The sequence below is a fragment of the Pseudophryne corroboree genome, chromosome 1 (assembly GCF_028390025.1).
Source record: "Pseudophryne corroboree isolate aPseCor3 chromosome 1, aPseCor3.hap2, whole genome shotgun sequence".
In the NCBI taxonomy this organism is placed as follows: domain Eukaryota; kingdom Metazoa; phylum Chordata; class Amphibia; order Anura; family Myobatrachidae; genus Pseudophryne; species Pseudophryne corroboree.
This window is the reverse complement of record NC_086444.1, coordinates 160801507-160945685: the sequence shown is the minus strand read 5'-3', so window position 1 is coordinate 160945685 and position 144179 is coordinate 160801507. Positions and strand designations below refer to the sequence as shown.

General features: G+C 47.9%; 1 protein-coding gene and 1 long non-coding RNA gene across 6 annotated transcripts; both read right to left on the bottom strand.

Moving 5' to 3' along the window:
- Positions 1–2019: 2019 nt before the first annotated feature.
- Positions 2020–4129, bottom strand: LOC135015827 (uncharacterized). The gene is made up of 3 exons (XR_010214480.1): positions 4050–4129; positions 3764–3976; positions 2020–3162 (listed from the first exon to the last, which is right to left on the bottom strand). It is a non-coding gene; the product is annotated as an uncharacterized LOC135015827 (long non-coding RNA).
- Positions 4130–23113: 18984 nt separating this feature from the next.
- GCNT4 (glucosaminyl (N-acetyl) transferase 4) lies at positions 23114–143879 on the bottom strand. 5 transcript variants are annotated; one of them, XM_063963841.1, is made up of 5 exons: positions 143784–143879; positions 138621–138789; positions 61783–61847; positions 55671–55788; positions 23114–26162 (listed from the first exon to the last, which is right to left on the bottom strand). In XM_063963841.1, exon 5 carries the CDS (start codon positions 26159–26161, stop codon positions 24842–24844), a length of 1320 nt encoding a protein of 439 aa, XP_063819911.1. In that variant the 5' UTR covers position 26162; positions 55671–55788; positions 61783–61847; positions 138621–138789; positions 143784–143879; the 3' UTR covers positions 23114–24841. The 5 variants fall into 5 exon arrangements, with proteins under 5 accessions (XP_063819911.1, XP_063819910.1, XP_063819912.1 ...); XM_063963840.1 differs by lacking the exon at positions 61783–61847; XM_063963842.1 differs by lacking the exons at positions 61783–61847; positions 138621–138789; positions 143784–143879 and adding exons at positions 94718–94804; positions 102113–102379.
- Positions 143880–144179: the final 300 nt, after the last annotated feature.

Below are 144179 nucleotides of genomic sequence, written 5' to 3'. Positions count from 1 at the left end.
CCTGTCCACTGCAGAGTCCATAACCCTCTCCTGGCAGAAATGGACATTGCACTTATTTTAGATGCCAGCCGGCAAATATCCCTCTGTGCATCCCTCATGTATAAAAGTGCGTCTTTAATATGCTCTACGGTTAGCAATATAGTGTCCCTGTCTAGGGTATCAATATTTTCCGACAGGGAATCTGACCACGCAGCTGCAGCACTGCACATCCATGCTGAAGCAATAGCTGGTCTCAGTATAACACCTGTGTGTGTATATATAGACTTCAGGATAGCCTCCTGCTTTCTATCAGCAGATAACTTCAGGGCGGACGTATCCGGAGACGGTAGTGCCACCTTCTTTGACAAGCGTGTGAGCGCTTTATCCACCCTAGGGGATGTTTCCCAACGTGACCTATCCTCTGGCGGGAAAGGGTACGCCATTAGTAACCTCTTAGAAATTACCAGTTTCTTATCAGGGGAAGCCCACGCTTCTTCACACACCTCATTTAACTCCTCAGATGGAGGAAAAGCTACTGGTAGTTTTTTTTCTCCAAACATAATACCCTTTTTTGTGGTACCGGGGGTAACATCAGAAATGTGCAACACATTTTTCATAGCCTCAATCATGTAACGTGTGGCCCTATTGGAAGTTACATTAGTCTCATCGTCGTCGACACTGGAGTCAGTATCCGTGTCGACATCTGTGTCTGCCATCTGAGGTAGCGGGTGTTTTAGAGCCCCTGATGGCTTTTGAGACGCCTGGGCAGGCACAGGCTGAGAAGCCGGCTGTCCCACATTTGGTATGTCATCAAACCTTTTATGCAAGGAGTCGACACTGTCGCGTAATTCCTTCCACAGAACCATCCACTCAGGTGTCGACCCCGCAGGGGGTGACATCACATTTATCGGCATCTGTTCCGCCTCCACATAAGCCTCCTCATCAAACATGTCGACACAGCCGCACCGACACCACGCATACACACAGGGAATGCTCTGACAGAGGACAGGACCCCACAAAGCCCTTTGGGGAGACAGAGAGAGAGAGTATGCCAGCACACACCAGAGCGCTATATAACACAGGGATCCCACTATAAATGAGTGTTTTTCCCTTATAGCTGCTTATATTATATATACTGCGCCTAAATTTAGTGCCCCCCCTCTCTTTTTTACCCTTATGTAGCTTGACACTGCAGGGGAGAGCCAGGGAGCGTCCTTCCAGCGGAGCTGTGAGGGAAAAATGGAGCCAGTGTGCTGAGGGAGATGGCCCCGTCCCTTTTCCGGCGGACTTCTCCCGGTTTTTCTGGAATTCTGGCAGGGGTATTTTTACACCTATATAGCCTTCCTGACTATATATGGTGTAGATTTGCCAGCCAAGGTGTCTTATATTGCCCTCAGGGCGCCCCCCCCCCCAGCGCCCTGCACCCATCAGTGACCGGAGTGTGAGGTGTGCATGAGGAGCAATGGCGCACAGCTGCAGTGCTGTGCGCTACCTTGTTGAAGACAGAAGTCTTCTGCCGCCGATTTTCAGGAACACTTCTTGCTTCTGGCTCTGTAAGGGGGCCGGCGGCGCGGCTCCGGGACCGAACATCGAGGTCGGGTCCTATGGTCGATCCCTCTGGAGCTAATGGTGTCCAGTAGCCTAAGAAGCCCAAGCTACCACCAGTTAGGTAGGTTCGCTTCTTCTCCCCTTAGTCCCTCGCTGCAGTGAGCCTGTTGCCAGCAGGTCTCACTGTAAAATAAAAAACCTAAAATATACTTTCTTCTAAGAGCTCAGGAGAGCCCCTAGTATGCATCCAGCTCGGCCGGGCACAAAAATCTAACTGAGGCTTGGAGGAGGGTCATAGTGGGAGGAGCCAGTGCACACCAGGTAGTCTAAAAGCTTTCTTTTAGTTGTGCCCAGACTCCTGCGGAGCCGCTATTCCCCATGGTCCTTACGGAGTCCCAGCATCCACTTAGGACGTCAGAGAAATCAAGTGGTCTGTTTACTTCCTGCTAAAGACATTCTGCCTGGCTGCCAATTATTGTGTCTGCAGGAAATCAGAATGATTGGAATATAGAAAGAGTAATGATTGGGAAAAAATCAAGTGGTCTGTTTACTTCCTGCTAAAGACACTCTGCCTGGCTGCCAATTATTGTGTCTGCAGGAAATGAGAATGATTGGAATCTAGAAAGAGTAATGATTAGAAAAAAATCAAGTGGTCTGTTTACTTCCTGCTAACATGTATGTGCGGCTCCATCAACATTTCCCTCCTCCAATACCAAAAAAAAATGGTAAAGAATAAATGTGCGTACAAATTTTATGTTGTTGTTTGTACCACTTATAATTAATGATGTTGTATAAATTGTCAAGGAGCTAAGTGTTATATATTTTTTGCCAAATATACACTTACTAACTATTTTGAGTTACTTATCACAAATGTCTAACTTGTATTTTTTTCACATTTTTTTTGGTGGTTGCTCGTCCTGCCCTTTGCCTTTAGCACTGTCATGTTGTCGTGCTCTGGTGGAGCGTCTTGGTGGTGATGAGACTGGCGTGATATTTGGAGTAGTCGTACCAGAACTGCTGCTTGTTTGCTGTTGGTGCATGCATCTGAGTGTTTCATTCAGGTTAGTGAGGGTGGCATTGAGTTCACGTGTAGCAGCATTTTGATTGTCTACAATTCGGAATAAACTTTCATTAATCTTTTGATTGTTTTGAAAAATGTTCATATAACTTTGCTGTTTTCTGTGCTGTTCTTCCATTAGTCTGTGCTGTTCTTCCATTAGTCTGTGCTGTTCTTCCATTATGCGCTGTAAGTTGCCCATGACCTGTGTAATGTCTATACGCATGAGTTCCATGGTATTGCCAATTCTGGTTGTTTGTTCATTTTGTCTACTCAGATTTCTTGATATTCTTCTGAGGTGAGATGGTAGGCTTGCAAACATTTGTGTCTGCCTACACAGGCAATCTTCATAAGTGGCCTGCTGCTAGCCCAAATGGTCCAAAATACCTGATCAGGGCCTTGTGTTACTGGTGTTGTTGGGCTGTGTTGTGGTGGTGGTGTGCTTTGCTGTGGTGGTGTACTCACAGGTGCTGGGGGGCTCATTCCTTGCCTTAATGGCTGCATTTCTAAGATGTTTGTCTCCTCCATGTCACTGTGTTGCTGTTGTTGCGGAGGGATGCTGTTCCCAGGACTAGAAGCTGAAATGTTAAACAAATCTCCGTTAGCTATCCATATGTTTGAGAAATGTAAACCAATCACTACACATGGAACACATGTCATTCACTGTTGCTTTCAACTATTCTGCCTAGCAACATCATCACTCATAACTTAAATACATACATATGCCTGTTTGTGGCAAATGTGTCTGGTTACTTAATTGTGAAAGCAAACACTTTAGTTTTATTGTAGCTCACACATACTCCACCATAAAAACACATTGGAATCCATAATGTGTTACCTTATAGCTTTGATCAAACAAACATAGTAATGTTTTTATATGTATTTTGCAATGTTACCACAAACACACATGTGAAATTTTGAAAAACAACCTTACTTTTTTCAATTAAAAAAACATGCTTTTTTGCTGCAGCATCTTACACACAATGTCATACTGTATGGCTCAAGTGGACATACATATCTTTACTGGATGTGGACAAGGCCATTTAGCTTGGATTCCATTTCAGGTTTTACTTACTGCGGTAAGTATCTAAGTTTTTGATGTGTTTTGACTTAATGCGGTTAAGAAAAATTTTGATTACGTTCTGAAATTTTTTACATTTATTTCAGTTTGATACTCACAATCAAGATAAGGGGGTGTGGATGACGTCTTGGAGGTGTGTCCAAAATTTGGAGTGTGGGGACAGAACATACGGACGATAATCTTCGTGGCGGGGTAGCCTGCTGTGGTTGGCCCGGGACATACGACCTTGCTTTTTTTTCGGCCACAGGTTTTTTTGTGGTGATGTCTTACAGAAGTGCCACTTCTGCTGCTCCATACTTCTTTTGATGGACCTTTTAATGAAAGTGCAATTTTGTTATGGCCATTCCTTTACAAACATACCCTATACTACAATGGACACTTTACCTGCTTCCACAGCGTCATCATCATCAGATGTGATAGGAGTTACTGGCCGACGAGTAGTACTGCTTTTTTTCAAACACTGTATAAAAAAAAAAAAAAATTCATGCTATTGTTGATACATCCACCCATTATGCTTATAAACATTTATTCTTTAAGAAATGCTTGCTTTATTTTTTTTAAAAACATAAGGACCGGAAACAAAAACAACAATACATAAAACAATAAACATTGTCCAATAGACATATGCACTATGGAAAAATCAACACAGGAAAACATGTACAGGACACTGACATAGGCCACAAGTAAAAAAAAAAAACATTACCAACCAAAAACACACACATCTTCATTTTGTATTGAAAGGAAAAATATTACAGATGCAATATATAAATTGCTCTGTGATGTGGCACTCCAAACACACATTACCACTATATGAGCCAAACCAAAATGTATAAATAATAAGAATTTACTCACCGGTAATTCTATTTCTCGTAGACCGTAGTGGATGCTGGGGACTCCGTAAGGACCATGGGGGAATAGACGGGCTCCGCAGGAGACTGGGCACTCTATAAGAAAGATTTGGTACTATCTGGTGTGCACTGGCTCCTCCCTCTATGCCCCTCCTCCAGACCTCAGTTAGGATACTGTGCCCGGAAGAGCTGACACAATAAGGAAGGATTTTGAATCCCGGGTAAGACTCATACCAGCCACACCAATCACACCGTATAACTCGTGATACTATACCCAGTTAACAGTATGAAATATAACTGAGCCTCTCAACAGATGGCTCAACAATAACCCTTTAGTTAGGCAATAACTATATACAAGTATTGCAGACAATCCGCACTTGGGATGGGCGCCCAGCATCCACTACGGACTACGAGAAATAGAATTACCGGTGAGTAAATTCTTATTTTCTCTGACGTCCTAGTGGATGCTGGGGACTCCGTAAGGACCATGGGGATTATACCAAAGCTCCCAAACGGGCGGGAGAGTGCGGATGACTCTGCAGCACCGAATGAGAGAACTCAAGGTCCTCCTCAGCCAGGGTATCAAATTTGTAGAATTTTGCAAACGTGTTTGCCCCTGACCAAGTAGCAGCTCGGCAAAGTTGCAAAGCCGAGACCCCTCGGGCAGCCGCCCATGATGAGCCCACCTTCCTTGTGGAATGGGCTTTTACTGATTTAGGATGCGGCAATCCAGCCGCAGAATGCGCCAGCTGAATTGTGCTACAAATCCAGCGAGCAATAGTCTGCTTAGAAGCAGGAGCACCTATTTTGTTGGGTGCATACAGGATAAAAAGCGAGTCAGTTTTCCTGACTCCCGCCGTCCTGGAAACATAAATTTTCAAGGCCCTGACTACGTCCAGTAATTTGGAATCTTCCAAGTCGCTAGTAGCCGCAGGCACTACAATAGGTTGGTTCAAGTGAAAAGCTGATACCACCTTAGGGAGAAACTGGGGACGAGTCCTCAATTCTGCCCTATCCATATGGAAAATCAGATAAGGGCTTTTACATGACAAAGCCGCCAATTCTGACACCCGCCTGGCCGAAGCCAAGGCCAATAACATGACCACTTTCCACGTGAGATATTTCAAATCCACAGTTTTAAGTGGCTCAAACCAATGTGATTTCAGGAAACTCAACACCACATTGAGATCCCAAGGTGCCACAGGAGGCACAAAAGGGGGCTGAATATGAAGCACTCCCTTTACAAAAGTCTGAACTTCAGGCAGTGAAGGCAGTTCTTTCTGGAAGAAAATCGACAGAGCCGAAATCTGGACCTTAATGGAACCCAATTTTAGGCCCATAGTCACTCCCGACTGTAGGAAGTGCAGAAAACGACCCAGCTGAAATTCCTCTGTAGGGGCCTTCCTGGCCTCACACCACGCAACATATTTCCGCCATATACGGTGATAATGGTTTGCGGTTACTTCTTTCCTGGCTTTTATCAGCGTAGGAATGACTTCCTCCGGAATGCCCTTTTCCTTTAGGATCCGGAATTCAACCGCCATGCCGTCAAACGCAGCCGCGGTAAGTCTTGGAACAGACAGGGCCCCTGCTGTAGCAGATCCTGTCTGAGCGGTAGAGGCCATGGGTCCTCTGATATCATTTCTTGAAGTTCTGGGTACCAAGCTCTTCTTGGCCAATCCGGAACCACGAGTATCGTTCTTACTCCTCGCCTTCTTATTATTCTCAGTACCTTTGGTATGAGAGGCAGAGGAGGGAACACATAAACCGACTGGTATACCCACGGTGTCACTAGAGCGTCCACAGCTATCGCCTGAGGGTCCCTTGACCTGGCGCAATATCTCTTTAGCTTTTTGTTGAGGCGGGACGCCATCATGTCCACCTGTGGCCTTTCCCAACGGTTTACCAACAGTAGGAAGACTTCTGGATGAAGTCCCCACTCTCCCGGGTGTCGGTCGTGTCTGCTGAGGAAGTCTGCTTCCCAGTTGTCCACTCCCGGAATGAACACTGCTGACAGTGCTAAGACGTGATTTTCCGCCCATCGGAGAATCCTTGTGGCTTCTGCCATCGCCATCCTGCTTCTTGTGCCGCCCTGTCGGTTTACATGGGCGACTGCCGTGATGTTGTCTGATTGGATCAGTACCGGCTGGTTTTGAAGCAGAGGCCTTGCCAGACTTAGGGCATTGTAAATGGCCCTCAGTTCCAGAATATTTATGTGTAGGGACGACTCCTGACTTGACCAAAGTCCTTGGAAATTTCTTCCCTGTGTGACTGCCCCCCAGCCTCGAAGGCTGGCATCCGTGGTCACCAGGACCCAGTCCTGTATGCCGAATTCTGCGGCCCTCTTGAAGATGAGCACTCTGCAGCCACCACAGTAGAGATACCCTGGTCCTTGGAGACAGGGTTATCAGCCGATGCATCTGAAGATGCGATTCCGACCACTTGTCCAAGAGGTCCCACTGAAAAGGTTCTTGCATGGAACCTGCCGAATGGAATTTTGCTTCGTAAGAAGCTACCATTTTTCCCAGGACTCGTGTGCAGTGATGCACCGATACCTGTTTTGGTTTCAGGAGGTCTCTGACTAGAGATGACAGCTCCTTGGCTTTCTCCTGCGGGAGAAACACTTTTTTTCTGTTCTGTGTCCAGAACCATCCCCAGGAACAGCAGGCGTGTTGTAGGAACCAGCTGTGACTTTGGAATGTATAGAATCCATCCGTGCTGTTGTAGCACTTCCCGAGATAGTGCTACTCCGACCAACAACTGCTCCATGGACCTCGCCTTTATAAGGAGATCGTCCAAGTACGGGATAATTAAAAACTCCCTTTTTTCGAAGGAGTATCATCATTTCTGCCATTACCTTGGTAAAGACCCTCGGTGCTAAATGGGGACATGTAGGTAAGCATCCTTGATGTCCAGGGATACCATGTAATCCCCCTCCTCCAGGCTTGAGCGATTCCATCTTGAACTTGAATTTTTTTATGTATGTGTTCAAGGACTTCAAATTTAAAATGGGTCTCACCGAACCGTCCGGTTTCGGTACCACAAACAGTGTGGAATAGTAACCCCGTCCTTGTTGAAGTAGGGGCACCTTGACTATCACCTGCTGGGAATACAGCTTGTGAATTGCCTCTAGCACAGCCTCCCTGCCTGAGGGAGTTGTCGGCAAGGCAGATTTGAGGAAACGGCGGGGGGGAGACGCCTCGAATTCCAGCCTGTACCCCTGAGATACTACTTGAAGGATCCAGGGATCCACCTGTGAGTGAGCCCACTGATCGCTGAAATTTTTGAGGCGGCCCCCCACCGTACCTGGCTACGCCTGTGGAGCCCCCGCGTCATGCGGTGGACTCAGAGGAAGCGGGGGAAGAATTTTGATTCTGGGAACTGGCTGACTGGTGCAGCTTTTTCCCTCTTCCCTCGTCTCTGTGCAGAAAGGAAGCGCCTTTGACCCGCTTGCTTTTCTGAAGCCGAAAGGACTGTACCTGATAATACAGTGCTTTCTTAGGCTGTGAGGAAACCTGAGGTAAAAAATTTTCTTCCCAGCTGTTGCTGTGGATACAAGGTCCCAGAGACCATCCCCAAACAATTCCTCACCCTTATAAGGCTCTATGTGCCTTTTAAAGTCAGCATCACCTGTCCAGTGTCGGGTCTCTAATACCCTCCTGACAGAATGGCCATTGCATTAATTCTGGATGCCAGCCGGCCAAATATCCCTCTGTGCATCCCTCATATATAAGACGACGACTTATGTTCGCAAAATAGTATCCCTGTTTGACAGGGTTACAGACCACGCTGCAGCAGCACTATCTGCAGGTCTCAGTCTAGTACCTGAGTGTGTAAATACAGACTTCAGGATAGCCTCCTGCTTTTTATCAGCAGGTACCTTCAAAGTGGCCGTATCCTAAGACGGCAGTGCCACTTTTTTTGACAAACGTGTGAGCGCCTTATCCACCCTAGGGGATATCTCCCAGCGTAACTTATCCTCTGGCGGGAAAAGGTACGCCATCAGTAACTTTTTAGAAATTACCAGTTTCTTATCGGGGGAACCCACGCTTTTTCACACTTCATTCACTCATTTGATGGGGGAACAAAACACTGCCTGCTTTTTCTCCCCAAACATAAAACCCTTTTTTAGTGGTACTTGGGTTAATGTCAGAAATGTGTAACACATTTTTTATTGCCGGGATCATGTAACGGATGTTCCTAGTGGATTGTGTATACGTCTCAACCTCGTCGACACTGGAGTCAGACTCCGTGTCGACATCTGTGTCTGCCATCTGAGGGAGCGGGCGTTTTTGAGCCCCTGATGGCCTTTGAGACGCCTGGGCAGGCGCGGGCTGAGAAGCCGGCTGTCCCATAGCTGTTACGTCATCCAGCCTTTTATGTAAGGAGTTGACACTGTCGGTTAATACCTTCCACCTATCCATCCACTCTGATGTCGGCCCACAGGGGGCGACATCCCATTTATCGGCATCTGCTCCGCCTCCACATAAGCCTCCTCATCAAACATGTCGACACAGCCGTACCGACACACCGCACACACACAGGGAATGCTCTGACTGACGACAGGACCCCACACAGCCCTTTGGGGAGACAGAGAGAGAGTATGCCAGCACACACCAGAGCGCTATATAATGTAGGGATAAACACTATCACTGAGTGAATTTCCCCCAATAGCTGCTTGTATAAACAATAATGCGCCTAAATTTAGTGCCCCCCCTCTCTTTTTAACCCTTTGAGCCTGAAAACTACAGGGGAGAGCCTGGAGAGCTGTCTTCCAGCTACACTGTGAAGAGAAAATGGCGCCAGTGTGCCGAGGGAGATAGCTCCGCCCCTTTTTCGCGGGCTTTTCTCCCGCTTTTTTATGGATTCTGGCAGGGGTAATTATCACATATATAGCCTCTGGGGCTATATATTGTGATTATTTTGCCAGCCAAGGTTTTTTTATTGCTGCTCAGGGCGCCCCCCCCAGCGCCCTCAGGGCGCCCCCCCCCCCCAGCGCCCTGCACCCTCAGTGACCGGAGTGTGACGTGTGTATGAGGAGCAATGGCGCACAGCTGCAGTGCTGTGCGCTACCTTGGTGAAGACTGAAGTCTTCTGCCGCCGATTTTCCGGACCATCTTCATGCTTCTGGCTCTGTAAGGGGGACGGCGGCGCGGCTCCGGGAACGAACACCAAGGACGGGTCCTGCGGTCGATCCCTCTGGAGCTAATGGTGTCCAGTAGCCTAAGAAGCCCAAGCTAGCTGCAAGCAGGTAGGTTCGCTTCTTCTCCCCTTAGTCCCTCGTTGCAGTGAGCCTGTTGCCAGCAGGTCTCACTGTAAAATAAAAAACCTAACATATACTTTCTTTCTAGGAGCTCAGGAGAGCCCCTAGTGTGCATCCAGCTCGGCCGGGCACAGAAATCTAACTGAGGTCTGGAGGAGGGGCATAGAGGGAGGAGCCAGTGCACACCAGATAGTACCAAATCTTTCTTATAGAGTGCCCAGTCTCCTGCGGAGCCCGTCTATTCCCCCATGGTCCTTACGGAGTCCCCAGCATCCACTAGGACGTCAGAGAAATTTTAAAAATTACACTGCAGTGTGGTGTCACGGTACAAATACAAGCTAAAAATTATCAAAGAAATAGTGTTATTTTGTTTAAAAATATTACATTATCTAATAATGACATTACACATGTAAGTGGTTTCCAAACCACTTTCCACTATTCTAGCCTCTAACATGACAACCACTGTTTTTTAAACATTGCACATGGATCACATAAATATAAAACATAGTCACAATTATTTTTAAAAAAAGGCCTAAAAGGAAAACATTATTGCAGGACAATTCAGAGACACACCAAGTCCAAACTACACATGCAAAATATCTTTCATAAAAACACATGACATACAATAAAGTAAGATGTTACTTTGGCTTTTGTATAAAACATTAACCAAAACAATGTATTTGCTGACACACACTTGAAGATGGGAGTAATATGCAACGTCACATGACACACATTTAAAAAACAAAAAAAACAAAAAGGTCATAGAATGTAAATGCAAATACACATGCTCACCATTCTTCCTGGGCCTATCTGAATCCCGGACATGGGTTGCAGAGACTACTTCAGGAGGTATTACACTCCGCATGGGCTACTCATACTCCAGATATCTTGCAATATACGGCTGCCCACCACCGGTTTTTCGAGCCGACTTGGACTCCTTGGCCATTTTGGACTTGACACGTCGCTTTATGTCATAGTACCGTTTGTGGCACGTGTCCTCCGTCCGCTTGACCACCCCCTCACTATTGACAGCAGCAACAACTTTCGCCCACAACACCGTCTTCCTCCGTGTTGGCACCTTGGCGTACTCAGGGCCAAATAGCTGCCTCTGATACTTCATCAGCTCCCGCACCAATGCCACATTTTCTGCAAAACTAAACTTTACATTCCGCCCAGTCTTAGTAGTGGTGCGTGGCTGCGGAGCACTCTGACTGTCACTATCACTTGAGGCTGCTGCAGCAACCTCACCCACCTCCTCCACCTCACTAACCTCACTAACACTCACCTCCTCCACCTGACCAACCTCCTCCCCCTCACTCACACCCTCCACCTCACCCACCTCTGAGTCACACATAATTGTGTGTCTAAACCGTTAACACAGAAAAAAAAAGACAAACAACACACTCCTCCACTACCACTACACAACTCACACACACACACACACACACACACACACACACACACACACACACACACACACGACTACAAGAATGACAAGACGACTTTCAAACACAATACCACACTCAGAAATCGCTACCAACACTCCTCACCAAACCACAAATTCACCTACCTCCACAGCACAACCTCCCTCCTCCTCACCACTAACTAAACCCACGAGGTGCGGACGGTTTGGGGCGTATTTATATGGTTGCGCACAGACACTCCTACCATCTGAAACACAACCAATCACGAACGGGGATGAAAATCGAAACTGAAAGTGAAAATGCGGCCGCGGGGAAAAAAAAACCCTGCCGCGTTTAACTTAGGAAAAAAAACAGCAAATACAACAAAAACACGTACGCAAACGACAATGACGGCCGTAAATGTGCCAAAAAAAAAATGACTGGCATCGACATCGGAAAACACGAAAACCATAAAGTCGACTGCTTCGTAACTTTGCGTATATGGATTCAAAAATTTGCATGAAAATGCACCCGATACAAAACGAGTTTAAACACTACACAAACCGAATCAAACACGAATATTAGTAAATATTGCCCCTGGTTGGTTGGAATGAAAATCTGGTAATGTATGGGAGCAAACGATATGGATAGGAGCAAATGACAGTTTGTCATTTGTTCCCCTGTCATATGCTCCCATACATTACAAGATTTTCATTCAAACCAGCCAGATTGGAAGATAAATCTTTAGGTGTATGGGCACCTTAATTAACATGGCATTTAGGAGCTGATTGGCTGGGACTTTATCTCCATCAACTTTATCTCCATCCAAGGCTTAGTAAATAGACCCCTGTGCCTTTTATATCCTCTCCAGCCCCTCTCCACTCTCCTTTCAGCTCGTGCCAGTCATCAGGCACAATATTTATGGGGAGATTTATCACATCTTAGAGAGATAAAGTGAAGATGCTCACAGCAGCCAATCAGCTTGTGTCATTTTTCTAGCACAGCCTGTAAAATGAGAGTTACAAGCTGATTGGTTGGTATGGACAATTTCTACACTTAATCTCCAATATTTGAATAATCTCCCATCATTCTCAAGACCAAGACAGTCAGTTGAATTTTATAGCATACTCTTAGCCCTGTGCCAGTACTTAGAGGTGTAGATTCACCAGAAGCAGATCTATATCACCCAAACACAAAGTCCATTACATACATATAAGTTACTACTAATATCACTTATCAATCACTGGGGGTTACACTTGGTTTCACTACAGTTAGGGGTACCCTCATTTATGAGAGGAGCCCTCTTTTTAAAATTTTGTGTCTCCTTACTGATTACTGATGAGGGTAGGTGCATAAATGCAAAATAATATCCAAACTGCTACTGCCTCCTCCTAATACAGTGCATCCGGAAAGTATTCACAGGGCTTAACTTTTTCCACATTTTGTTATGTTACAGCCTTATTCCAAAATGGAATAAATTAATTTTATCCCTCAAAATTGTACACACAATAACCCATAATAACGTGAAAAAAGTTTTTTTTGAGATTTTTGCAAATTTTGAACATGTCGGCATAAGGAATGTCGGTGTTTTGACTGTTGGTCAATGGCTGTTGGGATTATGACCATCGGTATTGTGTCTGTAAATCAACTGCTACCACTTCCTACTACTACCTCCTCTTGCTACCTCTTCCTGCTACAACCTCAACCTACCCCTACTTCCTTTTCTTTCTACCTCTTCCTGCTACTACTTCATCCTGCCCCTTCTACCACTTCCTGCTACCACCTCCTCCACATACTACCTCTTCCTGCTACTTCATCCTGCCCCTTCTACCACTTCCTGCTACCACCTCCTCCACATACTACTACCTCTTCCTGCTACTACTTCATCCTGCCCCTAATACCTCTTTCTGACCCTACTACCTCTTCCTGCTACCACCTGCTCCAGATACTACCTCTTCCTGCTACCACTGCCTCTTGCTACTACCTATTCCTAGGATGGTATACGTCTGTTTTCTAAAACTCTACTATTAGAATTCAGTTAAAAAGTGAAGCTTAACCGCATACTTTGACTATTCTCCTAGAAAGTCCGGAAGACTACTACATTTCAGTGAGTTCAATTGGTCAATGAGTTCACTTGGTCTCCTGGAAAAACAGGCCACCCTCCCACATCACTCCTTTTAGTGAAGTGGTCAGGGCTTGAAGACGTGACTTGCTGCAAATTGAATTACCCAAACTTGCCACATGGCCCTTCCCTCTAGATCATAAAAATATGTACAACAATACTTAACGCAAATGTTGAATGAGTTTAAAAAACAATGTTTAGAGTAACCGTAGCTGAAAATGAACAGGAGCCATTGGTTTTTTTAATACAAAAAAAAAAATATTTATTTAGAAATAAAATATTTGGTATCTACAATAATCTTTGTTATAAAATGATTGACATTCGTTTTCACACACCACATTCATATCTTATCAACATGTCTATAGAAGTCATGTATGAACTGCAAACCATTAAAACTGCAGTTCTTTGGCGAGGCCACGTACCTACTTTACTCAGGTAGGGTTAGAGCTCGAGGGAAACATATGGATCTATGGTGCAAGAAGGAATCAAGGACATTTCACACCAAGGAGGATTAAGCACTTAAAAACAAAAAATGGGACTGGATTGTTAATATAAAATAAAGGAGTGGACCTTGGAATGCATTTCGTGGACAATTGGCATAACTGTGTTCATAAAAAAAAGCTGCGGTTCGTAAATGACCTTTTATACAGTTCTCCCAAGAACAACATTGCTGATAATAATTCCAAAACATGTATCATATACAATAAAAGGTTGTAACACTCACATAAATTCTCAAATACATCACAGTGCAATCATCTAAATGCATGGTATACAATCAGCTATTAGCTTATTTAATATAAAGCATAAGACTTGTAAGAAGGAATAAAGAAATACCAAAAGAGAGACCTGTTATTAAACAGTACACGTCTTATTTTATTGTATTAAATTATAATTTTTATTGGTATCATTTTAAAAAAAATATTTCCACAACAAATTCATATACAAAAAACATTATTGTGGTAAAGAGAAGACAATGGAGTCAACGGGTATTATTTCATATATTTGTATTTACAATATCTGTCGATGTGCAAACTTATACATAATAGTGTATTTCAATCACTGGTTATTTTATGTTTGATACCTATGCGAAATGCGTTCAATTACTGGTGGTTTCTCGCTAACTTGTCCTATAAAGGCTCTAACCTGCTGCAACTAGATAATAAGGCCAAGTTTGTAACTTTCTGTGTTATTATATATTCCCCACTTGGGTGTAGTACAAATGCACGGAGGAATGATCCTGCAACTAATTCTCTTTATTCATTGGTTTGGATAGAATCATACATTCTTTAGAATGTAAGCTCTCACGAGCAGGGCCCTCTTCCCTCATGTGCTTATCCTTTTCTTACTTTAATAATCCTCAACTGCCCAATTCCTGCAGTTTTTTGGCCACCTTGGAATTTAACTCTATGTTGTTTACTGGTGTAGTTATGCTTAGTTACCCTGTACTCGTCCTATATTGTCTTCAACTGTAAGTCACTGTTTTCCTGTTTTGATTATGTGCATATGTACTCTGTAACTGGGCGCTGCGGAACCCTTATGGCGTCATATAAATAAAGGATAATAACAATAATAATAATCATCAAACAGTATTTATATACCTTTATGTATGTAATCATCTGATGGTATTGTGCTATTTCTCCACAAGAGCAAGCAATGTCTGGCACATACACAGTGAATCACTGTGGGTCTGACTCAGATGTGGTGCAATGCTGACGCAACGCTGGCACCGTGTTTTATGCATTCGAGAAAAACGGCCTCTTCCTGCCAATCCCTGTATGGCTTATTTCTAACTGCGATCGGCATCACTGGGGTAGCTTGGGGCGTGCGCACTGTGACCGCAACGCAAGCGCAGTCTAGCTATAATCGCTCATTTGCAACACCATCGAAGTTGTGACCGTATCTGAATCAGGCCCAGTGTACCAACAACATACTTAGCAAAGTATCATTTGCATAATGAGAACATAAAGAGACAACAGAATTCTTTATATTTTTCGTGTGAAATGACACCAATAAAAGTTATAATTTAACATAATTGTATTAAGCAGTGCACTTTTTAATAAATATAGGTCTTTCTGTCTTCTAGGTAAAATATAGGGACCATTCATAAAAGCACCCCCTGAATATCAGCGGTATGGCTATAAAAAGCGCGATTGCAAAGGTATACACAAGAGAAAAGAAAAACAGATTATTACAATAAATAATCACAACAACATACAGTAAATAAGCTTACAGTGCACATGGACTTTTCTTCTTATAATATGGATAGTTTTGAAATACCCCTGTTTCCTACACCAAGTGGAGTCCTACAAGTACCTGGTAAAAATTCAGAGAGCCACAGTTGCCAAAAAACAAATGCTCTGTTAAAGAGGAACTGTCGTCAGCCTTACCTATTGGTGGTCATTCCGAGTTGATCGCATCCAGCAACTTTTTGCTGCTGCTGCGATCAACTAGTCCACGCCTATGGGGGAGTGTATTTTAGCTTAGTAGGGCTGCAATCGCTTGTGCAGCCCTGCTAAGCTAAAACAATTTCAAGCAGAAGAAGACCAGCCCTATACCTACTTACCCTGTGCGACGATCTCTGCGATGCTGGAGCCGGCTTTGACGTCTGACATCCACCCTCCGTTCTGCTGGACACCCCTGCGTTTTCCTTACCACTCCCCGAAAATGGTCTCCAACGGTCCGGATCCGCCCAGGTACGCCTTCTTCTTGTCAATCTTCTTTGCGGTTGGCTCGGCGACCGCTTCCATCGTAGGACGCGACGTAACCCGGCGACCCCTGACGCCGGGCAACGTCACGCACGCGCATTGCGGACGCCGCACATGTGCATTCCAGACCCGTTCGCACCGCAGGGATAAACCGCTGCGTGCGAACGGGTCGGAGTGACCCCCATTGTCAGCACATAGGTGCGGCAGTCGCCCTTATCCTTGGTTCTGAAGATACAGAAATATTTACACTTCTGCCCATGTTCATACAGCCCGTAATTCCATCGACACGCCCTCTCTGACCTATGCGAGAACACCCCATTACAGCCCAGTTACACCCCTTCAGTTGCAAGTGGAGATGTAACTGAAATGCGAATGATTTTAGATTGCCCATTCTCAAGCACATGTGATTCCGGAGCCTGCACAGTGCAGAACATGTGATATATGCTCCGCAAACAGGGCATAACATTCAACTTTGCATAAGCACACAGACTTGTCTTTGTACAACAGACATATGCCTTCATTTGGCAGATCTACCAACATGCCCCATTTCAGCAAGATTATAAGTATAATACAGTGGCTAAGGATAGAACTGATCTTAGTGTAATTCTCCCAATAATTTGAATCAGATATCTGCAGAAGATAGTAGGAACAGAAGACACTGATCAGCAGCAGGTAGTGTTTGTGTGTTGAGGTTTTGCTAGTTAATTGGGGAAGGAGTGTGTGTCTGGGTGCTGCTGTAGAGTTGGCAGTGCAAGCACAGGGTGTGTGTGTCAGGGTGCTGCTGGGGTGTTACTAGTGAAAACGGGGAGTATAGTGTGTGTCTGGGTGCTGCTGGGGTGTTAGTAGTGAATGAAGTGTGGGGTGTGTGTCTGGGTTATGCTAGGGTCTTAATAGTGAATGTGGTGGGGGAGGGGATGGTGTCTAGAGTCTCCTGGAGTTTTAGCAGGGGGGAGAGTGTGTGCCTGGGTGCTGCTGGGTTGTTGAAATCGAATGCAGGGGGAGGTGCATGTGTGCCCGGGTGCTGCTGGGGTGTAAAGGTGAGGTGGGTGTGATGGGTGCTAGTAGTGAATGTGGGTTGGGGGATTGTGTGACTGTGTGCTGTTGGGATTTGGGTGTTGATAGTGAATATGAGCGGGTGTGGGCACTGACAACTCTCTCCCCTTTCGGGCTCCTGGTATGTACTTATGCCCCTGATTGCCTTCCATGGAGAGGATGAAGATTACAATGACATAGTAGAGCTTTCACAATGGCTTTGGAGTGAGGACACACTGTAATACTTCCTCTTCAATCAGAAACATATGTTTATAACTAGGCAAATCATAGGTGAGAACGATCATTCCTTGGTAACGACTTTCATGCCACGTCTAGTCACTAGTGCCAGCACTAGGTGTTCTGGCAGTAAGGCTGCACATACATACAAGACTGTGGAAAGCCAAACTGGTCATTGCATATATTGGCTGCAAAAAATAAGATTTTACTTACCGGTAAATCTATTTCTCGTAGTCCGTAGAGGATGCTGGGGACTCCGTAAGGACCATGGGGATAGACGGGCTCCGCAGGAGACATGGGCACTTTAAGAAAGAATTTAGTTCCTGGTGTGCACTGGCTCCTCCCTCTATGCCCCTCCTCCAGAACTCAGTTAGAGAAACTGTGCCCAGAGGAGATGGACAGTACGAGGAAAGGATTTTGTTAATCCAAGGGCAAGATTCATACCAACCACACCAATCATACCGTATAACTTGTGATAACTACCCAGTTAACAGTATGAAAACAACATATCATCAGTTCAAGACCGATGCAACTATAACATAACCCTTATTAAAGCAATAACTATATACAAGTATTGCAGAAGAAGTCCGCACTTGGGACTGGCGCCCAGCATCCTCTACGGACTACGAGAAATAGATTTACCGGTAAGTAAAATCTTATTTTCTCTAACGTCCTAGAGGATGCTGGGGACTCCGTAAGGACCATGGGGATTATACCAAAGCTCCCAAACGGGCGGGAGAGTGAGTGCGGATGACTCTGCAGCACCGATTGAGCAAACATGAGGTCCTCCTCAGCCAGGGTATCAAACTTGTAGAATTTTGCAAAAGTGTTTGAACCCGACCAAGTAGCTGCTCGGCACAACTGTAATGCCGAGACCCCTTGGGCAGCCGCCCAAGAAGAGCCCACCTTCCTAGTGAATGGGCCTTGACCGATTTTGGTAACGGCAAACCAGCCGTAGAATGCGCTTGCTGAATCGTGTTACAAATCCAGCGAGCAATAGTTTGCTTTGATGCAGGGGCACCAATTTTGTTGGATGCATACAGGACAAACAGCGCTTCAGTTTTCCTGACTCTAGCCGTTCTGGCTACGTAAATTTTCAAAGCCCTGACCACATCAAGTAACTCGGAATCCTCCAAGTCACGTGTAGCCACAGGCACCACAATAGGTTGGTTCATATGAAAAGATGAAACCACTTTTGGCAGAAATTGCGAATGGGTCCGCAATTCTGCTCTATCCATATGGAAAACCAAATAGGGGCTTTTATGTGACAACGCCGCTAATTCAGACACTCGCCTAGCCGATGCCAAGGCTAATAACATGACCACCTTCCACGTGAGATATTTCAACTCCACCGTTTTAAGTGGTTCAAACCAGTGTGACTTTAGGAAACTTAACACCACGTTAAGATCCCAAGGTGCCACCGGAGGCACAAAAGGAGGCTGAATATGCAGCACTCCCTTTACAAAAGTCTGAACTTCTGGGAGAGAAGCCAATTCTTTTTGAAAGAAAATGGATAGGGCCGAAATCTGGACCTTAATGGAACCTAATTTAAGGCCCAAATTCACTCCAGTTTGTAGGAAGTGAAGGAAACAACCCAGATGGAATTCTTCAGTAGGAGCATTCTTGGTCTCACACCAAGAAACATATTTTCGCCATATACAGTGATAATGTTTTGCTGTTACTTCCTTCCTAGCCTTTATCAGCGTAGGGATAACCTCAACCGGAATGTCTTTTTCTGCTAGGATCCGGCGTTCAACCGCCATGCCGTCAAACGCAGCTGCGGTAAGTCTTGGAACAGACAGGGTCCCTGTTGCAACAGGTCCTGTCTTAGAGGAAGAGGCCACGGATCTTCTGTGATCAGTTCCTGCAGATCTGGATACCAGGTCCGTCTTGGCCAATCTGGAACAATGAGGATTGTTCTCACTCCTTTTCTTCTTACTATCCTCAACACCTTTGGTATGAGAGGAAGAGGAGGAAATACATAGACTGACCGGAACACCCACGGTGTCACTAGGGCGTCTACCGCTACTGCCTGAGGGTCTCTTGACCTGGCGCAATACCTCTGTAGCTTTTTGTTGAGGCGGGACGCCATCATGTCTATCTGTGGCAGTTCCCACCGACTCACAATCTGTGCGAAGACTTCTGGATGAAGTCCCCACTCTCCCGGGTGTAGGTCGTGTCTGCTGAGGAAGTCTGCTTCCCAGTTGTCCACTCCCGGAATGAACACTGCTGACAGTGTGCTTACATGATTCTCCGCCCAGCGAAGAATTCTGGTGGCTTCCGCCATTGCCACTCTGCTCCTTGTGCCGCCTTGGCGGTTTACATGAGCTACTGCGGTGATGTTGTCTGGCTGGATCAGAACTGGTCGGTCGCGAAGTAAGGTCTCCGCTTGACGTAGGGCATTGTATATGGCCCTTAGCTCCAGGATGTTGATGTGAAGACAAGTCTCTTGACTTGACCAAAGACCCTGAAAATTTCTTCCCTGTGTGACTGCTCCCCAACCTCGGAGGCTTGCGTCCATGGTCACCAGGATCCAGTCCTGAATGCCAAATCTGCGGCCCTCGAGAAGGTGAGCACTCTGCAGCCACCACAGTAGTGACACCCTGGCCCTGGGGGACAGGGTGATCAACCGATGCATCTGAAGATGTGACCCGGACCACTTGTCCAGTAGGTCCCATTGGAAAGTCCTCGCATGGAACCTGCCGAAGGGAATGGCCTCGTATGACGCCACCATCTTTCCCAGGACTCGAGTGCAATGATGCACTGACACCTGTTTTGGTTTCAATAGGTTCTTGACCAGAGTCATGAGTTCCTGGGCCTTCTCTATTGGGAGATAAACCCTCTTCTGGTCCGTGTCCAGAATCATGCCCAAGAAGGGCAGACGAGTCGTAGGAACCAACTGCGACTTTGGAATATTGAGAATTCAGCCGTGTTGCTGTAACACTTTCAGTGAAAGAGATACGCTGTTCAGCAACTGCTCTCTTGATCTCGCTTTTATGAGGAGATCGTCCAAGTACGGGATAATTGTGACACCTTGCTTCCGCAGGAGCACCATCATTTCCGCCATTACCTTGGTGAAAATCCTCGGGCCGTTGAGAGACCAAACGGCAACGTCTGAAATTGGTAATGACAATCCTGTACCGCAAATCTTAGGTATGCCTGATGAGGTGGATAAATGGGGACATGAAGGTACGCATCCTTTATGTCCAGTGACACCATAAAATCCCCCCCTTCCAGGCTTGCGATGACCGCTCTTAGCGATTCCATCTTGAACTTGAACCTTTTCAAGTATAGGTTCAGAGATTTTAAATTCAATATGGGTCTGACCGAACCGTCCGGTTTCGGGACTACAAACATGGTCGAATAATAACCCCTTCCCTGTTGAAGGAGGGGAACCTTGACCACCACCTGCTGAAGATACAATTTTTGTATTGCGTTTAACACTATTTCCCTCTCTTGGGGGGAAGATGGTAGGGCCGATTTGAAAAACCGGCGAGGAGGCACGTCTTCGAATTCCAGCTTGTAACCCTGAGACACAATTTCTATTGCACAAGGATTCACCTGGGAGTGAACCCACATGTGGCTGAAATTCCGAAGACGTGCCCCCACAGGGCCCGGCTCCGCCAGTGGAGCCCCAGCGTCATGCGGTGGATTTTGTAGAGGCCGGTGAGGACTTCTGTTCCTGGGAACTAGCTGCGTTGTGCAGCTTCTTTCCTCTGCCCCTACCTCTGGCAAGAAAGGACGCACCTCGGACTTTCTTGTTTCTTTGTGAACGAAAGGACTGCATTTCATAATGCGGTGCTCTCTTAGGCTGTGAGGGAACATAAGGCAAAAAATTTTACTTTCCAGCTGTAGCTGTGGAGACCAGGTCCGAGAGACCTTCCCCGAACAATTCACCCCTGTAAGGTAAAACCTCCATATGCCCTTTTGAGTCGGCATCACCTGTCCATTGCCGAGTCCACAGGACCCTTCTGGCAGAAATCGACATAGCGTTTATTCTAGAACCCAGTAGACTAATGTCTCTTTGAGCATCTCTCATATATAGGACAGCGTCTTTTATATGCCCCAGGGTCAATAATACAGTATCCTATCTAGGGTATCCAATTCCCCAGATAAGGTATCCGTCCATGCCGCTACAGCACTACACACCCAGGCCGACGCAATTGCCGGTCTTAGTAAGGTACCCGAATGTGTATAAATGGACTTCAGGGTAACCTCCTGTTTGCGATCAGCAGCATCTTTGAGGGTAGCCGTATCCTGGGACGGCAGGGCTACCTTTTGGATAAGCGTGTTAAAGCTTTGTCCACCCTAGGGGAGGATTCCCATCGTAACCTATCCGTTGGCGGGAAAGGATACGCCATAAGAATCCGTTTGGAAATCTGCATTTTTTTATCTGGAGATTCCCAAACTTTTTCACATAACTCATTCAGTTCGTGTGAGGGGGGAAAAGTTACCTCAGGCTTCTTTCCCTTATACACATACACCCTCGTGTCAGGGACAGGGGTTTCCCTCTGTGATGTGCAAAACCTCCTTTATTGCTATAATCATATATCGAAGGGATTTAGCCAATTTTGGCTGTAACTTTGCATCATCGTAATCGACACTGGAGTCAGAATCCATGTCGGTATCTGTGTCAACAATTTGGGATAGTGGGCGCTTATGAGACCCTGACGGTCCCTGCGACATAGGGTCAGGCATGGGTTGAGACCCTGACTGCCCCAATGCATCAGCCTTGTCAAATCTTTTATGCAAGGAATTAACATTATCCTTTAAAACCTTCCACATATCCATCCAATCAGGTGTCGGCGCCGTCGGCGGAGACACCACATTCATTTGCTCCCGCTCCTCTCCCACATAGCCTTCCTCATCAGACATGTCGACACAAGCGTACCGACACACCACACACACAGGGTATGTCCTTTCTGAAGACAGTTCCCCCACCAGGCCCTTTGGAGAGACAGAGAGAGAGTATGCCAGCACACACCCCAGCGCTATAATATCCCAGGAATAACACAGTAACTTAATGTTAACCAGGTAGCTGCTGTATGTTATAGTTTTTGCGCCTAATTATGTGCCCCCCCCTCTCTTTTCAACCCTCTTCTACCGTGTATCAGCAGGGGAGAGCCCGGGGAGCTTCCTCTCAGCTGTGCTGTGGAGAAAAAATGGCGCTGGTGAGTGCTGAGGGAGAAGCCCCGCCCCCTCAGCGGCGGGCTTCTGTCCCGCTTAAACTGTAATTTTGGCGGGGGCTCATACATATATTCAGTGCCCAGCTGTATATATGTGTTCTTTTTGCCAATATGAGGTCCCAAATGCTGCCCAGGGCGCCCCCCCCCTGCGCCCTGCACCCTTACAGTGACCGGAGTATGTGAGGTGTGTGGAGCAATGGCGCACAGCTGCAGTGCTGTGCGTTACCTCTAGTGAAGATCATGAAGTCTTCTGCCGCCTGTGAAGTCTTCTTTTCTTCTCATATTCACCCGGCTTCTATCTTCCGGCTCTGCGAGGGGGACGGCGGCGCGGCTCTGGGGCGGACGGCGAGGGTGAGATCCTGCGTACCAATCCCTCTGGAGCTAATGGTGTCCAGTAGCCTAAGAAGCAGGACCTAGCTTCAGAGAGTAGGGCTGCTTCTCTCCCCTCAGTCCCTCGAAGCAGGGAGTCTGTTGCCAGCAGAGCTCCCTGAAAATAAAAAACCTAACAAAATACTTTCTATCAGTAAACTCAGGAGAGCTCACTGAAAAGCACCCAGCTCGTCTAGGCACAGTATCAAACTGAGGTCTGGAGGAGGGGCATAGAGGGAGGAGCCAGTGCACACCAGGAACTAAATTCTTTCTTAAAGTGCCCATGTCTCCTGCGGAGCCCGTCAATCCCCATGGTCCTTACGGAGTCCCCAGCATCCTCTAGGACGTTAGAGAAAAATAGTAACTCTGTCACTCATTAACCATCAACATAAACATCTCCCCATAGGATCCAGGTGTTCATAGGTTGACCCAAGTGAGTATATCCATGTAAGTCGGTCACCCTGTGGGTAACCAAATCGGACAGTGACCTAGATATACCCAAGTCTGGTCAGTGAAACCTTAGCCCCATCCCATATAACATATACGCAGCACACACTGTGCTATTTCTCCACACACACACACACACACACACACACACACACACCTTGACATTCAAAAGTCTTAAAAATTTTAGCATACCAGATGCTACAACAAATGCATGTATTACCTAGATGTGCCAACTTGCCAACAGGTCCTGCCCAATAGCCAGTCACCCGTCACTGTCACTAGTCTAGCTTGTACAGCTTTAGAACATCATTGCTAACTATCAATTGGCACACATTAAATAAGGGAAACACATTTAATCTTTCCTGAAATCCCATTTTCAGTGGTTTTGTTGGAATCAAACAAGACAGGTCAGTATCAACATGAATTAAGGAAGAGGAAATGGATATCTCTAGCCAGGTATATATGCTATTATTCCAATATTCATGAGTCTGTAAAAATAAGAAAGTAACGACTATGGGAGTAATTTAGACCTGATCGCTAGCAAGTGATTTTTGCACTGCTGCGATCAGATAGTCACAGCCTACGGGGGGAGTGTAGTTTAGCTGTGCAAGTGTGTTTACGCATGTGTAGCAGAGCTGTACAAATTAAGTTTGTGCAGTCTGTGAGTAGTCCAGGACTTACTCAGCCGCTGCGATCACTTCAGCCTGTCCGGGACCGGAATTGACGTCAGGAACCCTCCCTACAAACGCTTGGACACGCCTGCGTTTTTCCAATCACTCCCTGAAAAGGGTCAGTTGCCACCCAGAAATGACATCTTCCTGATCCATCGCACAAACCCATCGCTGAGCGGTGATCCGCTTTGTACCCGTGCAAAGCGCCTGCACATTGCGGCGCATACGCATGCGCAGTTCAGACCTGATCGCAGGCTGTAAGAAAACGCAGCCTAGCGATCAGGTCTGAATTACCCCCTATATTCAAAGGGTACCTGCTGAAAAATGATACAGACTAATTAAAATAATGATGGTGTGTACACTCCAACTTGCTGGAATAGTTACTGATGCCTGCAGTAGGACATCTGCCTGAATTATCTCTTTGTAGACACCTAATGTTGACAGATTGTAAATACATATGTAACATACTGTATGAATCAGAGGAGACAACAGTATGTTTTGTTTCCATGATTACAGATGTTGCTAAGGTGTTGCCAACCACCCATCAAAGTGGAGTGTCAGTGCATTCCTGAAGTTTCAACGAGACAATTTCAGGTAGAAGTTATATTTCAAGTATCAGGAGTTGAAGTAATGATTTGAGTTTCTCTTAGATGGAAGATTAGCACACATAAAAAGTAAGCAATCCTGATACTATTTTGTTTAAAATAATCTCTTTTAACCAACTGATGGAACAAACAAACAAACAAACAAACAAACATCAGAGCAAATAAATAAATTATAGACGTGTGTTGAACGGAAATTACGTTTCGCATCACAGTGCCCAGTCTTTTCAAAGAGAAGCACTTATGTGTTAGAGTGGCACAAAATGGTAACAGTTACAATTAATGCCAGGGTCAACTAAATGACAAATAAACCCATTGTCTCTGTTGTTCTTCAAGGTTTTCAATCAAGCATTTTATTAAAACAGGATCTACTTTAGGGTCAAACTTATTTCCAAACCAGTGTTTCGATTTAATGAGCCAACGCAGTTCTGCAGCCCCATAAATACAAACACTGCGGACATGGTTTCCAGTGCAAGGGGGATAAAGACTCCCTTCAAGATAGTTCCATTTCACCAGCCGAGTTCTGCTATCAAGATCTGTGACATCCTTCTCCGCCCTGGAAAGCCCACCGGGTACACCCGGCACACGTGTCAGGGTTGCCCAAAAATGTTCATCGGGGGAAAAGGTGTCTTTACACCACTCTAAAAATTCTGCAACCAACGGGCTGTCAAAAACATAGCGAATGAATGGACGGCTTAAAACGAAGTAGGCACTTCCAACATACATCTCAATGTTGGCGGGTGGTGGAGATTTTTTGGTCTGTGTCTTGACGGGCATCTGCATATACTCAAGATTTAAAACATCCATGACCTGGTGATGGAATGTATATCTTTGTTTTTTTATATCCGTTGGCAGTGATGACTCCAGCATATTGCTCCCATTAAGCTTTTTTAAATCAGAAACAAGTTCAAAATTTGTCTTGAGTGGCATGTCCTGCCCACACAAATTAATGACATATTTCCATGGCACGGGGGAGGCCAGCAAATCGTGTAAGCAATTTAGATCTGCTTGTAGTCTTGAAAATTCTGCATAAATCACTGCTTCTAGTTTAGATGCAATAAAGACATTGGGCAAGCAACTGGCTAAATTGGCCATGGCAGTCTTGAATTCTGGAGATGATTTTTGGTCATAATGGATGCAGTAGACGTTAGTAGGAGTGTATATTGTGTGAAGAAGGCGCTCAACATTTACAGCTTCTTTGTGCACAACCAACGAATAGGCAATTGGAAAGTCGCGCTCCTCCTGTGAGATAGGTTTTTGATTGTACTTTCGTAGTGCTTTATAGGCCTCACAGTCCTTTGTCATTCTTACGACTTTCTCATCATCCAGGTCAAGAATGCGCCTCCTCCGTATTTCTAAACTTCTCCCAATCTCTGATGGTTCCAGCTCGAATATAGCTGTACAGTTAATACTATGAGATAGGTCACGTGGAAGGCCGTTTTTGGTAACAAAAGAAAAATAAAGAGTTTGATCCACGTAATATGTCCCAGGACCTGGAAACATTAGCTCAACATTCAGAAGCTTTATCACACAGAGCAAGGACACAGTGAGTATGAGGAGGGCCACCGTCTGTCGTAGAAGACATGCATTACGGCAACTGCACTTCTTCATCCTGAAGAGAGATAAATCACATGTAAGGAAACTAGCAATGAAACGTATACGGTACAATATATGATGTTACGGTTAGACCACTGCACTGGAAAAGATTTTAAGATTAAATTTGAGAGAAAATACACCAATACTGAATTGATGCTTAGTGGATGTGTTTACATTTTGGGTGGAGGGCACTAAAATATAAAACACACAGTTCTACCTACGGGTTGGGTATGCTGTCCGGCAGTCAGGAGACCGCCGGTCAGCATACCTCCTCCGGGATCCCAGCAGCGGAATGCCGGCAGGGAGGGGGGTGAGAGTAACAAGCTCCTTGCGGGCTCGCTGCAGTCGCCATACTGCGGGCTCGGTGGTGACCTGCGGGCGCCACAGGTTCGCTTCCCACTCTATGGGTATGGTTAACACCCATAAGTGGAAATAGTCCCTGTTGGTCAGCACGATGTAGGAGGAGGTGTTGTGACCGGTGGCCTCCTGACCGCCAGTCACATAACCGCATCCTCTACCTACCCGTGGTGAGGTAACACCAGTGTCATTGAATCATGGGAGCAGATTGCAGGGCTGAACCTTCAGGGAACCCCTTTAGAGTCCATAGTTTGCTGTACACAGCTAATTAGTGTATGTTATTATATCATACAAATGCCTCAATTATGTTTAAATTGACTACGGATCAGTGACATCATCACACACTGCACAAATGTCTAACATGCTTTTACTGTGCTGCTAGACAGTAAGCTCTCCCAAGCTCAGCCGGCTCTCCTGCTGTGTCTTTTACATAATTATGTAATCATCGTGTTACGATAATGTATTTATGTCTAATATGATTCATTAGTTTGTATATGTCTAATGTACTGTAATATTTTTGTTGTATGTTATCCCCTATGGGCCTAATTCAAGTTTGTACTCAAATGCAATTGCGATTTTCGAGGCTACGGAGCTGCTAATGTTAAGCAAGTGAAGCTGCAGGCCAGAAATGAAAAAGCATGGCTCGGTGTCGCTACTGCTGTGTCCAGTCTGCTTATCTGTAGGCCTACCCTTAGCCTCGATGTTCCTCGTGTTTGTGTATAGACTGCGAAAGTGTACGCACTTTCAGATGAGTTTGCGATGGCTCTGGTGGCGTCTTTTTTTGCATGTACGAGCTTGCAACTGATGGCAGATACATGACCCATAAACAGCCATGTCACGCCTGCGTTTCTTCAACCGCTCCCCGTTAACATCTCCAAATGGTCACTTCCTGTAAATCACTTCTCCATGAAATCCTCATCGCAAGAGAGATCGTAGCGGCACCTAGACGCATGCGCTTTGCAGCACATGCACAGTCTGCTGATAATAGCTCCATTGCATGAACATCGGACATTGCATACAAACATGAATAAGGCCCATTGGGGGTCATTCCGAGTTGATCGCTCGCTAGCTACTTTTTGCAGCCATGCAAATGCATAGTCGCCGCCCACAGGGGAGTGTATTTTCGCTTTGCGTGAACGCGTGTGCAGCCGAGCGGGACGAAAAAGTTTTTTGCAGTTTCTGAGTAGCTCTGGACTTACTCAGCCATTGCGATCACTTCAGTCTTTTTGGTCCCGGAATTGACGTGAGACACCTGCCCTGCAAACGTCTCGACACGCCTACGTTTTTCCAAACACACCCAGAAAACGGTCAGTTGCCACCCACAAACGCCCTCTTCCTGTCAATCTCCTTGCGATCGTCTGTGCGAATGGATTCTTCGTTAAATCCATCGCCCAGCTACAATCTGCTTTGTACCCGTACGATGCGCGTGCGCTTTGCGGTGCATACGCATGCGCAGTAGTAACCTGATCGCTGCACTGCGAAAAACGGCAGTGAGCGATCAACTCGGAATGACCCCCTATGTACGGTGCTACAGAACCTTTCTGGCACCATAAATATATAAAAGATAAGAATGATGATGATAATAATAATACTAATAATAATAATAATAATAATAATAATAATGTGTTTATTATCTAGTAAAACACACAGTAAGCAGAGTGGTGTGAATAAGTTCTCAATGTTTTGAGCATCTTGACTCTCCAACCTATAACGTCCTAGTCATCTCCTTCTCTCCTCTCCCACTGGGGACAAAGTTCATGTCGTCCTATTATCTGGATCCGAATCCTGGGGTCGGGATCCTGGCAGTCAGAATACGGACGCTGGAATACAGACACTATTCAGAATGCTGACACCACCATCCCGAATAGGGTGTCCAGCCCGGTAGTGGAATCCCTACAGCCAGGATCCCGAATGCTCTCCCACTGCTGGAGAGGTAAGCCACAGGGGGGGGAGGTTAGGTTTCGGCTGCAGGGGGTGCGGGTTAGGGTCGGGCTATGGGAGGGGGGGGTTAGGTTTAGGCACCACCGGGAAGGGTTAGGGTTGGGCTACGTGGGGAGGGTTAGGTTTAGGTTATGGAAAGGGAGGGTCATGGGGCCAGGGGGGGGGGGGTAAATTTACCTTCCCCTGTCGGGATTCTAACTATCGGGATGCCGCAGTCGGAATTCTGACTACTGGCAAATCAATCCCTACTCCTATTATCACCCCCACCCCTCTCCACGTGTTCTCAGGATCTTATTCCCTCTCTTCTACTGTGTTTCTTCTCCCCTGAAGTCAGCTCCAACCTTGCCCATCTCTTTAACCTGTCCCTCTCCTCCGGTACTGTACCTTCCCCCTTCATCCTTGTTTCACCCATTCTTAAGAAACTTTCACTTGACCCCAACTCTCTAACTACTACCCTATCTCTCTCCTCCCCTGTGCCTCCATGCTACTTGAGAGGATTATCTCTATCCAACCTACTTGAGAAGACTATCTCCATCTCACCTCATTCTTCTCTTACCACTTCCTTCTTGGTTCTCTTCTATCTACCTACTATTCCCTCAACTCTCACAGCCAAAGACAATGGTCACGCCTCAATTCTCATCCTTATATCTATGTGCTGTCGCCTGCTTCTCTTTCGATTGCATTGTCCCCATTAACCAGTCCTCACTAATCGCTTTATTTCAGATAACACTCAGATTTACACATCTTCCCCTCACCTCGCTAAAGGGGGGTACACACCACGGGGAAGATGTGTGCTGAGCGAGGGAAGGGGGACGACACGGGGGGGGGGGGGGGGGGGGGGGCGGAGTTCATTTCACCGCTGCATGCCAAATCTAGAGCTGGCGATAGCGAAGTGCGGGGCCCGCATCGCTGTCACTGGCACCCCTACACACGGATAAATAAGTTCTTAATTTCTAAGCAATCTAGTCAGATTGCTTAGAAATTAAGTAAGCATCACTCAGTGTGTACCCCCCCAACCCATAACTGATGCCACCAAAACTCTTATCCATTCTCTCATCATCTCCTGCTTTGACTACTATAAACTCCTTTTCTCTGACCCACTTCTCACTTGCCTTTCTCCACTTCAATTTTTCCTGTAAACTGCTGCCTGTCTCATTTTCTTTCTACTGGCTCCTTATCCTTCTCCATTTCAAACTCCTCATCCTCACATAAAAACGTAGTTGACCACTCTGTCCCTTCTGATATCTCTAACCTCATTTCCGTCCACACTTCCTGCCATCCCATCAGCTCTTGCATCAACTGCTGTCTCACCTCTACCCTAACTACCTCCTCTCATTTCTGTCTCCAAGAATACTTTTGCTCCAGTCACCTCTGTAGCTAACTCACTCTCTCGCCAAGTCTACCATCCCTCCTCCTAAATCTCCATTTTACTATTCTGCCTTTGTCTGCTCTTCTCCCCAGTTCACCCTCCAATTATTCACCCCTCCTCTTAGTAAGCAAGATCTCAAGGGAGGGACCCTCATTTATCCTGTTCTCCCCCAATCACTACCCATGCCACCAGAGCTCCATGTCTTTTATCTGACAAGTTCCATTTAGCAACTGCCTTAAATTGGGTATAGGCTCATCAAGTTCCAAACTGTTTTGCCATCTCTGCAACTCACCCCTGCTTGCCTATCAAGATAGAATGCTGCCCTATCCTCGTCCCTTGTCTATGTCCTATCTACGATTTAATTTATGTATCTGTGTTGTCCCAGTTACATTTACCGTACTTACATGTAAGTATATACTGTTACTATGTATATTGGCTGTATAATGCTTTGGATACTGGTGCATATTCTGATTTATGAGAAAGAGCAAGTAAAGTTATGGCAGAAAAAAGAAAGTAACTTTGAACCTGGATCAGACCATGGGGGGTCATTCCGACTCGATCGCTTGCTGCAGTTTGTCGCAGCGCAGCGTTCGGGTCGGAACTGTGCATGCGCCGGCGCATGGCAGTCGTCGGTGCCCAGCGATCGCCTCTGAGACAGAGGCGGTCGCTGGGCGGGAGGGGGCTGAATGGCGGCGTTAAGCCGCCGTCTAGGAGGAGCGATCCGGCCAACGCAGGCGTGGCCGGACCGGGGGGGGTGGGGGGTGGGGGGGCGGGCCGCGGTGGCTGCATGACGTCTCACGCAGCCACTGCGGCCAGCGGGTGCGATGAGCAACTCCCGGCCAGCCGCAGGAGCTGCGCTGGCCGGGAGTTACTCCTCAAATACAAAAGCATCGCCGCTGTGCGATTGCGATCGTAGCTCTGCTAAATTTAGCAGAGCTACGATCAACTCGGAATGACCCGCCATGTTAGAATACAAGGGATGCACATACATTTTTGTTTGCATGCAGGATAAATACTGGCTGCTTTTACATGTAGCCCACTAATGTTGGGCAGCTTTATTTTTACACTGCAATTTAGATTTTAGTTAGGACATGCCCCTCTCTAAATCTCTCTGCACATTGCAGCCAAGGTGCAAAGTTACTTGATCATTTTTGCTTTACTTGCCCCTCTATGTGGCCTCTTAAAAATAAATAATAATAATAATAATAATAATAATAATAATAATACCAGTTCATACCAAGAGGTATGTTATAAACAATCATAAATGTTACTTTTGTGGGGTTTTTTTTTATTGCTTTTGTCTAATGTGGTTTCTAGCCAGTCCATCCTAAATATGTAAAATGATAACTGCTTACATAGCCATTGCTGGCTGAAGCACTAATGGAAAGTTCTACGTTTTTACACAGCAGGGACTTTCTCCTAGTTCCTATAATGGAAAAGCTGCCTCTGAAAAATATCTCAATTATATGCTGATACCATTACACAGTGAAAATGAAATTATGAGGCATTCTGCGCTGTTAGGCAAATGCTCGTGATTTTACTTTCAAAGACATTTAAGATAAAGAGAATATTCTGTTAGCTCAATGGGGAAGGGCTACGTTTCTCTTATACCAGTCATTGACTGGGACTTGCGGCTGGAGATTCTAGATCATTAGACACATACTGTATGAAACATATAGGCAACACTGGAAATTATTTAAAATATGAAGGAGAAGCAATGTCAGTTGATCGCTCGCTGCCGTTTTTCGCAGCGCAGCGTACTGGTTACTACTGCGCATGCACCGCAATGCGCATGCGCGTCGTACGGGTGCAAAGCGGATCGTTGCTGGGTGATTGATTTAACGAAGAATCCATTCGCACAGTCGATCGCAAGGAGATTGACAGGAAGAGGGCATTTACGGGTGTCAACTGACCTTTTTCAGGGAGTGTTTGGAAAAACGTAGGCGTGTCGAGACGTTTGCAGAGCGGGTGTCTGATGTCAATTCCGGGACCAGATAGGCTGAAGTGATCGCAAGAGCTGAGTAAGTCCAGAGCTACTCAGAAACGGCAAAAAAGTTTTCGTCCCGCTCGGTTGCACACGACTATGCGTTTGCATGGCTACTAAAAGTTACTAGCGAGCGATCAACTTGGAATGACCCCCAATGTCAGGTCTGTGACTGGGGGCCTCACACACAGCGCTAAGAGCTTTCCTAAGAATAACACAGAAGGGCAGAGAGTGCATATACGGGTTACTTCAATTTCCTAGTGGCTTCTTAAGAAAGCAATTGTAAACCATAAAGAAATAGAGGTTATCTAAGCAACTATTCATCACAGGTCAATTTTCATGTTATAGAAAGAAAACGTGAAGTCTAATATTTTTCAAAATAAAAATAAGATTTTAAACCTACCGGTAAATATTTTTCTCGTAGTCCGTAGAGGATGCTGGGGACTCCATAAGGACCATGGGATAGACGGGCTCCGCAGGAGACATGGGCACTTTAAGAAAGACTTTAGACTCTAGGTGTGCACTGGCTCCTCCCTCTATGCCCCTCCTCCAGACCTCAGTTAGAGAAACTGTGCCCAGAGGAGACGGACAGTACAAGGAAAGGATTTTTGTAATCCAAGGGCAAGATTCATACCAGCCACACCAATCACACCGTATAACTTGTGATATTGGCCCTCATTCCGAGTTGATCGCTCGCAAGGCGAATTTTGCAGAGTTGCTCACGCTAAGCCTACGCCTACTGGGAGTGTATCTTAGCTTCTTAAAATTGCGACCGATGTATTCGCAATATTGCGATTACAAACTACTTAGCAGTTTCAGAGTAGCTTCAGACTTACTCGGCATCTGCGATCAGTTCAGTGATTGTCGTTCCTGTTTTGACGTCACAAACACACCCAGCGTTCGCCCAGACACTCCCCCGTTTCCCCGGCCACTCCTGCGTTTTTTCCGGAAACGGTAGCGTTTTTTCCCGCACGCCCATAAAACGGCCTGTTTCCGCCCAGTAACACCCATTTCCTGTCAATCACATTACGATCGCCGGAGCGATGAAAAAGCCGTGAGTAAAAATACTATCTCCATTGTAAAATTACTTGGCGCAGTCGCAGTGCGAATATTGCGCATGCGTACTAAGCGGAATTTCACTGCGATGCGATGAAAAATACCGAGCGAACGACTCGGAATGAAGGCCATACTATCTAGTTAACAGTATGAAGAACAACATATCATCGGCCCAAAACCGATGAAACTATAACATAACCCTTATGTAAGCAATAACTATATACAAGTCTTGCAGAAGTAGTCCGCACTTGGGACGGGCGCCCAGCATCCCCTACAGACTATGAGAAAAAGATTTACTGGTAGGTTTAAAATCTTATTTTCTTTAACGTCCTAGAGCAGCGGTGGCCAACCCGTGGCTCTTGAGCCACATGCGGCTCTTTCGTTACTCAAATGTGGCTCCCAGCACTCATAAGACCACAACAGATCCAGAAACCACTGCACTCCAGCCAGACACAGCAGCAGCACTATGGGGACTGAAAACTCAGGAAGCCAAATGCTATAGGTGAGACATCCACTGGCAAATAGAGGATACATAAAGTGGCTTCTGCAATCAGGGGCTGACTGGCAACATTCAGCCTGGGGGGCAGATTCAAGCAAGCGGCCCAGCTTTTCACGGGGAATCTGCAGTCAAATGGCCCTAGAACACTTAAATTGCACTGGCCCCTGGCTGCAATGGCACTTGTTGGGGGGACTGTAGTGACATATGAGGGTGGGCTGAAGTGACACAAGTCGAGGCTGGCTGGAGAGACACAGGAGTTTTCTGGCAGGAGAGACACAATGGGAAGCTGACTGTAGTAAACAGGAGGGTGCTGGCTGGAGTGACATATGCTGGAGCTGGCTGGAGTGACACAGGAATGTGCTGGCAGGAGTGACACATGGGGGAGCTGGCTGAAGTGACACAGGCGGAGCTGAAGTGTATTATGTGAATCCGGCTTTTTGAAAATATTTTATATGGATTTGGCTTTTTCAAAATATTTTATATGGATCTGATTCTTAAATGTATCTTATGTTGGATCTGGCTTTTCCAATGTAATTTATACACCAGGGGCGTGGCCTAGCTGGCACAAAGCCACACACCATTTTTGCACGCGCGATGTCGGCTCTTTGACGTACCTAACAAGGTTTTTTGGCTCTTTGTCACTGACTGATTGGCCACCCCTGTCCTAGAGGATGCTGGGGACTCCGTAAGGACCATGGGAATTATACCAAAGCTCCCAAACGGGTGGGAGAGTGCGGATGACTCTGCAGCACCGATTGAGCAAACAGGAGGTCCTCCTCAGCCAGGGTATCAAACTTATAGAACTTTGCAAAGGTGTTTGACCCCGACCAAGTAGCAGCTCGGCACAGCTGTAGTGCCGAGACCCCTCGGGCAGCCGCCCAAGACGAGCCCACCTTCCTAGTGGAATGGGCCTTAACCGATTTCGGTAACAGCAATCCTGCCGTAGAATGCGCCTGCTGAATCGTGTTACAGATCCAGCGAGCAATAGTCTGCTTTGAAGCAGGGCCGCCAACCTTGTTGGCTGCATACAGGACAAACAGTGCTTCTGTTTTTCTGATCCTAGCCGTTCTGGCCACGTAAATTTTCAAAGCCCTGACCACATCAAGGGACTCGGAATCCTCCAACTCACGTGTCGCCACAGGCTCGACAATAGGTTGGTTCATATGAAAGGATGAGACCACCTTAGGTAGGAATGGAGGACGAGTCCGCAACTCCGCTCTATCCATATTGAAAACCAGACAGGGGCTTTTATGTGATAAAGCCGCCAATTTCGAAACTCGCCTAGCCGAAGCCAAGGCTAACAACATAACCACCTTCCAAGTGAGATATTTCAACTCCACTGTTTTAAGTGGTTCAAACCAATGTGACTTAAGGAAACTTAACACCACGTTAAGGTCCCAAGGCGCCACCGGAGGTACAAAAGGAGGCTGAATATGCAGTACTCCCTTCACAAAAGTCTGTACTTCAGGTAAAGAGGCCAATTCCTTTTGAAAGAAAATGGATAAGGCCGAAATCTGAACCTTAATGGAGCCTAATTTTAGGCCCAAATTCACTCCAATTTGTAGGAAGTGAAGAAAACGGCCTAGATGGAATTCTTCCATAGGAGCATTCCTGGCCTCACACCAAGAAACATTTTTTCGCCATATTCGGTGATAATGTTTAGAAGTCACGTCCTTCCTAGCCTTTATTAGCGTAGGAATTACCTCATCCGGAATACCTTTTTCCGCTAAGATCCGGCGTTCAACCGCCATGCCGTCAAACATAGCCGCGGTAAGTCTTGAAACAGACAGGGACCTTGTTGTAACAGGTCCTGCCTTAGAGGAAGAGGCCACGGATCTTCTGTGAGCATTTCTTGAAGATCCGGATACCAGGTCCTTCGTGGCCAATCTGAAACAATGAGAATTGTTCTCACTCCTCTTTTTCTTATTATCCTCAACACCTTGGGTATGAGAGGAAGAGGAGGAAACACATATACCGACTGGAACACCCACGGTGTCACTAGGGCGTCCACAGCTACCGCCTGAGGGTCTCTTGACCTGGCACAATACCTTTGTAGCTTTTTGTTGAGACGGGATGCCATCATGTCTATTTGGGGTAGTCCCCACCGACTTGCAATCTGCACGAAGACTTCCTGATGAAGTCCCCACTCTCCCGGATGCAGATCGTGTCTGCTGAGGAAGTCTGCTTCCCAGTTGTCCACTCCCGGAATGAACACTGCTGACAGAGCGCTTACATGATTCTCCGCCCAGCGAAGAATTCTGGTGGCTTCCGCCATTACCACTCTGCTCCTTGTGCCGCCTTGGCGGTTTACATGAACTACTGCGGTGATGTTGTCTGACTGGATCAGAACTGGTCGATTGCGAAGTAAGATCTCCGCTTGACGTAGGGCGTTGTATATGGCCCTTAGTTCCAGGATGTTGATGTGAAGACAAGTCTCTTGACTTGACCATAGTCCTTGGAAATTTCTTCCCTGTGTGACTGCCCCCCAACCTCGGAGGCTCGCGTCCGTGGTCACCAGGATCCAGTCCTGAATGCCGAACCTGCGACCCTTTAGAAGGTGAGTACTGTTTAGCCACCACAGGAGAGATACTCTGGCCCTGGGGGACCGGGTGATCCGCTGATGCAATTGCAGATGCGACCCGGACCATTTGTCCAATAGGTCCCATTGGAAGGTCCTTGCATGGAATCTGCCGTATGGAATGGCTTCGTATGTTGCCACCATCTTTCCCAGAACTTGAGTGCAATGATGTACTGACACTTGTTTTGGTTTCAACAGGTTCATGACTAGAGTCATGAGTTCCTGCGCTTTTTCTGTCGGAAGAAAAACCCTTTTCTGGTCCGTGTCCAGAATCATGCCCAAGAAGGGTAGACGAGTTGTAGGATTCAGCTGCGACTTTGGAATATTGAGAATCCAGCCGTGTCGCTGTAACACATTCAGTGAAAGTGATACGCTGTTCAGCAACTTCTCCCGTGATCTCGCTTTTATGAGGAGATCGTCCAAGTACGGGATAATCGTGATACCCTGCTTGCGCAGGAGACCCATCATTTCCGCCATTACCTTGGTGAAAATTCTCGGGGCCGTGGAAAGCCCAAACGGCAACGTCTGAAATTGGTAATGACAATCCTGTACCGCAAATCTCAGGTACACCTGATGAGGAGGATATATGGGGACATGCAGGTATGCATCCTGTATGTCCAGAGATACCAAAAAACCTCCCCCTTCGAGGCTGGCGATGACCGCCCTGAGCGATTCCATCTTGAACTTGAACCGTTTTAAGTAAAGGTCCAGGGATTTTAAATTTAAAATGGGTCTGACCGAACCATCCAGTTTCGGAACCACAAACAGAGTTGAGTAGTACCCCTGCCCTCTTTGAGGCAGGGGAACCTCTACCACCACTTGTTGAAGACACCATTTTGCGAATCGCATGTAACACTATCTCCCTTTCCAGGGGTTGTTTCGGTAGGGCCGATTTGAAAAACCGGCGAGGAGGCACTTCTTCGAATTCCAGCTTGTAACCCTGGGAAACTATTTCTATTGCCCATGGATCCATCTGTGAGTGGACCCAGACGTGGCTGAACAGTCGAAGACGTGCCCCCACAGGAGCTGACTCCCTCAGGGGAGCCCCAGCGTCATGCGGTGGATTTTGCAGAGGCCGGGGAGGACTTCTGTTCCTGGGAACTAGCTGTGTTATGCAGCTTTTTCCCTCTGCCCTTACCTCTGGCAAGAAAGGACGATCCATGTGCTCTCTTGCTTTTATTGGAACGAAAGGACTGCATTTGATAATGAGGTGCTTTCTTAGATTGTGAGGGAACATATGGCAAAAAATTTGATATACCTGCCGTAGCCGTGGAGACGAGGTCCGAGAGTCCCTCTCCAAACAATTCCTCACCTTTGTAAGGCAACAACTCCATATGTCTCTTGGAGTCGGCATCACCAGTCCACTGTCGGGTCCATAAGACACGCCTAGCAGAAATAGACATAGCGTTTATCCTGGAACCCAGTAAACTAATGTCTCTTTGAGCATCCCTCATATACAAGACCGCATCTTTTATATGCCCTAGGGTCAATAAAATGGTATCCTTATCAATATCCGTTGTGTGTAAATGGACTTCAGGGTAACCTCCTGCTTGCGGTCAGCAGGATCCTTGAGGGTAGCCGTATCTTGGGATGGAAGCGCTATCTTTTTTGATAAGCGCGTCAAGGCCTTGTCCACCCTAGGGGAGGATTCCCACCGTATCCTGTCCTGCGACGGGAAAGGATACGCTGTTAGGATCCTTTTGGGAATCTGCAGTTTTTTGTCTGGAGTTTCCCATGCTTTTTCACATACTTCGTTCAGCTCATGTGAGGAGGGAAAGGAGACCTCAGGTTTCTTTCCTTTATACATGTGTACCCTCGTGTCAGGGACAGGGGGTTCCTCAGTGATATGCAACACATCTTTTATTGCGATAATCATATATCGAATACCTTTAGCCACCTTTGGCTGTGATTTTGTATCATCGTAATCGACACTGGAGTCTGAATCCGTGTCGGTATCTGTGTAAACTATTTGGGATAGTGGGCGCTTCTGAGACCCTGAAGGTCCCGGCGACATAGGGACAGGCATGGGTTGACTCCCTGACTGTGCCCCAGCTTCGGCTTTGTCTAGCCTTTTGTGCAATAAAATAAGATTTTACTCACCGGTAAATCTATTTCTCGTAGTCCGTAGTGGATGCTGGGACTCCGTAAGGACCATGGGGATTAGCAGCTCCGCAGGAGACTGGGCACAACTAAAGAAAGCTTTAGGACTACCTGGTGTGCACTGGCTCCTCCCACTAAGACCCTCCTCCAGACCTCAGTTAGGACACTGTGCCCGGAAGAGCTGACACAATAAGGAAGGATTTTTGAATCCCGGGTAAGACTCATACCAGCCACACCAATCACACCGTATAACTCGTGATACTATACCCAGTTAACAGTATGAAATATAACTGAGCCTCTCAACAGATGGTTTAACAATAACCCTTTAGTTTAGCAATAACTATAAACAAGTATTGCAGACAATCCGCACTTGGGATGGGCGCCCAGCATCCACTACGGACTACGAGAAATAGATTTACCGGTGAGTAAAATCTTATTTTCTCTGACGTCCTAAGTGGATGCTGGGACTCCGTAAGGACCATGGGGATTATACCAAAGCTCCCAAACGGGCGGGAGAGTGCGGATGACTCTGCAGCACCGAATGAGCAACCTCCAGGTCCTCCTCAGCCAGGGTATCAAACTTGTAGACTCTTGCAAAAGTGTTTGAACCCGACCAAGTAACAGCTCGGCAAAAGTTGTAAAGCCGAGACCCCTCGGGCAGCCGCCCAAGAAGAGCCCCTTTCCTCGTGGAATGGGCTTTTACAGATTTAGGGTGCGGCAGTCCAGCCGCAGCATGTGCAAGTTGAATCGTGCTACAGATCCAGCGAGCAATAGTCTGCTTAGAAGCAGGAGCACCCAGCTTGTTGGGTGCATACAGGATAAATAGCGAGTCAGTTTTCCTGACTCCAGCCGTCCTGGAAACATATACTTTCCAGGGCCCTGACTACGTCCAGTAACTTGGAATCCTCCAAGTCCCAAGTAGCCGCAGGCACCACAACAGGTTGGTTCACATGAAAAACTGATACCACCTTAGGAAGGAATTGGGAACGAGTCCTCAATTCCGCCTTAGCCATATAAAATACAGATAAGGGCTTTTGTATTACAAAGCCGCCAATTCTGATACACGCCTGGCCGACGCCAAGGCCCACAGCATGACCACTTTCCACGTGAGGTATTGTAGCTCCACGGATTTAAGTGGCTCAACCCAATGCCACTTCAGGAAATCCAACACCACGTTGAGATCCCACGGTGCCACTTGAGGCACAAACGGGGCTGACTATGCAGCACTCCCTTAACAAAAGTCTGAACTTCAGGCAGTGAAGCCAGTTCTATTGTGGAAGAAAATCGATAGAGCCGAAATCTGGACCTTAATGGAACCCAATTTTAGGCCCATAGTCACCTCTGACTGTAGGAAGTGCAGAAATCGACCTAGCTGAAATCTCTCCTTTGGGGCCTTCCTGGTCTCACAGCACGCAACATATTTCCGCCATATGCGGTGATAATGGTTTGCGTTCACTTCTGTCCTAGCTTTAAATAGCGTAGGGATAACTTCCTCCGGAATGCCCTTTTTCCTTCAGGATCCGGCGTTCAACCGCCAGGCCGTCAAACGCAGCCGCGGTACGTCTTGGAACAGACAGGCCCCCTGCTGCAGCAGGTCCTGTCTGAGCGGCAGAGGCCATGGGTCCTCTGAGATCATTCCTTGGAGTTCTGGGTACCAAGCTCTTTTTGGCCAACCCGGAACAATGAGTATAGTCCTCACTCCTCTCCTTCTTATTATTCTCATTACCCTGGGTAAGAGAGGCAGAGAAGGGAACACATACACCGACTGGTACACCCACGGTGTTACCAGAGCGTCCACAGCTATCGCCTGAGGGTCCCTTGACCTGGCGCAATATCTTTGTAGCTGTTTGTTGAGGCGGAACGCCATTATGTCCACCTGTGGCCTTTCCCAACGGTGTACAATCATTTGGAAGACTTCTGGATGAAGTCCCCACTCTCCCGGGTGGAGGTCGTGTCTTCTGAGAAAGTCTGCTTCTCAGTTGTCCACTCCGGGAATGAACACTGCTGACAGTGCTAACACATGATTTTCCGCCCATCGGAGAATCCTTGTGGCTTCTGCCATCGCCATCCTGCTTCTTGTGCCGCCCTGTCGGTTTACATGAGCGACCGCCGTGATGTTGTCTGACTGGATCAGCACCGGCCGGTGTTGAAGCAGGGGTCTAGCCTGACTTAGGGCATTGTAAATGGCCCTTAGTTCCAGAATATTTATGTGTAGGGAAGTCTCCTGACTTTTCCATAGCCTTGGAAGTTTCTTCCCTGTGTGACTGCCCCCCAGCCGCGAAGGCTGGCATCCGTGGTCACCAGGACCCAGTTCTGTATGCCGAATCTGCGGCCCCCTAGAAGATGAGCACTCTGCAGCCACCACAACAGCGACACCCTGGCCCTTGGAGACAGGGTTATCCGCCGATGCATCTGAAGATGCGACCCGGACCACTTGTCCCACAGATCCCACTGGAAGATCCTTGCATGGGACCTGGCGAATGGAATTTCTTCGTAAGAAGCTACCATCTTTCCCAGGGCTCGCGTGCATTGATGCACCGACACCTGTATCTGTATTAGGAGGTCTCTGTCTAGAGACGACAACTCCTTGGACTTCTCCTCCCGGAGAAAACCTTTTTATCCTGTTCTGTGTCCAGAACCATACCCAGGAACAGTAGACGCATCGTAGGAACCAGCTGCGACTTTGGAATATTCAGAAACCAGCCGTGCTGTTGTAGCACTTCCAGAGATAGTGCTACTCCGACGAACAACTGCTCCCTGGACCTCGCCTTTATAAGGAGATCGTCCAAGTACGGGATAATTATTTCGGCCATTACCTTGGTAAATACCCTTGGTGCCGGGGACAGACCAACAGCAACGTCTGGAATTGGTAATGACAATCCTGTACAACAATTTTGAGGTACTCCTGGTGAAGAGGGTAAATATGGACATTCAGGTAAGCATCCTTGATGTCCAGTGATACCATGAAATTCTCCAGGCTTGCAATAATCGCCCTGAGCGATTCCATTTTGAACTTGAACCTTCGTATATAAGTGTTCAAGGCTTTCAATTTTAGAATGGGTCTCACCGAACCGTCTGGTTTCGGTACCACAACATTTTGGAATAGTAACCCCCGCCTTGTTGAAGGAGGGGTACCTTGATTTCACCTGCTGGAAGTACAGCTTGTGAATTGCCGCCAGTACTACCTTTCTCCGAGGCAGCAGGCAAGGCTGATGTGAGGTAACGGCGAGGGGGAGTCGCCTCGAACTCCAGCCTGTATCCCTGTGATACTATTTGCAGAACCTAGGGATCCACCTGTGGGCAAGCCCACTGGTCCCTGAAGTTCCCGAGACGCGCCCCTACCGCACCTGTCTCCACCTGTGGAGCCCCTGCGTCATGCGGTGGACTCAGAGGAAGCGGGGGAAGATTTTTGATCCTGGGAACTGGCTGCTGGTGCAGCTTTTTCCTTCTTCCCTTGTCTCTGTGCAGAAAGGAAGCGCCTTTGACCCGCTTGCTTTTCTGAAGCCGAAAGGACTGTACCTGAAAATACGGTGCTTTCTTAGGCTGTGAGGAAACCTGAGGTAAAAAAATTTTTCTTCCCAGCTGTTGCTGTGGATACGAGGTCCCAGAGACCATCCCCAAACAATTCCTCACCCTTATAAGGCAGAATCTCCATGTGCCTTTTACAGGCACATCACCTGTCCACTGCCGGGTTTCTAATACCCTCCTGGCAGAATGGACATTACATTAATTCTGGATGCCAGCCGGCAAATATCCCTCTGTGCATCCTTTATATATAAGACAACGTCTTTAATATGCTCTATGTTAGCAAAATATTATCCCTGTCTTAGAGTATTAATATTATCTGACAGGGTATCAGACCACGCTGCAGCAGCACTATTTATGCTGAGGCAATTGCAGGTCTCAGTATATAACCTGAGTGTGTATATACAGACTTCAGGATAGCCTCCTGCTTTTTATCAGCAGGCTCCTTCAAGGTGGCCGTATCCTAAAACCGCGGTGCCACCTTTTTTGACAGACGTGTGAGCGCCTTATCCACCCTAAGGGATATCTCCCAACGTGACCTATCCTCTGGCGGGAAAGGGTACGACATCAGTAACTTTTTAGAAATTACCAGTTTCTTATCGGGGGAACCCACGCTTTTTCACACACTTCATTCACTCATCTGATGGGGGAACAAAACACTGGCTGCTTTTTCTCCCCAAAAATAAAACCCCTTCTATGTGGTACTTGGGTTCATGTCAGAAATGCGTAACACATTTTTCATTGCCGAGATCATGTAACGGATGTTCCTAGTGGATTGTGTATATGTCTCAACCTCGTCGACACTGGAGTCAGACTCCGTGTCGACATCTGTGTCTGCCATCTGAGGTAACGGGCGTTTTTCTGAGCCCCTGATGGCCTTTGAGACGCCTGGGCAGGCGCGGGCTGAGAAGCCGGCTGTCCCACAGCTGTTACGTCATCCCGCCTTTTATGTAAGGAGTTGACATTGCCGGTTAATACCATTCACTTATCCATCCACTCTGGTGTCGGCCCCACAGGGGGCGACATCCCATTTATCGGCCTCTGCTCCGCCTCCACATAAGCCTCCTCATCAAACATGTCGACACAGCCGTACCGACACACCGCACACACACAGGGAATGCTCTGACTGAGGACAGGACCCCACAAAGTCCTTTGGTGAGACAGAGAGAGAGTATGCCAGCACACACCAGAGCGCTATATAATGCAGGGATTAACACTATAACTGAGTGATTTTTCCCCCAATAGCTGCTTGTATACATATATTGTGCCTAAATTTAGTGCCCCCCCTCTTTTTAACCCTTTGAGCCTGAAAACTACAGGGGAGAGCCTGGGGAGCTTTCTTCCAGCTGCACTGTGAAGAGAAAATGGCGCCAGTGTGCTGAGGGAGATAGCTCCGCCCCTTTTTCGCTGACTTTTCTCCCGCTTTTTTATGGAATCTGGCAGGGGTATTTATCACATATATAGCCTCTGGGGCTATATATTGTGATCTATTTGCCAGCCAAGGTGTTTTTATTGCTGCTCAGGGCGCCCCACCCCAGCGCCCTGCACCCTCAGTGACCGGAGTGTGAAGTGTGTATGAGGAGCAATGGCGCACAGCTGCAGTGCTGTGCGCTACCTTGGTGAAGACTGATGTCTTCTGCCGCCGATTTTCCGGACTCTTCTTGCTTCTGGCTCTGTAAGGGGGCCGGCGGCGCGGCTCCAGGACCGAACATCAATGGCCGGTTCCATGCGGTCGATCCCTCTGGAGCTAATGGTGTCCAGTAGCCTAAGAAGCCCAAGCTACCACCAGTTAGGTAGGTTCGCTTCTTCTCCCCTTAGTCCCTCGTTGCAGTGAGGCTGTTGCCAGCAGATCTCACTGTAAAATAAAAAACCTAAATATACTTTCTTTCTAGGAGCTCAGGAGAGCCCCTAGTGTGCATCCAGCTCAGCCGGGCACAGAAATCTAACTGAGGTCTGGAGGAGGGTCTTAGTGGGAGGAGCCAGTGCACACCAGGTAGTACTAAAGCTTTCTTTAGTTGTGCCCAGTCTCCTGCGGAGCCGCTAATCCCCATGGTCCTTACGGAGTCCCAGCATCCACTTAGGACGTCAGAGAAATTAACATTTGCACTTAAAACATTCCACATATCCATCCAGTCCGGCGTCGGCACCGCCGACGGAGACCTAACATTCATAAACTCCCCCTCCTCCTCAGGTGAGCCCTCAACCTCAGACATGTCGACACACATGTACCGACACACCACACATACACAGGGAAGCTCTTTTCTGAAGACAGGTTCCCCACCAGGCCCTTTGGAGAGACAGAGAGAGAGTATGACAGCACACACCCCAGCGCTATATGACCCAGGAATAACACAGTAAATTAATGTTTACCCAGCAGCGCTGTTTTATGTACCTGCGCCAATTATGCGCCCCCCCCCCCCCCCCTTTACTTTAAAACCCTCTGTCACCGTGTGTCAAGCAGGGGAGAGTCCGGGGAGCTTCCTCTCAGCGGTGCTGTGGAGAAAAATGGCGCTGGTGAGTGCTGAGGGAGAAGCCTCGCCCCCTCGGCGGTGGGCTTCTGTCCCGCTCAATTTTTTCAATACATGGCGGGGCTCTTTGTATACATGTACAGTGCCCAGCTGTACATGTATATATACATCTGTGCCATAAGAGAGGTTTACATTGCTGCCCAGGGCGCCCCCCCCCCCCCTGTGCCCTGCACCCTTACAGTGACAGGAGTGTGTGAGGTGAAGGGGAGCAATGGCGCACAGCTGCAGTGCTGTGCGTTACCTCAGTGAAGATCAGTGAAGTCTTCTGCCGCCTTTGAAATCTTCTTTTCTTCTCATACTCACCCGGCTTCTTACTTCCGGCTCTGCGAGGAGGACGGCGGCGCGGCTCTGGGACGGACGGCGAGGGTGAGACCTGCGTACCGATCCCTCTGGAGCTAATGGTGTCCAGTAGCCTAAGAAACAGAGCCCTGAAACTCAGAGAAGTGGGTCTGTTTCTCTCTCCTCAGTCCCTCGATGCAGGGAGTCTGTTGCCAGCAGGCTCCCTGAAAATAAAAAACCTAACAAAAATGCTTTCTTACAGGAAACTCAGGAGAGCTCCTGAAATGCACCCAGTCTCCACTGGGCACTGTATCAAACTGAGGTCTGGAGGAGCGGCATAGAGGGAGGAGCCAGTGCACACCCAGAGTCAAAGTCTTTCTTAAAGTGCCCATGTCTCCTGCAGAGCCTGTCTATCCCATGGTCCTTACGGAGTCCCCAGCATCCTCTAGGACGTTAGAGAAATGTTGTTTTGTTTTTTAAACATAAGGGCTCATTTGCAGTTGGATGTATTTGCTCAGTAAGCGTACAAAAATACGCACACAAAAAAAAAGTATGTACTCTGTATGTTTAATTGGTCGATTCTTAAGATGCATCTAGCTTAAAAAGACAGTAGTATTCGCAGCAGAACCGCAACCAGCATTAAGGGCCTAATGCAGAGATGAACGTAAGTCTGTTTGTGAGTGCGTCTTGTGTGTTTTCACAGTGTTCATTTAGAAAAATAAGAATTTACTCACCGGTAATTCTATTTCTCGTAGTCCGTAGTGGATGCTGGGAACTCCGTAAGGACCATGGGGAATAGCGGGCTCCGAAGGAGGCTGGGCACTCTAGAAAGATTTATGACTACCTGGTGTGCACTGGCTCCTCCCACTATGACCCTCCTCCAAGCCTCAGTTAGGACACTGTGCCCGGACGAGCTGACATAATAAGGAAGGATTTAGAATCCCGGGTAAGACTCTTACCAGCCACACCAATCACACCGTATAACTCGTGATACTATATCCAGTTTGACAGTATGAAAAACAACTGAGCCTCTCAACAGATGGCTCAACAATAACCCTTTAGTTAACAATAACTATTTACAAGTATTGCAGACAATCCGCACTTGGGATGGGCGCCCAGCATCCACTACGGACTACGAGAAATAGAATTACCGGTGAGTAAATTCTTATTTTCTCTGACGTCCTAGTGGATGCTGGGAACTCCGTAAGGACCATGGGGATTATACCAAAGCTCCCAAACGGGCGGGAGAGTGCGGATGACTCTGTAGCACCGAATGAGAGAACTCCAGGTCCTCCTCAGCCAGGGTATCAAATTTGTAGAATTTTGCAAACGTGTTTGCCCCTGACCAAGTAGCTGCTCTGCAAAGTTGTAAAGCCGAGACCCCTCGGGCAGCCGCCCAAGATGAGCCCACCTTCCTTGTGGAATGGGCATTTACAGATTTTGGCTGTGGTATGCCTGCCACAGAATGTGCAAGCTGAATTGTACTACAAATCCAGCGAGCAATAGACTGCTTAGAAGTAGGAGCACCCAGCTTGTTGGGTGCATACAGGATAAACAGCGAGTCAGATTTTCTGACTCCAGCCGTCCTGGAAACATATATTTTCAGGGCCCTGACAACGTCTAGCAACTTGGAGTCCTCCAATTCACTAGTAGCCGCCGGCACCACAATAGGCTGGTTCAGGTGAAACGCTGACACCACCTTAGGGAGAAATTGGGGACGAGTCCTCAACTCTGCCCTTTCCATATGGAAAATCAGATAAGGGCTTTTACATGATAAAGCCGCCAATTCTGACACTCGCCTGGCTGAAGCCAAGGCTAATAACATGACCACTTTCCACGTGAGATATTTCAGATCCACGGTTTTTAGTGGCTCAAACCAATGTGATTTTAAGAAACTCAACATCACGTTGAGATCCCAAGGTGCCACAGGAGGCACAAATGGGGGCTGAATATGCAGCACTCCTTTCACAAATGTCTGAACTTCAGGTACTGAAGCTAGTTCTTTTTGAAAGAAAATCGACAGAGCCGAGATCTGTACTTTAATGGAGCCTAGTTTTAGGCCCATATCCACTCCTGCTTGCAGGAAATGCAGAAATCGACCTAGTTGAAATTCCTCTGTTGGGGCCTTATTGGCCTCGCACCATGCAACATATTTCCGCCATATGCGGTGATAATGCGTTGCCGTAACATCTTTCCTGGCCTTAATAAGCGTAGGAATGACTTCTTCCGGAATACCCTTTTCCTTTAGGATCCGGTGTTCAACCGCCATGCCGTCAAACGCAGCCGCGGTAAGTCTTGGAACAGACAGGGCCCCTGCTGTAACAGGTCCTGTCTGAGCGGTAGAGGCCACGGGTCCTCTGAGAGCATCTCTTGAAGTTCCGGGTACCACGCTCGTCTTGGCCAATCCGGAACCACGAGAATTGTGTTTACTCCTCGCTTTCTTATTATTCTCAATACCTTTGGAATGAGAGGCAGAGGAGGGAACACATAAACCGACTGGTACACCCACGGTGTCACTAGAGCGTCCACAGCTATCGCCTGAGGGTCCCTTGACCTGGCGCAATATCTTTTTAACTTTTTGTTGAGACGGGACGCCATCATGTCCACCTGTGGTTTTTCCCAACGGTTTACCAGCATCTGGAAGACTTCTGGGTGAAGTCCCCACTCTCCCGGGTGGAGGTCGTGTCTGCTGAGGAAGTCTGCTTCCCAGTTGTCCACTCCCGGAATGAACACTGCTGACAGTGCTAGTACATGATTCTCCGCCCATCGGAGAATTCTTGTGGCTTCTGCCATCGCCATCCTGCTTCTTGTGCCGCCCTGTCGATTTACATGGGCGACTGCCGTGATGTTGTCTGACTGGATCAGCACCGGCTGGTGTAGGAGCAGGGATCTTGCTTGACTTAGGGCATTGTAGATGGCCCTTAGTTCCAGAATATTTATGTGAAGGGAAGTCTCCTGACTCGACCATAGTCCTTGGAAGTTTCTTCCCTGTATGACTGCCCCCCAGCCTCGAAGGCTGGCATCCGTGGTCACCAGGACCCAGTCCTGTATGCCGAACCTGCGGCCCTCTAGAAGATGGGCACTCTGCAGCCACCACAGTAGAGACACCCTGGTTCTTGGAGACAGGGTTATTAAGCGATGCATCTGAAGATGCGATCCGGACCACTGGTCCAACAGGTCCCACTGAAAGATTCTGGCATGGAACCTGCCGAAGGGAATTGCTTCGTAAGAAGCCACCATCTTTCCCAGGACCCGTGTGCAGCGATGCACTGATACCTGTTTTGGTTTCAGGAGGTCTCTGACTAGAGATGACAACTCCCTGGCTTTCTCCTCCGGGAGAAACACTTTCTTCTGGACTGTATCCAGAATCATACCCAGGAACAGTAGCAGTGTCGTCGGAACCAGCTGTGACTTTGGGATATTCAGAATCCAGCCGTGCTGGTGCAGCACCTCCTGAGATAGTGCTACTCCCACCAACAACTGTTCCTTGGACCTCGCTTTTATTAGGAGATCGTCCAAGTACGGGATAATTAAAACTCCCTTTTTTCGAAAGAGTATCATCATTTCCGCCATAACCTTGGTAAATACCTTCGGTGCCGTGGACAGGCCAAACGGCAGCGTCTGGAATTGGTAAGGGCAATCCTGTACCACAAATCTGAGGTACTCCTGGTGAGGATGGTAAATGGGGACATGCAAGTAAGCATCCTTGATGTCCAGGGATACCATGTAATCCCCCTCGTCCAGGCTTGCAATAACCGCCCTGAGCGATTCCATCTTGAACTTGAATTTTTTTATGTACATGTTCAAGGATTTTAATTTTAAAATGGGTCTCACCGAACCGTCCGGTTTCGGTACCGCAAATAGTGTGGAATAATAACCCCGGCCTTGTTGAAGTAGGGGTACCTTGATTATCACCTGCTGGGAATACAGCTTGTGAATTGCCGCTAGCACCGCCTCCCTGTCTGAGGGAGCAATCGGCAAGGCAGATTTTAGGAACCGGTGGGGTGGGGACGCCTCGAATTCCAGTTTGTACCCCTGAGATACTATTTGCAGGATCCAGGGATCCACCTGTGAGCGAGCCCACTGATCGCTGAAATTCTTGAGGCGACCCCCCACCGTACCTGGCTCCGCCTGTGGAGCTCCACCGTCACGCGGCGGACTTGGAAGAAGAAGCGGGGGAGGACTTTTGCTCCTGGGTACCTGCTGTTTGTTGCAGCCTTTTTCCCCTACCTCTGCCTCTGGACAGAAAGGACCCGCCTTTTCCACGCCTGTTTTTCTGGGTCCGAAAGGACTGAACCTGATAAAACGGCGCCTTCTTAGGCTGTGAGGGGACATGGGGTAAAAATGCTGACTTCCCAGACGTTGCTGTGGAAACTAGGTCCGAGAGACCATCCCCAAATAATTCCTCACCCTTATATGGCAACACTTCCATGTGCTTTTTAGAATCTGCATCTCCTGTCCACTGGCGAGTCCATAAGCCTCTCCTAGCAGAAATGGACAATGCACTTACTTTAGATGCCAGTCGGCAGATTTCCCTCTGTGCATCTCTCATATATAAGACTGAGTCTTTTATATGGTCTATGGTTAACAGGATCGTGTCTCTGTCTAATGTGTCAATATTTTCTGACAGTTTATCTGACCACGCAGCGGCAGCACTGCACATCCAAGCTGACGCAATAGCTGGCCTAAGTATAATGCCTGAGTGTGTATATACAGACTTCAGGATCGCCTCCTGCTTTCTATCAGCAGGTTCCTTGAGACGGTAGTGCCACCTTTTTAGACAAACGTGTGAGCGCTTTATCCACCCTGGGGGGTGTTTCCCAACGTGACCTATCCTCTGGTGGGAAAGGGAACGCCATTAGTAACTTCTTAGAGATCACCAATCTTTTATCAGGGAAAGCCCACGCTTCTTCACACACTTCATTTAATTCATCTGATGGGGGAAAAACAACGGGTAGTTTTTTCTCTCCAAACATAATACCCTTTTTAGTGGTACCTGTAGTTATATCAGAAATGTGTAACACCTCTTTCATTGCCTCAATCATGCAGTGAATGGCCTTAGTGGGCATCAGGTTAGACTCATCGTCGTCGTGTCAGTATCAGTGTCGACATCTGGGTCTGCTTGCGGTAGCGGGCGTTTTAGAGCCCCTGACGACCCATGCGACGCCTGGGCAGGCACGAGCTGAGAAGTCGGCTGTCCCACATTTGGCATGTCGTCAATTTTCTTATGTAAGGAGTCTATACGTGCACTCATTACTTTCCATAAGCTCATCCACTCAGGTGTCTGCCCCGCAGGGGGTGACATCCCTTCTAAAGGCATCTGCTCTGCCTCCACATCATTATCCTCATCAAACATGTCGACACAGCCGTACCGACACACCGCACACACACAAGGAATGCTCCGAATGAGGACAGGACCCACAAAAGCCCTTTGGGGGGACAGAGTGAGAGTATGCCAGCACACACCAGAGCGCCATATAATGCAGGGACTAACTGAGTTATGTCCCCTATAGCTGCTTTTTCTATATATTATATACTGCGCCTAAATTTAGTGCCCCCCCTCTCTGTTTTTACCCTGTTCTGTAGTGTAGACTGCAGGGGAGAGCCAGGGAGCTTCCTTCCAGCGGATCTGTGAAGGAGAAATGGCGCCAGTGTGCTGTGAGAGATAGCTCCGCCCCTTTTCCGCTGACTATTCTCCCGCTTTTTTCCATATTCTGGCAGGGGTATTTTCCACATATATAGCCTCTGGGACTATATATTGTGGAATGTGTTATTATTGCTTCTCAGGGCGCCCCCCCCCCCAGTGCCCTGCACCCTCAGTGACCGGAGTATGAAGTGTGTATGAGGAGCAATGGCGCACAGCTGCAGTGCTGTGCGCTACCTTGGTGAAGACTGATGTCTTCTGCCGCCGTTTTTCCGGACCTCTTCTTGCTTCTGGCTCTGTAAGGGGGACGGCGGCGCGGCTCCGGGACCGAACACCAAGGACTGGGCCTGCGGTCGATCCCTCTGGAGCTAATGGTGTCCAGTAGCCTAAGAAGCCCAATCCGGCTGCAAGCAGGCGAGTTCGCTTCTTCTCCCCTTAGTCCCTCGCTGCAGTGAGCCTGTTGCCAGCAGGTCTCACTGAAAATAAAAAACCTAAATCTATACTTTCTTTCTAAGGGCTCAGGAGAGCCCCTAGTGTGCATCCAACCTCGGCCGGGCACAAAATCTAACTGAGGCTTGGAGGAGGGTCATAGTGGGAGGAGCCAGTGCACACCAGGTAGTCATAAATCTTTCTAGAGTGCCCAGCCTCCTTCGGAGCCCGCTATTCCCCATGGTCCTTACGGAGTTCCCAGCATCCACTAGGACATCAGAGAAAAATGGCCGTACTGATGTGTCCTCTTACATCTAGTTGGGATTCCGGAGGTCACAATGCCGACGCCGGGATCCCGACTAGCAGTGAAATGCCGCTGCCGGAATACCGGCACCACAGCCTATTCTCCCTCTGTGGGTGTCCACGAAACCCATAGAGGGAGAATACCACCGTGCCCGCAGCGTGGCAAGTACAGCGAGCCCACAAGGGCCTTTTTAACACTCGCCCCGCTGTCGGCATTACAGCAGCCGGGATCCCGCTGTCGGGATTGTGACAACCAGGATCCTTTCCGCCAGCATTTCATACTGATCCTCTATATTCTGTGTGTGACTGCGACAGTATTTACATACGAAATGCTATGCTACTATGTGTTTCCTGGAAAACACTGGAACGTGGCATTTCGGATGCAGATACAGCCGCAATTGCACATGGAATATAGGCATGCTGCATACCATTTTAATCAGTGGAAGCTGCTCATGACAGGATGTAAGAGGACACATCTGCACACCAGTAAGGGTTGTACGTATTTCAATTATATCTACACTTATGAGTGAAGAGGTGGAACTGGGCTCTAGCGGGCGTTCTCACACAGGCAGTGCTCAGTTCAGGTGTGTTCTGATATGCAGAATCGGACGTACAGTAAGCGTAAAAATGCTTGGAAAGTACAGGCTGGTACAAGTGCACACTGAAGGCTAGTACCAAACTAAGGGCATAATTCAGTATGGATCGCAAAAGCAAAATCTTTCTATAATGGGCAAAACGATGTTACACTGCAGGGTGGGCAGATATAACATGTGCAGAGAGCGTTAGATTTGGGTGGGGTGTGTTCAAACTGAAATCTAAATTGCAGTGTAAAAATAAAGCAGCCAGTATTTACCCTGCACGGAAACACTGCACCCACCCAAATCTAACTCTCTGCACATGTTACATCTGGCCCACCTGCAGTCAGAGCCAGCGCAAACAACTCAGCAAAGGGATGCAGTGCAGGGAGGCGCCAGGAATGGGCGTTATGTGTGTAAGCGTCACTGGTACAGGGGGTGTTACGTGTGTAAGCGTCACTGGTACAGGGGGCGTTACGTGTGTAGGCGTTACGTCATTGGTAAAGTGGGCGTTACGTGTGTAAGCATCACTGGTACAGGGGGGCGTTATGTGTGTAAGCGTCACTGGTACAGGGGGCGTTACGTGTGTAAGCATCACTGGTACAGGGAGCGTTATGTGTGTAAGCGTCACTGGCACAGGGGGCGTTACGTGTGTAAGCGTCACTGGTACAGGGGGCCTTGCGTGTGTAAGCGTCACTGGTAAAGGGGGCGTTGCGTGTTTGTAAGCGTCACTGCTACACGGGGCCTTGCGTTTGTAAGCGTCACTGGTAAAGGGGGCATTGCATGTTTGTAAGCGTCACTGCTACAGGGGGTGTTGCGTGTGTAAGCATCACTGGTACAGGAAGGCGTTATGTGTGTAAGCGGCATTGGTACAGGGGGCGTTACGTGTGTAAGCGTCACTGGTACAGGGGGTGTTACGTGTGTAAGCGTCACTGGTACAGGGGGTGTTACGTGTGTAAGCATCACTGGTACAGGGGCGCGTTACGTGTGTAGGCGTTACGTCATTGGTAAAGTGGGCGTTACGTGTGTAAGCATCACTGGTACAGGGGGCGTTATGTGTGTAAGCGTCACTGGTACAGGGGGCGTTACGTGTGTAAGCATCACTGGTACAGGGGGCGTTATGTGTGTAAGCGTCACTGGTACAGGGGGCCTTGCGTGTGTAAGCGTCACTGGTACAGGGGGCCTTGCGTGTGTAAGCGTCACTGGTAAAGGGGGCGTTGCGTGTTTGTAAGCGTCACTGCTACAGGGGGTGTTGCGTGTGTAAGCGTCACTGGTACAGGGGGCGTTACGTGTGTAGGCGTTACGTCATTGGTAAAGTGGGCGTTACGTGTGTAAGCATCACTAGTACAGGGGGCGTTACGTGTGTAAGCGTCACTGGTACAGGGGGCGTTACGTGTGTAAGTGTCACTGGTACAGGGGGCCTTGCTTGTGTAAGCGTCACTGGTAAAGGGGGCGTTGCGTGTTTGTAAGCATCACTGCTACACGGGGCCTTGCGTATGTAAGCGTCACTGGTAAAGGGGGCGTTGCGTGTTTGTAAGCGTTACTGCTACAGGGGGTGTTGCGTGCGTAAGCATCACTGGTACAGGGAGGCGTTACGTGTGTGAGCGTCACTGGTACAGGGGGCGTTACGTGTGTAAGCGTCACTGGTACAGGGGGCATTATGTGTGTAAGCGTCACTGGTACAGGAGGTGTTACGTGTGTAAGCATCACTGGTACAGGGGGCATTACGTGTGTAAGCGGCACTACTACAGGGAGCATTATGTGTACACGTGTCACTGTTTTGTAAAGTATGGGAGGGCGCAAATTTATAGTTTGCAGGAGGGCGCCGAACACCTTAGCACCGGCCCTGCCTGCAGTGCACATGGTTTTGCCCATTAGAGTAAGATTTAGGCCCTAAGTGCATGTATAGGGGGCGGGAGCAACTCTACAAACAACGAAAATGTGCATTTTGTTTTACATGTACGCAATGAGGGAAACATACATCAGATTTCCGCACATCTCTGCATCAGTACCAGTTCCACAACATAGTAGAGATGTGGCTTGTCAGTTCTAGTACTAAATATAAAAGACGTATTGCACTATTTGTACAGTATCTAAAAAAATGCAATGACGTGTCATGTTCACACAAGGGAATGTTGTCTTGATAATTATTGCTGAATGCAAAAGTTCCATTTTCAATATGAAATGTAATGAAATACAACAACTGTATATGGTGTTTTCCCCTTTAAAAATCAAATGGGGTCCTCTTGCTGCACACACATAAGTTGGGTTCGGCTGAGTACTCCCTTAGTCCCCATCACAACTCTAAATTAGGTTATGCCTATAAGATTGTCCTCCCTCCAGCACAAAATGGGTTTTAAAGTTTTATACCTTGTAGCTGGATTTGCTCTTAACTCTAAACCCTCCCCCTGACTCGTAGTCATCCCCCTGACTCTATGTACTTTGTACATTCCCACTTATGCCTTCCCGGTATGCAGGAGAGTAACGTCTGCAAACCATTAACAGACATAATTAACTGTTGGGTATATACCAGGGCCCTCATTCCGAGTTGATCGGTCGCAAGGCGAATTTAGCAGAGTTACACACGCTAAGCCGCCGCCTACTGGGAGTGAATCTTAGCTTCTTAAAATTGCGACCGATGTATTCGCAATATTGCGATTACTAACTACTTAGCAGTTTCAGAGTAGCTCCAGACTTACTCTGCCTGTGCGATCAGTTCAGTGCTTGTCGTTCCTGGTTGACGTCACAAACACACCCAGCGTTCGCCCAGGCACTCCCACCGTTTCTCCGGCCACTCCTGCGTTTTTTCCGGAAACGGTAGCGTTTTCAGCCACACGCCCCTGAAACGCCGTGTTTCCGCCCAGTAACACCCATTTCCTGTCAATCACATTACGATCGCCGGAGCGAAGAAAAAGCCGTGAGTAAAAATACTTTCTTCATAGTAAAGTTACTTGGCGCAGTCGCAGTGCGAACTTTGCGCATGCGTACTAAGCGGATTTTCACTGCGATGCGATGAAAAAGAACGAGCGAACAACTCGGAATGAGGGCCCATATACATATTACGTAGTGCTGAATACAGAAGTTAATTAATCATGAACCTCAGTCCCAATAAATACGGGACGAACATAAAAATTCCACACAGATAAGGCTTTGGTTGAAATTGAACTCATGACTCCAGTTTAGTGATGCAGCAATGCTACAGAATGTGCCACGTTGCTGCACAAATAGTCCAAATGTCACCCTTCAGATGTGTCCTCATACACTATTACTGCAGTCACGCCAAACATCCCTGCTCAGTGCGCCAGGTCTGGCGTAATTCAGCTTGCGGCAGTCTTCTTTTTTTGCATTTTTTCGCTTAAATGTGCATCTTAAACGCATATGCAATTCAGCCAAACCACTTCACAAGACTGCACTGATATATCTGACATGAGCACTTATTTATTTATTACCAGTTATTTATATAGCGCACACACATTCTGCAGCACTTTACAGAGAATATTTGCTCATTCACATCAGTCCCTGCCCCAGTGGAGCTAACAATCTATATTCCCTACCACATGTACACACAGACACATTCACACTAGGGTTAATTTTGTTGGGAGCCAATTAACCTACCAGTATATTTTTGGATTGTGGGAGGAAACCGGAGTACCCGGATGAAACCCGCGCAAGTACGGGGAGAATATACAAACTCCACACAGTTAGGGCCATGGTGGGAATCGAACCTATGACCTCAGTGCTGTGAAGCAGTAATGCTAACCATTACACCATCCGTACTGCCCTACATCTGTGTACGTCTGAACCTGTATATTGGGGGTCATTCCGAGTTGATCGCTCGCTAGCAGTTTTTAGCAGCCGTGCAAACGCATAGTCGCCGCCCACGGGGGAGTGTATTTTCACTTTGCAGGAGTGCGAACGCCTGTGCAGTAGAGACCAGCCCTGTAGTTACTTATCCTGTGCGATGATTGCTGCGACGAGTGACACGGTAATGACGTCAGATACCCGCCCAGCAAATGCCCGGCCATGCCTGCGTATTTCCAAACACTCCCAGAAAATGGTCAGTTGACACCCAGAAACGCCCTCTTCCTGTCAATCTCCTTGCGTTCGGCTGTGCGAATGGAATCGTCTCTAGAACCAGTGCAACACCAAAGGACTTCGTACCCGTACGAAGCGCGTGCGCATTGCGGTGCATACGCATGCGCAAATTAGCTGTTTTTTTCACTGATCGCTACGCAGCGAACAACGGCAGCTAGCGATCAACTCGGAATGACCCCCATGATGCGGCGGTCATGGCTTTTTTTCTGCACCAAGTTCCGTTGTGCTTCAAAGTTTCTATTTTATCATTTCATGGGATTACCTGTGTTCCTGCAGCGTTCTGCAACTTTTACTATTTTCTTTTTAAAAACATCACATCTTCGTCGCTTTCCCCTTTCTTGGTACTGCATACACGCACACATCAAAGGTCTATCATTACTCTAAAGATACAAAACAGTAATAGTGCAAGTCAGTAACAAGCTGGCTTTACAAGGTCCAAGTTATTCAGAAATAAATGATCAATGACAGTAGAAATATTATTCATAATTTAAATAAATTACGTGCTACAGTAATATAATTAGACAAGAATAACATAAAAATATCTATTACCTGTATATTAAACTGAATAATGTTAAATAATAATAAAATAGGGGGATGGAGGGTGAATAAATCACAGAAGGAAAAAGGAAATCTTAAATGATGCAGAGTTCTGATACGATACCTAGAAAATATGACAATCTAGGGATATATTAATGTGAATGTTCTACAATACAATAATGTCCTTATGACTTATTAGAAAACAAATATGGTGCAATAAAATGAAAAAAAAAAAAAATTAAGAATTTATTCACCGGTAATTCTATTTCTCGTAGTCCGTAGTGGATGCTGGGAACTCCGTAAGGACCATGGGAATAGACGGGCTCCGCAGGAGACTGGGCACACTAAAAGAAAGATTAGGTACTATCTAGTGTGCACTGGCTCCTCCCTCTATGCCCCTCCTCCAGACCTCAGTTAAGGAAACTGTGCCCGGAAGAGCTGACATTACAAGGAAAGGATTTGGAATCCAGGGTAAGACTCATACCAGCCACACCAATCACACCGTACAACTCGTGATAACTATACCCAGTTAACAGTATGAACAAAAAACTGAGCCTCATTCAAAAGATGGCTCATAACAATAACCCTTAAGTTAGGCAATAACTATATACATGTATTGCAGAGAGTCAGCATTTGGGACGGGCGCCCAGCATCCACTACGGACTACGAGAAATAGAATTACCGGTGAGTAAATTCTTATTTTCTCTGACGTCCTAGTGGATGCTGGGAACTCCGTAAGGACCATGGGGATTATACCAAAGCTCCCAAACGGGCGGGAGAGTGCGGATGACTCTGCAGCACCGAATGAGCAAACTCAAGGTCCTCCTCAGCCAGGGTACCAAACTTGTAGAATTTTGCAAATGTGTTTGAACCCGACCAAGTAGCAGCTCGGCAAAGCTGTAATGCCAAGACCCCTCAGGCAGCCGCCCAAGAAAGAGCCCACCTTCCTTGTGGAATGGTCTTTTACTGATTTATGATGCGGCAGTCCAGCCGCAGAATGTGCCAGCTGAATCATGCCACAGATCCAGCGAGCAATAGTCTGCTTTTAAGCAGGAGCACCCAGCTTGTAAATAGCGAGTCAGTTTTTCTGACTCTAGCCGTCCTGGAAACATAAATTTTCAGGGCCCGGACCACGTCCAGCAACTTGGAGTCCTCCAAGTCCCTAGTAGCCGCAGGCACCACCATAGGTTGGTTCAAATGAAACGATGATACCACCTTAGGGAGAAATTGGGGACGAGTCCTCAATTCTGCCCTTTCCATATGGAAGATCAGATATGGGCTCTTACATGACAAAGCCGCCAATTCTGACACACGCCTAGTCCAAACTAAGGCCAAAAGCATGACCACTTTCCACGTGAGATATTTTAGCTCCACGGTCTTAAGTGGCTCAAACCAGTGGGATTTTAGGAATCCAACACAACGTTAAGATCCCAAGGTGCCACTGGTGGCACAAAAGGAGGCTGAATATGCAGCACCCCTGTAACAACGTCTGAACTTCAGGCAGTGAAGCCAGTTCTTTATATATTCCAACTGCAACTTCGGAATATATAGAATCCAGTGGTGTTGCCGTTTCACTTCCAGAGAAAGTGATACGCTGTCCAGCAACTGCTCTCTTGATCTCGCTTTTATGAGATCATCCAAGTATGTGATAATAGTGACACCTTGCTTCCGCAGGAGCACCATCATATCCGCCATTACCTTGGTGAAATTGGTAATGACAATCCCGTACCGCAATTCTGAGGTACGCCTGATGAGGTGGATAAATGGGGACCTGAAGGTATGCATCCCTTATGTCCCGATTCACGATAAAGTCTCCCCCTTTTCAGGCTTGCAATGACCGCTCTTAGCGATTCCAGCTTGAACTTGAACCTTTTCAGGTATATGTTCAGGGATTTTAATTCAATATGGGTCTAACCGAACCGTCTGGTTTCGGGATTACAACATGGTCGAATAATAACACCCTCTTGTTGAAGGAGGGGACCCTTGACCACCACCTGTTGAAGATACAATTTGCGAATTGCAGTTAACACTGGCTCCCTCTCTTGGGGGGAAGCCCGCCGGGTCATCGGTGAGGGGGCATCTTCTCACAGTCCAGCCTGTATCCCTGCGACACAATTTCTATTGCCCAGGGATCTAACAGGGAGTGAACCCACTTGTGGCTGAACTTACGAAGGCGTGTCTCCACCGGGCCTAGCTCCGCCTGTGGAGCCCCAGCGACATGCGGTGGATTTTTGTAGAGGCCGGCGAGGACTTCTGTTCCTGGGGACTAGCTGTGTTGTACAGCTTCTTTCCTCTGCCCCCGGCTCTGACAAGAAAGGACGCACCTCAGACTTTCTTGTTTCTTTATTCGAAAAGCTGCATTTAATAATGTCGTGCTTTCCTAGGCTGTGCAGGAATATAGGGCAACTAGCAGAATTACCAACTATAGCTGTGGAGACCAGGCCAGAGAACCTTTCTCCACACAATCCTTAGCCTTCCATATGCCTCTTAAGTCGGCATCATCTGTCCAATGTATATTCTACAGGACACGTCAAGCAGAAATCGACATAGCTTTGACTCTAGGACCCAGTATACTCATGTCCCTTTGGGCATGCTTTATAATTATATATCTATCACTTAAGACAGCATCTTAATATATTTATATGCATACTAGGGTCTCAATCTCTGCTGATAAGGTACCTGTCCACGCTGCCACAGCGCTATAAACCCATGCCGACACAATCGCCGGTCTGGGTAGTATACTAGAATGTGCACACTATCTGCAGGATCCCTGAGAATAGCTAGTGCAAACAGGACACCCAAGGGGAAGATTCTCAACACATCCTGGCCCTAGTGGGGAAAGGATACAGCCTGAGAACTCTCTTGTGGGAAGCTGCCGTCTCTTGTCTGGAGATTCATGCTCTTTTTCCTCATGAGAGGAGGGAAATTTACCTCAGCATTCTTCCCCTTAACATGTGTACTCTCGTGTCAGGGACAGATGAGTCATCAGTGATATGCAAATCATCTTTTATTCCAATAATCATATATTGAATATCTTTTAGCCCTCTTGGCTGTAAATTTGCATTATCATAGTCGACAGTGGAGTTAAACTCCGTGTCGATACCAGTGTTTGTTATTTTGGATAGTGAGCATAGAGAGACTCTGAAGGTCTCTGTGACATAGGGACAGACATGGGTAGATTTCCTGTCTGTTCCCTAACCTTTTGTGCAATAATTTTACCTCAGCACTTACACATATCCAAACAGGTGTCGGCGCTGTCGACGGAGACACCCTCCCACACACATATCCGCTCTATCACCTCCTTAGAGGAGCCTTTTACCTCAGACATGTCGACACACGCGTACCGACACACCACACACACAGGGGATGCTCTATTTGAAGACAGTTCCCCCACCAGGCCCTTTGGAGAGACAGAGAGAGAGTATGCCAGCACACACCCCAGCGCTATATAACCCAGGGATTACACTACAACTCAGTGTTTACCCAGTAGCTGCTGTATATACAAATTTTGCGCCTAAATTTATGTGCCCCCCCCCTCTCTTTTCACCCTTTGTGTACCCGGATACTGCAGGGGAGAGCCTGGGGAGCTTCCTTCCAGCTGAGCTGTGAAGAGAAAATGGCGCCGGTGTGCTGAGGAAGAAGGCCCGGCCCCCTCAGCGGCGGGCTTCTGTCCTTTTATGCACTTTAATGGCGAGGTTTTTTACACATATACAGTACTAGACTGTATTATGTGTGTTTTTATTGCCAAAAGGTAATCTAATTGCAGCCCAGGGCGCCCCCCCCCAGCGCCCTGCACCCACCAGTGACCGGAGCGTGTGGTGTGCTGTGGGAGCAATGGCGCACAGCTGCAGTGCTGTGCGCTACCTTATTGAAGACCGGAGTCTTCAGCCGCCGATTTTCTCCTGGAATCTTCCGTCTTCTGGCTCTGCAAGGGGGACGGCGGCGCGGCTCTGGGAACGGACGATCGAGGTCGGGCCCTGTGTTTGATCCCTCTGGAGCTAATGGTGTCCAGTAGCCTTAGAAGCACAAGCTAGCTGCAAGCAGGTAGGTTTGCTTCTCTCCCCTCAGTCCCTCGTAGCAGTGAGTCTGTTGCCAGCAGATCTCACTGAAAATAAAAAACCTAACAAATACTTTCTTTTCTAGTTAGCTCAGGAGAGCCCACTAGGTGCATCCAGCTCTGGCCGGGCACAGATTCTAACTGAGGTCTGGAGGAGGGGCATAGAGGGAGGAGCCAGTGCACACCAGATAGTACCTAATCTTTCTTTTAGTGTGCCCAGTCTCCTGCGGAGCCCGTCTATTCCCATGGTCCTTTACAGAGTTCCCAGCATCCACTAGGACGTCAGAGAAATAATGTTGAAAAGATTTATCTTTAGGTTTCAAAAAAGTAACACAAAGACATTGGGAGGAATTCAATTAGCCCCATTACATTTTTTTTGTGTGTGATTTTTTTTCTTTCTTCCAATTCAATTATCTCCTGTTTTTTTGCACCCGAAAATTATCTATTTTTAGGTGAAAACACATAGGGGTATATTCAATTGGTGTCGAAAACTGCTGTCTGTCGAAAAGACGGCAGTTTTTGACTTTTTAAGGTCGAAACGTGATTCGACCTATTCAGTCCTATTCGACAAGTCGTGGAATTCGAAAACGGGGCCAAAACCTGCCCTTTCGACTATCTCAGTTCGACTTTAAAAAAAGTCGAACTGAGATGGGGACTGCAGTGCCGGAGACGGGGAGAGCCGAGGCGGGGACGAGGTGAGCAGCGCTGGAGGACAGCCGCCGCTCACAGCAACGTCCACCCAGCTCCAGCAAGCGAGACCTTGCTTGCTGGAGCCGGGTGGACGCTGCCGTGAGCGGCAGCTGTGAGAGAGGGGGAGACGGGGAGCGGCGGCTGTGAGACAGGAGGGACAGGGGTGAGCCGCGGGCAGACGGGGGAGAGCAGCGCTACAACAGCGGCTATATAGCTGCTGCTATAGCGCTGCTCTCCCCCGTCTGCCCGCGGCTCTCCCCCGTCTCCCCTTCCCCCAGCGCATCTCAATTCGACTTTTGTAAAAGTCTAATTGAGGTGTCCATTAAATAGGCCAGGTCGGATCCATTCCGACAAATGAATGTCGGAATGGATCCAACTTCAATTGAGTATACCCCATAGAATCCATGATAAGTTCATGGACCTATGTGTTTTCACACTCGCGATCGCAAAAATGGGGCTGATAAAAAAACAACAACCCCGGTAACTGCTGGCTTCAGGGATAATTGGATAGCCCCAGTAGATCAATTATCCAAATGAAAATTACCGCGGCTAATTGAATTCCCCCCATTGTCTTTGCTGTGGAGGTGGAATGGGATGTTATTCCTGAGTGCAGATTTGCAGGGTGGCTCCGACAGTCTACATGAAACATCTTTCCCATTTGAATCCAGGTCTCAAGCTGTAAGTTTCCCCAAATAACTACCTCTAGAATAAAGATGCAGTGATACAATCAATTATACTATTTACAGCCATTCCTTGGAGATGGAAATCATTTACACTAAGGACATGCAATTCTTCTGCCAGGACTGCAGGGAGAACGTGCCTTACGCTATGGGTGTGTATGAAACTCATAGTGTAGCCTCACACAAGATGTATCAGTAACATGCAGAAGGCTCTCAGTCATATTTATCAGGAATGCAGAGCATGTGCAATAACTCTACAGCAGTTACCCAGCTACAGAAATATACAGAATTCTAGCAAGATATGCTTTTATCAATATGACAGAGTGACGCTGATATTGCTGTTGATACATGTAATCTTTGGTACGGGGTGCTGAAATAAAAAAAATAATGGAACGTGGATATCTTTTCACCTTTCTCTGTGTCATGCTTTCAGTTCGCTCATGCAGACTGTCACTGATATAAGGATCATAAATATCTACGGGAAAAGTGTACAAGCAAATATTCTGTATTAAATGATAGCTGACTGTATATGAATAGAACAGATTCTGGGGGTGAATCAGACCTGATCGATGCTGTGCGTTTTCGCATAGCGGGCGATCAGCAATAGACTGCGCATGCGTATTCACCGCAATATTCACATGCTTCGGCCAACAACGAGCATCGCCGGTCAGCGACAGTGTGGTGCAAAAATTTCATTTGCACGGGCGTTTGCCGTTAGTGGGTGGTAACTGTTTACTGAGAGTGTCTGGAAAAACGCAGGCGTTCCCAGGGAGGGTGTCTGACATCAGCTCCGGCCCCGATCAGCCTGTTCTCATCGCACTGTAGGAGTAAGTCCTGGGCTGCGTGGAGACTGCACACTGTGGATTTTTGCAGCTCGGCGTACACATGCGATCGCACACTTGCACGGCTAATTTACACTCCCCTTTATGTTTGTTATGAATTTTCTAAGTAAGAAGCATATACAGATACAGCTGTCTTTAAAGGGGTGTGGTATGCAAGGTCGACCACACTAGGTCGACCACTATTGGTTAACAGTAAGTAGGTTGACATGGTTTCTAGGTCGACAGGGACTCTAGGTCAACATGTACTAGGTCGACATGACATAAGGTTGACGTGAGTTTTTGCACTTTTTTTGGTGTCGTTTTCTCCGTACAGTGACCGGGAACCCCAATTAGTGCACTATGCAAGGTGCATCGCTCCGCTACCGCAGTGCTCGGCACAGGTTACCGTTCCCAACTGTAGTCCATGTAGATCGTAAAGTATGAAACATTTCAAAGAATGAAAAATGTTTTGGGAAAAACTCATGTCGACCTTTTGTCATGTCGACCTAGAGTTCCTGTCAACCTAGAAACCATGTCGACCTACTTACTGTCGACCAATAGTGGTCGACCTAGACAGTGTCGACCTAAGTTTTGTCGACCTAGAGACCGGATACCCTTTAAAGTCACGTTGGGAAATGTATTGCATTGGTCGTGTTGTACTACAGTGCACTGTTTTTGTGTTGTGAAAATCTTGGAGAATGCAGACTTTTAAAAAAAGATTAAAAAAAAAAAAGGTTTGTGGGGACAATGTGGGAAAGAGGAGACACATCTGGTCTGATACTGCCGAGCTGATTATTGTCCTAACTGGTGCACTCACCCACCTGATCACACATGGGATGAGGGGGCAGCTACTGACAGACATCCAGCACACTTCCTGAGTCACATGGGTTGCTTTATGCAGAACTCTGCAGACCTCTATCACAGGAGTAAAGTTTCCCTAGTCATCCACTAGAAAAGGATTGGGTTGTGACTGACTGACTGACGTTCTCAAGCAAAACCGTATACCAACTTGAGCAGTGCATATCTCCAAAACAGGGCATTTTCAGTATTTACGTACATGTATATATAGGCAGCACCTTTATAATGGTCGCTCTCTTACTTCAGACAAAGGAAACAACATGACAGCTTCCACAAATTTCACTCAGCCCCTACTTATTCCAAAACTAAAAAATGAAAAGCAGTGTTATACACATTGCTGCCAGTATGTGGTTAACATACCGCCTGTCTGGATCCTGGCTGTCTCAATACCGACGCCGGGATGTTGACGGGGGTACTATACTGCCGCTGGAATACCGGCGAGGTAGATTTCCCCTCTATGGGTGTCCACGACACCCACAGAGGGAGTATAGGACCTGTGGACCGAGCCCGCAAAGGGCTTCGTTGTGCTCACCCACTGCCGGCATTCTAGCGCTTGGTATATTAACATTCGGTATCTCGTGCGGCGGGTTCACATACTTTGCTGCCTGTGCTGCTATGCCCTGCAGTATACTCTAAAGCAGAGGTTCTCAAACTGTGTCACGGCTCCCTGGGGTGCCTCGGGACATTGCAGGGGTGCCCTGGGTTGGTGGTCCAGAACCAATTCAAATTATTTATGGTCAATGTAATAGGCAAAACCAGTGCTGGTGGCTGCCAGTCATAAAATATGTGGATAAACAGAAGCAAATCCTGTCCCTCACCACACAACTGACCCTGAGGAAGACATACTGTATAAAAACTATTTACTTAATTTTATATATTTTCTCTGATTTCTCTATAAGAAACTTTTGGACTAGGGGTGCCGTGAAAAATACTTCATATACTCTAGGGCACCGTGACTCAAAAAAAATGTGAGAACTACTGCTCTAAACACTCACCCATTTCAAACAGGTCGATAGGGTATGTCACAACATATGAGGACAGTATGAACACTACTCGGACTGGCAAGTTATTTGAGTACAGAGCAGAACAAGGCTGATACAGTGTTCATGTACTCACCTGATAAAGATTTCATTTTAATGCATTAGAAGGATTTTTTTTTATCTCCAGGTGACTTTAACATCTTGGTTTTTTTTTTTACCAGCAACCTTTGGGGAGTATCCAATTAGTTGCACTACTATTTCAGCACGAAAAAAAAAAAAGGGTATTATCGCAATTTTAGTCCGACTGTCATTATCCGGCTGTACAATTACAGACCGTTTCTTTCAGATGAAAAAGTGACCCGTTTTCTGGCAATAATACATGGGATCCGGTAAAGTTCCCAATCCCATGTATTATCACAGCTCTGAGGGCTGGTTATTGGGGATTATAATGTTCTGATAAGTGCTAGGAAGCGTGGCTCTTTGGATAGCCCCCAGCGAATCCACTAGCAGCAGTAATTTAGCACAGCTAATTTGATACTGCCCTTAGGGAGAGATGTACTAAGCAGTGATAAAAATAAGAATTTACTCAGCGGTAATTCTATTTCTCGTAGTCCGTAGTGGATGCTGGGAACTCCGTAAGGACCATGGGGAATAGACGGGCTCCGCAGGAGACTGGGCACTCTAAGAAAGAATTAGGACTACTGGTGTGCACTGGCTCCTCCCTCTATGCTCCTCCTCCAGACCTCAGTTAGGGAAACTGTGCCCGGAAGAGCTGACACAACAAGGAAAGGATTTGGAATCCCGGGTAAGACTCATACCAGCAACACCAATCACACCGTACAACTCGTGATACTATACCCAGTTAACAGTATGAACAACAACTGAGCCTCACTGAACAGATGGCTCAGAACAATAACCCTTTAGTTAGGCAATAACTATATACAAGTATTGCAGACAATCCGCACTTGGGACGGGCTCCCAGCATCCACTACGGACTACGAGAAATAGAATTACCGGTGAGTAAATTCTTATTTTCTCTGACGTCCTAGTGGATGCTGGGAACTCCGTAAGGACCATGGGGATTATACCAAAGCTCCCAAACGGGCGGGAGAGTGCGGATGACTCTGCAGCACCGAATGAGCAAACTCAAGGTCCTCCTCTGCCAGGGTATCAAACTTGTAGAATTTTGCAAACGTGTTTGATCCCGACCAGGTAGCAGCTCGGCAAAGTTGTAAAGCCGAGACCCCTCGGGCAGCCGCCCAAGAAGAGCCCACCTTCCTCGTGGAATGGGCCTTCACAGATTTAGGATGCGGCAGTCCAGCCGCAGAATGTGCAAGTTGAATCGTGGAGCAGATCCAGCGAGCAATAGTCTGCTTAGAAGCAGGAGCACCCAGCTTGTTGGGTGCATGCAGGATAAACAGCGAGTCAGTCTTTCTGACTCTAGCCGTCCTGGAAACATAGATTTTCAGGGCCCGGACTACATCCAGCAACTTGGAGGCCTCCAAGTCCCCAGTAGCCGCAGGCACCACAATAGGTTGGTTCAAATGAAACGCTGATACCACCTTAGGGAGGAATTGGGGACGCGTCCTCAATTCTGCTCTGTCCATATAGAAGATCAGATAGGGGCTTTTACAGGACAAAGCCGCCAATTCTGACACCCGCCTAGCCGAAGCCTAGGCCAAAAGCATGACCACTTTCCACGTGAGATATTTTAATTCCACGGTCTGAAATGGCTCAAACCAATGTGATTTTAGGAAATCCAACACAACGTTGAGATCCCAAGGTGCCACCGGGGGCACAAAAGGGGGCTGAATGTGCAGCACTCCCTTAACAAACGTCTGAACTTCAGGCAGTGAAGCCAGTTCTTTTTGAAAGAAAATAGACAGGGCCGAAATCTGGACTTTAATGGAACCCAATTTTAGGCTCATAGTCACTTCTGACTGTAGGAAGTGCAGAAAACGACCCAGCTGAAATTCTTTTGTGGGGGCCTTCATAGCCTCACACCAAGCAACATATTTTCGCCATATGCGGTGATAATGCTTTGCTGTCACATCTTTCCTAGCTTTTATCAGCATAGGAATGACTTCAACCGGAATGCCCTTTTCCATCAGGATCCGGCGTTCAACCGCCATGCCGTCAAACGCAGCCGCGGTAAGTCTTGGAACAGACAGGGCCCCTGCTGTAGCAGGTCCTGTCTGAATGTCTGAGAGGCAGAGGCCAAGGGTCCTCTGAGATCATTTCTTGCAGTTCCGGGTACCAAGTCCGTCTTGGCCAATCCGGAACGATGACTATAGTTCTTACTCCTCTCTTTCTTATTATCCTCAGCACCTTTGGTATGAGAGGAAGAGGAGGGAACACATAAACCGACTGGTACACCCACGGTGTCACTAGAGCGTCCACAGCTATTGCCTGAGGGTCCCTTGACCTGGCGCAATATCTTTTTAGCTTTTTGTTTAGGCGGGACGCCATCATGTCCACCTGTGGCCTTTCCCAACGGTTTACAATCAGTTGGAAGACTTCTGGATGAAGTCCCCACTCTCCCGGGTGGAGGTCGTGCCTGCTGAGGAAGTCTGCTTCCCAGTTGTCGACTCCCGGAATAAACACTGCTGACAGTGCTAACACGTGATTTTCCGCCCATCGGAGAATCCTTGTGGCTTCTGCCATCGCCATCCTGCTTCTTGTGCCGCCCTGTCGGTTTACATGGGCGACCGCCGTGATGTTGTCTGACTGAATCAGCACCGGCTGGTTTTGAAGCAGGAGTCTTGCCTGACTTAGGGCATTGTAAATGGCCCTTAGTTCCAGAATATTTATGTGTAGGGAAGCCTCCTGAATCGACCATTGTCCTTGGAAGTTTCTTCCCTGAGTGACTGCCCCCCAACCTCGGAGGCTTGCCTCCGTGGTCACCAGGACCCAGTCCTGTATGCCGAATCTGCGGCCCTCTAGTAGATGAGCACTCTGCAGCCACCACAGCAGAGACACCCTGGCCCTCGGGGACAGGGTGATCAGCCGATGCTTCTGAAGATGCGATCCGGACCACTTGTCTAACAGATCCCACTGTTTCTCCGGGAGAAACACCTTCTTCTGTTCTGTGTCCAGAATCATACCCAGGAACAGCAGACACGTCGTAGGAACCAGCTGCGACTTTGGAATATTCAGAATCCAGCCGTGCTGTTGTAGCACTTCCTGAGATAGTGCTACTCCGACCAACAACTGCTCCCTGGACCTCGCCTTTATAAGGAGATCGTCCAAGTATGGGATAATTATAACTCCCTTCTTTCGAAGGAGTATCATCATTTCGGCCATTACTTTGGTAAATACCCTCGGTGCCGTGGACAGACCAAACGGCAACGTCTGGAATTGGTAATGGCAGTCTTGTACCACAAAACGGAGGTACACCTGGTGAGGTGGGTAAATGGGGACATGCAGGTAAGCATCCTTGATGTCCAGTGATACCATGTAATCCCCTTCTTCCAGGCTTGCAATAACCGCCCTGAGCGATTCCATTTTGAACTTGAACCTCCTTATATAAGTGTTCAAGGATTTCAAATTTAGAATGGGTCTCACCGAACCGTCTGGTTTCGGTACCACAAACATTGTGGATTAGTAACCCCGTCCCTGTTGAAGGAGGGGAACTTTTATTATCACCTGCTGGAGGTACAGCTTGTGAATTGCCGCCAGCACTACCTCCCTGTCCGAGGGAGTGTCTGGCAAGGCTGATTTGAGGTAACGGCGAGGGGGAGACGTCTCGAATTCCAGCTTGTATCCCTGAGATACCACTTGTAGAACCCAGGGATCCACCTGTGAGCGAACACACCGGTCGCTGAAATTCCGGAGACGGGCCCCCACCACACCTGGCTCCACCAGTGGAGCCCCAGCGTCATGCGGTGGATTTAGTGGAAGCAGGGGAGGATTTTTGTTCTTGGGAACTGGCTGTATGGTGCAGCTTTTTCCCTCTACCCCTGCCTCTGGGCAGAAAGGACGCGCCTTTAACCCGCTTGCCTTTCTGGGGCCGAAAGGACTGTACCTGATAATACGGTGCTTTCTTAGGCTGTGAGGGAACCTGAGGTAAAAATGTCGACTTCCCAGCTGTTGCTGTGGAAACAAGGTCCGAGAGACCATCCCCAAACAATTCCTCACCCTTGTAAGGCAAAACCTCCATGTGCCTTTTAGAATCCGCATCACCTGTCCACTGCTGAGTCCATAATACTCTCCTGGCAGAGATGGACATTGCATTTATTCTAAATGCCAGCCGGCAAATATCCCTCTGTGCATCTCTCATAGATAAGACTACGTCTTTAATATGCTCTATGGTTAGCAATATAGTGTCCCTGTCAAGGGAATCAATGTTATCAGACAGGGAATCAGACCACGCTGCTGCAGCACTACACATCCATGCTGAAGCAATAGCAGGTCTCAGTATAGTACCTGAGTGTGTATATACAGACTTCAGGATAGCCTCCTGCTTTCTAACCGCAGGCTCCTTTAAGGCGGCCGTATCCTGAGCCTTTTTTGACAAGCGTGTGAGCGCTTTATCCACCCTCGGGGATGTCTCCCAGCGTAACCTGTCCTCTGGCGGGAAAGGGTACGCCATCAGTAACTTTTTAGAAATCACTAGTTTCTTATCGGGGGAAGCCCACGCTTCTTCACACACTTCATTCAACTCATCTGATGGGGGAAAAACCACTGGTTGCTTTTTCTCCGGAAACATAATACCCTTTTTAGTGGTACCTGGGTTAATGTCAGAAATGTGCAACATATTTTTTATTGCCGTAATCATGCAACGGATGCCCCTTGTGGATTGCGTATATGTCTCATCCTCGTCGACACTGGAGTCAGACTCCGTGTCGACATCTGTGTCTGCCATCTGAGGTAGCGGGCGTTTTTGAGCCCCTGATGGCCTTTGAGACGCCTGGGCAGGCACTGGCTGAGAAGCCGGCTGTCCCACGGCTGTTACGTCATCCAGCCTTTTATGTAAGGAGTTGACACTGTCGGTTAATACCTTCCACATATCCATCCACTCTGGTGTCGACCCCGCAGGGGGTGACATCACATTTATCGGCACCTGCTCCGCCTCCACATAAGCCTCCTCATCAGACATGTCGACACAGCCGTACCGACACACCGCACACACACACAGGGAATGCTCTGACTGAGGACAGGACCCCACAAAGTCCTTTGGGGAGACAGAGAGAGAGTATGCAAGCACAGACCACAGCGCTATATAAACAGGGATTTACACTACACATAGTGATTTTCCCTATAGCAGCTATAATACACAGTTTTGCACCTAAATTTAGTGGCCCCCCCCTCTCTTTTTTACCCTATTGAGCCTGGAAACTGGGGAGCGTCCTTCCAGCGGAGCTGTGAAGAGAAAATGGCGCCAGTGTGCTGAGGGAGATAGCCCCGCCCCTTTTTCGGCGGGATTCTCCCGCTCTTTATATTAATATTATGGCAGGGGATTATTACACATATATAGTTTATTAGACTATATTATGTGTTTTTTGCCATTTTAAGGTAATCTAATTGCAGCCCAGGGCGCCCCCCCCCCCCCAGCGCCCTGCACCCATCAGTGACCGGAGTATGTGGTGTGCATGGGGAGCAATGGCGCACAGCTGCAGTGCTGTGCGCTACCTTAATGAAGACCGGAGTCTTCAGCCGCCGATTTCCAGGACGTTCTTCTTGCTTCTGGCTCTGCAAGGGGGACGGCGGCGCGGCTCCGGGACCAGACGACCGAGGCTGGGCCTGTGTTCGATTGCTCTGGAGCTAATGGTGTCCAGCAGCCTAGAAGCCCAAGCTAGCTGCAAGTAGGTAGGTTCGCTTCTCTCCCCTAAGTCCCTCGTAGCAGTGAGTCTGTTGCCAGCAGATCTCACTGAAAATAAAAAACCTAATAAATACTTTCTTTTCTAGGAGCTCAGGAGAGCCCCTAGTGTGCAACCAGCTCGAGCCGGGCACAGATTCTAACTGAGGTCTGGAGGAGGGGCATAGAGGGAGGAGCCAGTGCACACCAGTAGTCCTAATTCTTTCTTAGAGTGCCCAGTCTCCTGCGGAGCCCGTCTATTCCCCATGGTCCTTACGGAGTTCCCAGCATCCACTAGGACGTCAGAGAAAGTGGAGAAGTGAGCCAGTGGAAAAGTTGCCCATGGCAACCAATCAGCATTGACGTAACATTTATCATTTGCATTCTATAAGAGTATACAGAGCAGCTGATTGGTTGCCATGGGCAACTTCTCCGCTGGCTCACTTCTCCACTTTTATCAGTGCTTGGTACATGTCCCCCTGAGTCACTGTTCATAGAAGCAATTCCTCAGGTCGTCTTCCCAACTGAATAAACTGTAAAAAAATCACCAGAGATAAAATAAGAATTTACTTACCGATAATTCTATTTCTCGTAGTCCGTAGTGGATGCTGGGAACTCCGTAAGGACCATGGGGATTAGCGGCTCCGCAGGAGACTGGGCACAAAAGTAAAGCTTTAGGACTACCTGGTGTGCACTGGCTCCTCCCCCCATGACCCTCCTCCAAGCCTCAGTTAGGATACTGTGCCCGGACGAGCGTACACAATAAGGAAGGATTTTGAATCCCGGGTAAGACTCATACCAGCCACACCAATCACACCGTACAACCTGTGATCTGAACCCAGTTAACAGCATGATAACAGAGGAGCCTCTGAAAAGATGGCTCACAACAATAATAACCCGATTTTTGTAACAATAACTATGTACAAGTATTGCAGACAATCCGCACTTGGGATGGGCGCCCAGCATCCACTACGGACTACGAGAAATAGAATTATCGGTAAGTAAATTCTTATTTTCTCTGACGTCCTAGTGGATGCTGGGAACTCCGTAAGGACCATGGGGATTATACCAAAGCTCCCAAACGGGCGGGAGAGTGCGGATGACTCTGCAGCACCGAATGAGAGAACTCCAGGTCCTCCTCAGCCAGGGTATCAAATTTGTAGAATTTAGCAAACGTGTTTGCCCCTGACCAAGTAGCTGCTCGGCAAAGTTGTAACGCCGAGACCCCTCGGGCAGCCGCCCAAGATGAGCCCACCTTCCTTGTGGAATGGGCTTTTACAGATTTTGGCTGTGGCAGGCCTGCCACAGAATGTGCAAGCTGAATTGTACTACAAATCCAACGAGCAATAGTCTGCTTAGAAGCAGGAGCACCCAGCTTGTTGGGTGCATACAGGATAAACAGCGAGTCAGATTTCCTGACTCCAGCCGTCCTGGAAACATATATTTTCAAGGCCCTGACTACGTCCAACAACTTGGAGTCCTCCAAGTCACTAGTAGCCGCAGGTACCACAATAGGTTGGTTCAGATGAAACACTGAAACCACCTTAGGGAGAAAATGAGGACGAGTCCTCCAATTCTGACACGTGCCTGGCCGAGGCCAGGGCCAACAACATGACCACTTTCCATGTGAGATATTTTAACTCCACAGATTCAAGTGGTTCAAACCAATGTGACTTTAGGAACCCCAAAACTACATTGAGATCCAAGGTGCCACTGGAGGCACAAAAGGAGGCTGTATATGCAGTACCCCTTTTACAGACGTCTGAACTTCAGGTAGTGAAGCTAGTTCTTTCTGGAAGAAAATTGACAGGGCCGAAATTTGAACCTTAATGGACCCCAATTTTAGGCCCATAGACACTCCTGTTTACAGGAAATGCAGGAATCGACCTAGTTGAAATTCCTCCATCGGGGCCTTACTGGCCTCGCACCACGCAACATATTTTCGCCAAATGCGGTGATAATGCTTTGCGGTTACATCCTTCCTGGCTTGACCAGGGTAGGGATGACTTCATCCGGAATGCCTTTTTCCTTCAGGATCCGGCGTTCAACCGCCCTGCCGTCAACCGCAGCAAGTCTTGGAATAGACAGGGTCCTTGCTGGAGCAGGTCCCTTCTTAGAGGTAGAGGCCACGGGTCCTCCGTGAGCATCTCTTGAAGTTCCGGCTACCAAGTCCTTCTTGGCCAATCCGGAGCCACGAGTATAGTTCTTACTCCCCTCCGTCTTATAATTCTCAGTACTTTTGGTATGAGAGGAAGAGGAGGGAACACATACACTGACTGGTACACCCACGGTGTTACCAGAGCGTCCACAGCTATTGCCTGAGGGTCCCTTGACCTGGCGCAATACCTGTCCAATTTTTTGTTTAGGCGGGACGCCATCATGTCCACCTTTGGTTTTTCCCAATGGTTTACAATCATGTGGAAGACTTCTGGGTGAAGTCCCCACTGTCCCGGGTGGAGGTCGTGCCTGCTGAGGAAGTCTGCTTCCCAGTTGTCCACTCCCGGAATGAACACTGCTGACAGTGCTATCACATGATTTTCCGCCCAGCGAAAAATCCTTGCAGCTTCTGTCATTGCCCTCCTGCTTCTTGTGCCGCCCTGTCTGTTTACGTGGGCGACTGCCGTGATGTTGTCCGACTGGATCAGCACCGGCTGACCTTGAAGCAGAGGTCTTGCTTGGCTTAGGGCATTGTAAATGGCCCTTAGCTCCAAAATATTTATGTGAAGTGATGTCTCCAGGCTTGACCACAAGCCCTGGAAATTTCTTCCCTGTGTGACTGCTCCCCAGCCTCGCAGGCTGGCATCCGTGGTCACCAGGACCCAGTCCTGAATGCCGAATCTGCGGCCCTCTAGAAGATGAGCACTCTGCAACCACCACAGGAGAGACACCCTTGTCTTTGGTGACAGGGTTATCCGCTGATGCATCTAAAGATGCGATCCGGACCATTTGTCCAGCAGGTCCCACTGGAAAGTTCTTGCGTGGAATCTGCCGAATGGAATTGCTTCGTAGGAAGCCACCATTTTTCCCAGGACCCTTGTGCACTGATGCACTGACACTTGGCCTGGTTTTAGGAGGTTTCTGACTAGTTCGGATAACTCCCTGGCTTTCTCCTCCGGGAGAAAACACCTTTTTCTGGACTGTGTCCAGGATCATCCCTAGGAATAGAAGGCGTGTCGACGGGATCAGGTGCGATTTTGGAATATTGAGAATCCAACCGTGCTGCCGCAGCACTATCTGAGATAGTGTTACCCCGACTTCCAACTGTTCCCTGGATCTTGCCCTTATCAGGAGATCGTCCAAGTAAGGGATAACTAAAACTCCCTTCTTTCGAAGGAGTATCATCATTTCGGCCATTACCTTGGTAAAGGCCCGGGGTGCCGTGGACAATCCAAACGGCAGCGTCTGAAACTGATAGTGACAGTTCTGTACCACAAACCTGAGGTACCCTTGGAGAAGGGTAAATTGGGACATGTAGGTAAGCATCTTTGATGTCCAGAGAGACCATATAGTCCCCTTCTTCCAGGTTTGCAATCACTGCTCTGAGTGACTCCATCTTGAATTTGAACCTTTGTATGTAAGTGTTCAAGGATTTTAGATTTAAAATTGGTCTCACCGAGCTGTCCGGCTTCGGTACCACAAATAGTGTGGAATAGTACCCCTTTCCCTGTTGCAGGAGGGGTACCTTGATTATCACCTGCTGGGAATACAGCCTGTGAATGGCTTGCAATACTGTCTCCCTGTCTGAGGGAGACGTCGGTAAAGCAGACTTTATGAAACGGCGAGGGGGAGACGTCTCGAATTTCTTGAGACGGGCCCCCACCGTGCCTGAGACCGCTTGTAAAGCCCCAGCGTCATGCTGAGGACTTTGCGGAGGCGGGAGAGGGCTTTTGTTCCTGGGAATTGGCTGTTTGCTGCAGCCTTTTTCCTCTCACTCTGCCACGGGGCAGAAATGAGGCGCCTTTTGCCCGCTTGCCCTTATGGGGCCGAAAGGACTGCGCCTGATAATACGGCGTCTTCTTAGGTTGAGAAGCTACCTGGGGTAAAAATGTGGATTTTCCAGCCGTTGCCGTGGCCACCAGGTCTGTTAGACCTACCCCAAATAACTCCTCCCTTTTATAAGGCGATACTTCCATATGCCTTTTGGAATCAGCATCACCTGACCACTGTCTTGTCCATAACCCTCTTCTGGCAGAAATGGACAGCGCACTTACTCTTGATGCCAGTCGGCAAATATCCCTCTGTGCATCACGCATATATAGAAATGCATCTTTTAAATGCTCTATAGTTAGTAATATACTGTCCCTATCTAGGGTATCAATATTGTCAGTCAGGGAATCCGACCAAGCCACCCCAGCACTGCACATCCAGGCTGAGGCGATTGCTGGTCGCAGTATCACACCCGTGTGAGTGTATATACATTTTAGGATATTTTACTGCTTTCTGTCAGCAGGTTCCTTAAGGGCGGCCGTATCCGGGGACGGTAGTGCCACCTGTTTAGACAAGCGTGTGAGCGCTTTATTCGCCCTAAGGGGTGTTTCCTAACGTGCCCTATCCTCTGGCGGGATAGGGTATGATGCTAATAACTTTTTAGGAATTAACAGTTTTTATCGGGGGAAACCCACGCATCATCACACACTTCATTTAATTCCTCAGATGCAGGAAAAACTACAGGCAGTTTTTTCTCACCCAACATAATACCCTTTTTAGTGGTACTGGTATTATCAGAAATGTGTAAAAACATTTTCCATAGCCTCAATCATGTAACATGTGGCCCTACTGGAAGTCACATTCGTCTCTTAATCGTCGACACTGGAGTCAGTATCCGTGTCGGCGTCTGTATCTGCCATCTGCGGTAACAGGCGTTTTAGAGCCCCAGATGGCTTTTGAGACACCTGGACAGGCACAGGCTGAGTCGCCGGCTGTCTCATGTCATCAATCTTTTGTAAAGAGCTGACACTGTCACATAATTCCTTCCATAAGCTCATCCACTCAGATGTCGACTCCCTAGGGGGTGATATCTCTGTTACAGGCAATTGCTCCGCCTCCACCTCATTTTCCTCCTCATACATGTCGACACAACGTACCGACACACAGCACACACACAGGGAATGCTCTGATAGAGGACAGGACCCCACTAGCCCTTTGGGGAGACAGAGGGAGAGTATGCCAGCACACACCAGAGCGCTATATATATATATATATATATATATATATATATATATATACAGGGATAACCTTATATAAGTGTTTTTCCCCTTATAGCTGCTGTATTGTTATACTGCGCCTAATTAGTGCCCCCCTCTCTTTTTTAACCCCTTTCTGTAGTGTAGTAACTGCAGGGGAGAGCCAGGGAGCTTCCCTCCAACGGAGCTGTGAGAGAAAATGGCGCCAGTGTGCTGAGGAGATAGGCTCCGCCCCCTTCTCGGCGGCCTTTTCTCCCGTTTTTCTGTGGAATCTGGCAGGGGTTAAAATTCATCCATATAGCCCTGGGGGCTATATGTGATGTATTTTCGCCAGCCAAGGTGTTTTTATTGCTGCTCAGGGCGCATCCCCCCAGCGCCCTGCACCCTCAGTGACCGAAGTGTGAAGTGTGCTGAGGAGCAATGGCGCACAGCTGCAGTGCTGTGCGCTACCTTGGTGAAGACAGGATGTCTTCTGCCGCCGATTTTTCCGGACCTCTTCTTGCTTCTGGCTCTGTAAGGGGGCCGGCGGCGCGGCTCTGGGACCGAGCTCCGAGGCTGGGCCTGTGTTCGGTCCCTCTGGAGCTAATGGTGTCCAGTAGCCTAAGAAGCCCAATCCACTCTGCACGCAGGTGAGTTCGCTTCTTCTCCCTTTAGTCCCTCGATGCAGTGAGCCTGTTGCCAGCAGGTCTCACTGAAAATAAAAAACCTAAAACTAAACTTTCACTAAGAAGCTCAGGAGAGCCCCTAGTGTGCACCCTTCTCGGCCGGGCACAAAAATCTAACTGAGGCTTGGAGGAGGGTCATGGGGGGAGGAGCCAGTGCACACCAGGTAGTCCTAAAGCTTTACTTTTGTGCCCAGTCTCCTGCGGAGCCGCTAATCCCCATGGTCCTTACGGAGTTCCCAGCATCCACTAGGACGTCAGAGAAACAGTGCTGCCTTCACTGCCCACACAGACAGCAGTAAAGTGGCACTTACATAATTTCCTTTTGCCAACGTCTGAGCAGATGGATAGATGGATGAGCCTGCTTGCTGTCTTGCATCTCTGCTATTCAGGCATTATCCAGAACTTTGATGCACCACATATCCATATCTGGACAATACTGTACATATCTGACCATGAGACTGTGGTTCACTGGAGACTTTGGAGAATCTTTTGTGTACACATCTATTGTGGTACACATGGAGGAAGTGAGGTTATGGTCCTTCCAGAGTCCTCTGTACTAGGGTGACCATAATATCCCTTTAATCTGGGACACCTATGATTTACACAGGTTCTGTGGCTGGCTAAACTGTAGCCTGAATTTCACCTGGTTTTAGCCAGCCACAGTACCTGTGTAAATCATATGTATACCAGATTAAAGGGATATTATGGTCACCCTATCTATACAAAGGATGGAATATGGCTTTAAAAGAGTCCATCAAGGCAGCTATAGTCTCACAGCATTTATCTCCCAATTACGCCCACTTTGAATAATCAGACGTTTCCCGCAGGTTCTGAGAGAGGATAGGTAAGGATGTGTAAGAATGTATTGTGAAAAAAAGTACATATTACATTTCTGTCCAACTGTATATGAGCCATTTTATAATGAACATATTGTACTGTACAACCCAACAGTCTGTGGAAACATAGGGCCTAATTCAGACCTGGATGCTGATACAACAGCGGTCGAAAGGCTGAAGCCCGGTGAGGTGTTCGCACACGCAGCAGCTGCACTGCACGTGTGCACACAGTGACATGTGAAGGCATCTCACTTGTGCGATCGCCTCTGCCTAGCTGACAGGCAGAGGCGGTCGCGGGGCATGTCAGCTGCGTTTACGGGGTGCGGTCCAGACAATGGAAGCGTGTCTGGACCGCGTGCGGGGCGGACCGCGGCAGCTGCGTGACATCAGACGCAGCCGCTGCGGCCAAAAACATGGCGGGTAGCCGTTTGTCTTCGCAGTTACTCGGCAGGTGTGAAAGCATTGCCGCCGTGCAATGCTTTCGCATGTCTGCAGGGGGGGGGGGGGAAGGGTTCTTTGGGCTGGACCCAGCATGCAGGGCGGACTGGCCCTGTGCTGGGAGGCCCCCCGCATGTCAGAGATTTTGATCATAGTTGTGCATTTTTCCACATATCTACGATCAGGTCTGTATTAGGCCCATAAACTTAGCTACTAACTAAACAGGTACAATGCTGCGCTTGGCTAAATGACCCTGCAACAGTCAGCTTGTCTTCAGTATAAAGGGCGTCATTCCGAGTTGATCGCTCGCTGCCATTTTTTCGCAGCGCAGCGATCAGGTCACTACTGCGCATGCGTATGCACCGCAATGCGCAGGCGCGTCATACGGGTACAAAGCGGATCGTTGCTGGGCGATGGATTTAACGAAGAATCCGTTCGCACAGCGGATCGCACGGATATTGACAAGAAGAAGGCGTTTGTGGGTGTCAACTGACCGTTTTCTGGGAGTGTTTGGGAAAACGCAGGCGTGTCCAAGCGTTTGCTGGGTGGGTGTCTGACGTCAATTCCGGCACCAAAAAGACTGGAGTGATCACAAGGGCTGAGTAAGTCCAGAGCTACTCAGAAACTGCACAAAATGTTTGCTATTTTATATTTGTTATTTACTTTGTCTTCCCAACCACCACCATCTTTTTTCCCTTTCTGTACCCCCCACCACTTTTGTTTCCTTTCTGCTTTTGTTTATGAAACATCCTTACTACTGTAAAAACAACTGAAGCTAAAAACAAAAGGTACGGTTGGATTTTCAGGTAGCGCACTGTTCTTATAGATAATAGCTGTTTTTCCTGGTGCTACCTGAGTTTTTTTATATCTTATCTCTCTTTCCTCTGACTCTTCAGCACCTCTCCCTTCATTTCTCCTCCCCTCTCTCACCCATCTCTCTCTCCTCCCTCCTCTATTTCTCTTTCTTCCTTGACACTATTCTCTTTCTTTCCTGCTACTCTCTTCATTCCTCCTCTGTCTTGCTGTTTTTCCCTCTCTTGCTCTCCTGCCTCACTGTGTCTTTGGGTTCTATGTACTAAGCCTTGGAGAGAGATAAAGTGGACAGAGATAAAGTACCAGTCAACCAGCTCCTGTCATTTTTCAAATATTGCAGTTAGGAGCTGACTGGATGATACTTCATCTCTCTCCACTTTTTCTCTCTACACGGCTTAGTACATAGACCCACTCTGTTTCTCTCCTCTCTCTAGCTTTTTTTTTTTAGACGCCAGTAACTCATTACTTATTCAGTAACCCATCTGCAGTACTTCCCGTTGCTGTTTCGCAGACTACACACAGGCTGAGGTGTGTGTTGTGTCACTTTGTACAGCGTGCCTGTGAACTGCAGACCTACCCTACTGTGTTTTTGAACTTTACAGATGGAAATGGAATAATTATTTTTATTTTGAGGGAGTGGAGAGGGAGTGAACAGGGGCAGGGTTGCAGATAACTTACGTGTGTGGAAAGTTTTCTTTAATAAGACTCAGGGCAGGATGTATCAAGCCTTGGATTGAGATGAAGTGAGTAGTGCCGAAGTAGCCAATCAGCTGCTGTTATTTCAAATACTGCGCTAGATAAATGACAGTTAGTAGCTGATTGGTTGCTCTAGGCAACTTGTCCACTTTGCCCCTTTTCAGGAATTGATACACCTCCACCTCAGGGGTTCACACATGCAAACCAACGTGAGAACTTCATTGTTATCTGCAGTTGCTTTTATTATACAGATTTTCTTTAGCATTACCTTTTTTTTCTCCTTAACTATTGTACATTTGGGATGGCCCCACCTTTTCTTCTCTGTGTGGCCTGTGCATTTGTGCACTTTTTTCCTTTCCTCTACACCGTTCTACATTATTGGTTGTGGATAATAAGAATTTACTTACCGATAATTCTATTTCTCGGAGTCCGTAGTGGATGCTGGGGTTCCTGAAAGGACCATGGGGAATAGCGGCTCCGCAGGAGACAGGGCACAAAAAAGTAAAGCTTTTACCAGATCAGGTGGTGTGCACTGGCTCCTCCCCCTATGACCCTCCTCCAGACTCCAGTTAGGTACTGTGCCCGGACGAGCGTACACAATAAGGGAGGCAATTTGAATCCCGGGTAAGACTCATACCAGCCACACCAATCACACCGTACAACTTGTGATCTAAACCCAGTTAACAGTATGATAACAGAAAGAGCCTCTTAAAGATGGCTCCTTAACAATATAACCCGAATTTGTTAACAATAACTATGTACAGTATTGCAGATAATCCGCACTTGGGATGGGCGCCCAGCATCCACTACGGACTCCGAGAAATAGAATTATCGGTAAGTAAATTCTTATTTTCTCTATCGTCCTAAGTGGATGCTGGGGTTCCTGAAAGGACCATGGGGATTATACCAAAGCTCCCAAACGGGCGGGAGAGTGCGGATGACTCTGCAGCACCGAATGAGAGAATTCCAAGTCCTCTTTTGCCAGGGTATCAAATTTGTAGAATTTTACAAACGTGTTTTCCCCCGACCACGTAGCTGCTCGGCAGAATTGTAATGCCGAGACCCCTCGGGCAGCCGCCCAAGATGAGCCCACCTTCCTTGTGGAATGGGCCTTAACAGATTTAGGCTGTGGCAGGCCTGCCACAGAATGAGCAAGTTGAATTGTGTTACAAATCCAACGAGCAATCGTCTGCTTAGAAGCAGGGGCACCCAACTTGTTGGGTGCATATAGTAACAACAGCGAGTCAGATTTTCTGACTTCAGCCGTCCTTGAAATGTATATTTTTAAGGCTCTGACAACGTCCAACAACTTGGAGTCCTCCAAGTCGCCAGTGGCCGCAGGCACCACAATAGGTTGGTTCAGGTGAAACGCTGATACCACCTTAGGGAGAAAATGCGGACGAGTCCTCAGTTCTGCCCTATCCGAATGGAAGATTAGATAAGGGCTTTTATAAGATAAAGCCGCCAATTCAGATACTCTCCTGGCGGAAGCCAGGGCCAGTAACATAGTCACTTTCCATGTGAGATATTTAAAATCCACCTTTTTCAATGGTTCAAACCAATGGGATTTGAGGAAATCTAAAACTACATTTAGATCCCACGGTGCCACCGGAGGCACCACAGGAGGCTGTATATGCAGTACTCCTTTAACAAAAGTCTGTACCTCAGGAACTGAGGCCAATTCTTTTTGGAAGAATATTGACAGGGCCGAAATTTGAACCTTAATAGATCTCAATTTGAGACCCATAGACAATCCTGATTGTAGGAAATGTAGGAAACGACCCAGTTGAAATTCCTCCGTCGGAACACTCCGATCCTCGCACCACGCGACATATTTTCGCCAAATGCGGTGATAATGTTTCGCGGTGACTTCCTTCCTTGCCTTAATCAAGGTAGGAATGACTTCTTCTGGAATGCCTTTCCCTTTTAGGATCTGGCGTTCAACCGCCATGCCGTCAAACGCAGCCGCGGTAAGTCTTGAAAGAGACAGGGACCCTGTTGTAGCAGGTCCCTTCTCAGAAGTAGAGGGCACGGGTCGTCCGTGACCAACTCTTGAAGTTCCGGGTACCAAGTCCTTCTTGGCCAATCCGGAGCCACTAGTATTGTTCTTACTCCTCCTCACCGTATAATCTTCAATACCTTTGGTATGAGAGGCAGAGGAGGAAACACATATACTGATTTGTACACCCAAGGTGTTACCAGTGCGTCCACAGCTATTGCCTGTGGATCTCTTGACCTGGCGCAATACTTGTCCAGTTTCTTGTTGAGGCGAGACGCCATCATGTCTACCATTGGTCTTTCCCAACAGTTTATTAGCATGTGGAAGACTTCTGGATGAAGACCCCCCTCTCCCGGGTGAATATCGTGTCTGCTGAGGAAGTCTGCTTCCCAGTTGTCCACGCCCGGGAAGAACACTGCTGACAGTGCTATTACGTGATTCTCCGCCCAGCGAAGAATCTTGGCAGCTTCTGCCATTGCACTCCTGCTTCTTGTGCCGCCCTGTCTGTTTACATGGGCGACCGCCGTGATGTTGTCCGACTGAATCAACACCGGTTTTCCTTGCAGGAGTGGTTCCGCCTGGCTTAGAGCATTTTAGATTGCTCTTAGTACCAGAATGTTTATGTGAAGAGACTTTTCCAGGTTCGTCCATACCCCCTGGAAGTTTCTTCCTTGTGTGACTGCTCCCCAACCTCTCAGGCTGGCGTCCGTGGTCACCAGGATCAAATCCTGTATGCCGAATCTGCGGCCCTCCAATAGATGAGCCTTTTGGAACCACCACAGAAGATATACCCTTGTCCTTGGCGACAGGGTTATTCGCAGGTGCATCCGAGGATGCGACCCTGACCATTTGTCCAACAGATCCCTTTGGAAAATTCTTGCATGGAATCTGCCGAATGGAATTGCTTCGTAAAAAGCCACCATTTTTCCCAGGACTCTTGTGCATTGATGTACAGACACCTTTCCTGGTTTTAGGAGGTTCCTGACAGGTCGGATAACTCCTTGGCTTTTTCCTCGGGAAGAAAAACCTTTTTCTGAACCGTGTCCAGAATCATCCCTAGGAACAGCAGACGTATCGTCGGAAAACAGCTGCGATTCTTGGAATATTTAGAATCCAGTCGTGCCGTCGAAGAACTACTTTAGATAGTGCTCTTCCGACCTCCAACTGTTCTCTGGAACTTGCCCTTTTTAGGTCGTGCAAGTAAGGGATAATTTAGATGCCTTTTTTCTTTGAAGAAACATCTTTTCGGCCATTACCTTGGTAAAAAGGCCCGGGGTGCCGTGGATAATTCAAACGGCATCGTCTGAAACTGATATTGACAGTTCTGTACCACGAACCAGAGGTACCCTTGATGAGAAGGACAAAATTTGGACATGGAGGTAATCCTTGATGTCCAGGGACATTCCGGTTCGCTATCACTGCTCTGAGTGACTTTATCTCGATTTGAACCTTTTATGTAAGTGTTCAAAACATTTTAGATTTAGACTATGTGTCACCAAGCCGTCTGGCTTCAGTACCACAATATAGTGTGGAAAAATAATACCCTTTTCCTTGTCGTAGGAGGGGTACTTTGATTATCACCTGCTGGATATACAGCTTGTGAATTGTTTCCAATGCTGCCTCCCTGTCGGAGGGAGCCGTTGGTAAAGCAGACTTCAGGAACCTGCGAGGAGAAGATGTCTCGACTCTCCAATCTTTACCCCTGGGATAATACTCGTACGATCTAGGGGTCAACTTGCGAGTGATCCCACTGCGCCCTGAGACTCTTGAGACTACCCCCCCACCTTGAGTCCGCTTGCACGGCCCCAGCGTCATGCTGAGGACTTGGCAGACGCGGTGGAGGGCTTCTTTTCCTGGGAAAGGGCTGCCTGCTGCAGTCTACTTCCCTTACCTCTATGTCTGGGCAGATATGACTGGCCTTTTGCCTGCATGCCCTCATGGGAAAGGAAAGATTGAGGCTGAAAAGACGGTGTCTTTTTTAGCTGAGATGTAACTTGGGGTAAAAAAGGTTGGATTTCCCAGCTGTTGCTGTGGTCCCCAGGTCCGATGGACCGACCCCCAAATAACTCCTTCCCTTTATACAGCAATACTTCCATCTGCCGTATGGGATCTGTATCACCTGACCACTGTCGTGTCCCTGACATCTTCTGGGAGATATGGACAACGCACTTATCTTGATGCCAGAGAGCAAATATCCCTCTGTGCATCTCACATACATATATATAGAATGCATCCTATTAAATGCTCTACATGAATAAAATATTTTCAGTCAGGGAATCCGACCAAGCCAACCCAGCACTGCATCTCCAGGCTGATGGCGATCGCTGGTCGCAGTATAACCACCGTATGTGTGTATATACTTTTTAGGATATTTTTCCAGCTTCCTATCAGCTGGCTCCTTGAGGGCGGCCGTATCTGGAGACGGTAACGCCACTTGATAAGCGTGTGAGCGCCTTATCACCCTAAGGGGTGTTTCCCAACGTACCCTAATTTCTGGCGGGAAAGGGTATAACGCCAATATTTGCTATCGGGGTAACCCTACGCATCATCACACACTTCATTTTATTTTATCTGATTCAGGAAAAACTACAGGTAGTTTTTTCACTCCCACATAATACCCTTTCTTGTGGTACTTGTAGTATCAGAAACACGTAACACCTCCTTCATTGCCCTTAACGTGTGGCCCTAATGAGAAATACGTTTGTTTATTCACCGTCGACACTGTATTCAGTGTCCGTGTCTGTGTCTGTGTCGACCGACTGAGGTAAATGGGCGTTTTTAAAACCCCTGACGGTGTTTCTGAGACGCCTGGACCGGTCCTAATAGATTGTCGGCCGTCTCATGTCGTCAACCGACCTTGCAGCGTGTTGACATTCTCACGTAATTCTCTAAATAAGCCATCCATTCCGGTGTCGACTCCCTAGAGAGTGACATCACCATTACAGGCAATTTCTCCGCCTCCTCACCAACATCGTCCTCATACATGTCGACACACACGTACCGACACACAGCACACACACCGGGAATGCTCTGACAGAGGACAGGACCCACCAGCCCTTTGGGGAGACAGAGGGAGAGTCTGCCAGCACACACCAAAAACGCTATAATTATATAGGGACAACCTTATATAAGTGTTTCTCCCTTATAGCATCTTTTATATATATACAATATCGCCAAAATCAGTGCCCCCCCTCTCTGTTTTAACCCTGTTTCTGTAGTGCAGTGCAGGGGAGAGCCTGGGAGCCTTCTCTCCAGCTTTTCTGTGAGAGAAAATGGCGCTGTGTGCTGAGGAGATAGGCCCCGCCCCTTTTTCGGCGGGCTCGTCTCCCGCTATTTTTGAAGTTAGGCAGGGGTTAAATATCTCCATATAGCCTCTGTGGGCTATATGTGAGGTATTTTTTGCCTCTAATAAGGTTTTTATTTGCCTCTCAGAGCGCCCCCCCCAGCGCTCTGCACCCTCAGTGACTGTTGTGTGAAGTGTGCTGAGAGGAAAATGGCGCACAGCTGCAGTGCTGTGCGCTACCTTTATGAAGACTCAGGAGTCTTCAGCCGCCGATTTTGGACCTCTTCTCTCTTCAGCGTCTGCAAGGGGGCCGGCGGCGCGGCTCCGGTGACCATCCAGGCTGTACCTGTGATCGTCCCTCTGGAGCTAGTGTCCAGTAGCCAAGCAGCAAATCCACTCTGCACGCAGGTGAGTTCACTACTTCTCCCCTAAGTCCCTCGTTGCAGTGATCCTGTTGCCAGCAGGACTCACTGTAAAGTAAAAAACCTAAGCTAAACTTTCTCTAAGCAGCTCTTTAGGAGAGCCACCTAGATTGCACCCTTCTCGTTCGGGCACAAAATCTAACTGGAGTCTGGAGGAGGGTCATAGGGGGAGGAGCCAGTGCACACCACCTGATCTGGTAAAAGCTTTACTTTTTTGTGCCCTGTCTCCTGCGGAGCCGCTATTCCCCATGGTCCTTTCAGGAACCCCAGCATCCACTTAGGACGATAGAGAAAATGGGGGTATATAGACCTGATCGTAGCAACAAATTTGTTAGCAGTTGGACAAAACCATGGGGGTCATTACGAGTTGTTCGCTCGTTGCCGATTTTCGCAACGGAGCGATTAAGGCAAAAATGCGCATGCGCATGGTACGCAGCGTGCATGTGCTAAGTATTTTAGCACAAAACTTAGTAGACTTACTCACGTCCGAACGAAGAATTTTCATCGTTGAAGTGATCGGAGTGTGATTGACAGGAAGTGGGTGTTTCTGGGCGGAAACTGACCGTTTTCTGGGAGTGTGCGGAAAAACGCAGGCGTGCCAGGATAAAACGCAGGAGTGTCTGGAGAAACAGAGGAGTGGCTGGCCGAACGCAGGGCGTGTTTGTGATGTCAAACCAGGAACGAAATGGGCTGAGCTGATCGCAGTGTAGGAGTAAGTCCCGAGCTACTCAGAAACTGCTAAGAATTTTCTATTCGCAATTCTGCTACTCTTTCATTCGCAATTCTGCTAAGCTAAGATACACTCCCAGAGGGCGGCGGCTTAGCGTGTGCAATGCTGCTAAAAGCAGCTAGCGAGCGAACAACTCGGAATGAGGGCCCTTGTGCACTGCAGGTGGGGCAGATATAACATTTGCAGAGAGAGTTAGATTTGGGTTGGTTATATTGTTTCTGTGCAGAGTAAATACTGGCTGCTTTATTTTTACACTGCAATTTAGATTTCAGTTTGAACACATCCCATCCAAATTAACTCTCTCTGCACATGTTATATCTGCCCCACCTGCAGTGCACATGGGGGTCATTCCGACCCGTTCGCTCGCTGCAGTTTATCGCAGCGCAGCGATTGGGGCGCATGCTGGACGGCCGAAGTCCATTGCTCCCTAGCGATCGATTGACAGGCAAAGGCGGTCGCTGGGCGGGAGGGGCTGGATGGCGGCGTTAAGCCGCCGTTTAGGGGGGCGCGGTCCGGCCAATGCAGGTGTGGCCGGACCGTTGGGGGGGTGGGACGCGAACACACACGCAGCTGCTGCGACCCGGGCAGCAAAGATGTTCTTCCGGCCCCAGCCGCAGGAGCTGCGCTGGCCAGGAGTTACTCCTCAAATGCAAAAGCATCGCCGCTGTGCGATGCTTTTGCATTTCTGCGGGGGGGGCGGCACTTACATGTGGGGCGGACTAGCCCTGTGCTGGGCGCCCCCCCCCCCCCCCCCCCCGCATGTCTGAGTGCCTGATCGTAGCAGTGCTAAATTTAGCACAGCTACGATCAACTTGGAATGACCCCCATGGTGTTGCTCAACTGCTAACAAATTTGCTGCTAGGATCAGGTCTGAATTACCCCCAATGTTGTTATCCAGGAATGTCTGCTTTCATCATGAGGTGTTATTTGCTGATTAATGGGGAGATATAACAAACTTTCTAAGAAACAAAAGTGGAGATGTTGCCCAGAATAACCAATCAGATTCTAGCTGTCATTTATCCAATACATTCTATCAAATGAACAACACCTACCATTTGCTATTAAGAAGGTTTGATAAATCCTCCCCTAAATACGACAAATAACAGGAGTGTTTGGAGACTGAAAATATGTGTTATGCTGAAATGCTCTGACAGTGAAATCACTGACACAGGAGAAGGGGTCAGAGTTGATACCAAATGTCATTACATATCAACGTTAATTACATGTTTGTTTGTTTGTTTGTTTGTTTTATCAGCAGTTGATTTTATTATATACTGTAGATGAAATGTAGTTTTTCCATTTCTTAAAATGATGTGTAAGTTTTCAGGCTACTAAAAAGTATTCCACCCCTGCCAGAGATGACACACAGAGGCAGATGTACTAAGCCTTGGAGAGTAATAAAGTGGAGAAACAAAAACTACCAACCAATCAGCTCCTGTCATTTTTCAAACACTGCGGTATATGTATTAAGCCCGGAGAAGTGGTAAAGCAGTGATAAGTGCAAGGCGATAACGCAATCAGCTCCTAACTGCCACTTTACATATCGGAGCTGATTGGCTGGTGCGTTATCACCTTGCACTTATCACTGCTTTATCACTTCTCCAGGCTTAATACATCTGCCCCACAGCCTGTAACAGGGCAGTTAGGAGTTGACTGTGTGGTACTATAATTTAGCTCTCTCTAATTTATCACTTTCCAAGGATTAGAACATCTCCCCATTAATCATTTAAGATGGGTCTACTAAAAACTTATCACCTAAACTTAGGCACAATGAAAGGTTACTTCTACCTACGATAATGTTTATACACTTCTAAAATGCGTAGATCATACAGTTATTTGTTTGATAATAGCAGTACCTACCTTATACCCCTTTCACATCGCACAAATAACCCGATATCGACCCGGTATATTGCCGAGACGACACGGGTCACTGTGCTATGTGAAAGGGCCCATGGAGAATTCCTGGGTCGCCTGACCCGGTAATTCAACCCGGGTAATAAGAAGGGTTATTCCCGGGTTGAATACCAGGTCAGTGGCAGTGTGAATGGTTTGACGGGTCAATGCGACCCAGGACCTGTTCACTACATAGGGAGAGGCGGCGCAGAGATGAGCTCATCTCCCAGCGCCAGCTCCGCCCCCTGCCGCTATGGCAACCCGACCCGGTATATTGTCGGGTCGAGAAGCCTGATCTTAGGCTCCAATGTCAGGTCCCACCTGGGAAGGACCCGTTTCCAATTCTCTGGTGAGATCTGGCATTGGAAATGGAGCTTAAACATTGGAGAATACAGTATACAAACCCCCATAACCAACCACATCATTCACATGTGGTACTCTTAAAATAAAAATGAGGAATGTAATATAATTAACAATGTAAAAATAAGATTTTACTCACCGGTAAATCTATTTCTCGTAGTCCGTAGTGGATGCTGGGGACTCCGTAAGGACCATGGGAATAGACGGGCTCCGCAGGAGACTGGGCACTCTATAAGAAAGATTTGGTACTATCTGGTGTGCACTGGCTCCTCCCTCTATGCCCCTCCTCCAGACCTCAGTTAGGATACTGTGCCCGGAAGAGCTGACACAATAAGGAAGGATTTTGAATCCAGGGTAAGACTCATACCAGCCACACCAATCACACCGTACAACTCGTGATACTATACCCAGTTAACAGTATGAAATATAACAGAGCCTCTCAACAGATGGCTCAACAATAACCCTTTAGTTAGGCAATAACTATATACAAGTATTGCAGACAATCCGCACTTGGGATGGGCGCCCAGCATCCACTACGGACTACGAGAAATAGATTTACCGGTGAGTAAAATCTTATTTTCTCTGACGTCCTAGTGGATGCTGGGGACTCCGTAAGGACCATGGGGATTATACCAAAGCTCCCAAACGGGCGGGAGAGTGCGGATGACTCTGCAGCACCGAATGAGAGAACTCAAGGTCCTCCTCAGCCAGGGTATCAAATTTGTAGAATTTAGCAAACGTGTTTGCCCCTGACCAAGTTGCAGCTCGGCAAAGTTGTAAAGCCGAGACCCCTCGGGCAGCCGCGATGAGCCCACTTTCCTCGTGGAATGGGCTTTCACTGATTTAGGATGCGGCAATCCAGCCGCAGAATGCGCCAGCTGAATTGTGCTACAAATCCAGCGAGCAATAGTCTGCTTAGAAGCAGGAGCACCTATCTTGTTGGGTGCATACAGGACAAAAAGCGAGTCAGTCTTCCTGACTCCAGCCGTCCTGGAAACATAAAGTTTCAAGGCCCTGACTACATCCAGTAACTTGGAATCCTCCAAGTCCCTAGTAGCCGCAGGCACCACAATAGGTTGGTTCAAGTGAAAAGCAGATACCACCTTAGGGAGAAACTGGGGACGAGTCCTCAATTCTGCCCTATCCATATGGAAAATCAGATAAGGGCTTTTACAAGACAAAGCCGCCAATTCTGACACACGCCTGGCCGAAGCAAAGGCCAATAACATGACTACTTTCCACGTGAGATATTTCAGATCCACAGTTTTAAAGTGGTTCAAACCAATGTGATTTTAGGAAACTCAACACCACATTGAGATCCCAAGGTGCCACGGGAGGCACAAAAGGGGGCTGAATATGAAGCACTCCCTTTACAAAAGTCTGAACTTCAGGCAGTGAAGCCAGTTCTTTCTGGAAGAAAATCGACAGGGCCGAAATCTGGACCTTAATGGAACCCAATTTTAGGCCCATAGTCACTCCCGACTGTAGGAAGTGCAGAAACCGACCCAGCTGAAATTCCTCTGTTGGGGCCTTCCTGGCCTCACACCACGCAACATATTTTCGCCAAATACGGTGATAATGGTTTGCGGTTACTTCTTTCCTGGCTTTTATCAGCGTAGGAATGACTTCCTCCGGAATGCCCTTTTTCTTTAGGATCCGGAATTCAACCGCCATGCCGTCAAACGCAGCCGCGGTAAGTCTTGGAACAGACAGGGCCCCTGCTGTAGCAGATCCTGTCTGAGCGGTAGAGGCCATGGGTCCTCTGATATCATTTCTTGAAGTTCTGGGTACCAAGCCCTTCTTGGCCAATCCGGAACCACGAGTATCGTTCTTACTCCTCGCCTTCTTATTATTCTCAGTACCTTTGGTATGAGAGGCAGAGGAGGGAACACATAAACCAACTGGTACACCCACGGTGTCACTAGAGCGTCCACAGCTATCGCCTGAGGGTCCCTTGACCTGGCGCAATATCTCTTTAGCTTTTTGTTGAGGCGGGACGCCATCATGTCCACCTGTGGCCTTTCCCAACGGTTTACCAACAGTAGGAAGACTTCTGGATGAAGTCCCCACTCTCCCGGGTGTAGGTCGTGTCTGCTGAGGAAGTCTGCTTCCCAGTTGTCCACTCCCGGAATGAACACTGCTGACAGTGCTAAGACGTGATTTTCCGCCCATCGGAGAATCCTTGTGGCTTCTGCCATCGCCATCCTGCTTCTTGTGCCGCCCTGTCGGTTCACATGGGCGACTGCCGTGATGTTGTCTGACTGGATCAGTACCGGCTGGTTTCGAAGCAGGGGTTTTGCCTGACTTAGGGCATTGTAAATGGCCCTCAGTTCCAGAATATTTATGTGCAGGGAAGTCTCCTGACTTGACCATAGTCCTTGGAAGTTTCTTCCCTGTGTGACTGCTCCCCAGCCTCGAAGGCTGGCATCCGTGGTCACCAGGACCCAGTCCTGTATGCTGAAACTGCGGCCCTCTAGAAGATGAGCACTCTGCAGCCACCACAGTAGAGACACCCTGGTCCTTGGAGACAGGGTTATCAGTTGATGCATCTGAAGATGCGATCCCGACCACTTGTCCAAGAGGTCCCACTGGAAGGTCCTTGCATGGAACCTGCCGCATGGAATTGCTTCGTATGAAGCCACCATTTTTCCCAGGACTCGTGTGCAGTGATGCACCGATACCCGTTTTGGTTTTAGGAGGTCTCTGACTAGAGATGACAGCTCCTTGGCTTTCTCCTGCGGGAGAAACACTTTTTTCAGTTCTGTGTCCAAAATCATCCCCAGGAACAGTAAGCGAGTGGAAGGAACCAGTTGTGACTTTGGAATGTTTAGAATCCAGCCATGCTGTTGTAGCACTTCCCGAGATAGTGCTACTCCGACCAGTAACTGCTCCCTGGACCTCGCCTTTATAAGGAGATCGTCCAAGTACGGGATAATTAAAACTCCCTTTTTTCGAAGGAGTATCATCATTTCTGCCATTACTTTGGTAAACACCCTCGGTGCCGTGGACAGTCCAAACGGTAGTGTCTGGAATTGGTAATGGCAATCCTGTACCACAAATCTGAGGTACTCCTGGTGAGGAAGGTAAATGGGGACATGCAGGAAAGCATCCTTGATGTCCAGGGATACCATGTAATCCCCCTCGTCCAGGCTTGCAATAACTGCCCTGAGCGATTCCATCTTGAACTTGAATTTTGTTATGTAAGTGTTCAAGGATTTCAAATTTAAAATGGGTCTCACCGAACCGTCCGGTTTCGGTACCACAGTGTGGAATAGTAGCCCCGGCCTTGTTGAAGTAGGGGTACCTTGACTATCACCTGCTGGGAATACAGCTTGTGAATGGCCTCTAGCACAGCCTCCCTGCCCGAGGGAGTCGTCGGTAAGGCCGATTTGAGGAAACGGCGGGGGGGAGGCGCCTCGAATTCCAGCTTGTATCCCTGAGATACTACTTGAAGGATCCAGGGATCCACCCGTGAGCGAGCCCACTGATCGCTGAAATTCTTGAGGCGGCCCCCCTCCGTACCTGGCTCCGCCTGTGGAGCCCCACCGTCATGCGGCGGATTTGGAAGAAGCGGGGGAGGACTTTTGGTCCTGGGAACCTGCTGTGTGTTGCAGCTTTTTCCCCGTTCCTCTGCCTCTAGACAGAAAGGACCCGCCTTTTCCCCGCCTGTTTTTCTGGGGTCGAAAGGACTGTACTTGGTAATACGGTGCTTTCTTAGGCTGTGAGGGGACATGGGGCAAAATTGCAGACTTCCCAGCTGTTGCTGTGGAAACAAGGTCTGAGAGACCGTCCCCGAATAACTCCTCACCCTTATAAGGCAAAACTTCCACGTGCCTTTTAGAATCTGCATCTCCTGTCCACTGCCGAGTCCATAAGCCTCTCCTAGCAGAAATGGACAATGCACTTATTCTAGATGCCAGCCGGCAGATCTCCCTCTGTGCATCTCTCATGTATAAGACTGAGTCTTTTATATGCTCTATGGTTAGCAATATAGTGTCTCTGTCTAGGGTGTCAATATTTTCCGACAGGGAATCTGACCAAGCAGCAGCAGCACTGCACATCCAGGCTGAAGCAATAGCTGGTCTCAGTATAACACCAGTCTGTGTGTATATAGACTTTAGGATAGCCTCCTGCTTTCTATCAGCAGGTTCCTTTAGGGCGGCCGTATCCGGAGACGGTAGTGCCACCTTTTTAGACAAACGTGTGAGCGCTTTATCCACCCTAGGGGGAGTTTCCCAACGTGACCTATCCTCTGGTGAGAAAGGAAACGCCATTAGTAATTTTTTTGAAATCACCAATTTTTTATCGGGGAAAGCCCACGCTTCTTCACACACATCATTCAATTCCTCAGATGGGGGAAAAACTATTGGTAGTTTTTTCTCCCCAAACATAATACCCTTTTTTGAGGTACCTGGGTTTATATCAGAAAGGTGTAATACCTCTTTCATTGCCTCAATCATGCCACAAATGGCCCTAGTGGACATTAAATTTGACTCATCGTCGTCGACACTTGCATCAGTATCCGTGTCGACATCTGTGTCTGCCATCTGAGGTAGTGGTCGTTTCAGGGCCCCTGACGGCCTTTGAATCGTCTGGGCAGGCACGAGCTGAGAAGCCGGCTGTCCCGCATTTGGCATGTCGTCAAATTTTTTATGTAAGGAGTCGACACTTGCACGTAATTCCTTCCATAAGTCCATCCACTCAGGTGTCTGCCCCGCAGGGGGTGACAACACATTTATAGGCATCTGCTCCGCCTCCACATAAGTCTCCTCATCAAACATGTCGACACAGCCGTACCGACACACCGCACACACACAGGGAATGCTCTTAAAGGAGACAGGACCCCACAAAAGCCCTTTGGGGAGACAGAGAGAGAGTATGCCAGCACACACCAGAGCGCTATAATAATGCAGGGACTAACTGAATTATGACCCTTTATAGCTGCTTATTGTATTAAACTGCGCCCAAATTTAGTGCCCCCCTCTCTTTTTTACCCTTTCTGTAGTGTAGACTGCAGGGGAGAGTCAGGGAGCTTCCTTCCAGCGGAACTGTGAGGGAATAATGGCGCCAGTGTGCTGAGGGAGATGGCTCCGCCCCTTTTTCAGCGGACTTTTCTCCCGCTTTTTTCTGTATTCTGGCAGGGGTAATTACCACATATACAGCCTCTGTGGCTATATATTGTGGTTATTTTGCCAGCCAAGGTGATATTATTGCTTCTCATGGCGCCCCCCCCCCCCAGCGCCCTGCACCCTCAGTGACCGGAGTGTGAAGTGTGTATGAGGAGCAATGGCGCACAGCTGCAGTTCTGTGCGCTACCTTGGTGAAGACTGAAGTCTTCTGCCGCCGATTTTCCGGACCATCTTCATGCTTCTGGCTCTGTAAGGGGGACGGCGGCGCGGCTCCGGGAACGAACACCAAGGACGGGTCCTGCGGTCGATCCCTCTGGAGCTAATGGTGTCCAGTAGCCTAAGAAGCCCAAGCTAGCTGCAAGCAGGTAGGTTCGCTTCTTCTCCCCTTAGTCCCTCGATGCAGTGAGCCTGTTGCCAGCAGGTCTCACTGTAAAATAAAAAACCTAATTTAAACTTTCTTTCTAGAAGCTCAGGAGAGCTCCTAGTGTGCAACCAGCTCGGGCCGGGCACAGAAATCTAACTGAGGTCTGGAGGAGGAGCATAGAGGGAGGAACCAGTGCACACCAGATAGTACCAAATCTTTCTTATAGAGTGCCCAGTCTCCTGCGGAGCCCGTCTATTCCCCATGGTCCTTACGGAGTCCCCAGCATCCACTAGGACGTCAGAGAAATAATGCAATGATCAAGAGTTATCAGGTGTTCAGGCAGACACCGGTTCAACCCAAATTTTTGGATAAACACCGTGGGCAACCGGACTCCTGTGTAGCCATTAACTTCTGGTTCAGCAAGTTCTAACCAACTTCTGGTTCAGCAGGTCTGAGCTCTCAGCATGGAGAGGGACACACTTCCAAAATCCCTGGCTGTCAGACAATAATTGGAGGATATGATAACTTATGCAGCAACAACTCTTAAAATGTATATTGTTAACCATGCTTTCACATGTAATAATTTCAACGTTATTGGAAAAGCACGAGCAAATTTATGGAAACCCTTTTATTCAAGGCTGGAAAAAAAAACAGGTTTAAAAAATAAAACGTGTTTTTGGCTTAAACACTTTTTTTTGTTGTTTTTTTTTAAACCAGTTTTTTTTCTGCATTAATGTTTTAAAGAAATTTTTTTTAATCGTGTTAGAAACCTTGATGAACATGTTTTAATGCTTTCTAACATTAATAATGCTATTAGGCTTTGATTTGATTTATTTTACATATTTCAATACAACCAATTTTTTTACAGCTTATTATTCCTACTACATCTGAATATATGTAGATAGGCTAAACATATCAATATATATACAAAGTACACTCAGAGATAGATGAAATTGAAAATAAGAACAAGTTAATGTTAAGCATTAGTCCTACTTATTACTTATTATAATTAAATAAATCTAAATAGTAATACAAAATGGAAAATGCAAAACCACTTTTCAGATATTTTTTAAGAAGTCACAGCGCCGTGCCTGTAGTAACAGCATAATTTAAAAAACAGAGTGGTTTTGATAAAAAAAAAGGGGTGAAGTAAGCAATGTAATTAGATTGTGCCTGCATGCAGGCCAACCTAGAACCAGCGATAATGATGTGCGGCTCGCTATGGGGCACACACGGAGAGATCCGTGCTTAATTTCTAAGCAAGCAAGTCAGATTGCTTAGAAATTAAGCATACATCTCTCCGTGTGTACCCCCCTTAACTGCCAGACTATATCAGTTTGCGGACAAGAGAATAATGGAATATGATTTAATATGATCACTCCTACAGCTCTCCAAATGTACTTTGGCGGCAGTCTCTAAAATCACTGAATCTCTGTGTGTAGTTTAGAAACAGTGGTTTTACAAACAAACAATTCTAATTATTGCAGTCTGCCAGACTGAAATTATGCAGTGTACAAGAGTGACAAACAATTGGATGCAGCCTAACTAGCACAGATGAGCAAAATGATCAAGAAAGTAACTTTTTGGCTGGGTTTCAATGTATTCTCAAGTTTTATTGCTAGATGATCCTTAACTATAAAACTAGGGCAGGGTTGTCTGATTGGCAGCTCTCTGTACGTTTCATGGCCCCCAGCTATCTAATGACCTCCATTGATTTGTTGTAGAATATATTTTTCATTGTATGATATTTTTCTTAATTAGATTTCCCTTCAAGAGTGTGGGCATGCTATATGTAAGGCCGGCTTACAATCATTAGGTAGGGCCAAATATTACATTCCATGGGCTCACTGCAGTCAGGAGAGATGGAAAGTGCTCCATTCCGGAATGATGGCCACATATACTGTACAGGCGGCTGGCTCAATTCGGGCATTTTAATACGCACCACTATGGGGCTGCAAACTAAAATGCACAATGAGGGGCAATATACGAGCAATTAGAGGTGATGTAAGTGGCTGTTGTCAGTAATTAATCACCATCACTACCCCTAATTGAACTGATCCTCATAAGTACATTTCTACCTGTTTGATCATACTCGTCAAGGCATGGTCTGACCTAGCCATAGGCTGTATCACAGTATTCATATTCACAGATGGATTTGCTCATTACTGGAAATGAAAAAAAATGAGGCAGACAAAAATCAAATCATCATTGAATTAATTTAATTGCATTTTTTCCCTTCCTCGTCTGCTCTAATTACATACTAATGTTTATAATGAGAGGGAGCCAGGGACAAGTTTATACTGTTTTGCAATCTTCTGCGCACCCATTAATTTAAACCACTTAAAAAATAAGATTTTAAACCTACCGGTAAATCTTTTTCTCGTAGTCCGTAGAGGATGCTGGGGACTCCGTAAGGACCATGGGGATAGACGGGCTCCGCAGGAGACATGGGCACTTTAAGAAAGACTTTAGTTCCTGGTGTGCACTGGCTCCTCCCTCTATGCCCCTCCTCCAGACCTCAGTTAGAGAAACTGTGCCCAGAGGAGATGGACAGTACGAGGAAAGGATTTTGTTAATCCAAGGGCAAGATTCATACCAGCCACACCAATCACACCGTATAACTTGTGATAACAACCCAGTTAACAGTATGAAATCAACATAGCATCAGTTAAGGACCGATGCAACTATAACATAACCCTTATTGAAGCAATAACTATATACAAGTATTGCAGAAGTAGTCCGCACTTGGGACGGGCGCCCAGCATCCTCTACGGACTACGAGAAAAAGATTTACCGGTAGGTTTAAAATCTTATTTTCTCTTACGTCCTAGAGGATGCTGAGGACTCCGTAAGGACCATGGGGATTATACCAAAGCTCCCAAACGGGCGGGAGAGTGCGGATGACTCTGCAGCACCGATTGAGCAAACAAGAGGTCCTCCTCAGCCAGGGTATCAAACTTGTAGAACTTAACAAAAGTGTTTGAACCTGACCAAGTAGCAGCTCGGCACAACTGTAATGCCGAGACCCCTCGGGCAGCCGCCCAAGAAGAGCCCACCTTCCTAGTGGAATGGGCCCTAACCGATTTAGGCAACGGCAATCCCGTCGTAGAATGAGCCTGCTGAATGGTGTTACAAATCCAGCGGGCAATAGTCTGCTTTGCAGCAGAAGCGCCAAGCTTGTTGGCAGCATACAGGACAAACAGTGATTCTGTTTTTCTGACTCTAGCCGTTCTGGCTACGTAAATTTTCAAAGCCCTGACCACATCCAGGGACTTGGAGTCCTCCAAGTCACACGTAGCCACAGGCACCACAATAGGATGGTTCATATGAAAGGATGATACCACCTTAGGCAGGAATTGAGGACGTGTCCGCAACTCCGCTCTATCGACATGGAAAACCAGAAAGGGGCTTTTATGAGACAAAGCCGCCAATTCCGACACTTGCCTAGCCGAAGCCAAGGCTAATAACATGACCACCTTCCAAGTGAGATATTTTAACTCTACCGTTTTAGGTGGTTCAAACCAGTGTGACTTAAGGAAACTTAACACCACGTTAAGGTCCCAGGGCTCCACCAGAGGTACAAAAGGAGGCTGAAAATGCAGCACTCCCTTCACAAAAGTCTGAACTTCTGGGAGAGAAGCCAATTCTTTTTGAAAGAAAATGGATAGGGCCGAAATCTGAACCTTAATGGAGCCTAAGTTTTAGGCGCAAATTCACTCCAGTTTGTAGGAAGTGAAGGAAACGGCCCAGATGGAATTCTTCCGTAGGAGCATTCCTGGCCTCACACCATGAAACATATCTTCCCCTTATACGGTGATAATGTTTAGATGTCACGTCCTTCCTAGCCCTTATCAGCGTAGGAATGACCTCATCCGGAATGCCTTTTTCCGCTAGGATCCGGCGTTCAACCGCCATGCCATCAAACGCAGCCGCTTTAAGTCTTGGAACAGACATGGGCCCTGTTGCAACAGGTCCTGCCTTAGAGAAAGAGGCCACGGATCTTCTGTAAGCATTTCCACCAGATCCTTCGTGGCCAATCTGGAACAATGAGGATTGTTCTCACTCCTCCTTTTTCTTATTATTCTCATCCCTTGGGTATGAGAGGAAGAGGAGGAAATACATAGACTGACTGGAACACCCACGGTGTCACTAGGGCGTCTACCGCTACTGCCTGAGGGTCTCTTGACCAGGCGCAATAACTCTGCAGCTTCTTGTTGAGGAGGGACGCCATCATGTCTATCTGTGGCAGTCCCCACCGAACTGCAATCTGTGCGAAGACTCCCTGATGAAGTCTCCACTCTCCAGGACGTATGTCTGGTGAGGAAGTCTGCTTCCCAGTTGTTCACTTCCAGAATGAACCCTGTTGACAGTGCTCTTACATGATTCTCCGCCCAGCGAAGAATTCTGGTGGCTTCCGCCATCGCCACTCTGCTCCTAGTGCCGCCTTGGCGGTTTACATGAGCTACTGCGGTGACGTTGTCTGACTGGATCAGAACCGGTTGGTCGCGAAGAAAGGTCTCCGCTTGACGTAGGACGTTGTATATGGCCCTTAGTTCCAATATGTTGATGTGAAGACAAGTCTCTTGACTTGACCAAAGACCTTGGAAATTTCTTCCCTGTGTGACTGCTCCCCAGCCTCGGAGGCTCGCGTCCGTGGTCACCAGGATCCAGTCCTGAATGCCGAATCTGCGGCCCTCTAGAAGGTGAGCACTCTGCAGCCACCACAGGAGAGATACCCTGGCCCTGGGGGATAGGGTGATCAACTGATGAATCTGTAGATGTGACCCGGACCACTTGTCCAGTAGGTCCCATTTGAAGTCCTCACATGGAACCTGCCGAAGGGAATGTTTTTCCCAGGACTCGAGTGCAGTGATGCACTGACACCTGTCTTGGTTTCAATAGGTCCCTGACTAGAGTCATGAGTTCCTGGGCCTTCTCTATCTGAAGGTAAACCCATTTCTGGTCTGTATCCAGAATCATACCCAAGAAGGGCAGACGAGTTATAGGAACCAACTGTGACCTCGGGAAATTGAGAATCCAGCCGTGTTGCTGTGACCCTTCAGCGAAAGTGACACGCTGTTCAACAACTGCTCTTTTGATCTCGCCCTTATTAGGAGATCGTTCAAGTATGGGATAACTGTGACTCCTTGCTTGCGTAGGAGCACTATTATATCCGCCAATTACCCTGAAATTGGTAATGACAATCCTGTACCGCAGTTGTCAGGTACGCCTGATGGGGTGGTTAAATGGGAACATGAAGGTATGCAGTCTTTATGTCTAGATACACCATCAAATCCCCACCTTCCAGGCTGGCGATGATCGCTCTGGGCGATTCCACTTTAAATTTGAACCTTTTCCCGTATAGGTTTAGAGATTATAATTTTAAATAGGTCTGACCGAACCGTATGGTTTCGGGACTACAGCCAAGGTTGAGTCATATCGCCTTCCTTGTTGCAGGAGGGGAACCTTGAGCACCACCTGTTGGAGATACAATGTGTGAATTGTATTTAATATTATCTCCCTTTCTGGGGGAGAAGCTGGTAGGTCCGATAAGGAAAAACCGGTGAGCAAGCACCTTTCGAATTCCACCTTGTAACCCTGAGAAACAAATTTGTATTGCCCCGGGATCCACCTGTGAGTGAACTCAGATGTGGCTGAAGAGTCGAAGACGTGCTCCCACTGGGACGGACTCCCTTAGCGGAGCTCCAGCATCATGCGGTGGATGTAGTAGAGGCCGGGGAGGACTTCTGTTCCTGGGAACTAGCTGTGCCCTTACCTCTGGTAAGAAAGGACGCTCCTCGTACTTTCTTGTTATTCTGCGACCGAAAGGACTGCATTTGATAATGTCGTGCTTTCTTAGGCTGTGAGGGAATATAAAGCAAAAGATCAGAATTACCAGCTATAGCTGTGGAGACCAGGTCCGAGAGCCCTTCTCCACACAATTCCTCAGCCTTGTAAGGTAAACCTTCCATATGCCTCTTTTAGTCGGCATCACCTGTCCATTGCATGTTCCACAGGACACGTCTAGCAGAAATCGACATAGCGTTGACTCTAGAACCCAGTAGACTAATGTCTCTTTGGGCATGTAAGACAGCATCTTTTATATATATATATATATATATATATATATATATATATATACACACACATACTAGGGTCAATAACATGGTATCCTTATCTAGGGTTTCAATCTCCGCTGATAAGGTATCTGTCCACGCTGCTACAGCGCTATAAACCCATGCCGACACAATCGCCGGTCTGAGTAGTGTACCAGAATGTGTGTAAATGGACTTCATAGTACTTTTACTGCATGCTATCTGCAGGATCCCTGAGGATAGCTGTTAAGTCAGCGCTACCTTTTGGGTAAACGTGACAAAGCTTTGTTCACCCTAGGGGAAGATTCCCATCGTATTCTGGCCCTAGCAGGGAAAGGATACTCCCTGAGAATTCTTTGTGGGAATCTGCAGTCTCTTGTCTGGAGGTTCCCGCTCTTTTTCTTCAGGAGAGGAGGGAAATTTACCTCAGCTTTCTTCCCCTTAAACATGTGTACCCTCGTGTCAGGGACAGATGAGTCATCAGTGATATGCAAAACATCTTTTACAGGTTGAGTATCCCATATCCAAAATGCTTGGGACCAGAGGTATTTTGGATATCGGATTTTTCCGTATTTTGGAATAATTACATACCATAATGAGATATCATGGCAATGGGACCTAAGTCTAAGCACAGAATGCATTTATGTTTCATATACACCTTATACACACAGCCTGAAGGTCATTTTAGCCAATATTTTTTATAACTTTGTGCATTAAACAAAGTGTGTGTACATTCACACAATTCATTTATGTTTCATATACACCTTATACACACAGTCTGAAGGTCATTTAATACAATATTCTTAATAACTGTGTGTATTAAACAAAGTTTGAGTACATTGAGCCATCAGAAAACAAAAGTTTCACTATCTCACTCTTGCTCAAAAAAGTCTGTATTTCGGAATATTCCGTATTTCGGATATTTGGATATGGGATACTCAACCTGTATTACAATAATCATATATTGAATAGTTTTCTGCCAGTTTTGGCTGTAACTTTGCATTATCGTAGGCGACACTGGAGTCAGACTCCGTGTCGATATCAGTGTCTATTATTTTGGATAGTGAGCGTTGTGAGACTCTGAAGGTCTCTGCGACATAGGGACAGACATGTGTAGATTCTCTAATCTTTTGTGCAATAAATTTACCTTAGCACTTAATTTCACATATCCAATCAGGTGTCGGTGTTGTCGACGGAGACACCACTCACGCACACATTTGCTCCATCTCCTCCGTAGGAGAGCCTTTTACCTCAGACATGTCGACACACACACGTACCGACACACCACACACTCAGGAAATGCTCTTTCTGAAGACAGTTCCCCCACAAGGCCCTTTGGAGAGACAGAGAGAGAGTATGCCAGCACACACCCAGCGCTATATGACCCAGGAAAAAACACAGCAATTTAATGTTTACCCAGTAGCGCTGTTATTATCTGCGCCGAATTATGTGCCCCCCCCCCCCCCTCTTCTTTAAAACCCTCTCTTCTACCGTGGTATAAGCAGGGGAGAGTCCAGGGAGCTTCCTCTCAGCGGTGCTGTGGAGAAAAACATGGCGCTGGTGAGTGCTGAGGGAGAAGCCCCGCCCCCTCGACGGTGGGCATCTGTCCCGCTAAAAGTGTAAAATTGGCGGGGGCTCCTGCATATATACAGTGTCCAGCTGTATATATGCTCCTTTTGCCAAATAAGAGGTTTATATTGCTGCCCAGGGCGCCCCCCCCTGCGCCCTGCACCCTTACAGTGACCGGAGTATGTGAGGTGTGTGGAAGCAATGGCGCACAGCTGCAGTGCTGTGCGTTACCTCAGTGAAGATCATGAAGTCTTCTGCCACCTCTGAAGTCTTCTTTTCTTCTCATACTCACCCGGCTTCTATCTTCCGGCTCTGCGAGGGGGACGGCGGCGCGGCTCCGGGACGGACGGCGAGGGTGAGATCCTGCGTACCAATCCCTCTGGAGCTAATGGTGTCCAGTAGTCTAAGAAACAGAACCTAGCTTCAGAGAGTAGGGCTGCTTCTCTCCCCTCAGTCCCACGATGCAGGGAGTCTGTTGTCAGCAGAGCTCCCTGAAAATAAAAAACCTAACAAAATACTTTCTATCAGCAAACTCAGAAGAGCTCACTGAAAAGCACCCAGCTCCTCTGGGCACAGTATCAAACTGAGGTCTGGAGGAGGGGCATAGAGGGAGGAGCCAGTGCACACCAGGAACTAAAGTCTTTCTTAAAGTGCCCATGTCTCCTGCGGAGCCCGTCTATCCCCATGGTCCTTACGGAGTCCCCAGCATCCTCTACGACGTTAGAGAAACAAATGTTCCAATACCACACCCTTCCAGTGTGCCATGCTGGTGCCCCCTGGCTGTATCAGTTGGCACGCCAGAAATTCAGGAAGCCACATAGTATAGATAGAAAAACGTCTTACCTGCCATCCATCCTGTTACGTATTGCCAGTTTCACAAATCTTTCAAACTATTATACTGTGTATACAGAGGAACATCAACCTAGTTTTAGCAACTGTAGGACATGTCACTGTAAAACATGACAAAACTGTACTGCTTCTTTGGACAGACACAGCACATTTTTTATTGCACAATATTCACCTTTCTAGAGCTGTGTAAATGGAACGGTGGGTTAAGAGGGTGCTTTCTCTAGAAACATGTACCATGTCATACGTGCCAACTACTACACAGAGCAGGCACCAGCATGCTACAACACCAAGCTTTTGGCTTTTCACTGGGTGTAAATAGATTGGTGTGGAAGAGATTTTGCAAAAGCACAATACAAACTAGTACAGTACATTGCTTTGTCCTAGAAATATAATAAGCAGAATTTCATAACTGAATGCATGCAATGATCTGACAGAAGAGAATCATAAACAGTGGGAAGTACAAAGTGATCCCTGGATCTAGCAACAACTAGCACTATCAGCATGTAAGGGGAACATCATAGTCTTCTGGATCCTGTGATGATCTGACAGAAGAGAATCATAAACAGTGGGAAGTACAAAGTGATCCCTGGATCTAGTAACAACTAGCACTATCAGCATGTAAGGGGAACATCATAGTCTTCTGGATCCTGTGATGATCTGACAGATGAACAACCCCAGTGAGTTCCTCACAAACTCTCTGGCCACGTGCTCTGTGATGACATGTGACAGATAGCTGTCTGCAGCCAGCTGCACATAGAGTGATAAACAGATGCAAAGTGCAATGCTGAAACACTATACAGGCCAGTGTAGAGGAGTGAAGTAACACCCTCACATGGGCCAATGCAAGATTCTAAATAAAGCATGTATCTGTTTATAGCTACAAAAACAGTCTTCCATTATTAATAACAGGCCCATCACTGATCTCTCCTATTATACATAGACAGTACAGCAATGTCTTACTTCTCTCTTGGCTGCTCCCTTAGTTGAGTGATGTAGCAGAGGTTGTTGCTGTAGTGCCACCCACCCCGACTGGAAGGGTGGCAGGCGGGGTACAGCGTCCTGTCCTGAGAGGCTGCAGGCAGAGTAGTTACTTAGGAAAGTGCTGCAGAGTGAGGGGGCTCAGCAGTCTCTGGTGCTGCCAGCTTCAGCTGTAGTGGTCGGCTGGCTGAGTGACTGCTCCCTGACAGTGGAGGAAGAAGTCTGGTATAAGAGGTGTTAGAGAAAGGGGGAGGCTCCTCCTCCAGCTACAGAAGGAAGTGAACTGTCTAATGTTTAGCAGAGAAATCCACTACGTGAGGAAATATCTGCTGTGCTGAATGTTCTACAGAACGAAGCTCCGATGCATGAGGAAAGATAATACACACTTTATGCATATGACTAATGTTCTGTAATAATATATCAAAAAGCATGTTGGAAAGTTAAATATTGCATTTGATTTCCAGATTTGTTGTCTCCATCAGTTATTGGTCTAGAAACCTCTATCTATTTATCTATCTTTCTCTTACGTCCTAGAGGATGCTGGGGACTCCGTAAGGACCATGGGGATAGACGGGCTCCGCAGGAGACATGGGCACTTTAAGAAAGACTTTAGATCTGGGTGTGCACTGGCTCCTCCCTCTATGCCCCTCCACCAGACCTGAGTTAGGTTAATACTGTGCCCAGTGGAGACTGGGTGCTTTTCAGGGAGCTCTCCTGAGCTTGCTGACAGAAAGTATTTTGTTAGGTTTTTTATTTTCAGGGAGCCTGCTGGCAACAGACTCCCTGCATCGAGGGACTGAGGGGAGAGAAGCAGCCCTACTCATGTGAGTTGCAAGGTCCTGCTTCTAAGGCTACTGGACACCATTAGCTCCAGAGGGATTGGTACGCAGGATCTCACCCTCGCCGTCTGTCCCAGAGCCGCGCCGCCGTCCCCCTCGCAGAGCCGGAAGATTGAAGACAGGTGAGTATGAGAAGAAAAGAAGACTTCAAAGGCGGCAGAAGACTTCACTGATCTTCACTGAGGTAACGCACAGCACTGCAGCTGTGCGCCATTGCTCCCACACACCTCACATACTCCGGTCACTGTAAGGGTACAGGGCGCAGGGCGGGGGGGCGCCCTGGGCAGCAATATAAACCTCTTATTTGGCAAAAGAGAGCATATATACAGCTGGACACTGTATATATGCATGAGCCCCCGCCAATTTTACACTTTTAGCGGGACTGAAGCCCGCCGCCGAAGGGGCGGGGCTTCTCCCTCAGCACTCACCAGCGCCATGTTTTTCTCCACAGCACCGCTGAGAGGAAGCTCCCCGGACTCTCCCCTGCTTATACCACGGTAGATGAGAGGGTTTTAAAGAAGAGGGGGGGCACATAATTCGGCGCAGATAATAATAACAGCGCTACTTGTTAAACATTAAATTGTTTTTTTTTTTCCTGGGTCATATAGCGCTGGGGTGTGTGCTGGCATACTCTCTCTCTGTCTCTCCAAAGGGCCTTGTGGGGGAACTGTCTTCAGAAAGAGCATTCCCTGTGTGTGTGGTGTGTCGGTACGTGTGTGTCGACATGTCTGAGGTAAAAGGCTCTCCTAAGGAGAAGATGGAGCAAATGTGTGTGGTGTCTCCGTCGACAACGCCGACACCTGAATGGATATGTGAAATTAAGTGCTAAGGTAAATTTATTGCGCACAAAAGATTAGAGAACAGACAGGGAATCTACCCATGTCTGTCCCTATGTCGCAGAGACCTTCAGAGTCTCACAAAGCTCACTATCCAAAATAATAGACACTGATATCGACACGGAGTCTGACTCCAGTGTCGACTACGATAATGCAAAGTAGAGCCAAAACTGGCAGCAAAGTATTCAATATATGATTATTGTAATAAAAGATGTTTTGCATATCACTGATGACTCAACTGTCCCTGACACGAGGGTACACATGTTTAAGAGGAAGAAAGCTGAGGTAAATTTCTCTCCTCTCATGAAGAAAAAGAGTGGGAATCTCCAGACAAGAAACTGCAGATTCCCACAAAGAATTCTCAGGGAGTATCCTTTCCCTGCTAGGGCCAGTATACGATGGGAATCTTCCCCTAGGGTGGATTGACACGTTTACCCAAAAGGTAGAGCTGACTTAACAGCTATCCTCAGGGATCCTGCAGATAGCATGCAGTAAAAGTACTATGAAGTCCATTTACACACATTCTGGTACACTACTCAGACCGGCAATGGCGTCGGCCTGGGTGTGTAGTGCTGTAGCAGCATGGACGGATACCTTATCAGAGTAGCTTGATACCCTAGATAAGGATACTATTTTATTGACCTTAGGGCATATAAAAGATGCTGTCCTGTATATGAGAGATGCTCAAAGAGACATTAGTCTTCCGGGTTCTAGAATAAACGCTATGTCGATTTCTGCCAGAAGAGTCCTATGGACACGGCAATGGACAGGTGATGCCGACTCAAAAAGGCATATTTTACCTTACAGGGGTGAGGAATTGTTTGGGGAAGGTCTCTCGGACCTAGTCTCCACAGCTACTGCTGGAAAATCAAATTTTTTGCCTTATATTCCCTCACAACCTAAGAGAGCACCGCATTATCAAATGCAGTCCTTTCGATCACAAAGAAACAAGAAAGTGCGAGGTGCGTCCTTTCTGGCCAGGGGTAGGGGCAGAGGGAAGAAGCTGCACAACACAGCTAGTTCCCAGGAACAGAAGTCCTCCCCGGTCTCTACAAAATCCACCGCATGACGCTGGGGCTCCACTGGTGGAGTCCGCCCCAGTGGGGGCACGTCTTCGGGGTTTCAGCCACATCTGGGTTCACTCCCAGGTGGATCCCTGGGCGATAGAAATTGTTTCTCAGGGTTACAAGCTGGAATTCGAGGACGTGCCTCCTCGCCGATTTTTCAAATCGGCCTTTCCAACTTCTCCCCAGGAAAGGGAGATAGTATTACAGGTAATACAAAAATTGTATCTTCAACAGGTGGTGGTCAAGGTTCCCCTCCTTCAACAAGGAAGGGGATATTACTCGACCCTGTTTGTAGTCCCGAAACCGGACGGTTCGGTCAGACCCATATTAAATTTAAAATCCCTGAACCTATACTTGAAAAGGTTCAAGTTCAAGATGGAATCGCTAAGAGCGGTCATCGCTAGCCTGGAAGGGGGGAATTTTATGGTGTCTCTGGACATAAAGGATGCATACCTTCATGTCCCCATTTATCCACCTCATCAGGCCTACCTCAGATTTGCGGTACAGGATTGTCATTACCAATTTCAGACGTTGCCGTTTGGTCTCTCCACGTCCCCGAGGGTTTTCACCAAGGTAATGGCGGAAATGATGGTGCGCCTGCAGAAGCAAGGTGTCACAATTATCCCGTACTTGGACGATCTCCTCATAAAAGCGAGATCAAGAGAGCAGTTGCTGAACAGTGTATCACTTTCGCTGGAAGTGTTACAGCAACACGGCTGGATTCTCAATATTCCAAAGTCGCAGTTGGTTCCTACGACTCGTCTGCCTTTCTTGGGCATGATTCTGGACACGGACCAGAAGAGGGTTTATCTCCCGATAGAAAAGGCCCAAGAACTCATGACTCTTGTGAGGAACCTATTGAAACCAAAACAGGTGTCAGTACATCACTGCACTCGAGTCCTGGGAAGGATGGTGGCATCATACAAGGCCATTCCCTTCGGCAGGTTCCATGCGAGGACTTTCCAATGGGACCTACTGGACAAGTGGTCCGGGTCACATCTACAGATGCAGCGGTTGATCACCTTGTCCCCCAGGACCAGGGTGTCACTCCTGTGGTGGCTGCAGAGTGCTCACCTTCTCGAGGGTCTCAGATTCGGCATTCAGGACTGGATCCTGGTGACCACAGATGCAAGCCTCCGAGGTTGGGGAGCAGTCACACAGGGAAGAAATTTCCAAGGTCTTTGGTCAAGTCAAGAGACTTGTCTTCACATCAACATTCTGGAACTAAGGGCCATATGCAACGCCCTACGTCAAGCGGAGACCTTACTTCGCGACAAGCCAGTTCTAATCCAGTCAGACACCGTGACCGCAATAGCTCATGTAAACCGCCAAGGCGGCACAAGGAGCAAAGTGGCGATGGCGGAAGCCACCGGAATTCTTCGCTGGGCGGAGAATCATGTAAGCGCACTGTCAGCAGTGTTCATTCCGGGAGTGGACAACTGGGAAGCAGACTTCCTCAGCAGACACGACCTACATCCAGGAGAGTGGGGACTTCATCAGGAAGTCTTTGCACAAATTGCGAGTCGGTGAGGACTACCCCAGATAGACATGATGGCGTCTCGACTCAACAAAAAGCTACAGAGGTATTGCGCCAGGTCAAGTGACCCTCAGGCAGTAGCTGTAGACGCTCTAGTGACACAGTGGGTGTTCCAGTCAGTCTATGTATTTCCTCCTCTTCCTCTCATACCCAAGGTGTTGAGAATAGTAAGAAGAAGAGGAGTGAGAACAATCCTCATTGTTCCAGATTGGCCACAAAGGACCTGGTATCCAGATCTGCAGGAAATGCTTACAGAAGATCCGTGGCCGATTCCTCTAAGACAGGACCTGTTGCAACAGGGACCCTGTCTGTTCCAAGACTTACCGCGGCTGCGTTTGACGGCATGGCGGTTGAACGCCGGATCCTAGCGGAAAAAGGTATTCCGGATGAGGTCATTCCTACGCTAATAAAGGCTAGGAAGGACGTGACGTCTAAACATTATCACCGAATATGGCGAAAATATGTTTCTTGGTGTGAGGCCAGCAATGCTCCTACGGAAGAATTCCATCTAGGCCGTTTTCTTAACTTCCTACAAACTGGAGTGAATTTGGGCCTAAAATTAGGCTCCATTAAGGTTCAGATTTCGGCCTTATCCATTTTCTTTCAAAAGGAATTGGCCTCTTTACCTGAAGTACAGACTTTTGTGAAGGGAGTACTGCATATTCAGCCTCCTTTTGTACCTCCGGTGGCGCCTTGGGACCTTAACGTGGTGTTAAGTTTCCTTAAGTCACACTGGTTTGAACCACTTAAGACGGTGGAGTTGAAATATCTCACCTGGAAAGTGGTCATGCTACTAGCCTTGGCTTCGGCTAGGCGAGTGTCGGAATTAGCGGCTTTGTCACATAAAAGCCCCTATCTGGTTTTCCATATGGATAGAGCGGAATTGCGGACCCGTCCTCAGTTCCTGCCAAAAGTGGCCTCATCCTTTCATATGAACAAAACTATTGTGGTGCCTGTGGCTACACGTGACTTGGAGGATTCCGAGTCCCTTGATGTGGTCAGGGCTTTGAAAATTTATGTAGCCAGAATGGCTAGAGTCAGAAAAACAGAAGCACTGTTTGTCCGGGTGTAGTACGGGTGACCGGCGGTCTCCTGACCGCCGGTCACCTTACCGACGCCGGGATCCCGGCAGCATACCGACGCCGGGATCCCGGCGGGGAGGGGCGAGTGCAGCAAGCCCCTTGCGGGCTTGGTGGCAACCTGCGGTCGCCACGGGTTCTATTCCCACTCTATGGGTGTCGTGGACACCCACGAGTGAAAATAGTCCCTGTTGGTCGGCATGCCGACCATCGGGATAGTGAGCCGTCGGGCTCACGGAGGAGGTCATGTGACTGTCGGTCAGCCGACCGGCGGTCACATGACTACCACCCGTTTGTCCTGTATGCAGCCAACAAGCTTGGTGGCCCTGCTTCAAAGCAGACTATTGCTCGCTGGATCTGTAACACGATTCAGCAGGCGCATTCTACGGCAGGATTGCCATTACCTAAATGGGTCAAGGCCCATTCCATTAGGAAGGTGGGCTCTTCTTGGGCGGCTGCCCGAGGGGTCTCGGCACTACAGCTGTGCCGAGCGGCTCCTTGGTCGGGATCAAACACATTTGCAAAGTTCTATAAGTTTGATACCCTGGCTGAGGAGGACCTCCTGTTTGCTCAATCGTTGCTGCAGAGTCATCTGCACTGTCCCGCCCGTTTGGGAGCTTTGGTATAATCCCCATGGTCCTTACGGAGTCCCCAGCATCCTCTAGGACGTAAGAGAAAATAAGATTTTACACCTACCGGTAAATCTTTTTCTCGTAGTCCTTAGAGGATGCTGGGCGCCCGTCCCAAGTGCGGACTACTTCTGCAAGACTTGTATATAGTTATTGCTTAAATAAGGGTTATGTTATAAGTTTTCATCAGTCTTGGACTGATGCTATGTTGGTTTTCATACTGTTAACTGGTTCGTATATCACAAGTTATACGGTGTGATTGGTGTGGCTGGTATGAATCTTGCCCTTGGATTAACAAAAATCCTTTCCTCGTACTGTCCGTCTCCTTGGGCACAGTTTCTCTAACTGAGGTCTGGAGGAGGAGCATAGAGGGAGGAGCCAGTGCACACCCAGATCTAAAGTCTTTCTTAAAGTGCCCATGTCTCCTGCGGAGCCCGTCTATCCCCATGGTCCTTACGGAGTCCCCAGCATCCTCTACGGACTACGAGAAAAAGATTTACCGGTAGGTTTAAAATCTTATTATCTGTCTGTATTAAATTTGCACGTGTCTTGAGTTGAATGCGCAGACTTAAACTATCACAGACAAACGTACTGATTGATTGGGACCTAGTTATCCAAAACATCCTGATTGTCTGTGTAGAGAGAATCTGATGCACTGCTGCTCACACCGGAAGCCATACATACTCCGATGGAGAAACTGCACCTGTCATAGGGCTGGTTTCAATGATGCGTTCAAATACACACAGTAGCGTAAATGCGCTGCCTTAAGGTGCTGCAAGTGGGCGTCTTAGTTGTTTAAAAATCAGACGTGGCAGTGGCATAGTGCAAAAAAGGGGATTTAGCTTTAGGGCGCTGTACTGAATATTGCTCCTATCTGATGTATATCAGCAGCCGATTGGGATTAAAGAGGTATGCCAGCCTCTTAAACCAAACCAAAAAAAAAAACACAATCCCAGTTGGCGCTTAATTATACAAGTGCAACCAATGGCATAGGAACACAAGCGCCACAGATGCAAGACGCAAATGTAGCTCACGTCTGAATCAGGCCCATAGTTTAGTTTTTGCTTTCATGTCAAATTATAATTTTATGTATGTACCGCAGCTTGTTACTTATGTATTTTATAGGGAATGTTACTGGGAACTTCAAGTATTGCCCAGAAGTTTTCAGGAATTTGGGTTTGAAACCAGAAAATCTGGAATCTGAAAGTGGAAACGAAGGGGCCGATTGCTTAGAAGGGATACAGTTAATTTGCCGGCTGTCGGGATCCTGTCGGTCAGGATACCGACGCTAGAATCCCTACAGCCGCCAATGCCGACAGTCGGAATCATGACACACAGGGGTAAATTTACTAAAATTTGTATTTTTCCGAATGAGGTTAAAGTTCAAACACGAATGACATCGAAAGTGTAAAATTGCAACTTTTTGAATTTATTACGACTAATTTACTAAGCTGTCGTATTCTGCATTTCTCTAACGTCCTAGTGGATGCTGGGGACTCCGAAAGGACCATGGGGAATAGCGGCTCCGCAGGAGACTGGGCACAAAGTAAAAGCTTTAGGACTAGCTGGTGTGCACTGGCTCCTCCCCCTATGACCCTCCTCCAAGCCTCAGTTAGATTTTGTGCCCGAACGAGAAGGGTGCAATCTAGGTGGCTCTCCTGAGCTGCTTAGAGTAAAAGTTTAAATAGGTTTTTTATTTTCAGTGAGACCTGCTGGCAACAGGCTCACTGCATCGAGGGACTTAGGGGAGAGAAACGAACTCACCTGCGTGCAGAGTGGATTGGGTTTCTTAGGCTACTGGACATTAGCTCCAGAGGGACGATCACAGGCCCAGCCATGGATGTGTCCCGGAGCCGCGCCGCCGGCCCCCTTACAGATGCTGAAGCAAGAAGAGGTCCATAAATCGGCGGCAGAAGACTTTCCTGTCTTCATAAGGTAGCGCACAGCACTGCAGCTGTGCGCCATTGCTCTCAGCACACTTCACACTCCGGTCACTGAGGGTGCAGGACGCTGGGGGGGGGCGTCCTGGGAAGCAATGAATTTACCTTAGTTGGCGAAAAATACATCACATATAGCTCCTGGGCTATATGGATGTATTTAACCCCTGCCAGTTTTCCAGAGAAAAGCGGGAGAAGAGCCCGCCGTGAAGGGGGCGGGGCCTATCTCCTCAGCACACAGCGCCATTTTTCCCACACAGCTCCGCTGTTAGGAAGGCTCCCAGAATCTCCCCTGCATCCTGCAACTACAGAAACAGGGTAAAAAAGAGAGGGGGGCACTTATTTGGCAAAATAACAGATATAAGCAGCTATAAGGGATAGACACTTATTGTAAGGTTGTCCATATACATATATAGCGCTCTGGTGTGTGCTGGCAAACTCTCCCTCTGTCTCCCCAAAGGGCTAAGTGGGTCCTGTCCTCTATCAGAGCATTCCCTGTGTGTGTGCTGGGTGTCGGTACGTGTGTGTCGACATGTATGAGGAGGAAAATGATGTGGAGGCGGAGCAATTGCCTATAATGGTGATGTCACCCCCTAGGGAGTCGACACCTGAATGGATGGCCGTAATTAAGGAATTACGTGACAGTGTCGGCACGTTACAGAAAACTGTTGACGACATGAGACAGCCGGCAGCTCAGTTAGTGCCTGTCCAGGCGTCTCAAACACCGTCAGGGGCTATTAAACGCCCGTTACCTCAGTGGGTCGACACGGACCCAGACACAGACACTGACTCCAGTGTCGACGGTGAAGGAACAAACGTATTTTCCAGTAGGGCCACACGTTACATGATCACGGCAATGAAGGAGGTTTTGCACATCTCTGATACTGCAAGTACCACAAAAAGGGGTATTATGTGGGGTGTGAAAAAACTACCCGTAGTTTTTCCTGAATCAGATGAATTGAATGAAGTGTGTGATGAAGCGTGGGTTACCCCCGACAGAAAACTGCTAATTTCTAAAAAATTATTGGCACTATATCCCTTCCCACCAGAGGTTAGGGCTCGTTGGGAAACACCCCCTAGGGTGGATAAGGCGCTCACACGCTTATCAAAACAAGTGGCGTTACCGTCTCCAGAAACGGCCGCCCTTAAGGAGCCAGCAGATAGGAGGCTGGAAAATATCCTTAAAAGTATATACACACATACTGGTGTTATACTGCGACCAGCAATCGCCTCAGCCTGGATGTGCAGTGCTGGGGTGGCTTGGTCGGATTCCCTGACTGAAAATATTGATACCCTGGACAGGGACAATATATTATTGACTATAGAGCATTTAAAGGATGCATTCCTATATATGCGAGATGCACAGAGAGACATTTGCACTCTGGCATCAAGAGTAAGTGCGATGTCCATTTCTGCCAGAAGAGGATTATGGACGCGACAGTGGTCAGGGGATGCGGATTCCAAACGGCATATGGAAGTATTGCCGTATAAAGGGGAGGAGTTATTTGGGGGCGGTCTATCGGACCTGGTGGCCACGGCAACGGCTGGGAAATCCACCTTTTTACCCCAAGTCACCTCGCAGCAGAAACAGATACCGCCTTTTCAGGCTCAGTCCTTTCGTCCCCATAAGGGCAAGCGGGCAAAAGGCCACTCATATCTGCCCCGGGGCAGAGGAAGGGGAAAAAGACTACAACAGACAGCTTCTTCCCACGACCAGAAGCCCTCCCCCGCTTCTGCCAAGTCCTCAGCATGACGCTGGGGCCTTACAAGCGGACTCAGGCACGGTGGGGGCCCGTCTCAAGAATTTCAGCGCGCAGTGGGCTCACTCGCAAGTGGACCCCTGGATCCTGCAGGTAGTGTCTCAGGGGTACAAATTGGAATTCGAGACGTCTCCCCCTCGCCGGTTCTTGAAGTCTGCTTTACCAACGTCTACCCCCGACGGGGAGGCTGTATTGGAAGCCATTCACAAGCTGTATTCCCAGCAAGTGATAATCAAGGTACCCCTCCTACAACAGGGAAAGGGGTATTACTCCACACTGTTTGTGGTACCGAAGCCGGACGGCTCGGTGAGACCCATTTTAAATCTGAAAACCTTGAACACTTACATAAAAAGGTTCAAGTTCAAGATGGAGTCACTCAGAGCAGTGATAGCGAACCTGGAAGAAGGGGACTACATGGTGTCTCTGGACATCAAGGATGCTTACCTCCATGTCCCTATTTGCCCTTCTCACCAAGGGTACCTCAGGTTTGTGGTACAGAACTGTCACTATCAGTTTCAGACGCTGCCGTTTGGATTGTCCACGGCACCCCGGGTCTTTACCAAGGTAATGGCCGAAATTATGATTCTTCTTCGAAGAAAAGGCGTCTTAATTATCCCTTACTTGGACGATCTCCTGATAAGGGCACGGTCCAGAGAACAGTTAGAGGTCGGAGTAGCACTATCGCAAATAGTACTACGACAGCACGGATGGATTCTAAATACAGGTTGAGTATCCCATATCCATATATTCCGAAATACGGAATATTCCGAAATACGGAATTTTTTGACGGAGAGTGAGACAGTGAAACTTTGTTTTCTGATGGCTCAATGTACACAAACTTTGTTTAAAAGACAGAGTTATTAAAAATATTGTATTAAATGACCTCCAGTCTGTGTGTATAAGGTGTATATGAAACATTAATGAATTGTGTGAATGTAGACACACTTTGTTTAATGCACAAAGTTATTAAAAATAATGGCTAAAATGACCTTCAGGCAGTGTGTATAAGGTGTATATGAAACATAAATGCATTCTGTGCTTAGATTTAGGTCCCATCGCCATGATATCTCATTATGTTATGCAATTATTCCAAAATACGGAAAAATCCGATATCCAAAATACCTCTGGTCCCAAGCATTTTGGATAAGGGAGACTCAACCTGTATTCCAAAATCGCAGCTGATTCCGACGACACGTCTGCTGTTCCTAGGGATGATTCTGGACACAGTACAGAAAAAGGTGTTTCTCCCGGAAGAGAAAGCCAGGGAGTTATCCGACCTAGTCAGGAAACTCCTAAGACCAGGCCAGGTGTCAGTGCATCAGTGCACAAGGGTCCTGGGAAAGATGGTGGCTTCTTACGAAGCGATTGCATTCGGCAGATTCCACGCAAGAACTTTTCAGTTGGATCTGCTAGACAAATGGTCCGGATCGCATCTTCAAGGGTGTCTCTCCTGTGGTGGTTACAGAGTGCTCATCTCCTAGAGGGCCGCAGATTCGGCATTCAGGATTGGGTCCTGGTGACCACGGATGCCAGCCTGAGAGGCTGGGGAGCAGTCACACAGGGAAAAAATTTCCAGGGCTTGTGGTCAAGCATGGAAACGTCACTTCACATAAATATCCTGGAGCTAAGGGCCATTTACAATGCCCTAAGTCAGGCAAGGCCTCTGCTTCAGGGTCAGCCAGTATTGATCCAGTCGGACAACATCACGGCAGTCGCCCACGTAAACAGACAGGGCGGCACGAGAAGCAGGAGGGCAATGACGGAAGTGGCAAGGATTCTTCGCTGGGCGGAAAATCATGTGATAGCACTGTCAGCAGTGTTCATTCCGGGAGTGGACAACTGGGAAGCAGACTTCCTCAGCAGACACGATCTTCACCCGGGGGAGTGGGGACTTCACCCGGAAGTCTTCCACATGATTGTAAACCGTTGGGAAAAACCAAAGGTGGACATGATGGCGTCTCGCCTCAACAAAAAACTGGACAGATATTGTTCCAGGTCAAGGGACCCTCAGGCAATAGCTGTGGACGCTCTGGTAACACCGTGGGTGTACCGGTCAGTGTATGTGTTCCCTCCTCTTCCTCTCATACCAAAAGTACTGAGAATCATAAGAAGGAGAGGAGTAAAGACTATACTCGTGGCTCCGGATTGGCCAAGAAGGACTTGGTACCCGGAAATTCAAGAGATGCTCACGGAAGACCCGTGGCCTCTACCTCTAAGACAGGACCTGCTCCAGCAGGGACCATGTCTGTTCCAAGACTTACCGCGGCTGCGTTTGACGGCATGGCGGTTGAACGCCGGATCCTGAAGGAAAAAGGCATTCCGGATGAAGTCATCCCTACCCTGATCAAAGCCAGGAAGGATGTAACCGTACAACATTATCACCGTATTTGGCGTAAATATGTTGCGTGGTGCGAGGCCAGGAAGGCCCCTACGGAGGAATTTCAACTGGGTCGATTCCTGCATTTCCTGCAAACAGGACTGTCTATGGGCCTCAAATTAGGGTCCATTAAGGTTCAAATTTCGGCCCTGTCGATATTCTTCCAAAAAGAACTAGCTTCTGTACCTGAAGTTCAGACGTTTGTCAAGGGAGTACTGCATATACAGCCTCCTTTTGTGCCTCCAGTGGCACCTTGGGATCTCAATGAAGTGTTGGGATTCCTAAAATCACATTGGTTTGAACCACTCACCACTGTGGACTTGAAGTATCTCACTTGGAAAGTGGTAATGCTGTTAGCCCTGGCTTCAGCCAGGCGTGTATCAGAATTGGCGGCTTTATCCTATAAAAGCCCTTACCTAATTTTTCATACGGACAGGGCAGAATTGAGGACTCGTCCTCATTTTCTCCCTAAGGTGGTTTCAGCATTTCACTTAAACCAACCTATCGGGGTGCCTGCGGCTACTAGGGACTTGGAGGATTCCAAGTTGCTGGACGTAGTCAGGGCCCTGAAAATATATGTTTCCAGGACGGCTGGAGTCAGAAAATCTGACTCGCTGTTTATCCTGTATGCACCCAACAAGCTGGGTTCTCCTGCTTCTAAGCAGACGATTGCTCGTTGGATTTGTAGTACAATTCAGCTTGCACATTCTGTGGCAGGCCTGCCACAGCCAAAATCTATAAAAGCCCATTCCACACTGAAAGTGGGCTCATCTTGGGCGGCTGCCCGAGGGGTCTCGGCTTTACAACTTTGCCGAGCAGCTACTTGGTCAGGGGCAAACACGTTTGCTAAATTCTACAAATTTGATACCCTGGCTGAGGAGGACCTGGAGTTCTCTCATTCGGTGCTGCAGAGTCATCCGCACTCTCCCGCCCGTTTGGGAGCTTTGGTATAATCCCCATGGTCCTTTCGGAGTCCCCAGCATCCACTAGGACGTTAGAGAAAATAAGAATTTACTTACCGATAATTCTATTTCTCATAGTCCGTAGTGGATGCTGGGCGCCCATCCCAAGTGCGGATTGTCTGCATTACTTGTACATAGTTATTGTTACAAAAATCGGGTTATTGTTGTTGTGAGCCATCTTTTCAGAGGCTCCTTCTGTTATCATGCTGTTAACTGGGTTCAGATCACAAGTTGTACGGTGTGATTGGTGTGGCTGGTAATGAGTCTTACCCGGGATTCAAAATCCTTCCTTATTGTGTACGCTCGTCCGGGCACAGTATCCTAACTGAGGCTTGGAGGAGGGTCATAGGGGGAGGAGTCAGTGCACACCAGCTAGTCCTAAAGCTTTTACTTTGTGCCCAGTCTCCTGCGGAGCCGCTATTCCCCATGGTCCTTTCGGAGTCCCCAGCATCCACTACGGACTATGAGAAATAGAATTATCGGTAAGTAAATTCTTATTTTTCGTATTTTCCGATGTCGATGTCATTCGTATTTTTTGGCAGTGTTTTACGGGAGTGAATTGTAAAACACTGCCGACATTAACACAATAAATCTCGGCCGGATCTGTGAGATCCGTGCTGGGCTTCATTGTGCACCTTGTGTCTCCTGTTTTTATTGGGGTATTTTTTTTGTAGTAGTACTACAGGTACCAGCAGGCCCGGTTTTCCACCGCATGCTGGTACTTCTGGTTCTCCAAGTACCAGCTTGCGGGGGAGGCTTGCTAGGACTTGTAGTACTGCTACTAAAAACAATATTCACATTTTTACAAAAAGGCTATCAGCCCCCCATCCGCCGCCCTTGGATGGGGGGGGGACAGCCTCGGGCTTCACCCCTGGCCCTTGGGTGGCTGGAGGGGGGGGGGACCCCTTGATTTAAGGGGTTCCCACTCCTCCAGGGTACCCCGGCCAGGGGTGACTAGTTGAGTATGTAATGCCAGGGCCGCAGGGACCAATATTAAAGTGTCCCCCGGCTGTGGCATTATGTACCTGGCTAGTGGAGCCCGGTGCTGGTTTCAAAAATACGGTTGACCCCTATGCTTTTTGTCCCCCATATTTTTGGAACCAGGACCAGGCGCAGAGCCCGGTGCTGGTTTATGAAATATGGGGGAACCCCGGTCATTTTGTTCCACATATTTTGTGAACCAGGACCGGCTCAATGAGCCCGAGGCTGGTTTTGCTTAGGAGGGGGGACCCCTCCTAAGGATTTTTTTTCAAACAAATGTAACACTTTCCCACCCCTTCCCACTGATAAACATGCACGGATCTCATGGATCCGTGCATGCCTATCAGAACACGGTAAAAAAAAGCAGGTCTGTTTTATTTTAGCATTTTTTTACGATTTGTATTTTTTCACGGCAGTGTTTGGCTATTGCCGGCAGTGTTTGTGAATTACACTTTTTAGTAAATTACCGAGTTCTACCAAATAACAGTCGTATTTGACCGATGGTGTATTCATTCGTAATTTTTTTCTTTGAGTTCCAAAAAAATACGAATGCCCTCATCACTGTCGTGATTTGAGTTTAGTAAATTCCCGAGATGACACTTTGAAGAAAAAACACCATCTCGGTCAAAATCGGGAGCTTAGTAAATTTCCACCACAGGGTCTATTCCCACTCGTAGGTGTCAAATAGAACCTGTGGCGCTCGCCTTGCTGCCGGCATACTGGTGGCCGGGATGCTGCTGTCGGTATTCCGACGGCCAGCATCCCAGCCACCTGTAAATCATACTGATCCCACCTAGAATGTGGGGGAGCTGGCGTCATGGTTTCTTGTATGATTCCAGTATGATCAATTACACTCATTTGCCAAGCACAATAGACCATACAGTTCTTAGTAGAGATGTGCACCGGAAATTTTTCGGGTTTTGTGTCTTGGTTTTGGGTTCGGTTCCGCGGCCGTGTTTTGGGTTCGACCGCATTTTGGCAAAACCTCACCGATTTTTTTTTGTCGGATTCGGGTGTGTTTTAGATTCGGGTGTTTTTTTCAAAAAACACTAAAAAACAGCTTAAATCATAGAATTTGGGGGTCATTTTGATCCCAAAGTATTATTAACCTCAAAAACCATAATTTACACTCATTTTCAGTCTATTCTGAATACCTCACACCTCACAATATTATTTTTAGTCCTAAAATTTGCACCGAGGTTGCTGGATGACTAAGCTAAGCGACCCTAGTGGCCGACACAAACACCTGGCCCATCTAGGAGTGGCACTGCAGTGTCACGCAGGATGTCCCTTCCAAAAAACCCTCCCCAAACAGCACATGACGCAAAGAAAAAATGAGGCGCAATGAGGTAGCTGTGTGAGTAAGCTAAGCGACCCTAGTGGCCGACACAAACACCTGGCCCATCTAGGAGTGGCACTGCAGTGTCACGCAGGATGTCCCTTCCAAAAAACCCTCCCCAAACAGCACATGACGCAAAGAAAAAAAGAGGCGCAATGAGGTAGCTGTGTGAGTAAGATAAGCGACCCTAGTGGCCGACACAAACACCGGGCCCATCTAGGAGTGGCACTGCAGTGGCACGCAGGATGGCCCTTCCAAAAAACCCTCCCCAAACAGCACATGACGCAAAGAAAAAAAGAGGCGCAATGAGGTAGCTGTGTGAGTAAGATAAGCGACCCTAGTGGCCGACACAAACACCGGGCCCATCTAGGAGTGGCACTGCAGTGTCACGCAGGATGTCCCTTCCAAAAAACCCTCCCCAAACAGCACATGACGCAAAGAAAAAAAGAGGCGCAATGAGGTAGCTGTGTGAGTAAGCTAAGCGACCCTAGTGGCCGACACAAACACCTGGCCCATCTAGGAGTGGCACTGCAGTGTCACGCAGGATGTCCCTTCCAAAAAACCCTCCCCAAACAGCACATGACGCAAAGAAAAAAAGAGGCGCAATGAGGTAGCTGTGTGAGTAAGCTAAGCGACCCTAGTGGCCGACACAAACACCTGGCCCATCTAGGAGTGGCACTGCAGTGTCACGCAGGATGTCCCTTCCAAAAAACCCTCCCCAAACAGCACATGACGCAAAGAAAAAAAGAGGCGCAATGAGGTAGCTGTGTGAGTAAGATAAGCGACCCTAGTGGCCGACACAAACACCGGGCCCATCTAGGAGTGGCACTGCAGTGGCACGCAGGATGGCCCTTCCAAAAAACCCTCCCCAAACAGCACATGACGCAAAGAAAAAAGAGGCGCAATGAGGTAGCTGTGTGAGTAAGATAAGCGACCCTAGTGGCCGACACAAACACCGGGCCCATCTAGGAGTGGCACTGCAGTGTCACGCAGGATGTCCCTTCCAAAAAACCCTCCCCAAACAGCACATGACGCAAAGAAAAAAAGAGGCGCAATGAGGTAGCTGTGTGAGTAAGCTAAGCGACCCTAGTGGCCGACACAAACACCTGGCCCATCTAGGAGTGGCACTGCAGTGTCACGCAGGATGTCCCTTCCAAAAAACCCTCCCCAAACAGCACATGACGCAAAGAAAAAAAGAGGCGCAATGAGGTAGCTGTGTGAGTAAGATAAGCGACCCTAGTGGCCGACACAAACACCGGGCCCATCTAGGAGTGGCACTGCAGTGGCACGCAGGATGGCCCTTCCAAAAAACCCTCCCCAAACAGCACATGACGCAAAGAAAAAAAGAGGCGCAATGAGGTAGCTGTGTGAGTAAGATAAGCGACCCTAGTGGCCGACACAAACACCGGGCCCATCTAGGAGTGGCACTGCAGTGGCACGCAGGATGGCCCTTCCAAAAAACCCTCCCCAAACAGCACATGACGCAAAGAAAAAAAGAGGCGCAATGAGGTAGCTGTGTGAGAAAGATAAGCGACCCTAGTGGCCGACACAAACACCGGGCCCATCTAGGAGTGGCACTGCAGTGGCACGCAGGATGGCCCTTCCAAAAAACCCTCCCCAAACAGCACATGACGCAAAAAATTAAATTAAGAAAAATTAATTAATTAATTAAATTAAGAAAAATTAAAGAAAAAAGAGGTGCAAGATGGAATTGTCCTTGGGCCCTCCCACCCACCCTTATGTTGTATAAACAGGACATGCACACTTTAACCAACCCATCATTTCAGTGACAGGGTCTGCCACACGACTGTGACTGAAATGACGGGTTGGTTTGGACCCCCACCAAAAAAGAAGAAATTAATCGCTCCTTGCACAAACTGGCTCTCCAGAGGCACGATCTCCACCTCATCATCATCCTCCGATATATCACCGTGTACATCCCCCTCCTCACAGATTATCAATTCGTCCCCACTGGAATCCACCATCTCAGCTCCCTGTGTACTTTGTGGAGGCAATTGCTGCTGGTCAATGTCTCCACGGAGGAATTGATTATAATTCATTTTAATGAACATCATCTTCTCCACATTTTCTGGATGTAATCTCGTACGCCGATTGCTGACAAGGTGAGCGGCGGCACTAAACACTCTTTCGGAGTACACACTTGTAGGAGGGCAACTTAGGTAGAATAAAGCCAGTTTGTGCAAGGGCCTCCAAATTGCCTCTTTTTCCTGCCAGTATAAGTACGGACTGTGTGACGTGCCTACTTGGATGCGGTCACTCATATAATCCTCCACCATTCTTTCAATGGTGAGAGAATCATATGCAGTGACAGTAGACGACATGTCCGTAATCGTTGTCAGGTCCTTCAGTCCGGACCAGATGTCAGCATCAGCAGTCGCTCCAGACTGCCCTGCATCACCGCCAGCGGGTGGGCTCGGAATTCTGAGCCTTTTCCTCGCACCCCCAGTTGCGGGAGAATGTGAAGGAGGAGATGTTGACAGGTCGCGTTCCGCTTGACTTGACAATTTTCTCACCAGCAGGTCTTTGAACTAGAGATGAGCGGGTTCGGTTCCTCGGAATCCGAACCCGCCCGAACTTCAGCTTTTTTTACACGGATCCGAGCGACTCGGATCTTCCCGCCTTGCTCGGTTAACCCGAGCGCGCCCGAACGTCATCATGACGCTGTCGGATTCTCGCGAGGCTCGGATTCTATCGTGAGACTCGGATTCTATATAAGGAGCCGCGCGTCGCCGCCATTTTACACGTGCATTGAGATTGATAGTGAGAGGACGTGGCTGGCGTCCTCTCCGTTTAGAGAAGAAATAGATAGGAGAGTGAGAGTGAGACAGTGACACTTCATTTACTGGAGCTTAGGAGGAGTACTCAGACAGAGAGTGCAGAATTTTGCTGATAGTATTAGTTTTACTAGTGACAGAGTGAGACAGTGACACTTCATTTACTGGAGCTTAGGAGGAGTACTCAGACAGAGAGTGCAGAATTTTGCTGATAGTATTAGTTAGTTATACTAGTGACTGACCAGTGACCACCAGTGCAGTTTTATATTATTTAATATAATCCGTTCTCTGCCTGAAAAAACGATACACAGTGACTCAGTCACATACCATATCTGTGCTCAGCCCAGTGTGCTGCTGCATCATCTATGTATAATATCTGACTGTGCTCACACAGCTTAATTGTGGGGGAGACTGGGGAGCAGTTAGGTTATAGCAGGAGCCAGGAGTACATATTAAAAAATTAAACAGTGCACACTTTTTTTCTGCAGGAGTGCCACTGCCAGTGTGACTGACCAGTGACCTGACCACCAGTATATAGTATACTATATTGTATTGTGAATGTCTGCCTGTAAAAGTTAAACACACGTCGTGTGACTTGTGTGGTGTTTTTTTATTCTATAAAATAAAAAACTCATTCTGCTGACAGACAGTGTCCAGCAGGTCCGTCATTATATAATATATACCTGTCCGGCTGCAGTAGTGATATATATATATTTTTTATATCATTATTTATCATCCAGTCGCAGCAGACACAGTACGGTAGTTCACGGCTGTAGCTACCTCTGTGTCGGCACTCGGCAGTCCATCCATAATTGTATACCACCTACCCGTGGTTTTTTTTTCTTTCTTCTTTATACATACTACATCTCATTATCATCCAGTCTATATTAGCAGCAGACACAGTACAGTACGGTAGTCCACGGCTGTAGCTACCTCTGTGTCGGCACTCGGCAGTCCGTCCATAATTGTATACCACCTACCCGTGGTTTTTTTTTTCTTTCTTCTTTATACATACTACATCTCATTATCAACCAGTCTATATTAGCAGCAGACACAGTACGGTAGTCCACGGCTGTAGCTACCTCTGTGTCGGCACTCGGCAGTCCGTCCATAATTGTATACCACCTACCCGTGGTTTTTTTTTTCTTTCTTCTTTATACATACTACATCTCATTATCATCCAGTCTATATTAGCAGCAGACACAGTACAGTACGGTAGTCCACGGCTGTAGCTACCTCTGTGTCGGCACTCGGCAGTCCGTCCATAATTGTATACCACCTACCCGTGGTTTTTTTTTTCTTTCTTCTTTATACATACTACATCTCATTATCAACCAGTCTATATTAGCAGCAGACACAGTACGGTAGTCCACGGCTGTAGCTACCTCTGTGTCGGCACTCGGCAGTCCATCCATAATTGTATACCACCTACCCGTGGTTTTTTTTCTTTCTTCTTTATACATACTACATCTCATTATCATCCAGTCTATATTAGCAGCAGACACAGTACAGTACGGTAGTCCACGGCTGTAGCTACCTCTGTGTCGGCACTCGGCAGTCCGTCCATAATTGTATACCACCTACCCGTGGTTTTTTTTTTCTTTCTTCTTTATACATACTACATCTCATTATCATCCAGTCTATATTAGCAGCAGACACAGTACAGTACGGTAGTCCACGGCTGTAGCTACCTCTGTGTCGGCACTCGGCAGTCCGTCCATAATTGTATACCACCTACCCGTGGTTTTTTTTTCTTTCTTCTTTATACATACTACATCTCATTATCAACCAGTCTATATTAGCAGCAGACACAGTACGGTAGTCCACGGCTGTAGCTACCTCTGTGTCGGCACTCGGCAGTCCGTCCATAATTGTATACCACCTACCCGTGGTTTTTTTTTTCTTTCTTCTTTATACATACTACATCTCATTATCATCCAGTCTATATTAGCAGCAGACACAGTACAGTACGGTAGTCCACGGCTGTAGCTACCTCTGTGTCGGCACTCGGCAGTCCGTCCATAATTGTATACCACCTACCCGTGGTTTTTTTTTTCTTTCTTCTTTATACATACTACATCTCATTATCAACCAGTCTATATTAGCAGCAGACACAGTACGGTAGTCCACGGCTGTAGCTACCTCTGTGTCGGCACTCGGCAGTCCATCCATAATTGTATACCACCTACCCGTGGTTTTTTTTCTTTCTTCTTTATACATACTACATCTCATTATCATCCAGTCTATATTAGCAGCAGACACAGTACAGTACGGTAGTCCACGGCTGTAGCTACCTCTGTGTCGGCACTCGGCAGTCCGTCCATAATTGTATACCACCTACCCGTGGTTTTTTTTTTCTTTCTTCTTTATACATACTACATCTCATTATCATCCAGTCTATATTAGCAGCAGACACAGTACAGTACGGTAGTCCACGGCTGTAGCTACCTCTGTGTCGGCACTCGGCAGTCCATCCATAATTGTATACTAGTATCCATCCATCTCCATTGTTTACCTGAGGTGCCTTTTAGTTGTGCCTATTAAAATATGGAGAACAAAAATGTTGAGGTTCCAAAATTAGGGAAAGATCAAGATCCACTTCCACCTCGTGCTGAAGCTGCTGCCACTAGTCATGGCCGAGACGATGAAATGCCAGCAACGTCGTCTGCCAAGGCTGATGCCCAATGTCATAGTACAGAGCATGTCAAATCCAAAACACCAAATATCAGTAAAAAAAAGGACTCCAAAACCTAAAATAAAATTGTCGGAGGAGAAGCGTAAACTTGCCAATATGCCATTTACCACACGGAGTGGCAAGGAACGGCTGAGGCCCTGGCCTATGTTCATGGCTAGTGGTTCAGCTTCACATGAGATTGGAAGCACTCAGCCTCTCGCTAGAAAACTGAAAAGATTCAAGCTGGCAAAAGCACCGCAAAGAACTGTGCGTTCTTCGAAATCCCAAATCCACAAGGAGAGTCCAATTGTGTCGGTTGCGATGCCTGACCTTCCCAACACTGGACGTGAAGAGCATGCGCCTTCCCCCTGCAAGTGCTGGAAGGAGCACCCGCAGTCCAGTTCCTGATAGTCAGATTGAAGATGAAGATGTTGAAGTACACCAGGATGAGGAGGATATGGGTGTTGCTGGCGCTGGGGAGGAAATTGACCAGGAGGATTCTGATGGTGAGGTGGTTTGTTTAAGTCAGGCACCCGGGGAGACACCTGTTGTCCGTGGGAGGAATATGGCCGTTGACATGCCTGGTGAAAATACCAAAAAAATCAGCTCTTCAGTGTGGAGGTATTTCAACAGAAAAGCGGACAACAGGTGTCAAGCCATGTGTTGCCTTTGTCAAGCTGTAATAAGTAGGGGTAAGGACGTTAACCACCTCGGAACATCCTCCCTTATACGTCACCTGCAGCGCATTCATAATAAGTCAGTGACAAGTTCAAAAACTTTGGGCGACAGCGGAAGCAGTCCACTGACCAGTAAATCCCTTCCTCTTGTAACCAAGCTCACGCAAACCACCCCACCAACTCCCTCAGTGTCAATTTCCTCCTTCCCCATGAATGCCAATAGTCCTGCAGGCCATGTCACTGGCAATTCTGACGAGTCCTCTCCTGCCTGGGATTCCTTCGATGCATCCTTGCGTGTAACGCCTACTGCTGCTGGCGCTGCTGTTGTTGCTGCTGGGAGTCGATGGTCATCCCAGAGGGGAAGTCGTAAGCTCACTTGTACTACTTCCAGTAAGCAATTGACTGTCCAACAGTCCTTTGCGAGGAAGATGAAATATCACAGCAGTCATCCTGCTGCAAAGCGGATAACTGAGGCCTTGACAACTATGTTGGTGTTAGACGTGCGTCCGGTATCCGCCGTTAGTTCACAGGGAACTAGACAATTTATTGAGGCAGTGTGCCCCCGTTACCAAATACCATCTAGGTTCCACTTCTCTAGGCAGGCGATACCGAGAATGTACACGGACGTCAGAAAAAGACTCACCAGTGTCCTAAAAAATGCAGTTGTACCCAATGTCCACTTAACCACGGACATGTGGACAAGTGGGGCAGGGTCAGGACTATATGACTGTGACAGCCCACTGGGTAGATGTATGGACTCCCGCCGCAAGAACAGCAGCGGCGGCACCAGTAGCAGCATCTCGCAAACGCCAACTCTTTCCTAGGCAGGCTACGCTTTGTATCACCGCTTTCCAGAATACGCACACAGCTGAAAACCTCTTACGGCAACTGAGGAAGATCATCGCGGAATGGCTTACCCCAATTGGACTCTCCTGTGGATTTGTGGCATCGGACAACGCCAGCAATATTGTGTGTGCATTAAATATGGGCAAATTCCAGCACGTCCCATGTTTTGCACATACCTTGAATTTGGTGGTGCAGAATTTTTTAAAAAACGACAGGGGCGTGCAAGAGATGCTGTCGGTGGCCAGAAGAATTGCGGGACACTTTCGGCGTACAGGCACCACGTACAGAAGACTGGAGCACCACCAAAAACTACTGAACCTGCCCTGCCATCATCTGAAGCAAGAAGTGGTAACGAGGTGGAATTCAACCCTCTATATGCTTCAGAGGTTGGAGGAGCAGCAAAAGGCCATTCAAGCCTATACAATTGAGCACGATATAGGAGGTGGAATGCACCTGTCTCAAGCGCAGTGGAGAATGATTTCAACATTGTGCAAGGTTCTGATGCCCTTTGAACTTGCCACTCGTGAAGTCAGTTCAGACACTGCCAGCCTGAGTCAGGTCATTCCCCTCATCAGGCTTTTGCAGAAGAAGCTGGAGACATTGAAGGAGGAGCTAACACGGAGCGATTCCGCTAGGCATGTGGGACTTGTGGATGGAGCCCTTAATTCGCTTAACAAGGATTCACGGGTGGTCAATCTGTTGAAATCAGAGCACTACATTTTGGCCACCGTGCTCGATCCTAGATTTAAAGCCTACCTTGGATCTCTCTTTCTGGCAGACACAAGTCTGCTGGGGTTGAAAGACCTGCTGGTGAGAAAATTGTCAAGTCAAGCGGAACGCGACCTGTCAACATCTCCTCCTTCACATTCTCCCGCAACTGGGGGTGCGAGGAAAAGGCTCAGAATTCCGAGCCCACCCGCTGGCGGTGATGCAGGGCTGTCTGGAGCGACTGCTGATGCTGACATCTGGTCCGGACTGAAGGACCTGACAACGATTACGGACATGTCGTCTACTGTCACTGCATATGATTCTCTCAACATTGAAAGAATGGTGGAGGATTATATGAGTGACCGCATCCAAGTAGGCACGTCACACAGTCCGTACTTATACTGGCAGGAAAAAGAGGCAATTTGGAGGCCCTTGCACAAACTGGCTTTATTCTACCTAAGTTGCCCTCCCACAAGTGTGTACTCCGAAAGAGTGTTTAGTGCCGCCGCTCACCTTGTCAGCAATCGGCGTACGAGGTTACATCCAGAAAATGTGGAAAAGATGATGTTCATTAAAATGAATTATAATCAATTCCTCCGTGGAGACATTGACCAGCAGCAATTGCCTCCACAAAGTACACAGGGAGCTGAGATGGTGGATTCCAGTGGGAACGAATTGATAATCTGTGAGGAGGGGGATGTACACGGTGATATATCGGAGGATGATGATGAGGTGGACATCTTGCCTCTGTAGAGCCAGTTTGTGCAAGGAGAGATTAATTGCTTCTTTTTTGGTGGGGGTCCAAACCAACCCGTCATTTCAGTCACAGTCGTGTGGCAGACCCTGTCACTGAAATGATGGGTTGGTTAAAGTGTGCATGTCCTGTTTATACAACATAAAGGTGGGTGGGAGGGCCCAAGGACAATTCCATCTTGCACCTCTTTTTTCTTTAATTTTTCTTTGTGTCATGTGCTGTTTGGTGAGGGTTTTTTGGAAGGGACATCCTGCGTGACACTGCAGTGCCACTCCTAGATGGGCCCGGTGTTTGTGTCGGCCACTAGGGTCGCTTATCTTACTCACACAGCTACCTCATTGCGCCTCTTTTTTTCTTTGCGTCATGTGCTGTTTGGGGAGGGTTTTTGGAAGGGACATCCTGCGTGACACTGCAGTGCCACTCCTAGATGGGCCCGGTGTTTGTGTCGGCCACTAGGGTCGCTTATCTTACTCACACAGTCAGCTACCTCATTGCGCCTCTTTTTTTCTTTGCGTCATGTGCTGTTTGGGGAGGGTTTTTTGGAAGGGCCATCCTGCGTGACACTGCAGTGCCACTCCTAGATGGGCCCGGTGTTTGTGTCGGCCACTAGGGTCGCTTATCTTACTCACACAGTCAGCTACCTCATTGCGCCTCTTTTTTTCTTTGCGTCATGTGCTGTTTGGGGAGGGTTTTTTGGAAGGGCCATCCTGCGTGACACTGCAGTGCCACTCCTAGATGGGCCCGGTGTTTGTGTCGGCCACTAGGGTCGCTTATCTTACTCACACAGTCAGCTACCTCATTGCGCCTCTTTTTTTCTTTGCGTCATGTGCTTTTTGGGTAGGGTTTTTTGGAAGGGCCATCCTGCGTGACACTGCAGTGCCACTCCTAGATGGGCCCGGTGTTTGTGTCGGCCACTAGGGTCGCTTATCTTACTCACACAGTCAGCTACCTCATTGCGCCTCTTTTTTTCTTTGCGTCATGTGCTGTTTGGGGAGGGTTTTTTGGAAGGGCCATCCTGCGTGACACTACAGTGCCACTCCTAGATGGGCCCGGTGTTTGTGTCGGCCACTAGGGTCGCTTATCTTACTCACACAGTCAGCTACCTCATTGCGCCTCTTTTTTTCTTTGCGTCATGTGCTGTTTGGGGAGGGTTTTTTGGAAGGGCCATCCTGCGTGACACTGCAGTGCCACTCCTAGATGGGCCCGGTGTTTGTGTCGGCCACTAGGGTCGCTTATCTTACTCACACAGTCAGCTACCTCATTGCGCCTCTTTTTTTCTTTGCGTCATGTGCTGTTTGGGGAGGGTTTTTTGGAAGGGCCATCCTGCGTGACACTGCAGTGCCACTCCTAGATGGGCCCGGTGTTTGTGTCGGCCACTAGGGTCGCTTATCTTACTCACACAGTCAGCTACCTCATTGCGCCTCTTTTTTTCTTTGCGTCATGTGCTGTTTGGGGAGGGTTTTTTGGAAGGGCCATCCTGCGTGACACTGCAGTGCCACTCCTAGATGGGCCCGGTGTTTGTGTCGGCCACTAGGGTCGCTTATCTTACTCACACAGTCAGCTACCTCATTGCGCCTCTTTTTTTCTTTGCGTCATGTGCTTTTTGGGTAGGGTTTTTTGGAAGGGCCATCCTGCGTGACACTGCAGTGCCACTCCTAGATGGGCCCGGTGTTTGTGTCGGCCACTAGGGTCGCTTATCTTACTCACACAGTCAGCTACCTCATTGCGCCTCTTTTTTTCTTTGCGTCATGTGCTGTTTGGGGAGGGTTTCTTGGAAGGGCCATCCTGCGTGACACTGCAGTGCCACTCCTAGATGGGCCCGGTGTTTGTGTCGGCCACTAGGGTCGCTTATCTTACTCACACAGTCAGCTACCTCATTGCGCCTCTTTTTTTCTTTGCGTCATGTGCTGTTTGGGGAGGGTTTTTTGGAAGGGCCATCCTGCGTGACACTGCAGTGCCACTCCTAGATGGGCCCGGTGTTTGTGTCGGCCACTAGGGTCGCTTATCTTACTCACACAGTCAGCTACCTCATTGCGCCTCTTTTTTTCTTTGCGTCATGTGCTGTTTGGGGAGGGTTTTTTGGAAGGGCCATCCTGCGTGACACTGCAGTGCCACTCCTAGATGGGCCCGGTGTTTGTGTCGGCCACTAGGGTCGCTTATCTTACTCACACAGCGACCTCGGTGCAAATTTTAGGACTAAAAATAATATTGTGAGGTGTGAGGTATTCAGAATAGACTGAAAATGAGTGTAAATTATGGTTTTTGAGGTTAATAATACTTTGGGATCAAAATGACCCCCAAATTCTATGATTTAAGCTGTTTTTTAGGGTTTTTTGAAAAAAACACCCGAATCCAAAACACACCCGAATCCGACAAAAAAAATTCGGTGAGGTTTTGCCAAAACGCGGTCGAACCCAAAACACGGCCGCGGAACCGAACCCAAAACCAAAACACAAAACCCGAAAAATTTCCGGCGCTCATCTCTACTTTGAATCCCAGCAGACTTGTGTCTGCCGGAAAGAGAGATCCAAGGTAGGCTTTAAATCTAGGATCGAGCACGGTGGCCAAAATGTAGTGCTCTGATTTCAACAGATTGACCACCCGTGAATCCTTGTTAAGCGAATTAAGGGCTCCATCCACAAGTCCCACATACCTAGCGGAATCGCTCCGTGTTAGCTTCTCCTTCAATGTCTCCAGCTTCTTCTGCAAAAGCCTGATGAGGGGAATGACCTGACTCAGGCTGGCAGTGTCTGAACTGACTTCACGTGTGGCAAGTTCAAAGGGCATCAGAACCTTGCACAATGTTGAAATCATTCTCCACTGCGCTTGAGACAGGTGCATTCCACCTCCTATATCGTGCTCAATTGTATAGGCTTGAATGGCCTTTTGCTGCTCCTCCAACCTCTGAAGCATATAGAGGGTTGAATTCCACCTCGTTACCACTTCTTGCTTCAGATGATGGCAGGGCAGGTTCAGTTGTTTTTGGTGGTGCTCCAGTCTTCTGTACGTGGTGCCTGTACGCCGAAAGTGTCCCGCAATTCTTCTGGCCACCGACAGCATCTCTTGCACGCCCCTGTCGTTTTTTAAAAAATTCTGCACCACCAAATTCAAGGTATGTGCAAAACATGGGACGTGCTGGAATTTGCCCATATTTAATGCACACACAATATTGCTGGCGTTGTCCGATGCCACAAATCCACAGGAGAGTCCAATTGGGGTAAGCCATTCCGCGATGATCTTCCTCAGTTGCCGTAAGAGGTTTTCAGCTGTGTGCGTATTCTGGAAAGCGGTGATACAAAGCGTAGCCTGCCTAGGAAAGAGTTGGCATTTGCGAGATGCTGCTACTGGTGCCGCCGCTGCTGTTCTTGCGGCGGGAGTCCATACATCTACCCAGTGGGCTGTCACAGTCATATAGTCCTGACCCTGCCCTGCTCCACTTGTCCACATGTCCGTGGTTAAGTGGACATTGGGTACAACTGCATTTTTTAGGACACTGGTGAGTCTTTTTCTGACGTCCGTGTACATTCTCGGTATCGCCTGCCTAGAGAAGTGGAACCTAGATGGTATTTGGTAACGGGGGCACACTACCTCAAGAAATTGTCTAGTTCCCTGTGAACTAACGGCGGATACCGGACGCACGTCTAACACCAACATAGTTGTCAAGGCCTCAGTTATCCGCTTTGCAGCAGGATGACTGCTGTGATATTTCATCTTCCTCGCAAAGGACTGTTGGACAGTCAATTGCTTACTGGAAGTAGTACAAGTGGGCTTACGACTTCCCCTCTGGGATGACCATCGACTCCCAGCAGCAACAACAGCAGCGCCAGCAGCAGTAGGCGTTACACGCAAGGATGCATCGGAGGAATCCCAGGCAGGAGAGGAATCGTCAGAATTGCCAGTGACATGGCCTGCAGGACTATTGGCATTCCTGGGGTGGTTTGCGTGAGCTTGGTTACAAGAGGAAGGGATTTACTGGTCAGTGGACTGCTTCCGCTGTCACCCAAAGTTTTTGAACTTGTCACTGACTTATTATGAATGCGCTGCAGGTGACGTATAAGGGAGGATGTTTTCCGAGGTGGTTAACGTCCTTACCCCTACTTATTACAGCTTGACAAAGGCAACACACGGCTTGACAAATGTTGTCCGCATTTCTGGTGAAATACTTCCACACCGAAGAGCTGATTTTTTTTGTATTTTGACCAGGCATGTCAATGGCCCTATTCCTCCCACGGACAACAGGTGTCTCCCCGGGTGCCTGACTTAAACAAACCACCTCACCATCAGAATCCTCCTGGTCAATTTCCTCCCCAGCGCCAGCAACACCCATATCCTCCTCATCCTGGTGTACTTCAACACTGACATCTTCAATCTGACTATCAGGAACTGGACTGCGGGTGCTCCTTCCAGCACTTGCAGGGGGCGTGCAAATGGTGGAAGGCGCATGCTCTTCACGTCCAGTGTTGGGAAGGTCAGGCATCGCAACCGACACAATTGGAGTCGGACTCTCCTTGTGGATTTGGGATTTCGAAGAACGCACAGTTCTTTGCGGTGCTACTGCTTTTGCCAGCTTGAGTCTTTTCATTTTTCTAGCGAGAGGCTGAGTGCTTCCATCCTCATGTGAAGCTGAACCACTAGCCATGAACATAGGCCAGGGCCTCAGCCGTTCCTTGCCACTCCGTGTGGTAAATGGCATATTGGCAAGTTTACGCTTCTCCTCCGACAATTTTATTTTAGGTTTTGGAGTCCTTTTTTTACTGATATTTGGTGTTTTGGATTTTACATGCTCTGTACTATGACATTGGGCATCGGCCTTGGCAGACGACGTTGCTGGCATTTCATCGTCTCGGCCATGACTAGTGGCAGCAGCTTCAGCACGAGGTGGAAGTGGATCTTGATCTTTCCCTAATTTTGGAACCTCAACATTTTTGTTCTCCATATTTTAATAGGCACAACTAAAAGGCACCTCAGGTAAACAATGGAGATGGATGGATACTAGTATACTTATGGATGGACTGCCGAGTGCCGACACAGAGGTAGCTACAGCCGTGGACTACCGTACTGTGTCTGCTGCTAATATAGACTGGATGATAATGAGATGAAATCAATATAATATCACTAGTACTGCAGCCGGACAGGTATGTATATTTATTATGTAATGACTGATGACGGACCTGCTGGACACTGTCAGCTCAGCAGCACCGCAGACTGCTACAGTAAGCTACTATACTATAGTAGTATGTACAAAGAAGAAAGAAAAAAAAAACCACGGGGAGGTGGTATACAATTATGGATGGACTGCCGAGTGCCGACACAGAGGTAGCTACAGCCGTGGACTACCGTACTGTGTCTGCTGCTAATATAGACTGGATGATAATGAGATGAAATCAATATAATATCACTAGTACTGCAGCCGGACAGGTATGTATATTTATTATGTAATGACTGATGACGGACCTGCTGGACACTGTCAGCTCAGCAGCACCGCAGACTGCTACAGTAAGCTACTATACTATAGTAGTATGTACAAAGAAGAAAGAAAAAAAAAAACCACGGGGAGGTGGTATACAATTATGGATGGACTGCCGAGTGCCGACACAGAGGTAGCTACAGCCGTGGACTACCGTACTGTGTCTGCTGCTAATATAGACTGGATGATAATGAGATGAAATCAATATAATATCACTAGTACTGCAGCCGGACAGGTATGTATATTTATTATGTAATGACTGATGACGGACCTGCTGGACACTGTCAGCTCAGCAGCACCGCAGACTGCTACAGTAAGCTACTATACTATAGTAGTATGTACAAAGAAGAAAGAAAAGAAAAAAACCACGGGGAGGTGGTATACAATTATGGATGGACTGCCGAGTGCCGACACAGAGGTAGCTACAGCCGTGGACTACCGTACTGTGTCTGCTGCTAATATAGACTGGATGATAATGAGATGAAATCAATATAATATCACTAGTACTGCAGCCGGACAGGTATGTATATTTATTATGTAATGACTGATGACGGACCTGCTGGACACTGTCAGCTCAGCAGCACCGCAGACTGCTACAGTAAGCTACTATACTATAGTAGTATGTACAAAGAAGAAAGAAAAAAAAACCACGGGGAGGTGGTATACAATTATGGATGGACTGCCGAGTGCCGACACAGAGGTAGCTACAGCCGTGGACTACCGTACTGTGTCTGCTGCTAATATAGACTGGATGATAATGAGATGAAATCAATATAATATCACTAGTACTGCAGCCGGACAGGTATGTATATTTATTATGTAATGACTGATGACGGACCTGCTGGACACTGTCAGCTCAGCAGCACCGCAGACTGCTACAGTAAGCTACTATACTATAGTAGTATGTACAAAGAAGAAAGAAAAAAAAAACCACGGGGAGGTGGTATACAATTATGGATGGACTGCCGAGTGCCGACACAGAGGTAGCTACAGCCGTGGACTACCGTACTGTGTCTGCTGCTAATATAGACTGGATGATAATGAGATGAAATCAATATAATATCACTAGCACTGCAGCTGGACAGGTATGTATATTTATTATGTAATGACTGATGACGGACCTGCTGGACACTGTCAGCTCAGCAGCACCGCAGACTGCTACAGTAAGCTACTATACTATAGTAGTATGTACAAAGAAGAAAGAAAAAAAAAAACCACGGGGAGGTGGTATACAATTATGGATGGACTGCCGAGTGCCGACACAGAGGTAGCTACAGCCGTGGACTACCGTACTGTGTCTGCTGCTAATATAGACTGGATGATAATGAGATGAAATCAATATAATATCACTAGTACTGCAGCCGGACAGGTATGTATATTTATTATGTAATGACTGATGACGGACCTGCTGGACACTGTCAGCTCAGCAGCACCGCAGACTGCTACAGTAAGCTACTATACTATAGTAGTATGTACAAAGAAGAAAGAAAAAAAAAACCACGGGGAGGTGGTATACAATTATGGATGGACTGCCGAGTGCCGACACAGAGGTAGCTACAGCCGTGGACTAACGTACTGTGTCTGCTGCTAATATAGACTGGATGATAATGAGATGAAATCAATATAATATCACTAGTACTGCAGCCGGACAGGTATGTATATTTATTATGTAATGACTGATGACGGACCTGCTGGACACTGTCAGCTCAGCAGCACCGCAGACTGCTACAGTAAGCTACTATACTATAGTAGTATGTACAAAGAAGAAAGAAAAAAAAAACCACGGGGAGGTGGTATACAATTATGGATGGACTGCCGAGTGCCGACACAGAGGTAGCTACAGCCGTGGACTACCGTACTGTGTCTGCTGCTAATATAGACTGGATGATAATGAGATGAAATCAATATAATATCACTAGTACTGCAGCCGGACAGGTATGTATATTTATTATGTAATGACTGATGACGGACCTGCTGGACACTGTCAGCTCAGCAGCACCGCAGACTGCTACAGTAAGCTACTATACTATAGTAGTATGTACAAAGAAGAAAGAAAAAAAAAACCATGGGGAGGTGGTATACAATTATGGATGGACTGCCGAGTGCCGACACAGAGGTAGCTACAGCCGTGGACTAACGTACTGTGTCTGCTGCTAATATAGACTGGATGATAATGAGATGAAATCAATATAATATCACTAGTACTGCAGCCGGACAGGTATGTATATTTATTATGTAATGACTGATGACGGACCTGCTGGACACTGTCAGCTCAGCTGCACCGCAGACTGCTACAGTAAGCTACTATACTATAGTAGTATGTACAAAGAAGAAAGAAAAAAAAAAAACCACGGGGAGGTGGTATACAATTATGGATGGACTGCCGAGTGCCGACACAGAGGTAGCTACAGCCGTGGACTAACGTACTGTGTCTGCTGCTAATATAGACTGGATGATAATGAGATGAAATCAATATATATGTATATATAATATCACTAGTACTGCAGCCGGACAGGTATATATATTTATTATGTAATGACTGATGACGGACCTGCTGGACACTGTCAGCTCAGCAGCACCGCAGACTGCTACAGTAAGCTACTATAGTAGTATGTATAAAGAAGAATGAGAAAAAAAAAAACCACGGGTAGGTGGTATACAATATTATATATATATATATATTATATACAATTATATATATATATATATATATATATATTAAACTGGTGGTGATTGATTATTAAACTGGTGGTCAGGTCACTGGTCACACTATCAGCAACTTGCAAGTAGTACTCCTAAGCAGACAATCACAAAATATATTATACTGGTCTGGTGGTCAGTGTGGTCACAATGGCAGTGTGGCACTGACTCTGGCAGCAAAAGTGTGCACTGTACGTTATATGTACTCCTGAGTCCTGCTCTCAGACTCTAACTGCTCCCCACTGTCAGTGTCTCCCCCACAAGTCAGATAATTAACACAGTCACACTATCTAATCTATATCACTTCAGCAAGTAGTAGTAGTATAGTAGTACTCCTCCTAATAATGCTCCCCAAAATTACTACTACTGTGTCTCTCTCTACTGTCTCACTCTCTTCTCTAAACGGAGAGGACGCCAGCCACGTCCTCTCCCTATGAATCTCAATGCACGTGTGAAAATGGCGGCGACGCGCGGCTCCTTATATAGAATCCGAGTCTCGCGATAGAATCCGAGCCTCGCGAGAATCCGACAGCGGGATGATGACGTTCGGGCGCGCTCGGGTTAACCGAGCAAGGCGGGAAGATCCGAGTTGCTCGGACCCGTGTAAAAAAAACTGAAGTTCGGGCGGGTTCGGATTCAGAGGAACCGAACCCGCTCATCTCTAGTTCTTAGGGGCGTGTTATTTAACAATTATTATTTGCATGGAATCCGCAAATAATAACTATCCCCCGATTGTATGTAGCCAGGGCCGCAGCAGATAAGGAAGGTACAGTATCCGCTGCAATCTCACATTTTTGGTTTAGGTTTCTGTGGCTGCTGCTTTTTAGGCTAATTTACCGCATGTTGTATGCCCAGCTCCCAAAGGAATAGTGAAGGGATCACGAATGCAAGTGTATTTTAATACATTCGAGTGAATCATAATTTCAATAAGAAATTATAATTAGTGCACACTTGCACACTTGCAGCAAAATCCCGGGTTATTGCGCGTGACCGCGCAGCAACCTGGGATTTTTCTTAATGTGAAAGCAATTACTAGGGTCAAGCTGTGCCCTGGAATTTGCCGGCTTGTACACCTGGCAATTTGCCGACTCTCAAGTGTGAAAGGGGTATTAGTGAGTGCAGGTTATGTGTATTATTATTATTATTATTAACAGTTTCTTCTATAGTGCAGCGTACTCTGTTGCGCTTTACAATTGGAAACAACAATGATAAAATAAAACTGGGTAATGACAAACAGTCATAGAGGTAGGAAGGTGCTCGCAAGCTTACAATCTATAAGGAAATAGGCATTGATATACAAGGATAGCTGTTATCTATTGCAGAATTGTCCACCAGATTGCAAAGGTTCTTGGTGGGCTGTATGATTTTGTCACACAGTGATGTTTGTGTGGAGTCAGGAGGATGGGAAAGTGAAGAAAGAGAAATATGTGAGGATATGTGTGGACTGTATAGAGGTGTTGTGACTGGATAGGAAAGCTTATGAAGGTTCTGGAATGTGATACGCTAGTCTGATGAGGTCAGTTTTCAGGGAATGCTTGTGGGAGGGGCAGGGGGTTGCGCGTTCCACTACTATGCGGGTGTAGTAGGACACATACCTTCCACCACTCTTTACTACCCTCAGTCTGTCAGGGCGACTCAGATGGCACTGGCACACGGTTCGGACACGGACGGGAACCCCCTGTGATAACCTGGGAAAATGGAAGACATGATACACAGGGATGACCTCGACTGGGCTCAGTGAATGGTCATCATTGGCACTTTTGGCCTCAGACTGGATGCCCCCGTTTTGGTGCGAAGCACCAGGTGCGACCCTGAACGAAAACTCCCAAAGGGGAGATGTAGAAAAGGACAACATACATACACAGATTACGCACAAAATACGAATACGCTCACTAGGTATAACCTCGACTTTCTGCCAGACGACTGGCTCTTCTTCTGGTATCTGTAATAGAATACATAGGCACAGAAAATACAATGGGGAAATACCATGCAGAACAGAATGTGATTATGTAGTTACAATCCTTATGATACTCACCAGCATGTACCCTCCAACAGCCTACCTTTCATGGGGGCCTGACTGTGGAGAAACCAAGAAATTAGCGCAGTCCACCTTTGATGGGGGCCTGACTGCTCACCATAAACCTATTGGCCTACCGGCCTAGCGCCTGATCAAGAGATGCCCCAACCTAGCGCCGACTTATCATACCTGCAGCCTAGCGCCGAATCGAGAGATGCCACGGCCTAGCGCCGACTTGCCATACCTGCGGCCTAGCGCCAGATTTAGAGACTTACCATTGTGTCTAACGGAATACATACTGTTTACCAGCGGGCGGGATGCTGGCTGTCCATATCCCGACAGCAGAATGCCGGCAGTGGGGTGAGCGCAAAGAGTCCCATTGTGGGCTCGCCGTGCTTGACATGCTGCAGGCTCGGTGGCTCGCTGCGCTCACCCCAGGATCTTTTCCCACTCTATGGGTGTCGTGGACATCCACGAGTGGGAATAGTCCTGTTTTGTCAGGGATTCCGTCTGGCGACATTGCCAGCTGGCAGGATTCCGGCGTTGTTATCCTGACTGCCAGGATCCCAACAGCCGGAAAATTGAATGGATCCTGGTTGAACACAAAATACAATACAACACAGGGCCTTGTGCCCCTTTTGCTGACCGCGTCTATTGCCCGACTAACTTGAACTCATACAATAGCTTTGGGCTTACTGCCCACTGTGCCCTAGACCTATTGCTGCTTAACTGGAGGCATAAAACTCTTCCCTCTTCTATTGGGCCCAATGCCCCCTTATGCTCCATGGGCTTTAAGTCCACCTGCTGCACCACAGGCCTAGTGCCTGATGTCCCCATGGGCCTACAGCCCAAACCCTGGTGGTCTAGGGCGGTTCATAGGTTGGACTTACCAGTCTTGAGAGCTTTGGCTAAACCAAGCCTGGTTCCAACATGGCCACCGCGTGGTCTTCTCTGGAGGCAGAAACAGTTCTCAACACCTCAGGGCTTCCAGCGTCTTCACCGACGGGCGACGGCTCTTTTATCTTCACTCGGCAGGTGTGGCCTGTTTAAGCTCTTTTCCAATGGCGGCTGCCCTCCGGGACTTCCAGCATCTTCCCCGAAGTCTTCTTTCTTCTTCCTTCAGGAGCTCTTCTATCGGAAACCAGTCAGAAATAAAATGTCTACAATAGGGCTGCTGCACATGCCCAGCTGCAGCAGCTCTTCCGATCGGCCTTTTCAGAGCTTGTGAGTAGCACCTACAGCTCCGCCTCCAGCACACCACCGCCAACAAGTCCAGCTGCACAACACAGCGAGGAGCTGGGAAAAGCAGGGGGGGGGGGGGCGCATGCTGCCTGTAACTCTTAAGTAGGTCAGCCTGTACTGTGAGTTATGGGAGAGGGGTGCCGTGCTGTGAGGGGAGAGGGGTGCTGGGCTGAGAGGGTAAATAGGTGCTGGTAAGGGAGAAAGGTGATGTGCTGTTAGGGAAGATGGATGCTGTGAGGGGAGAGAGATGCTGTGCTGTGAGGGAAGATGGGTGCTGTGAGTGGAGCAGAGGCGTAACTAGGGTTTTTGGAGCCCAGGGCAAGATCAATAATGGCGCCCCCCCCCCCCCCCCCCCCAAAAATAAATAAATAAATAATTTTTTCTTAATAAAATAAATTAATAAAATGATAATGAAAAAAAAAAATACAAAAGGAAAGTATGTGCAGACGCCACCGGTGTCACTGCATATAAAGATGTCAGGGTGTGTATGTATGTGTATGTAGGTGCAGTGGTCGAAGTTGAATTTTTGAAGGTGGAATGAAAGAGTGCAGATAGCAATTATGCGCGCGCCGAAGGCGCGCGCGCTCCGGAAAAGGGGCGTGGTCACTCAAAAGGGGCGTGTCCTTCAGTATAGTAGGACCCCTTATACTATCTAGTACTGGTGCCCCTTTCACATTATAGCACACGGTATGAGCCGAAATTCACATTATAGCACACAGTATGAGCCGAAATTCACATTGCCCCACACGGCATGAGCCGAAATTCACATTATAGCACACAGTATGAGCCGAAATTCACATTACCCCACATGGTATGAGCCAAAATTCACATTATAGCACACGGTATGAGCCGAAATTCACATTATAGCACACGGTATGAGCCAAAATTCACATTACTCCACATGGTATGAGCCAAAATTCACATTTCCCCACATGGTATGAGCAGAAATTCACATTTCCCCACATGGTATGAGCAGAAATTCACATTACAGCACACGGTATGAGCCGAAATTCACATTACAGCATACGGAATGAGCCAAAATTCACATTACCCCACATAGTATGAGCCGAAATTCACATTATAGCACACGGTATTAGCCAAAATTCACGTTACAGCACATGATATGAGCCAAAATTCCCATTATAGAGTTAGGGGATCCTACCCCCAGAATTAACATGGCCTGTGGGGCACTATGATGAGGGGAGCCCACCCCCTTAATAGACTAATTGCAGAGTTTAGCAGCGGAAGGGCTGCAGCGGTTTCTCACCCCAAGCTGCGGCGCTTCTGCCACCTCCGACACTCCACATCTTCGGCACCACCCGGGATGCAGAGCACCGCACCGGGTATGCACCCTTTTCAGTGTGGCCTGCTGCGCTCCGAAGGGGTTCTTGTTTCATGCTGCAGGATCCCGATGTGCGCCTTCCTCCCCGCTGTTACTGTCACGGTAAGCATTAGTATCGTTTACCGCAGAGGAGGCATATGTGTTAAACCTCAGGAACTGAGATGCCCTTCTCACCATACAGCTGTGTGGCCGAGCCGGGCGGGGGGACAGCCAGCAGCAGCATGCCGGATATCAGCTGCAGAGGGTGCGGGCTGTACATACTTGGGGCAGCTGGATATTCAACAGTGCTGAAAGCCTCCGGAGCCCGCACCCCCGGAGCTGCAGTACACCGGCAGAGGACACCCATCCCCCGAACCCTGCGTAGCCCAAAGCCGGAGATCAGCAGCATGTTGAACGCGGAAGCAGAAGCTGCTTATTGCCGGTCAGCATGCTGCTGATCTCCGGCTTTGGGCTCCGCATGTGCATTACAGCCCCCACCCTCGGCTGCTGATATCTGGCATGCTGCCCCTGCTGCTGGCTTTCCACCCGCCCGGCTCGCCCACCCAGCTGGATGGTGAGTAAGAAGGGCATCTCAGTGCCCGTGGTTTAATACATATCTCTCTTCGGTAAATGGCCATTAGTACATCCCACACACACTGATTACACACACACAGACTGGCCACCCCCAAATCCTACACACACCCACTCAGACTACACACACACACACACACACATTCTCATACTTTCCTCTCCCCCACACACACACTGGACTGCAAAAATTTACACACACTGACACTGTTCCACACACACACAATTAACACACTCACACTGTCCCACACACACAATTAACACACACGCACACTGTCCCACACACCAGTGGCGTGCGGTGAGGTCAGTGGCGTGCGGTGAGGCACTACAGCCATAATGTCCGCCGAATCCTGTCGATGAACCCTACCGCCACCAAGCCAATGCCCGCCACTGCCTCTGAGCCGATGCCACCACCAATGGCTTACAAACTCGCCCACCATCAACTGACCCAGCCCTCCGCCACTAATTTGCAACTCAGTCCAAAGTTGCCAATGCCCGCTGCATGCCTGCTCATCATACTTGTGATGCTGTATTGTACATTTTTATAGAAAAAAATAATAATCAGTGTTTGGGACTGGGAAGGGAGTGGGAGGAGGACATGAATGCAATTTTGTTGTCCAGGGTTTCCATTAACTTAATGGAGAAGGGTCTGAATGGGTTAAAAATGTAAAAAAAAACTGCATGAGGTCCCCCTCCTAAGTATAACCAGCCTTGTGCTCTTTGAGCCGTTCCTGGTTGTTTAAATACTGGGAAAAAATTGGACAGGGGTTCCCCGTATTTAGACAACCAGCATCGGGCTCTTAGTCCGGTCCTGGTTCCAAAAATACGGGGGACAAAAGATGTAGGGGTCCCCCCATATTTTTAAAACCAGCACCGGGCTCCACTAGCCAGGGACATAATGCCACAGCCGGGGGACACATTTATGTAGGTCCCTGCGGCCGTGGCATTACCCCCCCAACTAGTCACCACTGGCCGGGGTTCCCTGGAGGAGTGGGGACCCCTTAAATCAAGGGGTCACCCCCCCTCCAGGCACCCAAGGGCCAGGGGTGAAGCCCGAGGCTGTCCCCCCCATCCGTGGGCTGTGGATGGGAGGCTGATAGCCATGTAAGTAAAAAAAGAATATTGTTTTTTGTTGTGGAACTACAAGGCCCAGAAAGCCTCCCCCGCTTGCTGGTACTTGGAGAACCTCAAGTACCAACATGCAGGGAAATAACGGGCCCGCCGGTACCTGTAGTTCTACAACAGAAAAAATACCCAAATAAAAACACAACTCACACACCGTGACAGTAAAAATTTATTAAAGCACACTGACACACTCACACATACTTACCTATATCCCACGCCGGTCACGTCCACTTGTCCAGTAGAATCCAATAGGGGTAGCTGTAAAAATGAGAGACACATTACTTACCTACATCCCACGCCGGTCACGTCCACTTGTCCAGTAAAATCCAGTAGGGGAATCTGTAAAAATGAGAGACAGATTACTTACCTACATCCCACGCCAGTCACGTCCACTTGTCCAGTAGAATCCAATAGGGGTACCTGTAAAAATGAGAGACAGATTACTTACCTACATCCCACGCCGGTCACGTCCACTTGTCCAGTAGAATTCAATAGGGGTACCTGTAAAAATGAGAGACAGATTACTTACCTACATCCCACGCTGGTCACGTCCACTTGTCCAGTAGAATCCAGTAGGGGAATCTGTAAAAATGAGAGACAGATTACTTACCTACATCCCACGCTGGTCACGTCCACTTGTCCAGTAGAATCCAGTAGGGGAATCTGTAAAAATGAGAGACAGATTACTTACCTACATCCCACGCCGGTCACGTCCACTTGTCCAGTAGAATCCAATAGGGGTACCTGTAAAAATGAGAGACAGATTACTTACCTACATCCCACGCCGATCACGTCCACTTGTCCAGTAGAATCCAATAGGGGTACCTGTAAAAATGAGAGACAGATTACTTACCTACATCCCACGCTGGTCACGTCCACTTGTCCAGTAGAATTCAATAGGGGTACCTGTAAAAATGAGAGACAGATTACTTACCTACATCCCACGCTGGTCACGTCCACTTGTCCAGTAGAATTCAATAGGGGTACCTGTAAAAATGAGAGACAGATTACTTACCTACATCCCACGCTGGTCACGTCCACTTGTCCAGTAGAATCCAGTAGGGGAATCTGTAAAAATGAGAGACAGATTACTTACCTACATCCCACGCCGGTCACGTCCACTTGTCCAGTAGAATCCAATAGGGGTACCTGTAAAAATGAGAGACAGATTACTTACCTACATCCCACGCTGGTCACGTCCACTTGTCCAGTAGAATCCATTAGGGGAATCTGTAAAAATGAGAGACAGATTACTTACCTACATCCCACGCTGGTCACGTCCACTTGTCCAGTAGAACCCAGTAGGGGAATCTGTAAAAATGAGAGAGAGATTACTTACCTACATCCCACGCCGATCACGTCCACTTGTCCAGTAGAATCCAATAGCGTTACCTGTAAAAATGAGAGACAGATTACTTACCTACATCCCACGCCGATCACGTCCACTTGTCCAGTAGAATCCAATAGGGCAGGGGTTCTCAAACTCGGTCCTCAGGACCCCACACAGTGCATGTTTTGCAGGTAACCCAGCAGGTGCACAGGTGTATTAATTACTCACTGACACATTTTAAAAGGTCCACAGGTGGAGCTAATTATTTAACTTGTGATTCTGTGAAGAGACCTGCAAAACATGCACTGTGTGGGGTCCTGAGGACCGAGTTTGAGAACCTGTGCAATAGGGGAATCTGTAAAATGAGAGACAGATTACTTACCTACATCCCACGCCGGTCACGTCCACTTGTCCAGTAGAATCCAATAGGGGAATCTGTAAAAATGAGAGACAGATTACTTACCTACATCCCACGCTGGTCACGTCCACTTGTCCAGTAGAATCCAATAGCGTTACCTGTAAAAATGAGAGACAGATTACTTACCTACATCCCACGCTGGTCACGTCCACTTGTCCAGTAGAATCCAATAGGGGAATCTGTAAAAATGAGAGACAGATTACTTACCTACATCCCACGCTGGTCACGTCCACTTGTCCAGTAGAACCCAATAGGGGAATCTGTAAAAATGAGAGACAGATTACTTACCTACTTCCCACGCCGGTCACGTCCACTTGTCCAGTAGAATCCAATAGGGGTACCTGTGAAAATGAGAGAGAGATTACTTACCTACATCCCACGCCGATCACGTCCACTTGTCCAGTAGAATCCAATAGGGGTACCTGTAAAAATGAGAGACAGATTACTTACCTACATCCCACGCCGGTCACGTCCACTTGTCCAGTAGAATCCAATAGGGGTACCTGTAAAAATGAGAGACAGATTACTTACCTACATCCCACGCCGGTCACGTCCACTTGTCCAGTAGAATTCAATAGGGGTACCTGTAAAAATTAAAATGATACTTACAAACTGCAATCCACAGGAGGAGAGAGAGAGAGAGAGGGGGGGGGGGGGGGGGGGGGGGGGGGGAGAGACTAACCTGCTGCTGCTGCCGGGGGAGACCGGCACACACTGCAGGGCCACGACGGGAGGACGGAGCCGGCGGAGGAGGGGGAGAGCCGCACACCGCCGCTCCTGTCAGCGGCAGCGGAGGAGGATGGGGCGCACACTACAGACGCCAATAACCGCCGGGACAATTGACACACACACACACAATTAACCCACGCACACTGTCCCACACACAATTAACACACACGCACGCACACTGTCCCACACACACAAATATCACACACGCACACTGTCCCACACACAATTACCAAATACGCACTGTCCCACACACACACAATTAACACACTCACACTGTCCCACACACACACACTTAACACACGCACACTGTCCCACACACACACAATTAACACACACGCACACTGTCCCACACACACACAATTGATACACACGCACACTGTCCCACACACACACAATTAACACACACGCACACTGTCCCACACACACACAATTAACACACTCACACTGTCCCACACACACACACAATTAACACACTCACACTGTCCCACACACAATTAACAAACACGCACTGTCCCACACATACACAATTAACACACGCACACTGTCCCACACACACACAATTAACACGCACTCAAAACTGTCCCACACACACAATTAACACACTCACACTGTCACACACACACACACACACACAATTAACAAACACGCACTGTCCCACACACACAATTAACACACTCACACACACACAATTAACACACACACACTGTCCCACACACACACAATTAACACACGCACACTGTCCCACACACACACACAGTCACACACACACACAATTTACACACACTCAAACTGTCCCACACACACAATTAACACACTCACACTGTCCCACACACAATGTCACACGCACACTGTCCGACACACACACACTTAACACACACACACACACACACAAAATGTCCTGCACCCCCTTCCCGCTCACCTGCACTTACTGCTGTTCAGGGCAGGGGCCGCACGCCCCCCCCCCCCGAGGTCGCGCACGCGCATGCGCGCACCTCCGCGGTCGCGATCGCGTACACACAGACACTTTTGCAGGGGGGAGTAGGGGGAGGCTCCTGGCTGCCGCTGCCTGTCTATTGTGACAGGCACAGCAGCCGGGGAGACAGGGAAAGCGCCGCGGGTAGCGCCGGCGGAATCCCTGAAGCATGGGGCGAGTGGGCCGTGCAGGTGCCGGTGGCGCCCCCCTCTGTTGGGGCTGCCATGGCGCCCAGGGCACGTGCCCTGCTCGCCCCGTGCTAGATACGCCTCTGGAGTGGAGAGAGGTGCCGCACTGTGAGGGAAGATGAGTACTGTGAAGGGAGAGGGGTGTTGTGCTGCG

What these genes read in the sequence shown, in the direction of transcription:
- GCNT4 (XM_063963841.1), bottom strand. Translation starts at nt 26,161, where the DNA reads ATGAAGAAGTGCAGTTGCCGTAATGCATGTCTTCTACGACAGACGGTG.